At 55.2% G+C, this 143709-nt stretch overlaps 2 protein-coding genes across 21 annotated transcripts; both read left to right on the forward strand.

The window, feature by feature from the left end:
- The first annotated feature begins 21625 nt into the window (after positions 1–21625).
- plekha5 (pleckstrin homology domain containing A5) lies at positions 21626–108771 on the forward strand. Of its 20 annotated transcripts, none has more exons than XM_031898407.1 (31): positions 21629–21792; positions 28786–28862; positions 35712–35769; positions 69649–69732; positions 71788–71902; positions 74259–74363; positions 77309–77381; positions 77938–78038; positions 78288–78308; positions 79202–79317; positions 83416–83859; positions 84127–84580; positions 85292–85375; positions 86732–86848; positions 87410–87463; positions 89292–89372; positions 91061–91123; positions 91271–91351; positions 91438–91587; positions 92808–92909; positions 94007–94112; positions 94274–94317; positions 94556–94729; positions 95001–95121; positions 95198–95313; positions 95426–95623; positions 95930–96079; positions 96158–96258; positions 105562–105704; positions 105863–105969; positions 108264–108771. In XM_031898407.1, the coding sequence occupies exons 1-30, from the start codon at positions 21710–21712 to the stop codon at positions 105952–105954; spliced, it is 3708 nt and encodes a 1235-aa protein (XP_031754267.1). In that variant the 5' UTR covers positions 21629–21709; the 3' UTR covers positions 105955–105969; positions 108264–108771. The 20 variants fall into 20 exon arrangements, with proteins under 20 accessions (XP_031754285.1, XP_031754267.1, XP_031754268.1 ...); XM_031898408.1 differs by having other exon boundaries at positions 95930–96073; positions 108259–108771; XM_031898406.1 differs by having other exon boundaries at positions 21630–21792; positions 108259–108771.
- Positions 108772–112958: 4187 nt separating this feature from the next.
- On the forward strand, positions 112959–121708 carry aebp2 (AE binding protein 2). The gene is made up of 9 exons (XM_031898426.1): positions 112959–113355; positions 114586–114796; positions 117236–117343; positions 117739–117925; positions 119720–119844; positions 120616–120683; positions 120755–120868; positions 120959–121027; positions 121538–121708. The coding sequence occupies exons 1-8, from the start codon at positions 113090–113092 to the stop codon at positions 121011–121013; spliced, it is 1134 nt and encodes a 377-aa protein (XP_031754286.1). The 5' UTR covers positions 112959–113089; the 3' UTR covers positions 121014–121027; positions 121538–121708.
- Positions 121709–143709: the final 22001 nt, after the last annotated feature.

The following is a 143709-nucleotide window of genomic DNA, read 5'->3' on the forward strand; positions in this document are numbered from 1 at the left end:
ATCCAGGTGTCTCTCCCTTATCCCGCGGCCTGGTCTTCCCTTATCCCGGTGTCTTCCCTTACCCGACCTGTCTCTCCCCTTATCCCATCGGCTGTCTCTCCCTTATCCCGGCTGTTCTCCCATTATCCCGGCTGTGTCACTATGGCCCGGCTGTCTCTCTTAATCCCGGCTGTACTCTCCCCTTACCGGCCTGTCTTCCCCTTATCCGGCCTGGTCTCTCCCGGGGAGAAGGCAGGGTAGAATGAGAAACTGGGAAGGATAAGAGGGGGGGAGAAAAGGCCAGGGGTGAATAAGAGACTGGGAAGGGATAAGAGGGGGGGAGAAGGAGTGGGTGAATAGAGAGACTGGAAGGATAAGAGGGGGCAGAAGGCAGGGGGGAATGAGAGACTGGTAGGATAAGAGGGGGGTGAAGCAGGGGTAGAATGAGAGACTGGGAAGGATAAGAGGGGGGGCAGAAGGCAGGGGTAGAATGAGAGACTGGGAAGGATAAGAGGGCGGGGGTAGAAGGCAGGGGTAGAATGAGAGACTGGTGAGGATAAGGAGGGCGGGGCATGAAGGCGGGGTAGATGAGAGACAAGGGAAGGATAAAGAGGGGGGGCAGAAGGCAGGGGATAGACTGTAGCGGGAAGGATATGAGCGGGGTTAGAAGGCCGGGGTTAGAATGAGAGACTGGGGAAGGATAAAGGGCGGGGGTAGAGGAGGGGTGAAGAGAGATGGAAGGAGAGACGGGCGGGGCAGAAGGCAGGGGTAGAAGAGAGACAGGGAAAGGATAAGGGGGGGGGCAGAGGTCAGGGTAGAATGAGAGACTGGGAAGGTAGAGAGGGGGGGGTAGAAGGACAGGGGAGAATGAGGGACTGGGAAGGATAAAGGGGGGGGCAAAGGCAGGGGTAGAATGAGACAGGGAAGGTAAGAGGGGGGGGGGGGCAGAAGGCCAGGGGTAGAATGGAGGGACTGGGAAGGACTAAGAGGGGGGGAGAAGGCAGGGGTAGAATGAGGGACTGGGAGGATAGAGGGGGGGGCAGAGGCAGCTGGGTAAGAAATGAGGGACTGGGAAGGATAAGAGGGGGGAAGAAGGGGAGGGGTAGAATGAGAGACTGGGAAGGATAAGAGGGGGGGGGGGAAGAAGGCAGGGGTAGTAGAGGGAACTGGGAATGATAAGAGGGGGTCAGAAGGCATAGGGGTAGGAAGTGAGGGAACTGGGAAGGATAAAAGAGGGGGGGGGGGCAAAGGCAGGGGTAGAATTGAAGGATGGGAAGGATAAGAGGGGGGGAGAAACAGTGGTAGAATGAGGGATGGAAGGATAAGAGGCGGGGCAGAAGGACAAGGGGGTGAATGAGAGACTGGGAAGGATAAGGGGCGGGCAGAAGGAGGGGTAGATGAGAGACTGGGAAGGATAAGGAGGGGGGGGCAAAGGCAGGGGTAGAATAGGCTGGAAGATAGAAGGGGGGGGCAAGAAGCAGGGGTAGAATGAGGACTGGGAAAGGATAAGAGGGCGGGGGCAGAAGGCAGGGGTAGAATGAGGGACTGGGGAAGGTGATAAGAGGGGGGGGAAGAGGGTAGATGAGGGACTGGGAAGGATAAGAGGGCGGGGCAAAGGAGGGTAGAATGAGGGCTGGAGGATAAGAGGGGGGGCAGAGGCAGGGGTAGATGGGGAGCTGGGAATGGAGTAAAGAGGGGGGCAGCCACAGGCAAGGAGGTCAGAATGAGGGACGGGAGATAAAGGAGGGGGGGCAGAGGCAGGGTAGAATGAGAGACTGGAAGGATCAGAGGGCGGGGGCGAAGGTCCGGGGAGAATGAGAGACTGGAAGGATAGAGGGCGGGGCAGAAGGCAGAGGGTAGGAAATGAGGGACTGGGAAGGACTAGAGAGGGGCAGAAGCAGGGGCTTAGATGAGGGACTGGGGAAGGATAAGAGGGGGGGCGAAGCAGGAGGTAGCAATGAGGGTGGGAAGGATAAGGGGGCGGCAGAAGGCAGGGGTAGATGAGGACTGGAGAAGGATTAAGGGGGAGGGGCAGAGGAGGGAAGTGGTTTACTGATTTGGGGGGGGGACAACTAATAATACAATACCGGGAGGGAGAGGGAAGAAATAGTAAAAGACAAATGCGGGTTTAAAGGGGAAGTTAAAGGCAAATAAATAACATTTGATCTCTGCATGGCGCCGGCGGCGCACTGTAAGGAATGCAGCACATTCCTCTCCTGCCGGAGCGGTGGATAGTATTGTATGGTTGGCCGACTCGGATCAAGAATGAAACCGGCTCCGGGCAGAATCGGTGTTGCCAGTGCATAGGAATAAATAGCTGTACTGAAAATAGAAAAGGTGGGAGGCACATGGGAAATGATTAAGGAACCTCCATACTATAATGGGGTGAGATGAATGGGGAATGTGCCCATAAGATGACCAATGGTGCATGATGTACTGGTATCCTGTGGGTTTGACAAATGCCAGAGGGCTGGTATAAAGGTGCATACGGTTAATTTTGGCAGTGGGGTAATTTTCGGCCTCGTGTTTAAATCCGCAGCAGGCTTTGTAAGCCTCCGCTGAGGAGCCACTAATTCATTTGGCCTGAGCAGTGGACTAAAATAATATGAATATTAAGGGGGTCCAGTAAGGTACTATAGACAGTGGGGGGCTATTTGGGCCTCTGGTATATATAAATCCTCCACGAGGTTTCTTAAGCCCTCCTGAGGAGCACCACATACATTTGCCTGAGCAGTTGGACTAACTAATTTGAACATAGGGGTCATAGAGTACAGGGGTAGACAGGTGGGAGTGGTATTTGAGGCTCTGGGTATGTAAATCACAGCAGGCTTCTATATATTCCAGTCCGGCAATTGGTGCGCGGAGGTTTCAATGGGACAGAAATGACATTAATGCGCTTTTATGGCTCAACAACGCAGGTCTTATAGTGACAAATACAGCCATAATCGGGGGTATGAGGGGCATAGTTCCAAGTACCCCAGGTACTTACCCGTGCTCAGAGCCATGTAATGGAGTCGGGACAGGTTGCAAGCTGAAATGATTGGTTCATCAGAAGGGTCTGAGGCCTTGCAGGATAAATTGGTTTTGTTCATGTTAAGGTCCTTGTTCTGCTATTGGAGATGCTTGGCAACTTATCTCCGGACACATACGTCTTAAGGGGAATATTCTGTCTCATTTGCCCCCCCACCTGCTCCCATCTTGTACCTGTCTCTATGCTTGCCTACTGTCATCTTGCCTGTATGTCCTCAGTCTGCCTACTGTCCCCATCTTGCGTACTGTGCATTCTTTGCCTACTGATCCCATCTTGTCTACGTATCTTGCTCTATGTCTCATTCTTGCCTAGTGTCTCCTCTTGCCTTCTGTCTCATTTGCATAATGTCTCATTTTAGCTACTGTCTCTATCTTCCTATTGTCCATCTTGCCTACTGTCTCATCTTTGCTCTATGTCTATCTTGGCCCTATGCGCTCCTCCTCTTGCCTAATTGTCTCCATCATTGCTCGTTCATCTTGCCCTAACTGTCCCCAATCTTGCTACTTTGCATCTGCCTCAACGTCTCATTCTTGCTACTGTCTATCTGCCTCCTGTCCGATCTTGTACTGGTTCCATGCCTGACTGTCCATATTGCCTATCTGTTCCATCTTGCGCTACTAGTCTCATATTGCTAGTCTCCATCTTGCACTAACTGTTCAGCTTGCCCTAACTGCTCATCTTGGCCTACTGTCATCATCTTGCCACTACTGCCATTTGCCCCTACTAGTCCACATCTTGCTACTGGTCCATCTGCTACTGTTTCTTGCTAATGTCCATTTGCCTTGTCCCATCTTGCCTACTGTCTCCATCTTGCCCTAGCTGTTCCATCTTGTCATGTCCCATCTTGCCACTAACTGTCCCGATCTTGCCTACTGTCTCATTATGCCTTACTGTCCCACATCTTCCCTACTCGGTCCCCATTCTTGCCCTACTGTGCCCATCTTGCCTACTGTCCATCTTGCCTACTTCTCATATCTTGCCTACTGTAAAATCTGCCTATGTCCCATTTGCTACTGTCCATTTTGCCACTGTTCCATCTCCCCAATGTTCGCCATCATTGCCTATCTGTCCCCTATCTTGTCTACTGCCATCTTGCCCTACTGTCCCATCTTGCAGTACTGTTCCATCTTGCCTAGCGTCCATCTTTGCCCTACTGTCCCATTTGCCCTACTGTCTCATTTGCCATGTTCCATCGGCCCCTACTGTTCTCATTTGTCTAGGTACATCTTGCCCTATCTGTCCATTTGCCTACTGTCTCATCTTTGCCTACTGTCATTTGCCCTACTGTCCATGCTTGCTATCTGTCCCATCTTGCCTAACTGATCCTGCATCTTGCCTACTGTCCATTCTGCGCTATGCTGTCCAGCTGTTGCTAATGTCCCATCTTTGCCTACTGTTCATCTTGCCTATGTCCATCTGCCCTACTGTCTCCATTTGCCCTACTGCCGATCTTGTCTATGTCCCCGTCTGCATACTGTTACATCTTGCCCTATCTGTCCGCATCTTGCGCTACTGTCTCAGTCTTGCCTTACTGTTATTTGTTCTACTGTCTACATTTGCCCTATCTGTCCCCATCTTGCCTCTACTGTTCCATCTGCCTATTGCTGCATCTTTGCCTATGTCTCTCTTGTTTAATGTCTCATCTTGCCTATCTGTCATCTTGCGCTATCTGTCCTCATCTTGCTACTGTCTCCATCTTGCCTACTCGTCTCCAGTTCTTGCGCTACCAGTTTTTGCATTAGGGATAGAAACATGGAGATCTACATACAAATCGCACCTTATTGAGCCCATATAGGCTCAGTCACACGGGGGGGGGGTCACTATAATGCATCATGAGTTGCAGTAAGACAAGCGCTTCTCTGCACCAGTGCACTCTGGGTGGCACCTGGAATCTGTTTTCCATGCCAGGCAGGAAGGTTTTAGGACCCAGGGGAGGACTTTGTCGGCTGTAATCAGGGACAATAAATTAAGAGTCAAGTAGCGAGTGGCAATCGAGCTTTAATCCCTAGATCTGATTTATTCTATTATGGATCCCCAGGAAACCATCTAGCTCGCCTCCTGCTGGGGAGTTGTCTGATTGGGAGTTGCAGTTCGGGAGAATATGAAATAATCTACATGCAATTTGTGGTATGTGGGGCCCCTATACCCGCTATGAGTGTGTGGGCCATTACCCCCTATGAGTGTGGGGCCCCTATACCCCCCCTATGAGTGTGGGGCCCCTATACCCCCCCTATGAGTGTGGGGCCCCTATACCCCCCCTATGAGTGTGGGGCCCCTATACCCCCCTATGACTGTGGGGCCCCTATACCCCCCCTATGACTGTTGGGGCCCTATACCGCTATGAGTGTGGGAGCCCTTACCTATTGCTGTGGGGCCCTATACCCCCTAGGCTGTGGCGCTATATCCCTATGAGTGTGGGGCCTAATCCCCCCTATGATGTGGGGCCGCTATACCTATGACTGTGGGGGCTATACCCCTATGTATTGTTGGGACCCTATGACCCCCCAGACTGGTGGGGGCTATTATCCCCCTAGACTGTGGGCCCTATACCCCTATGACTGTGGGGGCTATACAGCCGTCGTAGGGGCAATAGCGGCTCTGAACCCTGGGTGTTTAACCAGCCACATATGCATGAGGACTGCTATATGTACACAACGGATGCAAAGTGTTAGAGTGAAATTGCTTTTGCCCCGGGGTGTGTGTAGGGGGAACAAGTTGGGGGAGATAAATTTCCTCGATGTGATGGTGGCAGAGCTGTGATTGTGCCATTGGTCTAGTTATATAGTGCGGGCGGCATATAGGGATATGGGGGGGGGGCAGAGTGAGGCTGTCAGCCAGGGCACAATTCCAGGCTCTTTCATGTCGGTCATCCCCACCCCGTTTCGATCCCCCCCCACCCAAACTGGGGGATAAATCAAATTCCCCGTTCCTGGAGCCTTCTTGGTATGGAGTTAAACGCAGGGGGGCTGTTTGCTGCAGTTTACCTCCACTGGGGCAGCACTGTTCACCGTGAAGCTCTGAGCAGGGGGATCTTCTATTGTTGTATGGCATTGGCTAGCTGAATCTTTTATGTAGTTTATATATTGTATTCTGGTACATAGAAGACTTAGTGGGCAACTTGGCCTATCTCTGGGCTACTCTAGAAGTAGGGGCAGCTCGGCCGTACTCTGGGCTACTCTAGAAGCTAGCGGAGCAGGACTCGGCTAATCTGGGCTTATCTAGAAGGTTAGCGGGCAACTCAGCTACTCTTAGGCTATCTTAGAAGCTTGTGGGGCAAGCTCGGCCTATCTCTGGTACTCTAGAAGCTTAGCGGTGCAAGCTCAGCGTAACTCTGGGCTACTCTAGAAGCTTAGGGGGAGCTTTGCTAACCCTGGGCTTATCTAGATAATAGTGCGCCGCTCGTACTCTAGAAGCTTAGCGGGCAAGCTCGGCCTACTCTGGGCTACTCTAGAAGCTTAGTGGGCAAGCTCGGCCTACTCTGGGCTACTCTAGAAGCTTAGCGGGCAAGCTCAGCCTACTCTGGGCTACTCTAGAAGCTTAGCGGGCAAGCTCAGCCTACTCTGGGCTACTCTAGAAGCTTAGCGGGCAAGCTCAGCCTACTCTGGGCTACTCTAGAAGCTTAGCGGGCAAGCTCGGCCTACTCTGGGCTACTCTAGAAGCTTAGTGGGCAAGCTCGCCCTACTCTGGGCTACTCTAGAAGCTTAGCGGGCAGCTGGCATTTGGGATGATCTAGAGAGCTTAGTGGGTCAAGCTCGCCTACTTGGGCTACTCTAGAAGATTAGCGTGCCAAGTAGCTACTCTGGGCTAGTCTCTAAAGCTGCGGGCAGCTCGGCCTAATCTGGGTACTTCTAAGAAGTTAGTGGGCAAGCTTCGCCCTACTCTGCTACTCTAGAATTGCGGCAAGCTGGTATCTGGATACTCTAGAAAGCTTAGTGGGGCAAGCTCGGCTACTGCTAGAAGGCTTAGCGTGAAAGTTAGCTCTCTGGGACTAAGAAGCGTTAGCGGGCGCTCGCCTACTCTGGGCTACTACTAGAAGCTATGGCAAGCTTCACTCCTACTCGGTATCTAGGAAGCTTAGCGGACAATGTGAGCTACTACTGGGCTACTCTAGAAGCTTAGTGGGCAGCCTTGTCTAACTGGGCTACTCTAGAAGTAGTGGCAAGCTTTTGTCCTCTCTGGGTACTCTAGAAAGCTTGTGGGCAAGATGGCTACGTCTTGGGGCTACTCTAGAAGCTTAAGTGGGCCAAGCCGCCTATCTGGACATATCTAGAAGCTTAGTGGGAAGCTCTGCTAATCTGAGGCTACTCTAGAAGCTTAGCGGGCAAGCTTGGCCTACTCTGGTACCTAGAGTTAGTGGGCAAGCTCTGCTAGATCTGGTGCTATCTAGATGCTTAGTGGCAAGTCGCCTACTCTGGCTACTCTAGGAAGGTTAGGGGCAGCCAGCCTATCTGGCTTACTCTAGGAAGCTTAGTGGGAAGCCTCAGACTACTCGGGCTGCTTCTAGAACTATAGGGCAGCTGCTCTATCTGGCTACTCTTAGAGCTTAGCGGGTCGCCTATCTGGCTACTTAGAAGATAGTGGGCAAGCTCGGTCACTTCTAGGGCGCCTGAAGCTTAAGTGGGTCCGTGACCTACTCTAGAAGCTTAGTGGGCACTTTGGTGTATCTGCCTCCAGTGGGCATTGATGGCAATAGACACTGTAAGAGTCTAACTTTCCTGCTCGTACAGTTTCAGCAGACAATGAACGCCATCTAACTGATGAAAATTAGTGACTGGGGTAGTTCCGCTGGCAGTGCTCTATATATAGGGCATTTCTAACACCTGCCCTACAGACTGTCGGGGCCAGGATGGCACAAACATAGCAATAGAATGCCGCATTGTATGTGAGCAGTAGGGAGCTGAGAAGGGAGCAGATAAAGCTCCACTCAATAATGGGGTTATAGTTCCATTACCCTAATAGCGCTGTGACCTCCCAATTTGTACAGAGTGCCGCCTCCAGGGGTCCCCAGGGAATGAGAAGTTGCAGGTGGCTACAGCTATTGGCAGCATAGTTATTTTTGTGCAAATCCTATGAATAAAAGTAGGCCATTTCCTTATATAAGCAATAAATCCGCCAGCAACTGAGTTCCCCCTCAGATTTATTTCTGGATATTGGGGGGTGTAATTTGGGGCCTGTGTGCGGTGTATTGGCCGGGGGAGGGGGGTATTTGGGCTGGCACTGGGGGGGTGAAATTGGGCCTAAAACAGGGAGTTGTAATTGGGCCTTGACTGGGGGTGTTATTCGGGCTGAACTGGGGGGGGGGGGTGTAATTGGGCCGGCACAGGAGTGGCTGAAATGATTTAGACCGGTGCTGATCCAACCTGGCACCGGGGCCAATGTATAGTATATAATACATTACAGTAAATTAGTAGCCCATTGGTACGTGCCAACCCCACTAGGCACAGCGCCCCCTGCAGCCCAGATTAGACCAAGCACCCATGTTACTAATAGCAAACCCAAATGGAGCCCCAGAACAGTCAGTTTAGGTGCCGGGTCCAACAGTGTTTGTCAGCTGCCCTTGCACCCCTAGTGTGCGACTGTCAGCTGCCCTTGCACCCCTAGTGTGCGACTGTCAGCTGCCCTTGCACCCCTAGTGTGCGACTGTCCTTGCACCCCTAGTGTGTGACTGTCAGCTGCCCTTCAACTACTAGTGTGTGACTGTCCTTGCACCCCTAGTGTGTGACTGTCAGCTGCCCTTGCACCCCTAGTGTGCGACTGTCCTTGCACCCCTAGTGTGTGACTGTCAGCTGCCCTTGCACCCCTAGTGTGCGACTGTCCTTGCACCCCTAGTGTGTGACTGTCAGCTGCCCTTGCACCCCTAGTGTGCGACTGTCCTTGCACCCCTAGTGTGTGACTCTCCTTGCACCCCTAGTGTGCGACTGCCCTTGCACCCCTAGTGTGTGACTGTCAGCTGCCCTTGCACCCCTAGTGTGTGACTGTCAGCTGCCCTTGCACCCCTAGTGTGCGACTGTCAGCTGCCCTTGCCCCTAAGTGTCGATGCTTGCATGCCTAGTGTGCGGCTGCCCTTGCACCCCTAGTGTATGACTGCCCTTGCACCCCTAGTGTGTGACTGTCCTTGCACCCCTAGTGTGTGACTGTCAGCTGCCCTAGCACCCCTAGTGTGCGACTGTCCTTGCACCCCTAGTGTGTGACTGTCAGTTGCCCTTGCACCCCAAGTGTGCGACTGTCCTTGTACCCCTAGTGTGCGACTGTCAGCTGCCCTTGCACCCCTAGTGTGTAGGACTGTCCTTGCACCCCTAGTGTGTGACTGTCAGCTGGCCTCTTGCAACCCTAGTGTTGTGACTGTCCTTGCCCCTAGTGTGTGACTGTCAGCTGCCCTTGCACCCCTAGTGTGTGACTGTAGCTGCCTCTGCACCCCAAGTGTGCGACTGTCCTGCCCTAGTGATGCGACTGTCAGCTGCCCTTGCACCTATTGTGTGCGACTGTCAGCTGCGTTTGCACCAGTGTGCGACTGTCCTTGCACCCCTAGTGTGTGACTGTCAGCTGCCCTTGCACCCCTAGTGTGTGACTGTCAGCTGCCCTTGCACCCCTAGTGTGTGACTGTCAGCTGCCCTTGCCCTATGTGGCTGTCCTTGCACCCCTAGTGTGTGACTGTCAGCTGCCCTTGCACCCCAAGTGTGCGACTGTCCTTGCACCCCTAGTGTGCGACTGTCAGCTGCCCTTGCACCCCTAGTGTGCGACTGTCAGCTGCCCTTGCACCCCTAGTGTGCGACTGTCAGCTGCCCTTGCACCCCTAGTGTGCGACTGTCAGCTGCCCTTGCACCCCTAGTGTGTGACTGTCAGCTGCCCTTGCACCCCTAGTGTGTGACTGTCAGCTGCCCTTGCACCCCTAGTGTGCAACTGTCAGCTGCCCTTGCACCCCTAGTGTGCGACTGTCAGCTGCCCTTGCACCCCTAGTGTGCGACTGCCGACTGCTTAACTCGAACCCTTCAAATTGGCCCACAGGGGGAGCCCTAAATAAAGCGAGCGGAACCCCCCAAGTGAGAGAGGGCTCCCCCGGCTGCAGGGACCATTACACACAGGGGGGGGGGCCCTGGGTGGGTTCTATGTAAGAGACTGGGTTTCTGCCCACTGACTCCAAATCAGTTCTAAGCATCGAAACCACTCGTCAGGCCAAGCAGTGATTGGCTCGTCCGGCTCCGGTGCTGAGAGCTGCAGTTGAACTACTCCTCTCTCGCTCCTGCTAAACAGCAACACAACCCACTATGTCCCCTAATGCCCCAGTACTGACCCGTAGCCCAGATCCATTCAGGCCTCACTGTATCTAAGCAGCCAGAAGCCCATCCTTGGGCCGCAGGGATCCGGTCCGGGGGGTAATAAGCTATTGCCAGTGGCTGGGGCATTAACCCATAAGTGCTTGGACTGGAGCAGATTCTGTGCTCAAAGTGGTAGGATCCTTTTCCCATAAGTTGGGTCAGTACCAGTATCCATGCCCAGTGGGGTCTGTCTGCCCGACCCGCAGCCTCACAGAATTCCAAATTCCCTTTTATTTGTTATTTTCCTCAGTTTCCCTAAGCAGTGTTATTATGGGATGCCCAGTTGGGGTCGCGGGGGCTGTTCCTGCTGGAACCAGCACTTCCCCACGACCCGCAGAGCCGTGCCCTTTGCCCCTTTCCATTTTTAGACAAAACTTTCCCACAGGGATTGGGAAATACCCGGGGGGGGGGATTCACAGAGGAAACAGGGAGTAATGCGGATTTGGGAATGGGGGGGGGGCGCTGGTTCTGTTATCAAACCCAGACAGTGGCCCCTGGAATAGTGTATTTGCATTAGCCCCCCATAAAATATATGTTTTTGTTCCTATATCGGCCGGTATCCCCCCCCTTTATAAATATCGCCAAACTGCGCCACTTCCCAAGGACTCACAGGCCCCGCCCCTTCCCTCTCTCGCCCACAATAACAGTAAATCAGCCGATACTCACGCGGCCCGGAGACGCGGTTCTGCCAAGCGAAACAGATTATAGGGGCGCGAAGTCTGCGATTATTAAACTGATCAACTTCCCCGGCGATCTGTCAGCGAGAGATTGATAGAACAGACACCGCTATTTGTCTGCGCAACATTAACCCCCTTCCTATTGGCTCAATCCTCAGGCTCAGCAATAAAGCAACCAAGGGAAGGGGATCCCACCATCAGCAAAGGAAGGGGTTCCTTACTGTAAGGGCAGTCAGGTTATGGGGTTCCCTACCCAGAGAGGGGGAATGAGTGATACATTGGGGGTGGGGAGGAAAGGGGATCTCACCATCAGCAAAGGAAGGGGTTCCTTACTGTAAGGGCAGTCAGGTTATGGGGTTCCCTACCCAGAGAGGGGGAATGAGTGATACATTGGGGGTGGGGAGAAAAGGGGATCTCACCATCAGCATAGGAAGGGGTTCCTTACTGTAAGGCAGTCAGGTTATGGGGTTCCCTACCCAGAGAGGAGGAATGAGTGATACATTGGGGGTGGGGAGGAAAGGGGATCTCACCATCAGCATAGGAAGGGGTTCCTTACTGTAAGGGCAGTCAGGTTATGGGATTCCCTACCCAGAGAGGGGGAATGAGTGATACATTGGGGGTGGGGAGGGAAGGGGATCTCACCATCAGCATAGGAAGGGGGTTCCTTACTGTAAGGGCAGTCAGGTTATGGGTTCCACTACCCAGAGAGGGGAATGAGTGATACATTGGGGTGGGGAGAAAGGGATCTCACCATCAGCAAAAAGGAAGGGGTTTCCTACTGTAAGGGCAGTCAGGTTATGGGATTCCCTACCCAGAGAGGGGGAATGAGTGATACATTGGGGGGGGGAGGAAAGGGGATCTCACCATCAACATAGGAAGGGGTTCCTTACTGTAAGGCAGGGATCCCCAACCTATTCTACCCGTGAGCCACATTTAAGTGTAAAAAGACTTGGGGAGCAACATGACCATGAAACATGTTCCTGGGGGTGCCAAATAAGGACTGTTATTGGCTATTTGGTAGCCCTTTTGTGGACTGTCAGCCTATAGGAGACTCTGTTTGGCAGTACACCTGGTTTTTATGCCTCCAAAACTTGCCCCCAAGCCAAGAATTCAAAAATAAGCACTTGCTTTGAGGCCACTGGGAGCAACATCCAAGGGGTTGGAGAGCAACATGTTGCTCACGAGCCACTGGTTGGGGACCACTGCTGTAAGGGCAGTCAGGTTATGGGGTTCCCTACCCAGAGAGGGGGAATGAGTGATACATTGGGGGTGGGGAGGAAAGGAGATCTCACCATCAGCATAGGAAGGGTATCCTTACTGTAAGGGCAGTCAGGTTATGGGGTTCCATACCCAGAGAGGGGGAATGAGTGATACATTGGGGGTGGGAGGAAAGGAGATCTCACCATCAGCATAGGAAGGGGTTCCTTACTGTAAGGGCAGTCAGGTTATGGGATTCCCTACCCAGAGAGGGGAATGAGTGATACATTGGGGTGGGGAGGAAAGGAGATCTCACCATCAGCATAGGAAGGGTTCCTTACTGTAAGGGCAGTCAGGTTATGGGATTCCCTACCCAGAGAGGGGAATGAGTGATACATTGGCGGGTGGGAGGAAAGGAGATCTCACCATCAGCATAGGAAGGGTTCCTTACTGTAAGGGCAGTCAGGTTATGGGATTCCCTACCCAGAGAGGGGGAATGAGTGATACATTGGGGGTGGGGAGGAAAGGGGATCTCACCATCAGCATAGGAAGGGGTTCCTTACTGTAAGGGCAGTCAGGTTATGGGATTCCCTACCCAGAGAGGGGGAATGAGTGATACATTGGGGGTGGGGAGGAAAGGGGATCTCACCATCAGCATAGGAATATCCTTAAAGTGAGAGATTGATATGTTGGGGTTAGGGAGGCTGAGGGCTGGGGAATATCAGAGAGATTTGGGGGGCAGATCAGGGGGCTCTGAGCTTCCAGCCCCCCCACCCCCCGAGTGTGTCAGTGTTACCCCTGAAAGTTGCCTTTTAATTTGGAACTATTTACCCCTACCCAACCCCTCCCCTTTCCCTTCCCTAGACTAACCTGTTGCAAATCAGGAAGCTGACTGGGCTAGACCAACCTGTAGCCAATCAGGAAGCTGACTGGGCTAGACCAACCTGTAGCCAATCAGGAAGCTGACTGGGCTAGACCAACCTGTAGCCAATCAGGAAGCTGACTGGGCTAGACCAACCTGTAGCCAATCAGGAAGCTGACTGGACTAGACCAACCTGTAGCCAATCAGGAAGCTGACTGGGCTAGACCAACCTGTAGCCAATCAGGAAGCTGACTGGATCTGTATCCAGTGCCCCCCTTATATATTTATATATAGTGACCCCCCCTTAACTGCCCCCCCCCCCCCCAGTGTAACCAGTCCCAACTGGGCCAGCCTTTCCCCATAACTGAGCCCATTCCCTTTATCAGCTTAGTCGCTCTTCCCTGTACTTTCTCTATTTCATTACTGCCCCCCCCCCTCTATAATTATATATATAGTGACCCCCCCCCTTAACTGCCCACCCCCCCCCCCCAGTGTAACCAATCCCAACTGGGCCAGCCTTTCCCCATAACTGAGCCCATTCCCTTTATCAGCTTAGTCGCTCTTCCCTGTACTTTCTCTATTTCATTACTGCCCCCCCCCTTATATATTTTATATATAGTGACCCCCCCTTAACTGCCCCCCAGTGTAACCAATCCCAACTGGGCCAGCCTTTCCCCATAACTGAGCCCATTCCCTTTATCAGCTTAGTTTCGCTCTTCCCTGTACTTTCTCTATTTCATTACTGCCCCCCACTTATATATTTATATATAGTGACCCCCCCTTTTAACTGCCCCCCCCCCCCCCCCCCCCCCCCACCCCCCCCCCCCAGTGTAACCAATCCCAACTGGGCCAGCCTTTCCCCATAACTGAGCCCATTCCCTTTATCAGCTTAGTCGCTCTTCCCTGTACTTTCTCTATTTCATTACTGCCCCCCCTTATATATTTATATATAGTGATCTCACAAGGCTGTACCCCAGTCAGTGCCCCCCAGCTGTCTCTCACAAGGCTGTACCCCAGTCAGTGCCCCCCAGCTGTCTCTCACAAGGCTGTACCCCAGTCAGTGCCCCCCAGCTGTCTCACACAAGGCTGTACCCCCAGTCAGTGCCCCCCAGCTGTCTCTCACAAGGCTGTACCCCCAGTCAGTGCCCCCAGCTGTCTCTCACAAGGCTGTACCCCAGTCAGTGCCCCCCAGCTGTCTCTCACAAGGCTGTACCCCAGTCAGTGCCCCCCAGCTGTCTCACACAAGGCTGTACCCCCAGTCAGTGCCCCCCAGCTGTCTCTCACAAGGCTGTACCCCCAGTCAGTGCCCCCAGCTGTCTCTCACAAGGCTGTACCCCCAGTCAGTGGCCCCCCAGCTGTCTCTCACAAGCTGTACCCCAGTCAGTGCCCCCCAGGTGTCTCTCACAAGGCTGTACCCCCAGTCAGTGCCCCCCAGCTGTCTCTCACAAGGCTGTACCCCAGTCAGTGCCCCCCAGCTGTCTCTCACAAGGCTGTACCCCAGTCAGGCCCCCCAGCTGTCTCACACAAGGCTGTACCCCAGTCAGTGCCCCCAGCTGTCTCTCACAAGGCTGTACCCCCAGTCAGTGTCCCCCAGCTGTCTCTCACAAGGCTGTTACCCCCAGTCAGTGCCCCCAGCTGTCTCTCACAAGGCTGTACCCAGTCAGTGCCCCCAGCTGCCTCTCACAAGGCTGATTACCCCAGTCAGTGCCCCCAGCTGTCTCTCACAAGGCTGTACCCCAGTCAGTGCCCCCCAGCTGTCTCTCACAAGGCTGTACCCCCAGTCAGTGCCCCCCAGCTGTCTCTCACAAGGCTGTACCCCAGTCAGTGCCCCCCAGCTGTCTCTCACAAGGCTGTACCCCAGTCAGTGCCCCCCAGCTGTCTCTCACAAGGCTGTACCCCCAGTCAGTGCCCCCAGCTGTCTCTCACAAGGCTGTACCCCCAGTCAGTGCCCCCCAGGCTGTCTCACACAAGGCTGTACCCCAGTCAGTGCCCCCCAGCTGTCTCTCACAAGGCTGTACCCCAGTCAGTGCCCCCCAGCTGTCTCTCACAAGCTGTACCCCAGTCAGTGCCCCCCAGCTGTCTCTCACAAGCGGCTGTACCCCCAGTCAGTGCCCCAGCTGTCTCTCACAAGGCTGTACCCCAGTCAGTGCCCCCCAGCTGTCTCTCACAAGGCTGTACCCCAGTCAGTGCCCCCCAGCTGTCTCTCACAAGGCTGTACCCCAGTCAGTGCCCCCCAGCTGTCTCTCACAAGGCTGTACCCCCAGTCAGTGCCCCCAGCTGTCTCTCACAAGGCTGTACCCCCAGTCAGTGCCCCCCAGCTGTCTCTCACAAGGCTGTACCCCAGTCGTGCCCCCCAAGCTGTCTCACACAAGGCTGTACCCCCAGTCAGTGCCCCCCAGCTGTCTCTCACAAGGCTGTACCCCCAGTCAGTGCCCCCAGCTGTCTCTCACAAGGCTGTACCCCCAGTCAGTGCCCCCCAGCTGTCTCTCACAAGGCTGTACCCCCAGTCAGTGCCCCCCAGGTGTCTCTCACAAGGCTGTACCCCCAGTCAGTGCCCCCCAGCTGTCTCTCACAAGGCTGTACCCCAGTCAGTGCCCCCCAGCTGTCTCTCACAAGGCTGTACCCCAGTCAGTGCCCCCAGCTGTCTCACACAAGGCTGTACCCCAGTCAGTGCCCCCCAGCTGTCTCTCACAAGCTGTACCCCCAGTCAGTGTCCCCCAGCTGTCTCTCACAAGGCTGTACCCCCAGTCAGTGCCCCCAGCTGTCTCTCACAAGGCTGTACCCCAGTCAGTGCCCCCAGCTGCCTCTCACAAGGCTGTACCCCAGTCAGTGCCCCCAGCTGTCTCTCACAAGGCTGTACCCCAGTCAGTGCCCCCAGCTGTCTCTCACAAGGCTGTACCCCCAGTCAGTGCCCCCATTCTGTCTCTCACAAGGCTGTACCCCAGTCAGTGCCCCCCAGCTGTCTCTCACAAGGCTGTACCCCAGTCAGTGCCCCCCAGCTGTCTCTCACAAGGCTGTACCCCCAGTCAGTGCCCCCAGCTGTCTCTCACAAGGCTGTACCCCCAGTCAGTGCCCCCCAGCTGTCTCACACAAGGCTGTACCCCAGTCAGTGCCCCCCAGCTGTCTCTCACAAGGCTGTACCCAGTCAGTGCCCCCCAGCTGTCTCTCACAAGGCTGTACCCCAGTCAGTGCCCCCCAGCTGTCTCTCACAAGGCTGTACCCCCAGTCAGCTGCCCCCAGCTGTCTCTCACAAGGCTGTACCCCCAGTCAGTGGCCCCCAGCTGTCTCTCACAAGCTGTACCCCAGTCAGTGCCCCCCAGCTGTCTCTCACAAGGCTGTACCCACAGTCAGTGCCCCCCAGCTGTCTCTCACAGGCTGTACCCCAGTCAGTGCCCCCAGCTGTCTCTCACAAGGCTGTACCCCCAGTCAGTGCCCCCAGCTGTCTCTCACAAGGCTGTACCCCAGTCAGTGCCCCCAGCTGTCTCTCACAAGCTGTACCCCCAGTCAGTGCCCCCAGCTGTCTCTCACAAGGCTGTACCCCCAGTCAGTGCCCCCAGCTGTCTCTCACAAGGCTGTACCCCAGTCAGTGCCCCCCAGCTGTCTCTCACCAAGGCTGTACCCCAGTCAGTGCCCCCCAGCTGTCTCTCACAAGGCTGTACCCCAGTCAGTGCCCCCCAGCTGTCTCTCACAAGGCTGTACCCCAGTCAGTGCCCCCCAAGCTGTCTCTCACCAAGGCTGTACCCCAGTCAGTGCCCCCCAGCTGTCTCACACAAGGCTGTACCCCAGTCAGTGCCCCCCAGCTGTCTCTCACAAGGCTGTACCCCAGTCAGTACCGCCCAGCTGTCTCACACCAAGCTGTACCCCAGTCAGTTGCCCCCCAGCTGTCTCTCACAACGGCTGTACCCCCAGTCAGTGCCCCCCAGCTGTCTCACACAAGGCTGTACCCCCAGTCAGTGCCCCCCAGCTGTCTCACACAAGGCTGTACCCCAGTCAGTGCCCCCCAGCTGTCTCTCACAAGGCTGTACCCCAGTCAGTACCGCCCAGCTGTCTCACACAAGGCTGTACCCCCAGTCAGTGCCCCCCAGCTGTCTCTCACAATGCTGAACCCCAGTCAGTGCCCCCAGCTGTCTCTCACAAGGCTGTACCCCGTCAGTGCCCCCCAGCTGTCTCTCACAAGGCTGTACCCCAGTCAGTGCCCCCAGCTGTCTCTCACAAGGCTGTACCCCAGTCAGTGCCCCCCAGCTGTCTCTCACAAGGCTGTACCTCCAGTCAGTGCCCCCCAGCTGTCTCTCACAAGGCTGTACCCCCAGTCAGTGCCCCCAGCTGTCTCTCACAAGGCTGTACCCCAGTCAGTGCCCCCAGCTGTCTCTCACAAGGCTGTACCCCCAGTCAGTGCCCCCAGCTGTCTCTCACAAGGCTGTACCCCCAGTCAGTGCCCCCCAGCTGTCTCTCACAAGGCTGTACCCCAGTCAGTGCCCCCCAGCTGTCTCTCACAAGGCTGTACCCCCAGTCAGTGCCCCCCAGCTGTCTCTCACAAGGCTGTACCCCCAGTCAGTGCCCCCCAGCTGTCTCACACAAGGCTGTACCCCAGTCAGTGCCCCCCAGCTGTCTCTCACAAGGCTGTACCCCAGTCAGTACCGCCCAGCTGTCTCACACAAGGCTGTACCCCCAGTCAGTGCCCCCCAGCTGTCTCTCACAAGGCTGAACCCCAGTCAGTGCCCCCAGCTGTCTCTCACAAGGCTGTACCCAGTCAGGTGCCCCCAGCTGTCTCTCACAAGGCTGTACCCCAGTCAGTGCCCCCAGCTGTCTCTCACAAGGCTGTACCCCCAGTCAGTGCCCCCCAGCTGTCTCTCACAAGGCTGTACCTCCAGTCAGTGCCCCCCAGCTGTCTCTCACAAGGCTGTACCCCCAGTCAGTGCCCCAAGCTGTCTCTCACAAGGCTGTACCCCAGTCAGTGCCCCAGCTGTCTCTCACAAGGCTGTACCCCCAGTCAGTGCCCCCAGCTGTCTCTCACAAGGCTGTACCCCCAGTCAGTGCCCCCCAGCTGTCTCTCACAAGGCTGTACCCCCAGTCAGTGCCCCCAGCTGTCTCTCACAAGGCTGTACCCCCAGTCAGTGCCCCCAGCTGTCTCTCACAAGGCTGTACCCCAGTCAGTGCCCCCCCAGCTGTCTCTCACAAGGCTGTACCTCCAGTCAGTGCCCCCCCAGCTGTCTCTCACAAGGCTGTACACCCCAGTCATGCCCCCAGCTGTCTCTCACAAGGCTGTACCCCAGTCAGTGCCCCCCAGCTGTCTCTCACAAGGCTGTACCCCCAGTCAGTGCCCCCAGCTGTCTCTCACAAGGCTGTACCCCAGTCAGTACCCCCCAGCTGTCTCTCACAAGGCTGTACCTCCAGTCAGTGCCCCCCAGCTGTCTCTCACAAGCTGTACCCCCAGTCAGTGCCCCCCAGCTGTCTCTCACAAGGCTTAACCCCCAGTCAGTGCCCCCCAGCTGTCTCTCACAAGGCTGTACCCCCAGTCAGTGCCCCAGCTGTCTCTCACAAGGCTGTACCCCAGTCAGTGCCCCCAGCTGTCTCTCACAAGGCTGTACCCCAGTCAGTGCCCCCCAGCTGTCTCTCACAAGGCTGTACCCCAAGTCAGTGCCCCCCAGCTGTCTCTCACAAGGCTGTACCCCCAGTCAGTGCCCCCAGCTGTCTCTCACAAGGCTGTTACCCCAGTCAGTACCCCCCAGCTGTCTCTCCACAAGGCTGTACCCCCAGTCAGTGCCCCCCAGCTGTCTCTCACAAGGCTGTACCCCCAGTCAGTGCCCCCCAGCTGTCTCTCACAAGGCTGTACCCCAGTCAGTACCGCCCAGCTGTCTCACACAAGGCTGTACCCCCAGCAGTGCCCCCCAGCTGTCTCTCACAAGGCTGTACCCCAGTCAGTGCCCCCAGCTGTCTCTCACAAGGCTGTACCCCCAGTCAGTGCCCCCAGCTGTCTCTCACAAGGCTGTACCCCCAGTCAGTGCCCCCAGCTGTCTCTCACAAGGCTGTACCCCAGTCAGTGCCCCCCAGCTGTCTCTCACAAGGCTCTACCCCAGTCAGTGCCCCCAGCTGTCTCTCACAAGCTGTACCCCCAGTCAGTGCCCCCAGCTGTCTCTCACAAGGCTGTACCCCAGTCAGTGCCCCCCAGCTGTCTCTCACAAGGCTGTATCCCAGTCAGTGCCCCCCAGCTGTCTCTCACAAGGCTGTACCCCCCAGTCAGTGCCCCCAGCTGTCTCTCACAAGGCTGTACCCCCAGTCAACGCCCCCCAGCTGTCTCTCACAAGGCTGTACCGCCCAGTCAGTGCCCCCCAGCTGTCTCTCACAAGGCTGTACCCCCAGTCAGTGGCCCCCCCAGCTGTCTCTCACAAGGCTGTACCCCCAGTCAGTACCCCCAGCTGTCTCTCACAAGGCTGTACCCCCAGTCAGTGCCCCCCAGCTGTCTCTCACAAGGCTGTACCCCCAGTCAGTACCCCCCAGCTGTCTCTCACAAGGCTGTACCCCAGTCAGTACCCCCCAGCTGTCTCTCACAAGGCTGTACCCCCAGTCAGTGCCCCCAGCTGTCTCTCACAAGGCTGTACCCCAGTCAGTGCCCCCCAGCTGTCTCTCACAAGGCTGTACCCCCAGTCAGTGCCCCCAGCTGTCTCTCACAAGGCTGTACCCCCAATCAGTGCCCCCAGCTGTCTCTCACAAGGCTGTACCCCAGTCAGTGCCCCCAGGCTGTCTCTCACAAGGCTGTACCCCCAGTCAGTGCCCCCCAGCTGTCTCTCACAAGGCTGTACCCCATCCAGTGCCCCCCAGCTGTCTCACACAAGGCTGTACCCCCAATCAGTGCCCCCCAGCTGTCTCTCACAAGGCTGTACCCCCAGTCAGTGCCCCCCAGCTGTCTCTCACAAGGGCTGTACCCCAGTCAGTACCGCCCAGCTGTCTCACACAAGGCTGTACCCCCAGTCAGTGCCCCCCAGCTGTCTCTCACAAGGCTGTACCCCAGTCAGTGCCCCCCAGCTGTCTCTCACAAGGCTGTACCCCAGCCAGTGCCCCCCAGCTGTCTCTCACAAGGCTGTACCCCAGTCAGTGCCCCCCAGCTGTCTCTCACAAGGCTGTACCCCCAGTCAGTGCCCCAGCTGCTTCTCTCACAAGGCTGTACCCCAAGCAGTGCCCCCCAGCTGTCTCTCACAAGGCTGTACCCCCAGTTCAGTGCCCCCCAGCTGTCTCTCACAAGGCTTTACCCCAGTCAGTGCCCCCCAGCTGTCTCTCACAAGGCTTACCCCCAGTCAGTGCCCCCCAGCTGTCTCTCACAAGGCTGTACCCCAGTCAGTGCCCCCAGCTGTCTCTCACAAGCTGTCCCCAGTCAGTGCCCCCCAGCTGTCTCTCACAAGGCTGTACCCCCAGTCAGTGCCCCCCAGCTGTCTCTCACAAGGCTGTACCCCAGTCAGTGCCCCCAGCTGTCTCTCACAAGGCTGTACCCCAGTCAGTGCCCCCCAGCTGTCTCTCACAAGGCTGTACCCCCAGTCAGTGCCCCCCAGCTGTCTCTCACAAGGCTGTACCCCAGTCAGTGCCCCCCAGCTGTCTCACACAAGGCTGTACCCCAGTCAGTGCCCCCCAGCTGTCTCTCACAAGGCTGTACCCCCAGTCAGTGCCCCCCAGCTGTCTCTCACAAGGCTGTACCCCCAGTCAGTGCCCCAGCTGTCTCTCACAAGGCTGTACCCCCAGTCAGTGCCCCCCAGCTGTCTCTCACAAGGCTGTACCCCCAGTCAGTGCCCCCCAGCTGTCTCTCACAAGGCTGTTCCCCCAGTCAGTGCCCCCCAGCTGTCTCCACAAGGCTGTACCCCCAGTCAGTGCCCCAGCTGTCTCTCACAAGGCTGTACCCCAGTCAGTGCCCCCAGCTGTCTCTCACAAGGCTGTACCCCCAGTCAGTGCCCCAGCTGTCTCTCACAAGGCTGTACCCCCAGTCAGTGCCCCCAGCTGTCTCTCACAAGGCTGTACCCCAGTCAGTGCCCCCCAGCTGTCTCTCACAAGGCTGTACCCCCAGTCAGTGCCCCCAGCTGTCTCTCACAAGGCTGTACCCCAGTTCAGTGCCCCCCAGCTGTCTCTCACAAGGCTGTACCCCCAGTCAGTGCCCCCCCAGCTGTCTCTCACAAGGCTGTACCCCCAGTCAGTTGCCCCCCAGCTGTCTCTCACAAGGCTGTACCCAGTCAGTGCCCCCAGCTGTCTCTCACAAGGCTGTACCCCAGTCAGTGCCCCCAGCTGTCTCTCACAAGGCTGTACCCCCAGTCAGTGCCCCCAGCTGTCTCTCACAAGGCTGTACCCCCAGTCAGTGCCCCCAGCTGTCTCTCACAAGGCTTGTCCCCAGTCAGTGCCCCCCAGCTGTCTCTCACAAGGCTGTACCCCCAGTCAGTGCCCCCAGCTGTCTCTCACAAGGCTGTACCCCCAGTCAGTGCCGCTCTCCCCTCAGACAGCGCTTCTCTCTCAGTATCCGGGACCCTAGGGGAGGGGGCGGGGCTGGGCAGTGCGCGTCCCTGTAGGCTGCAGCTGATTGGGTTGCAGTGAGCGCGCAGGGAGGGGGCGGGGCGAGAGTGCGAGTGGAAGGGAGAGTAGTGCCCGGTGCGCGCTCCCGCTGCTGACACAAATGGCGGCCCCGGACTGGCTCCCCTCCCTGCCGGGCTCCTGGCGCTTCGGCATCTCCCGGGGGGGCCGCGTATTCTTTATCAAGTAAGTGTGAGTGTGAGTGTGAGTGTGAGTGTGAGTGTGAGTGTGAGTGTGAGGCACGGGCTGGGCCTGGGGTACCGGGGGGGGAGACTCACACTCACCTGCACTCACTGCCCCACTCACCCCTATCTACTCCCTGTGTCCCACTCACCCCTATCTACTCCCTGTGCCCCACTCACCCCTATCTACTCCCTGTGTCCCACTCACCCCTATCTACTCCCTGTGCCCCACTCACCCCTATCTACTCCCTGTGCCCCACTCACCCCTATCTACTCCCTGTGCCCCACTCACCCCTATCTACTCCCTGTGCCCCACTCACCCCTATCTACTCCCTGTGCCCCACTCACCCCTATCTACTCTCCTGCTGCCCCCCACTCACCCCTATCTACTCCCTGTGTCCCACTCACCCCTATCTACTCCCTGTGCCCCACTCACCCCTATCTACTCCTGGCCCCACTCACCCCTATCTACTCCCTGTGTCCCACTCACCCCTATCTACTCCCTGTGCCCCACTCACCCCTATCTACTCCCTGTGTCCCACTCACCCCTATCTACTCCCTGTGCCCCACTCACCCCTATCTACTCCCTGTGCCCCACTCACCCCTATCTACTCCCTGTGCCCCACTCTACCCCTATCTACTCCCTGTGCCCCACTCACCCTATCTACTCCCTGTGCCCCACTCACCCCTATCTACTCCCTGTGCCCCACTCACCCCTATCTACTCCCTGTGCCCCACTCACCCCTATCTACTCCCTGTGCCCCACTCACCCCTATCTACTCCCTGTGCCCCACTCACCCCTATCTACTCCCTGTGCCCCACTCACCCCTATCTACTCCCTGTGCCCCACTCACCCCTATCTACTCCCTGTGTCCCACTCACCCCTATCTACTCCCTGTGCCCCACTCACCCCTATCTACTCCCTGTGCCCCACTCACCCCTATCTACTCCCTGTGCCCCACTCACCCCTATCTACTCCCTGTGCCCCACTCACCCCTATCTACTCCCTGTGCCCCACTCACCCCTATGCCCCGCTCACCCCTATCTACTCCCTGTGCCCCACTCACCCCTATCTACTCCCTGAGCCCCACTCACCCCTATCTACTCCCTGTGCCCCACTCACTCCTATCTACTCCCTGTGTCCCACTCACCCCTATCTACTCCCTGTGCCCCACTCACTCCTATCTACTCCCTGTGTCCCACTCACCCCTATCTACTCCCTTGCCCCACTCACCCCTATCTACTCCCTGTGTCCCACTCACCCCTATCTACTCCCTGTGCCCCACTCACTCCTATCTACTCCCTGTGTCCCACTCACCCCTATCTACTCCCTGTGCCCCACTCACCCCTATCTACTCCCTGTGTCCCACTCACCCCTATCTACTCCCTGTGCCCCACTCACTCTATCTACTCCCCTGTGTACCCACTCACCCCTATCTACTCCCTGTGCCCCACTCAACCCTATCTACTCCCTGTGTCCCACTCACCCCTATCTACTCCCTGTGCCCCACTCACTCCATCTACTCCCTGTCCCACTCACCCCTATCTACTCCCTGTGCCCCACCACCCCATCTACTCCCTGTGCCCCACTCACCCCATCTACTCCCTGTGCCCCACTCACCCCCATCTACTCCCTGTGCCCCACTCACCCCTATCTACTCCCTGTGCCCCACTCACCCCTATCTACTCCCTGTGCCCCACTCACCCCTATCTACTCCCTGTGCCCCACTCACCCCTATCTACTCCCTGTGCCCCACTCACCCCCATCTACTCCCTGTGCCCCACTCACCCCTATCTACTCCTGTGCCCCACTCACCCCTATCTACTCCCTGTGTCCCACTCACCCCTATCTACTCCCTGTGCCCCACTCACCCCCATCTACTCCCTGTGCCCCACTCACCCCTATCTACTCCCTGTGTCCCACTCACCCCTATCTACTCCCTGTGCCCCACTCACCCCTATCTACTCCCTGTGCCCCACTCACCCCTATCTACTCCCTGTGCCCCACTCACCCCTATCTACTCCCTGTGCCCCACTCACCCCTATCTACTCCCTGTGCCCCACTCACCCCTATCTACTCCCTGTGCCCCACTCACCCCTATCTACTCCCTGTGCCCCACTCACCCCCATCTACTCCCTGTGCCCCACTCACCCCTATCTACTCCCTGTGCCCACTCACCCCTATCTACTCCCTGTGCCCCACTCACCCCTATCTACTCCCTGTGTCCCACTCACCCCTATCTACTCCCTGTGCCCCACTCACCCCTATCTACTCCCTGTGCCCCACTCACCCCCTATCTACTCCCTGTGCCCCACTCACCTGAGTCACACTCACCCCTATCTACTCCCTGTGCCCCACTCACCCCTATCTACTCCCTGTGCCCCACTCACCCCTATCTACTCCCTGTGCCCCACTCACCTGAGTCACACTCACCCCTATCTACTCCCTGTGCCCCACTCACCCCTATCTACTCCCTGTGCCCCACTCACCCCTATCTACTCCCTGTGCCCCACTCACCCCATCTACTCCCTGTGCCCCACTCACCCCTATCTACTCCCTGTGCCCCACTCACCCCTATCTACTCCCTGTGCCCCACTCACCTGAGTCACACTCACCCCTATCTACTCCCTGTGCCCCACTCACCCCTATCTACTCCCTTTGCCCCAGCTCACCCCTATCTACTCCCTGTGCCCCACTCACCCCTATCTACTCCCTGCTGCCCCCACTCACCCCTATCTACTCCCTGTGCCCCACTCACCCCTATCTACTCCCTGTGCCCCACTCACCCCTATCTACTCCCTGTGCCCACTTCACCTGTGCCCCACTCACCCCTATCTACTCCCTGTGCCCCACTCACCTGTGCCCCACTCACCCCAATCTACTCCCTGTGCCCCACTCACCCCTATCTACTCCCTGTGCCCCACTCACCTGTGCCCCACTCACCCCTATCTACTCCCTGTGCCCCACTCACCTGTGCCCCACTCACCCCTATCTACTCCCTGTGCCCCACTCACCCCTATCTACTCCCTGTGCCCCACTCAACCCCTATCTACTCCCTGTGCCCCACTCACCTGAGTCACAATCACCCCTATCTACTCCCTGTGCCCCACTCACCCCATCTACTCCCTGTGCCCCACTCACCCCTATCTACTCCCTGTGCCCCACTCACCCCCTATCTACTCCCTGTGCCCCACTCACCTGTGCCCCACTCACCCCTATCTACTCCCTGTGCCCCACTCACCCCAATCTACTCCCTGTGCCCCACTCACCCCTATCTACTCCCTGTGCCCCACTCACCTGTGCCCCACTCACCCCTATCTACTCCCTGTGCCCCACTCACCTGTGCCCCACTCACCCCTATCTACTCCCTGTGCCCCACTCACCCCTATCTACTCCCTGTGCCCCACTCACCCCTCTAATCTACTCCCTGTGCCCCACTCACCCCTATCTACTCCCTGTGCCCCACTCACCCCTATCTACTCCCTGTGCCCCACTCACCTGAGTCACACTCACCCCTATCTACTCCCTGAGCTACCACCACCCCTATCTACTCCCTGAGCCCCACTCACCCCTATCTACTCCCTGAGCCCCACTCACCTGAGCTACACTCACCCCTATCTACTCCCTGAGCCCCACTCACCTGAGTTACACTCACCCCTATCTACTCCCTGAGCCCCACTCACCTGAAGTACACTCACCCCTATCTACTCCCTGAGCCCCACTCACCTGAGTTACACTCACCCCTATCTACTCCCTGTGCCCCACTCACCTAGAGTTACACTCACCCCTATCTACTCCCTGTGCCCCACTCACCCCTATCTACTCCCTGTGCCCCACTCACCCCTATCTACTCCCTGTGCCCCCACTCACCCCTTATCTACTCCCTGAGCCCCACTCACCCCTATCTACTCCCTGAGCCCCACTCACCTGAGCTACACTCACCCCTATGTACTCCCTGAGCCCAACTCACCTGAGTTACACTCACCCCTATCTACTCCCTGAGCCCCACTCACCTGAGTTACACTCACCCCTATCTACTCCGTGCCCCACTCACCTGAGTTACACCACCCCTATCTACTCCCTGTGCCCCACTCACCCTATCTTACTCCCTGTGCCCCACTCACCCCCATCTACTCCCTGTGCCCCACTCACCCCCATCTACTCCCTGTGCCCCACTCACCCACCCATCTACTCCCTGTTTGCCCCACTCACCCCATCTACTCCCTGTGCCCCCACTCACCCCTATCTACTCCCTGTGCCCCACTCACCCCTATCTAACTCCCTATGCCCCACTCACCCCTATCTACTCCCTATGCCCCACTCACCCCTATCTACTCCCTGTGCCCCACTCACCCCTATCTACTCCCTGTGCCCCACTCACCCCCATACCTACTCCCTGTGCCCCACTCACCCCTATCTACTCCCTGTGCCCCACTCACCCCTATCTACTCCCTGTGCCCCACTCACCCCTATCTACTCCCTGTGCCCCACTCACCTGAGCTACACTCACCCCTATCTACTCCCTGTGCCCACTCACCTGAGTTACACTCACCCCTATCTACTCCCTGTTGCCCCACTCACCTGAGTTACACTCACCCCTATCTACTCCCTGTGCCCCACTCACCCCTATCTACTCCCTGTGCCCCACTCACCCCTATCTACCTCCCTGTGCCCCACTCACCCCTATCTTACTCCCTATGCCCCACTCACCTGAGCTACACTCACCCCTATCTACTCCCTGTGCCCCACTCACCCCTATCTACTCCCTGTGCCCCACTCACCCCTATCTACTCCCTATGCCCCACTCACCTGAGCTACACTCACCCCTATCTACTCCCTGTGCCCCACTCACCCCTATCTACTCCCTGTGCCCCACTCACCTGAGTTACACTCACCCCCTATCTACTCCCTGTGCCCCACTCACCTGAGCTACACTCAACCCCTATCTACTCCCTGTGCCCCACTCACCTGAGCTACACTCACCCCTATCTACTCCCTGTGCCCCACTCACCCCTATCTACTCCCTGTGCCCCACTCACCTGAGCTACACTCACCCCTATACTAACTTACCTGTGCCCCACTCACCCCTATCTACTCACTCCTGTGCCCCACTCACCTGAGCTACACTCACCCCTATCTACTCCCTGTGCCCCACTCACCCCTATCTACTCCCTGTGCCCCACTCACCACCTATCTACTCCCTGTGCCCCACTCACCCCTATCTACTCCCTGTGCCCCACTCACCGCCTATCTACTCCCTGTGCCCCACTCACCCCTACTACTCCCTGTAGCCCCACTCACCCCTATCTACTCCCTGTGCCCCACTCAACCCTATCTACTCCCTGTGCCCCACTCACCCCTATCTACTCCCTGTGCCCCACTCACCCCTATCTACTCCCTGTGCCCCACTCACCCCTATCTACTCCCTGTGCCCCCACTCACCCCTATCTACTCCCTGTGCCCCACTCACCCCTATCTACTCCCTGTGCCCCACTCACCCCTATCTACTCCCTGTGCCCCACTCACCTGAGCTACACTCACCCCCATCTACTCCCTGTGCCCCACTCACCCCCATCTACTCCCTGTGCCCCACTCACCCCCATCTACTCCCTGTGCCCCACTCACCCCCATTTCTACTCCCTGTGCCCCACTCACCCCATCTACTCCCTGTGCCCCACTCACCCCCATCTACTCCCTGTGCCCCACTCACCCCCATCTACTCCCTGTGCCCCACTCACCCCCATCTACTCCCTGTGCCCCACTCCCCCCATCTACTCCCTGTGCCCCACTCACCCCCATCTACTCCCTGTGCCCCACTCACCCCCATCTTACTCCCTGTGCCCCACTCACCCCTATCTACTCCCTATGCCCCACTCACCTGAGCTACACTCACCCCTATCTACTCCCTGTGCCCCACTCACCCCTATCTACTCCCTGTGCCCCACTCACCCCTATCTACTCCCTATGCCCCACTCACCTGAGCTACACTCACCCCTATCTTACTCCCTGTGCCCCACTCACCCCTATCTACTCCCTGTGCCCCACTCACCTGAGTTACACTCACCCCTATCTACTCCCTGTGCCCACTCACCTGAGCTACACTCACCCCTATCTACTCCCTGTGGCCCCCACTCACCTGAGCTACACTCACCCCTATCTACTCCCTGTGCCCCACTCACCCCTATCTACTCCCTGTGCCCCACTCACCTGAGCTACACTCACCCCTATCTACTACCTGTGCCCCACTCACCCCTATCTACTCCCTGTGCCCCACTCACCTGAGCTACACTCACCCCTAATTCACTCCCTGTGCGACCCACTCACCCCTATCTACTCCCTTGCCCCCACTCACCCCTATCTACTCCCTGTGCCCCACTCACCCCTATCTACTCCCTGTGCCCCACTCACCCCTATCTACTCCCTGTGCCCCACTCACCCCTATCTACTCCCTGTGCCCCACTCACCCCTATCTACTCCCTGTGCCCCACTCACCCCTATCTACTCCCTGTGCCCCACTCACCTGAGCTACACTCACCCCCATCTACTCCCTGTGCCCCACTCACCCCCATCTACTCCCTGTGCCCCACTCACCCCCATCTACTCCCTGTGCCCCACTCACCCCTATCTACTCCCTGTGCCCCACTCACCCCCATCTACTCCCAGTGCCCCACTCACCCCCATCTACTCCCTGTGCCCCACTCACCCCCATCTACTCCCTGTGCCCCACTCACCCCCATCTACTCCCTGTTGCCCCACTCACCCCATCTACTCCCTGTGCCCACTCACCCCATCTACTCCCTGTGCCCACTCACCCTCATCTACTCCCTGTGCCCCACTCACCCCCATCTACTCCCTGTGCCCCACTCACCCCCATCTACTCCCTGTGCCCCACTCACCTGAGCTACACTTGCACTGACACTCACATGTACCTGTACTCTGTGCCAACTCACACTCACACTCAGTTTGTGGCTCTAACATAAGTGCTTTCCCCCCCAGTGAAGAAGCAAAGAGTACGACGTGGCTGCACCCAGTCACCGGGGAGACCATACTCACGGGGCACAGGAAGGCTCCAGGTAAGTGCCCACTGGGGTATGGGGGGGGGGCAGGCTCGGGGCATGAGGGGTGACTTCTGAGGGTTCGCTGGTAAGTACCAAGTAGGCGCCAGGTAAACAGCTGACTGGGGAAAGGCCTCGACTATGGAAGGGTTTGACTGGGGGCATGTAGGGACTGAGTGCTGGGGGGGCCCCTGTGCCAGGGGACTGGGTGCTGGGGGGGCCCCTGTGCCAGGAAACTGGGTGCTGGGGGGGCCCCTGTGCCAGGAAACTGGGTGCTGGGGGGGCCCCTGTGCCAGGGGACTGAGTGCTGGGGGGCGCCCCTGTGCCAGGGGACTGAGTGCGGGGGGGGCCCCTGTGCCAGGGACTGAGTGCTGGGGGGGCCACCTGTGCCAGGGGACTGAGTGCTGGGGGGGCCCTGATGCCAGGGGACTGAGTGCTGGGGTCGGGGCCCCTGTGCCAGGGGACTGAGTGCTGGGGGGGCCCCTGTGCCAGGGGACTGAGTGCTGGAGGGGGGGCCCCTGTGCCAGGGGACTGAGTGCTGGGCGGGGGCCCTGTGCCAGGGACTGAGTGCTGGGGGGGCCCCTGTGCCAGGGGACTGAGTGCTGGGGGGGGCCCCTGCTGCCAGGGGACTGAGTTGCTGGGGGGGCCCTGTGCCAGGGACTGAGTGCTGGGGGGGGCCCCTGTGCCAGGGGACTGAGTGCTGGGGGGGGCCCCTGTGCCAGGGGACTGAGTGCTGGGGGGGGCCCTGTGCCAGGGGACTGAGTGCTGGGGGGGGCCCCTGTGCCAGGGGACTGAGTGCTGGGGGGGGCCCCTGTGCCAGGGGACTGGTGCTGGGGGGGCCCCTGTGCCAGGGGACTGGGTGCTGGGGGGGGCCCTGTGCCAGGGGACTGGGTGCTGGGGGGGCCCCTGTGCCAGGGGACTGGGTGCTGGGGGGGCCCCCTGTGCCAGGGGACTGGGTGCTGGGGGGGCCCCTGTGCCAGGGGACTGGCGGGGCTGCGGGTGGGGGGGGCCCCTGTGCCAGGGGACTGGGTGCTGGGGGGGCCCCTGTGCCAGGGGACTGGCGTGCTGGGGGGGCCCCTGTGCCAGGGACTGGGTGCTGGGGGGCCCCTGTGCCAGGGGACTGGGTGCTGGGGGGCCCTGTGCCAGGGGACTGGGTGCTGGGGGGCCCCTGTGCCAGGGGACTGGGTGCTGGTGGGGCCCCTGTGCCAGGGGGACTGGGTGCGGGGGGCCCCTGTGCCAGGGGACTGGGTGCTGGGGGGCCCCTGTGCCAGGGGACTGGGTGCTGGGGGGGCCCTGTGCCAGGGACTGGGTGCTGGGGGGGCCCCTGTGCCAGGGGACTGGGTGCTGGGGGAGGCCCTGTGCCAGGGGACTGGGTGCTGGGGGCGGCCCCTGTGCAGGGGACTGGGTGCTGGGGGGCCCTGTGCCAGGGGACTGGGTGCTGGGGGGCCCCTGTGCCAGGGACTGGGTGCTGGGGGCCCCTGTGCCAGGGGACTGGGTGTGGGGACTGGGCTGGGGCCCCTGTGCCAGGGGACTGGGTGCTGGGGGGGCCCCTGTGCCGGGGGCTGGGTGCTGGGGGGGGGGCCCTGTGCCGGGGTGCGGGGGGGGGGGCCCTGTGCCAGGGGACTTGTGTGCAAAAGAGTGACAATTAGTGCACGTGAGTGGGGGGGGCCTTGCTGCTCCCACAGATATTGGACATGTGATCCTCACTGGGTGAGTGGGTTTGTTCTGTTTCCCTTGTGCTTCTTCTTGTGGTTTGTGCTTGTGAAACGGGAGAATCAACTTGTGCTCTAGTACCTCCTTGCACACTCGTCTGTACCCAGTATCACCTGGACTGTCTCCAGTAAGGCCTTGCACACTCGTCTGTACCCAGTATCACCTGGATTCTCTCCAGTAAGGCCTTGCACACTCGTCTGTACCCAGTATCACCTGGACTGTCTCCAGTAAGGCCTTGCACACTCGTCTGTACCCAGTATCACCTGGACTGTCTCCAGTAAGGCCTTGCACACTCGTCTGTACCCAGTATCACCTGGATTCTCTCCAGTAAGGCCTTGCACACTCGTCTGTACCCAGTATCACCTGGATTCTCTCCAGTAAGGCCTTGCACACTCGTCTGTACCCAGTATCACCTGGACTGTCTCCAGTAAGGCCTTGCACACTCGTCTGTACCCAGTATCACCTGGATTCTCTCCAGTAAGGCCTTGCACACTCGTCTGTACCCAGTATCACCTGGATTCTCTCCAGTAAGGCCTTGCACACTCGTCTGTACCCAGTATCACCTGGACTGTCTCCAGTAAGGCCTTGCACACTCGTCTGTACCCAGTATCACCTGGACTGTCTCCAGTAAGGCCTTGCACACTCGTCTGTACCCAGTATCACCTGGATTCTCTCCAGTAAGGCCTTGCACACTCGTCTGTACCCAGTATCACCTGGACTGTCTCCAGTAAGGCCTTGCACACTCGTCTGTACCCAGTATCACCTGGACTGTCTCCAGTAAGGCCTTGCACACTCGTCTGTACCCAGTATCACCTGGATTCTCTCCAGTAAGGCCTTGCACACTCGCCTGTACCCAGTATCACCTGGACTCTCTCCAGTAAGGCCTTGCACACTCGTCTGTACCCAGTATCACCTGGACTGTTCTCCATTAAGGCCTTGCACACTCGTCTGTACCCAGTATCACCTGGATTCTCTCCAGTAAGGCCTTGCACACTCGTCTGTACCCAGTATCACCTGGATTCTCTCCAGTAAGGCCTTGCACACTCGTCTGTACCCAGTATCACCTGGACTGTCTCCAGTAAGGCCTTGCACACTCGTCTGTACCCAGTATCACCTGGACTGTCTCCAGTAAGGCCTTGCACACTCGTCTGTACCCAGTATCACCTGGACTGTCTCCAGTAAGGCCTTGCACACTCGTCTGTACTCAGTATCACCTGGACTGTCTCCACTAAGGCCTTGCACACTCGTCTGTACTCTGTATCACCTGGACTGTCTCCACTAAGGCCTTGCACACTCGTCTGTACTCTGTATCACCTGGACTGTCTCCACTAAGGCCTTGCACACTCGTCTGTACCCATTTGCACATGGACTGTCGCCAGTAAGGCCTTGCACACTCGTCTGTACCCATTTGCACATGGACTGTCGCCAGTAAGGCCTTGCACACTCGTTTGTACCCATTTGCACATGGACTGTCGCCAGTAAGGCCTTGCACACTCGTCTGTACCCATTTGCACATGGACTGTCGCCAGTAAGGCCTTGCACACTCGTCTGTACCCATTTGCACATGGACTGTCGCCAGTAAGGCCTTGCACACTCGTCTGTACCCATTTGCACATGGACTGTCGCCAGTAAGGCCTTGCACACTCGTCTGTACCCATTTGCACATGGACTGTCGCCAGTAAGGCCTTGCACACTCGTCTGTACTCTGTATCACCTGGACTGTCTCCACTAAGGCCTTGCACACTCGTCTGTACTCTGTATCACCTGGACTGTCTCCAGTAAGGCCTTGCACACTCGCCTGTACCCAGTATCACCTGGACTCTCTCCAGTAAGGCCTTGCACACTCGTCTGTACCCAGTATCACCTGGACTGTCTCCACTAAGGCCTTGCACACTCGTCTGTACTCTGTATCACCTGGACTGTCTCCACTAAGGCCTTGCACACTCGTCTGTACCCATTTGCACATGGACTGTCGCCAGTAATGCCTTGCACACTCGTCTGTACCCATTTGCACATGGACTGTCGCCAGTAAGGCCTTGCACACTCGTCTGTACCCAGTATCACCTGGACTGTCTCCATTAAGGCCTTGCACACTCGTCTGTACCCAGTATCACCTGGACTCTCTCCAGTAAGGCCTTGCACACTCGTCTGTACCCAGTATCACCTGGACTGTCTCCAGTAAGGCCTTGCACACTCGTCTGTACCCAGTATCACCTGGATTCTCTCCAGTAAGGCCTTGCACACTCGTCTGTACCCAGTATCACCTGGACTGTCTCCAGTAAGGCCTTGCACACTCGTCTGTACCCAGTATCACCTGGACTGTCTCCAGTAAGGCCTTGCACACTCGTCTGTACCCAGTATCACCTGGACTGTCTCCAGTAAGGCCTTGCACACTCGTCTGTACTCTGTATCACCTGGACTGTCTCCACTAAGGCCTTGCACACTCGTCTGTACTCTGTATCACCTGGACTGTCTCCACTAAGGCCTTGCACACTCGTCTGTACCCATTTGCACATGGACTGTCGCCAGTAATGCCTTGCACACTCGTCTGTACCCATTTGCACATGGACTGTCGCCAGTAAGGCCTTGCACACTCGTCTGTACCCAGTATCACCTGGACTGTCTCCACTAAGGCCTTGCACACTCGTCTGTACTCTGTATCACCTGGACTGTCGCCAGTAAGGCCTTGCACACTCGTCTGTACCCATTTGCACATGGACTGTCGCCAGTAAGGCCTTGCACACTCGTCTGTACCCATTTGCACATGGACTGTCGCCAGTAAGGCCTTGCACACTCGTCTGTACCCAGTATCACCTGGACTGTCTCCACTAAGGCCTTGCACACTCGTCTGTACCCATTTGCACATGGACTGTCTCCACTAAGGCCTTGCACACTCGTCTGTACCCATTTGCACATGGACTGTCGCCAGTAAGGCCTTGCACACTCGTCTGTACCCATTTGCACATGGACTGTCGCCAGTAAGGCCTTGCACACTCGTCTGTACCCATTTGCACATGGACTGTCGCCAGTAAGGCCTTGCACACTCGTCTGTACCCATTTGCACATGGACTGTCGCCAGTAAGGCCTTGCACACTCGTCTGTACCCATTTGCACATGGACTGTCGCCAGTAAGGCCTTGCACACTCGTCTGTACCCAGTTTAAATCTGGGGCCCAGGGAGGCATGCCAGGGGCATCTGCACGGGGGGTGCAATTCGAGCAAAGCTGTGAGCGGGTACCTGGGATTGGCATGTACTGCACCTAAACCCCTCCTTGTCCTCGGTCACCGCTTGTCACACACATGGAATTTACCCCAAAGGAATGTGGAGACTGCGGACATGCCTGTTCCATGTATGTGCAGGGGGAGGGGCCTATTCTGAGCGTGCAGATAGGGGGCTACACCTACCCCCCAGCCTGTATGTATCCGTCTCCCTACTGCCTTTATAGGTAGGCACCCCCCAGCCTGTATGTATCCGTCTCCCTACTGCCTGTATAGGTACCCACCCCCTAGCCTGTATGTATCCGTCTCCCTACTGCCTGTATAGGTACCCACCCCCTAGCCTGTATGTATCCGTCTCCCTACTGCCTGTATAGGTAGGTACCCCCCAGCCTGTATGTATCAGTCTCCCTACTGCCTGTATAGGTACCCACCCCCTAGCCTGTATGTATCCGTCTCCCTACTGCCTGTATAGGTAGGTACCCACCCCCCAGCCTGTATGTATCAGTCTCCCTACTGCCTGTATAGGTACCCACCCCCAGCCTGTATGTATCAGTCTCCCTACTGCCTGTATAGGTACCCACCCCCCAGCCTGTATGTATCAGTCTCCCTACTGCCTGTATAGGTACCCACCCCCCAGCCTGTATGTATCCGTCTCCCTACTGCCTGTATAGGTAGGTACCCACCCCCAGCCTGTATGTATCAGTCTCCCTACTGCCTGTATAGGTACCCACCCCCAGCCTGTATGTATCAGTCTCCCTACTGCCTGTATAGGTACCCACCCCCCAGCCTGTATGTATCAGTCTCCCTACTGCCTGTATAGGTACCCACCCCCAGCCTGTATGTATCAGTCTCCCTACTGCCTGTATAGGTACCCACCCCCCAGCCTGTATGTATCCGTCTCCCTACTGCCTGTATAGGTAGGTACCCACCCCCCAGCCTGTATGTATCAGTCTCCCTACTGCCTGTATAGGTACCCACCCCCAGCCTGTATGTATCAGTCTCCCTACTGCCTGTATAGGTACCCACCCCCCAGCCTGTATGTATCAGTCTCCCTACTGCCTGTATAGGTACCCACCCCCCAGCCTGTATGTATCAGTCTCCCTACTGCCTGTATAGGTACCCACCCCCCAGCCTGTATGTATCCGTCTCCCTACTGCCTGTATAGGTAGGTACCCCACCCCCCAGCCTGTATGTATCAGTCTCCCTACTGCCTGTATAGGTACCCACCCCCCAGCCTGTATATATCTGTCTCCCTACTGCCTGTATAGGTACCCACCCCCCAGCCTGTATGTATCCGTCTCCCTACTGCCTGTATAGGTACCCACCCCCCAGCCTGTATATATCTGTCTCCCTACTGCCTGTATAGGTACCCACCCCCCAGCCTGTATATATCTGTCTCCCTACTGCCTGTATAGGTAGGCACCCCCCAGCCTGTATATATCTGTCTCCCTACTGCCTGTATAGGTAGGTACCCACCCCCAGCCTGTATATAAGAAGAGAGACAGGAGGGCAGTAGGTGCCCACCCTCAGTGTACCCGCCTGTCTCGCCGCTCTGTTTCCCCTATGCCAGGCTGAGCGAGGGGAGGCACATATGTGGGGAAAGATGGTTATTGTGCCGCTGCGCCGTGCCAAGCTGATTTAGCAGCAGCGTGTGGGTAGGAGGCGCTGCCCCCAGATGGTGTCTGCTGGTATGTGCCTTTTCCTATTCCTCTGGCTTGTCCTTTATTCCACTGCTGGGTTGCTAGGGCGAGTGGGGCCATAGAAACCAGGTGCCTGTGCCATACTGCAGTGCTGCAAAGCAGAACCTTTCAATGGTGGAAAAGCGCAAATCAGAAGGATGACCAATTGCAAATATATAGCCCTGCCTGTATGTGTATTAGCCGATGTCTTGTAATTCCATATGTACCATTCATATTGCCCTTTATTTCCCCCACAGACTTGCCCACGGGCTGGGAGGAGGGCTACACGTTCGAAGGCGCTCGTTACTACATAAAGTAAGTCATTGGCCTTCTGCTTTCACTGGTTATACTGCCGTGTGGGGCCCCTAATCTGTGTATATATACTGCTGTGTGGGGCCCCTATCCTGTATATATACTGCCGTGTGGGGCCCCTAATCTGTGTATATATACTGCTGTGTGGGGCCCCTAGCCTGTATATATACTGCTGTGTGGGGCCCCTAGCCTGTATATAGCCCCTATACTGCTGTGTGGGGCCCCTAGCCTGTATGTAGCGCCTATACTGCTGTGTGGGGCCCCTAGCCTGTATGTAGCGCCTATACTGCTGTGTGGGGCCCCTAGCCTGTATGTAGCCCCTATACTGCTGTGTGGGGCCCCTAGCCTGTATGTAGCCCCTATACTGCTGTGTGGGGCCCCTAGCCTGTATATAGCCCCTATACTGCTGTGTGGGGCCCCTAGCCTGTATATAGCCCCTATACTGCTGTGTGGGGCCCCTAGCCTGTATATAGCCCCTATACTGCTGTGTGGGGCCCCTAGCCTGTATGTAGCCCCTATACTGCTGTGTGGGGCCCCTAGCCTGTATGTAGTGCCTATATACAGGATAGGGAATGTGGGTTAAGTTGCCCTTTAGTGCTGTGCGTAACAGTTCTGACTCCTGACTCACCTCCCACCTTTTGCATCAGAACGCTAATCCCATTGCCCAATCCCATCAGGTCTGTACCTGCCCCGCCGGCTCCACCCTCGCTGGCAAACGCACTTAACCCTTTCCCTGCTTTCTACACTAATGCCCCACCCCCTTACAGCTGGGACTGGTGCCCCGTGCCGTGTACTTGTTCTCTGTATGCCCTGCTGTACCCACTACTGCCCCTTGGTACCCACTTGTGTTACTGGCACTGCTGTACCCACTACTGCCCCTTGGTACCCACTTGTGTTACTGGCACTGCTGTACCCACTACTGCCCCTTGGTACCCACTTGTGTTACTGGCACTGCTGTACCCACTACTGCCCCTTGGTACCCATTTGTGTTACTGGCACTGCTGTACCCACTGTTGCTCCTTGGTACCCACTTGTGTTATGTTGGTGCTGCCTTACCCAGTAGCGCCCCATTGGCGCAGTTACAGACTGGCATTGCTCTGATTGGGCGGCGGGTTGGGATGTTTCCCGCACTGATACATTGTATCCTTATTGGGTTCTGAGAGGAAGTGATTGGTGGACCTGTTTTGTATTTAGTGTGACCTGATTGGTTCCCTGCTTGGTGCCCTGTTTGGTTCTCTGATTGGTGCCCAGGCCAAAGCTGCCAGGATCAGGAGGCTGGTGATGCCATTACATTTACATGGGGGCACGGGGGGCACTGGCGAGTTCTTTATCAGCTGGTACTGGGGGAGCAGCCAATCATCATGTGAGGCGGAGCCGGCTGCTTGCCCAACCCCCTCTCCCTGTGTTTCTGGTACCATTACTGTACCCGAGGGACTTGTACCCAATTTATACCTGGGCATCGTGCCACTGTGCCAGAGAGTGCCCTTGTATTACCCTGTACAACTACTCTCCCATGGTCAGACTTGCTGGCCCGACAGTCGCCAGTATCGGCGGCCAATGGGGCTGCTTGTTCAGGTTCTGTTGGATCCGACTTGCAGGAATGTCGCTGAGTGAGTGGAAATGAGTAGAAAGAGCTGCGTTTCCTCCTTAATTACCCGTCATTTTGTCCCAATCATAACGTAAAGGGAACAATCTACTTAATTAGCGCTCTTAACCCCTTACTTATAGCTGCAGCGCTAATGAGAGGCCCGGCCTCTGTTCTAATCAGCCACCGAGACTCCATAATGAATACTCTGCCTTTGGTACTGAGTGACGGGCCCCCAACTCTCCGGCTCCCCTGGGGCCCCTGTTGGGCACGGACAGGCCTGTGCTTGTTCTACTTCCTACTGTTGTCTCTTTCCCACACTGACTTGGGGCCCCAGGGTGTCTCTCCCGAGTGTGTAACCCCCCGGGGCAGTCTCTCACCGAGTGTGTAACCCCCCGGGCAGTCTCTCACCGAGTGTGTAACCCCCCGGGGCAGTCTCTCACCGAGTGTGTAACCCCCCGGGGCAGTCTCTCACCGAGTGTGTAACCCCCCGGGGCAGTCTCTCACCGAGTGTGTAACCCCCCGGGGCAGTCTCTCACCAAGTGTGTAACCCCCCGGGGCTGTCTCTCACCGAGTGTGTAACCCCCCGGGGCTGTCTCTCACCGAGTGTGTAACCCCCGCACCGAGTGTGTAACCCCCCGGGGCAGTCTCTCACCGAGTGTGTGACCCCCCGGGGCAGTCTCTCAACCGAGTGTGTAACCCCCGGGGCAGTCTCTCACCGAGTGTGTAACCCCCCGGGGCAGTCTCTCACCGAGTGTGTAACCCCCGGGGCAGTCTCTCACCGAGTGTGTAACCCCCGGGGCAGTCTCTCACCGAGTGTGTAACCCCCGGGGCAGTCTCTCACCGAGTGTGTAACCCCCCGGGGCAGTCTCTCACCGAGTGTGTAACCCCCTCGGGGCAGTCTCTCACCGAGTGTGTAACCCCCGGGGCAGTCTCTCACCGAGTGTGTAACCCCCGGGGCAGTCTCTCACCGAGTGTGTAACCCCCGGGGCAGTCTCTCACCGAGTGTGTAACCCCCGGGGCAGTCTCTCACCGAGTGTGTAACCCCCGGGGCAGTCTCTCACCGAGTGTGTAACCCCCGGGGCAGTCTCTCACAGAGTGTGTAACCCCCGGGGCAGTCTCTCACAGAGTGTGTAACCCCCGGGGCAGTCTCTCACCGAGTGTGTAACCCCCGGGGCAGTCTCTCACAGAGTGTGTAACCCCCTGGGGGGGAATCATTCTCACGCACACACTTCATCCGCACATCCTGTTTGTTTGTAGGGTCTGTCATTCCCATGGGAGACTCCTCTCCTCTCCCAAGCTCTCCTCCAGTGCACCCTCCCCTACTTGCCCCCAAGCTCCCCCCCTGTGCCCTTTGCCCCCTCCCATGCCCCCTCTCCTACTTGCCCCCATGCTCCCCCCTTTGCCCCTCCAGTGCACCTTCCCCTACTTGCCCCCTCCCCTACTTGCCCCCATGCTTCCCCCCTTTGCCCCTCCAGTGCACCTTCCCCTACTTGCCCCCATGTTCCCCCCCCTCCCCTACTCACAACCATTGGCTACAGCCATGGATCACAGGCCTACCCTAGGGCAATAGCTGAGGGGGCATTAGCGCTCGACTACTTGCTCTTAGGCCAATGTCCCAATGTAATTGGCACCAACCAGGAGCTGGTGGCATTGCAGGAAGTGATTGACTTGTTCCTGCTTGGCACTGAGTGCCGGGGGGCTGCAAACAGGAAGTGGAGCTGGAAACAGGAAGTGGCGTGGGTGAGCATTGTACAGGGGTGCATGTAGGGTGGGGTTCAGGGGGGGCAGGGGCAGTAGAGAGGGGGCGCCAAAGTCATACAGGGCAGGGGGAATGTTGGTTCTCCTTTAAAGATTGCTTGAAGACAAACAGAAGGGGTTAATGGTGTGGAAGCCACGCCCCTTTAAAGGCCACATTGCAGAAGTGTCTCTGATTTCCTGGGAGATTCTGATGATTCAACTCCACCGTATAATTTGGCGCGGCCCCCCCGCCGGGCGCATCACCGGTTGCCATGGTTACTGATATTCACTCTGGGGTTTGTGTTGGAAGTTGCATGTCGGACGGGGGGGGGGGGGGGCGTCGTAAAGTTATTATTAGCGCCGACAGCGGCGCATCCATCATTGTGTGTGGGTCACCTTCGCTTAGCCCCTCCCCTCTCATTAACGGTATGGCGCCCTAAGCTATATATATATATATATATATATATATATATATATATATATATATATATATATATATATATATATACGTATCCTAACGAGCGCACTGCCCCCTAACGAGATATACGTACCCTAACCTATACACTGCCCCCCTAACGAGATATACGTACCCTAACCTATACACTGCCCCCCTAACGAGATATACGTACCCTAACCTATACACTGCCCCCTAAACGAGATATACGTACCCTAACCTATACACTGCCCCCTAACGAGATATACGTACCCTAACCTATACACTGCCCCCTAACGAGATACTACCCACCTATACACTGCCCCCTAACGAGATATACGTACCCTAACCTATACACTGACCCCCTAACGAGATATACGTACCCTAACCTATACACTGCCCCCCTAACGAGATATACGTACCCTAACCTATACACTGCCCCCTAACGAGATATACGTATCCTAACCTATACACTGCCCCCCTAACGAGATATACGTACCCTAACCTATACACTGCCCCCTAACGAGATATACGTACCCTAACCTATACACTGCCCCCTAACGAGATATATACGTACCCTAACCTATATATACGTACCCTAACCTATACACTGCCCCCCTAACGAGATATACGTACCCTAACCTATACACTGCCCCCCTAACGAGATATACGTACCTAACCTATACACTGCCCCCCTAACGAGATATACGTACCCTAACCTATACACTGCCCCCCTAACGAGATATACGTACCCTAACCTATACACTGCCCCCCTAACAGATATACGTACCCTAACCTATACACGCCCCTAACCGTACCCTAACCTATACACTGCCCCCCTAACGAGATATACGTACCCTAACCTATACACTGCCCCCTAACGAGATATACGTACCCTAACCTATACACGCCCCCTAACGAGATATACGTACCCTAACCTATACACTGCCCCCCTAACGAGATATACGTACCCTAACCTATACACTGCCCCCCTAACGAGATATACGTACCCTAACCTATACACTGCTAACGAGATATACGTACCCTAACCTATACACTGCCCCCTAACGAGATATACGTACCCTAACCTATACACTGCCCCCCTAACGAGATATACGTACCCTAACCTATACACTCCCCCTAACGAGATATACGTACCCTAACCTATACACTGCCCCCCTAACGAGATATACGTATCCTAACCTATACACTGCCCCCCTAACGAGATATACGTACCCTAACCTATACACTGCCCCCCTAACGAGATATACGTACCCTAACCTATACACTGCCCCCTAACGAGATATACGTACCCTAACCTATACACTGCCCCCCTAACGAGATATACGTACCCTAACCTATACACTGCCCCCCTAACGAGATATACGTACCCTAACCTATACACTGACCCCCCTAACGAGATATACGTACCCTAACCTATACACTGCCCCCCTAACGAGATATACGTACCCTAACCTATACACTGCCCCCTAACGAGATATACGTACCCTAACCTATACACTGCCCCCCTAACGAGATATACGTACCCTAACCTATACACTGCCCCCTAACGAGATATACGTACCCTAACCTATACACTGCCCCCTAACGAGATATACGTACCCTAACCTATACACTGCCCCCTAACGAGATATACGTACCCTAACCTATACACTGCCCCCTAACGAGATATACGTACCCTAACCTATACACTGCCCCCCTAACGAGATATACGTATTCTCTCTCTCTAATATATATATATATATACATATACATACATACACGTTCCTTTGAAGTGCTTTGGAGATGCCTAGACTGCTAGCTCTTGGGCCAAGCACTATATGCGCTGTGCGTTCCCCCCTGGTGATTCTCTGGGTGGGGGGGGGGGGGGTCGGTTCTGCTGACTGTAGAGATTTGTATTCATGTGGAATTTGGGATCCAGGTGTGAATTATTCTCATTTCCCCACAGCGCATGTTCCTGCCCATATATGTACTGGGGCCCCCGGGGGTGTCGCTCACTGGGCAAGAACCAACAGCTCCACTGTTAGTGCTGTGTGTCCCCCCCCCCCCAGCGCAGCCTCGGGGCCCGACTCCTGCACTGCTCCTCTGTGGGGTAGGGCAAGTGTGTATTTACTCTCCCCTGTACTAAGCACAATTCAGCAGGAACAGCCCCCTAAGTTTGCCCATAGCCTGTACAGAGAGATACCATAAAACTATGGCACATAGGGATTCCCCTGTACTAAGCACAATTCAGCAGGAACAGCCCCCTAAGTTTGCTCATAGCCTGTACAGAGAGATACCATAAAACTATGGCACATAGGGATTCCCCTGTACTAAGCACAATTCAGCAGGAACAGCCCCCTAAGTTTGCCCATAGCCTGTACAGAGAGATACCATAAAACTATGGCACATAGGGATTCCCCTGTACTAAGCACAATTCAGCAGGAACAGCCCCCTAAGTTTGCCCATAGTCTGTACAGAGAGATACCATAAAACTATGGCACATAGGGATTCCCCTGTACTAAGCACAATTCAGCAGGAACAGCCCCCTAAGTTTGCTCATAGCCTGTACAGAGAGATACCATAAAACTATGGCACATAGGGATTCCCCTGTACTAAGCACAATTCAGCAGGAACAGCCCCCTAAGTTTGCCCATAGCCTGTACAGAGAGATACCATAAAACTATGGCACATAGGGATTCCCCTGTACTAAGCACAATTCAGCAGGAACAGCCCCCTAAGTTTGCTCATAGCCTGTACAGAGAGATACCATAAAACTATGGCACATAGGGATTCCCCCTGTACTACGCACAATTCAGCAGGAACAGCCCCCTAAGTTTGCCCATAGCCTGTACAGAGAGATACCATAAAACTATGGCACATAGGGATTCCCCTGTACTAAGCACAATTCAGCAGGAACAGCCCCCTAAGTTTGCTCATAGCCTGTGCTGTGCCTTCCCTGTCAGTATCCTTTGTTCCCATGATGCACTGCTGGGCCTTCCCTGTCAGTATCCTGCGCTCCCATGATGCACTGCTGGGCCTTCCCTGTCAGTATCCTGCGCTCCCATGATGCACTGCTGGGCCTTCCCTGTCAGTATCCTGCGCTCCCATGATGCACTGCTGGGCCTTCCCTGTCAGTATCCTGCGCTCCCATGATGCACTGCTGGGCCTTCCCTGTCAGTATCCTGCGCTCCCATGATGCACTGCTGGGCCTTCCCTGTCAGTATCCTTCGCTCCCATGATGCACTGCTGTTCCTTCTCTGTCAGTATCCTGCGCTCCCATGATGCACTGCTGGGCCTTCCCTGTCAGTATCCTGCGCTCCCATGATGCACTGCTGTTCCTTCCCTGTCGGTATCCTGCGCTCCCATGATGCACTGCTGGGCCTTCCCTGTCGGTATCCTGCGCTCCCATGATGCACTGCTGGGCCTTCCCTGTCGGTATCCTGCGCTCCCATGATGCAGTGCTGGGCCTTCCCTGTCGGTATCCTGCGCTCCCATGATGCAGTGCTGCTTTGGAGCCCAATTGGCTCAGGATACAGATAATAACATGTGACACGGGAGGCTGCAGGAGGGATGGTATGATTATTCATATGAGTCTGGGCTGCCCTCCAGCTGTGGTAGAACTGCAACTCCCAGAAACTCCTTACAGCCCCATGGCTGGGTTGGGGGCATTTGTGTTTGGGGTGTAGGCTGCCCCCGTGTATGTGTTGGGCTGTATTTTCCCATGATTCACTTGGTTCTGTTCTGGCTCAGCTCCGGCACCAGCGCTCCCAGGAGGGATCCATTTAATCCCCGGGTCCCTGGGGCCCAGTGCTCAGCATCAGTTGGACTAAGTGTTCCTGGGGGGCCCCCGAGTGGTGATTGCGCCCCCTGGGGACTGGAGATGGGACCTGTACAGAGAGAGAGAGAGAGAGAGAGAGATGGATGGAGAGGGAGAGGGGTTGGAGAGGGAGAGAGGGATGGAGAGGTAGAGATAGAGAGAGGTGCAGTGGGTGATGGAGAGATAGAGAGAGGGGTGCAGTGGGTGATGGAGAGATAGAGAGAGGGGTGCAGTGGGTGATGGAGAGATAGAGAGATAGGGGTGCAGAGGGAGAGGGAGAGAGGGGTGCAGAGGGAGAGGGAGAGAGGGGTGCAGAGGGAGAGGGAGAGAGAGGGGTGCAGAGGGAGAGGGAGAGAGAGGGGTGCAGAGGGAGAGGGAGAGAGAGGGGTGCAGAGGGAGAGGGACAGAGAGAGGGGTGCAGAGGGAGAGGGACAGAGAGAGGGGTGCAGAGGGAGAGGGAGAGAGAGAGGGGTGCAGAGGGAGAGGGAGAGAGAGAGGGGTGCAGAGGGAGAGGGAGAGAGAGAGGGGTGCAGAGGGAGAGGGAGTGAGAGGGGTGCAGTGGGTGATGGAGAGATAGAGAGAGGGGTGCAGTGGGTGATGGAGAGATAGAGAGAGGGGTGCAGTGGGTGATGGAGAGATAGAGAGAGGGGTGCAGAGGGAGAGAGACATACAGAGAGACACACACAGAGTGAGAGAGTGCCGGCAGGAGCAGCCCATAGGGACTCACATTGTGACGTTAATGCTGCCGGGGAAGTGAGTGCCGTAAGCTGATTTGGTGCCGGCCCGAGAGGCTTATACAGAACCTTGTCATTTATATGTGGCCCATTATTCTGCCTGAGCCCTGCTGGGCTGGTTCTGATCTCCCGCAGTGGGAATGGGCCCAGTAATGGTATGTGTGTGTGTGTGTGTGTATGGTACCGCCGGCCCGTTACTCTGCCTGAGCCCTGCTGGGCTGGTTCTGATCTCCCGCAGTGGGACTGGGCCCAGTAATGGTATGTGTATGTGTGTGTGGTACCGCCGGCCCGTTACTCTGCCTGAGCCCTGCTGGGCTGGTTCTGATCTCCCGCAGTGGGAATGGGCCCAGTAATGATATGTGTGTGTGGTACCGCCGGCCCGTTACTCTGCCTGAGCCCTGCTGGGCTGGTTCTGATCTCCCGCAGTGGGAATGGGCCCAGTAATGATATGTGTGTGTGGTACCGCCGGCCCGTTACTCTGCCTGAGCCCTGCTGGGCTGGTTCTGATCTCCCGCAGTGGGAATCGGCCCAGTAATGGTATGTGTATGTGTGTGTGTATGGTACCACCGGCCCGTTACTCTGCCTGAGCCCTGCTGGGCTGGTTCTGATCTCCCGCAGTGGGACTGGGCCCAGTAATGGTATGTGTATGTGTGTGTATGGTACCGCCGGCCCGTTACTCTGCCTGAGCCCTGCTGGGCTGGTTCTGATCTCCCGCAGTGGGAATGGGCCCAGTAATGGTATGTGTATGTGTATGTGTGTGTATGGTACCGCCGGCCCGTTACTCTGCCTGAGCCCTGCTGGGCTGGTTCTGATCTCCCGCAGTGGGACTGGGCCCAGTAATGGTATGTGTATGTGTGTGTATGGTACCGCCGGCCCGTTACTCTGCCTGAGCCCTGCTGGGCTGGTTCTGATCTCCCGCAGTGGGAATGGGCCCAGTAATGGTATGTGTATGTGTGTGTATGGTACCGCCGGCCCGTTACTCTGCCTGAGCCCTGCTGGGCTGGTTCTGATCTCCCGCAGTGGGACTGGGCCAAGTAATGATATGTGTGTGTGTGTGGTACCGCCGGCCCGTTACTCTGCCTGAGCCCTGCTGGGCTGGTTCTGATCTCCCGCAGTGGGACTGGGCCCAGTAATGGTATGTGTATGTGTGTGTATGGTACCGCCGGCCCGTTACTCTGCCTGAGCCCTGCTGGGCTGGTTCTGATCTCCCGCAGTGGGAATGGGCCCAGTAATGGTATGTGTATGTGTGTGTATGGTACCGCCGGCCCGTTACTCTGCCTGAGCCCTGCTGGGCTGGTTCTGATCTCCCGCAGTGGGACTGGGCCCAGTAATGGTATGTGTGTGTGTGGTACCGCCGGCCCGTTACTCTGCCTGAGCCCTGCTGGGCTGGTTCTGATCTCCCGCAGTGGGACTGGGCCCAGTAATGGTATGTGTGTGTATGGTACCGCCGGCCCGTTACTCTGCCTGAGCCCTGCTGGGCTGGTTCTGATCTCCCGCAGTGGGAATGGGCCCAGTAATGATATGTGTGTGTGGTACCGCCGGCCCGTTACTCTGCCTGAGCCCTGCTGGGCTGGTTCTGATCTCCCGCAGTGGGACTGGGCCCAGTAATGGTATGTGTATGTGTGTGTATGGTACCGCCGGCCCGTTACTCTGCCTGAGCCCTGCTGGGCTGGTTCTGATCTCCCGCAGTGGGACTGGGCCCAGTAATGGTATGTGTATGTGTGTGTATGGTACCGCCGGCCCGTTACTCTGCCTGAGCCCTGCTGGGCTGGTTCTGATCTCCCGCAGTGGGAATGGGCCCAGTAATGGTATGTGTATGTGTATGTGTGTGTATGGTACCGCCGGCCCGTTACTCTGCCTGAGCCCTGCTGGGCTGGTTCTGATCTCCCGCAGTGGGACTGGGCCCAGTAATGGTATGTGTATGTGTGTGTATGGTACCGCCGGCCCGTTACTCTGCCTGAGCCCTGCTGGGCTGGTTCTGATCTCCCGCAGTGGGAATGGGCCCAGTAATGGTATGTGTATGTGTGTGTATGGTACCGCCGGCCCGTTACTCTGCCTGAGCCCTGCTGGGCTGGTTCTGATCTCCCGCAGTGGGACTGGGCCCAGTAATGGTATGTGTGTGTGTGGTACCGCCGGCCCGTTACTCTGCCTGAGCCCTGCTGGGCTGGTTCTGATCTCCCGCAGTGGGACTGGGCCCAGTAATGGTATGTGTGTGTATGGTACCGCCGGCCCGTTACTCTGCCTGAGCCCTGCTGGGCTGGTTCTGATCTCCCGCAGTGGGAATGGGCCCAGTAATGATATGTGTGTGTGGTACCGCCGGCCCGTTACTCTGCCTGAGCCCTGCTGGGCTGGTTCTGATCTCCCGCAGTGGGAATGGGCCCAGTAATGATGTGTGTGTGTGTATGGTACCGCCGGCCCGTTACTCTGCCTGAGCCCTGCTGGGCTGGTTCTGATCTCCCGCAGTGGGAATGGGCCCAGTAATGATATGTGTTTGGTACCGCCGGCCCGTTACTCTGCCTGAGCCCTGCTGGGCTGGTTCTGATCTCCCGCAGTGGGAATGGGCCCAGTAATGATGTGTGTGTGTGGTACCGCCGGCCCGTTACTCTGCCTGAGCCCTGCTGGGCTGGTTCTGATTCTGACTGAGCCCAGTAATTCAATTCTGTTGTTCTGATACAGACAGATGGATGTGCTGGGGGTACCAGGGTCCTGGCGTTGCTGCTGGGGTCCTGTGTTTGTGCTACAGTGGGTCAGTACTACCTGACTGATGATTTACAATAATAATATATACGGCTGGTGCCCAGCTGGCTGTCACTGGGGCAGTACCACCCGTCACGGGCCGGCTGGTGGGTGTTTATAGAGCGGCACGGGGTGATTATTATGGGCTATTAGGGCATCACCGCGATTGATCCAGTAATTCCAGCCTCGTTAGTGAGGGAGCCGGGCTGGTTCTGCTCAGCAATTCATTATCCAAACTCATTAAGCCCAGAAGCGCCGGCTACTCTCCCACTGCCTCTCAGCTGGTAATTTATTGGCACTGCCAGGGGTCCGGCCAGTGAGGGGCACGGCTCCCAGTATGTATATATACAGAGAGGGAATGTTCTGGGCACCAATAAGCTGTACCCCCATACTGTACTGTCTAAGGGAAACACTATGGCACCTCCTACCCATATGTATAAATACAAATATACAGAGAAGGAATGTTCTGGGCACACAATAAGCTGTACCCCCATACTGTACTGTCTAAGGGAAACACTATGGCACCTCCTACCCATATGTATAAATACAAATATACAGAGAGGGAATGTTCTGGGCACACAATAAGCTGTACCCCCATACTGGTACTGTCTAAGGAAACACTATGGCACCCCCTACCCATATGTATAAATACAAATATACAGAGAGGGAATGTTCTGGGCACACAATAAGCTGTACCCCCATACTGTACTGTCTAAGGGAAACACTATGGCACCCCCCTACCCATATGTATAAATACAAATATACAGAGAAGGAATGTTCTGGGCACACAATAAGCTGTACCCCATACTGTACTGTCTAAGGGAAACACTATGGCACCCCCTACCCATATGTATAAATACAATATACAGAGAAGGAATGTTCTGGGCACACAATAAGCTGTACCCCCATACTGTACTGTCTAAGGGAAACACTATGGCACCCCCTACCCATATGTATAAATACAAATATACAGAGAGGGAATGTTCTGGGCACACAATAAGCTGTACCCCCATACTGTACTGTCTAAGGGAAACACTATGGCACCCCCTACCCATATGTATAAATACAAATATACAGAGAGGGAATGTTCTGGGCACACAATAAGCTGTACCCCCATACTGTACTGTCTAAGGGAAACACTATGGCACCCCCTACCCATATGTATAAATACAAATATACAGAGAGGGAATGTTCTGGGCACACAATAAGCTGTACCCCCATACTGTACTGTCTAAGGGAAACACTATGGCACCCCCTACCCATATGTATAAATACAAATATACAGAGAGGGAATGTTCTGGGCACAGGGGGGTTCTGCTTGAGGTTCTGTACAGGGGTCAGTGGGCACGTGGGGAGGGGAGGGCTGTACAGGAGGTATTTATGGCGCTATATACAGTATATACACACACACACAGTTGCTATGGGCTGGGGCTGCTCCCTTTGAAGGGAGGAATCCGGGGGTTAAAGGAACAGACTGTAAGCTGTGCCCCTCCCCCCCCCCGTGTATGTTATTGGGAGGGTTTACTTGCCCTTGATGCCCCGTGAGTCACATTAATATATACAGGGGTGGGGCCCCGGTGCTGGCGGATACAATAGACCGGGTCAGTAAGGGTTGGAGCTATTAATTCCCAGAATGCTGTGCTGAGGAGTCGGCGCCCGGTGTTGGCCGCACTGACTAACTGGGCCGCCCCGAAAAACCTGTCGGATCAGTTTGTGATTGTGTTTCCTGCCCATTGTATCCGAGCTCTGCCCTTCCCTGTCCTGACTCTGTGCCAGCTGTGCCAGGCTTTATTGCCCCAATCAATACCCCGCTGTGTATACTTCCCCTTTATATACCCCAGGGGCAGGGGCTGTAGGGCAGTGCCAGGCTTTATTGCCCCTAATCAATACCCCGCTGTGTATACTTCCCCTTTATATACCCCAGGGGCAGGGGCTGTAGGGCAGTGCCAGGCTTTATTGCCCCTAATCAATACCCCGCTGTGTATACTTCCCCTTTATATACCCCAGGGGCAGCGGCTGTAGGGCTGTGCCAGGCTTTATTGCCCCTAATCAATACCCCGCTGTGTATACTTCCCCTTTATATACCCCAGGGGTAGTGGCTGTAGGGCTGTGCCAGGCTTTATTGCCCCTAATCAATACCCCGCTGTGTATACTTCCCCTTTATATACCCCAGGGGCAGGGGCTGTAGGGCAGTGCCAGGCTTTATTGCCCCTAATCAATACCCCGCTGTGTATACTTCCCCTTTATATGCCCCAGGGGTAGTGGCTGTAGGGCAGTGCCAGGCTTTATTGCCCCTAATCAATACCCCGCTGTGTATACTTCCCCTTTATATACCCCAGGGGTAGCGGCTGTAGGGCAGTGCCAGGCTTTATTGCCCCTAATCAATACCCCGCTGTGTATACTTCCCCTTTATATACCCCAGGGGTAGCGGCTGTAGGGCTGTGCCAGGCTTTATTGCCCCTAATCAATACCCTGCTGTATATACTTCCCCTTTATATACCCCAGGGGCAGTGGCTGTAGGGCTGTGCCAGGCTTTATTGCCCCTAATCAATACCCCGCTGTGTATACTTCCCCTTTATATGCCCCAGGGGTAGTGGCTGTAGGGCTGTGCCAGGCTTTATTGCCCCTAATCAATACCCCGCTGTGTATACTTCCCCTTTATATACCCCAGGGGTAGCGGCTGTAGGGCTGTGCCAGGCTTTATTGCCCCTAATCAATACCCTGCTGTATATACTTCCCCTTTATATACCCCAGGGGTAGCGGCTGTAGGGCTGTGCCAGGCTTTATTGCCCCTAATCAATACCCTGCTGTATATACTTCCCCTTTATATACCCCAGGGGCAGCGGCTGTAGGGCTGTGCCAGGCTTTATTGCCCCTAATCAATACCCCGCTGTGTATACTTCCCCTTTATATACCCCAGGGGTAGTGGCTGTAGGGCTGTGCCAGGCTTTATTGCCCCTAATCAATACCCCGCTGTGTATACTTCCCCTTTATATACCCCAGGGGCAGGGGCTGTAGGGCTGTGCTAGGCTTTATTGCCCCTAATCAATACCCCGCTGTGTATACTTCCCCTTTATATACCCCAGGGGTAGCGGCTGTAGGGCTGTGGCAGGCTTTATTGCCCCTGTTGGTTCTGTGTATCCAGGGGAACCAAGCGGTACTATTATGGGCCATTAGTTGGTTCTGTGTATCCAGGGGAACCAAGCGGTACTATTATGGGCCATTAGTTGGTTCTGCGTATCCAGGGGAACCAAGCGGTACTATTATGGGCCATTAGTTGGTTCTGTGTATCCAGGGGAACCAAGCGGTACTATTATGGGCCATTAGTTGGTTCTGTGTATCCAGGGGAACCAAGCGGTACCATTATGGGCCATTAGTTGGTTCTGTGTATCCAGGGGAACCAAGCGGTACTAATTTGGGCCATTAGTTGGATATGAGTACCCAGGGAAGCCAGCTGCACTATAATGCGCCATTATATAAATGGAGTTGTTTCTGGTTGGCTGGGGGGTAAGGCTCCATATTAGTTATTGTTCTGCCCAGCTGGTGCCCGTGCCCTGTGGGGCATGATTCTTGGCTTGCTGAGCGCCGGTGCAGCCTTCAGTTCCATTCTTTGGCTTCTGTATAACGGCTCCGGGCAGGGTGCCGCCTATTCTCCTGTGTCTCACCCCCTGGCACTGGGAGCCTGGCATTCTCTCTGCCAACCGGCCGCTCTGCCCTCTCACTGCCATAAAAGGGAGGAAAGGAGCGACGGGAAGGAATGTGGCGCGCAGGGAGACTTTGGGGGCGCCCCCTAAATATGCACCACGGGGGGGGGGATTCCATAGTCTCTCTATGGAAAAACATAGAGGGGCAAATAGTGACGGATGTAGGGGCAAGTTGCTTCCTGAGGCTACAGGGCCAGGGGCCCCAGGGCTGGGGGGTTCCACTTGTGCTTGGGGATTTGTAACTGCACAGAAGCCCCCCCAGTTATCTGCAAACTGTTTCCTCCCCAAACTGGGATAGAAGCCCCCGCATCTGTGGGACAGACCCGAGCACTCGGTATGGGGCATGGGGGTGGCACTGTGAGTCTCTTAAAGGGCAACTGCCCTCCCCCATAGAGTGAAAACTCAAAGGGGAGGGTTTATGTTACAGAATGGCCAACTCTAAGCAACTTTTCAATTGGTCTATATTACTTTTTTGTTATAGTTTTTGAATTATTTGCCTTTTTCCAACACTTTTCAAATGGGGGTCACTGACCCCGGCAACCAAACCCTATTGCTCTGTGAGGCTCCAGATTTATTGTTACTTTTTATTCCTTATCTTTCTATTCAGCCCCTCCCCTATTCATATATCAGTCTCTCATCCAAACCACTCCCTCCTGGTTGCTAAGGTAACTTGGACCCTAGCAACCAAATAACTGCTGAAACTCCCAAGCGCAGAGCTGCTGAACTGAAAATGAAATAACTATAAAAAAAAAAACTACAAATAATACAAAATGAAGACCAATTGCAAATTGTCTCAGAATATCACTCTGTATATTATACTGACAGTTAACCCTTTAATATACTATTTAGAAATCTACCTGCCCATCCCTGGGGGACCCAAAGGCTAAGGTTCTGATCCCCATAGAGTTGCATTCAGACTGTAATTCAGCCAATATGATGTTCTATGCAATGCAGAGGCTTGTAGCCATCTGTGTCCCTTAGCAACCATCTGTGTCCCATAGCAACCATCAGTGCCCCACCCAGTGCCAGTCTCCCAGGAAGGCCAAGACTCGGGTTCTTGTAGCCTCTTTGGGAATAGGGACGAGCTCACAGCCGCTGCTGCCGTTTGTTTCCTGATGGCAAGGGCGACACCTGCAGGCACAGGGGGGTTCTGCATCGGCATTTATTTAGCAGCACTGGGATCAGTCCGGATCCTATGAGAATCGTCTATAGGGGGCGCAACATTGGTCTCTATTACTCTGTATTTATACATTGTGATCCTCTCGTGATACATCCCATGGGCTGCTGTTTCTTACACACATACAGTATATACTGTACATACACACTCAACTTCCATTAACTTCCTGGGAGAGTCTGACTCTGCCCCCTTCCTGTTCCTCCTACATTCCCACCATTAACTTCCTGGGAGAGTCTGACTCTGCCCCCTTCCTGTTCCTCCTACATTCCCACCATTAACTTCCTGGTCTGACTCTGCCCCCTTCCTGTTCCTCCTACATTCCCACCATTAACTTCCTGGTCTGACTCTGCCCCCTTCCTGTTCCTCCTACATTCCCACCATTAACTTCCTGGGATAGTCTGACTCTGCCCCCTTCCTGTTCCTCCTACATTCCCACCATTAACTTCCTGGGATAGTCTGACTCTGCCCCCTTCCTGTTCCTCCTACATTCCCACCATTAACTTCCTGGGATAGTCTGACTCTGCCCCCTTCCTGTTCCTCCTACATTCCCACCATTAACTTCCTGGGAGAGTCTGACTCTGCCCCCTTCCTGTTCCTCCTACATTCCCACCATTAACTTCCTGGGAGAGTCTGACTCTGCCCCCTTCCTGTTCCTCCTACATTCCCACCATTAACTTCCTGGGAGAGTCTGACTCTGCCCCCTTCCTGGTCCTCCTACATTCCCACCATTAACTTCCTGGGAGAGTCTGACTCTGCCCCCTTCCTGTTCCTCCTACATTCCTACCATTAACTTCCTGGTCTGACTCTGCCCCCTTCCTGTTCCTCCTACATTCCCACCATTAACTTCCTGGGAGAGTCTGACTCTGCCTCCTTCCTGTTCCGCCTACATTCCCACCATTAACTTCCTGGGAGAGTCTGACTCTGCCTCCTTCCTGTTCCTCCTACATTCCCACCATTAACTTCCTGGGAGAGTCTTGACTCTGCCCCCTTCCTGTTCCTCCTACATTCCCACCATTAACTTCCTGGTCTGACTCTGCCCCCTTCCTGTTCCTCCTACATTCCCACCATTAACTTCCTGGTCTGACTCTGCCTCCTTCCTGTTCCGCCTACATTCCCACCATTAACTTCCTGGGAGAGTCTGACTCTGCCTCCTTCCTGTTCCTCCTACATTCCCACCATTAACTTCCTGGGATAGTCTGACTCTGCCCCCTTCCTGTTCCTCCTACATTCCCACCATTAACTTCCTGGGAGAGTCTGACTCTGCCCCCTTCCTGTTCCTCCTACATTCCCACCATTAACTTCCTGGGAGAGTCTGACTCTGCCCCCTTCCTGGTCCTCCTACATTCCCACCATTAACTTCCTGGGAGAGTCTGACTCTGCCCCCTTCCTGTTCCTCCTACATTCCCACCATTAACTTCCTGGGAGAGTCTGACTCTGCCCCCTTCCTGTTCCTCCTACATTCCCACCATTAACTTCCTGGGAGAGTCTGACTCTGCCCCCTTCCTGTTCCTCCTACATTCCCACCATTAACTTCCTGGGAGAGTCTGACTCTGCCCCCTTCCTCCTTCCTGTTCCTCCTACATTCCAACCATTAACTTCCTGGGAGAGTCTGACTCTGCCCCCTTCCTCCTTCCTGTTCCTCCTACATTCCAACCATTAACTTCCTGGGAGAGTCTGACTCTGCCCCCTTCCTGTTCCTCCTACATTCCAACCATTAACTTCCTGGGATAGTCTGACTCTGCCCCCTTCCTGTTCCTCCTACATTCCAACCATTAACTTCCTGGGAGAGTCTGACTCTGCCCCCTTCCTGTTCCTCCTACATTCCCACCATTAACTTCCTGGGAGAGTCTGACTCTGCTCCCATCCTCCTTCCTGTTCCTCCTACATTCCCACCATTAACTTCCTGGGAGAGTCGGACTCTGCCCCCTTCCTGTTCCTCCTACATTCCCACCATTAACTTCCTGGAGAGTCTGACTCTGCCCCTTCCTGTTCCGCCTACATTCCCACCATTAACTTCCTGGGAGAGTCTGACTCTGCCCCCTTCCTCCTTCCTGTTCCTCCTACATTCCCACCATTAACTTCCTGGAGAGTCTGACTCTGCCCCCTTCCTCCTTCCTGTTCCTCCTACATTCCAACCATTAACTTCCTGGGAGAGTCTGACTCTGCCCCCTTCCTGTTCCTCCTACATTCCCACCATTAACTTCCTGGAGAGTCTGACTCTGCCCCTTCCTGTTCCGCCTACATTCCCACCATTAACTTCCTGGGAGAGTCTGACTCTGCCCCCTTCCTCCTTCCTGTTCCTCCTACATTCCCACCATTAACTTCCTGGAGAGTCTGACTCTGCCCCCTTCCTCCTTCCTGTTCCTCCTACATTCCAACCATTAACTTCCTGGAGAGTCTGACTCTGCCCCCTTCCTCCTTCCTGTTCCTCCTACATTCCCACCATTAACTTCCTGGAGAGTCTGACTCTGCCCCTTCCTGTTCCGCCTACATTCCCACCATTAACTTCCTGGGAGAGTCTGACTCTGCCCCCTTCCTCCTTCCTGTTCCTCCTACATTCCCACCATTAACTTCCTGGAGAGTCTGACTCTGCCCCCTTCCTCCTTCCTGTTCCTCCTACATTCCCACCATTAACTTCCTGGAGACTCTGACCCCTTCCTGTTCCTCCTACATTCCCACCATTAACTTCCTGGAGACTCTGACCCCTTCCTGTTCCTCCTACATTCCCACCATTAACTTCCTGGAGAGCCTGACTCTGCCCCCTTCCTCCTTCCTGTTCCTCCTACATTCCCACCATTAACTTCCTGGTCTGACTCTGCCCCCTTCCTGTTCCTCCTACATTCCCACCATTAACTTCCTGGTCTGACTCTGCCCCCTTCCTCCTTCCTGTTCCTCCTACATTCCCACCATTAACTTCCTGGAGAGCCTGACTCTGCCCCCTTCCTCCTTCCTGTTCCTCCTACATTCCCACCATTAACTTCCTGGTCTGACTCTGCCCCCTTCCTCCTTCCTGTTCCTCCTACATTCCCACCATTAACTTCCTGGGAGAGTCTGACTCTGACCCCTTCCTGTTCCTCCTACATTCCCACCATTAACTTCCTGGGAGAGTCTGACTCTGCCCCCTTCCTGTTCCTCCTACATTCCCACCATTAACTTCCTGGAGAGCCTGACTCTGCCCCCTTCCTCCTTCCCGTTCCTCCTACATTCCCACCATTAACTTCCTGGGAGAGTCTGACTCTGCCTCCTTCCTGTTCCTCCTACATTCCCACCATTAACTTCCTGGAGAGTCTGACTCTGCCCCCTTCCTGTTCCTCCTACATTCCCACCATTAACTTCCTGGTCTGACTCTGCCCCCTTCCTGTTCCTCCTACATTCCCACCATTAACTTCCTGGTCTGACTCTGCCCCCTTCCTCCTTCCTGTTCCTCCTACATTCCCACCATTAACTTCCTGGGAGAGTCTGACTCTGCCCCCTTCCTGTTCCTCCTACATTCCCACCATTAACTTCCTGGAGAGCCTGACTCTGCCCCCTTCCTCCTTCCTGTTCCTCCTACATTCCCACCATTAACTTCCTGGGAGAGTCTGACTCTGCCTCCTTCCTGTTCCTCCTACATTCCCACCATTAACTTCCTGGAGAGTCTGACTCTGCCCCCTTCCTGTTCCTCCTACATTCCCACCATTAACTTCATTGTCTGACTCTGCCCCCTTCCTGTTCCTCCTACATTCCCACCATTAACTTCCTGGTCTGACTCTGCCCCCTTCCTCCTTCCTGTTCCTCCTACATTCCCACCATTAACTTCCTGGAGAGTCTGACTCTGCCCCCTTCCTGTTCCTCCTACATTCCCACCATTAACTTCCTGGTCTGACTCTGCCCCCTTCCTGTTCCTCCTACATTCCCACCATTAACTTCCTGGTCTGACTCTGCCCCCTTCCTCCTTCCTGTTCCTCCTACATTCCCACCATTAACTTCCTTGAGAGTCTGACTCTGCCCCCTTCCTGTTCCTCCTACATTCCCACCATTAACTTCCTGGTCTGACTCTGCCCCCTTCCTGTTCCTCCTACATTCCCACCATTAACTTCCTGGTCTGACTCTGCCCCCTTCCTCCTTCCTGTTCCTCCTACATTCCCACCATTAACTTCCTGGAGAGCCTGACTCTGCCCCCTTCCTCCTTCCTGTTCCTCCTACATTCCCACCATTAACTTCCTGGTCTGACTCTGCCCCCTTCCTCCTTCCTGTTCCTCCTACATTCCCACCATTAACTTCCTGGAGAGCCTGACTCTGCCCCCTTCCTCCTTCCTGTTCCTCCTACATTCCAACCATTAACTTCCTGGGAGAGTCTGACTCTGCCCCCTTCCTGTTCCTCCTACATTCCCACCATTAACTTCCTGGGAGAGTCTGACTCTGCCCCCTTCCTGTTCCTCCTACATTCCCACCATTAACTTCCTTGTCTGACTCTGCCCCCTTCCTCCTACATTCCCACCATTAACTTCCTTGTCTGACTCTGCCCCCTTCCTCCTACATTCCCACCATTAACTTCCTGGGAGAGTCTGACTCTGCCCCCTTCCTCCTTCCTGTTCCTCCTACATTCCCACCATTAACTTCCTGGAGACTCTGACCCCTTCCTGTTCCTCCTACATTCCCACCATTAACTTCCTGGAGACTCTGACCCCTTCCTGTTCCTCCTACATTCCCACCATTAACTTCCTGGAGACTCTGACCCCTTCCTGTTCCTCCTACATTCCCACCATTAACTTCCTGGTCTGACTCTGCCCCCTTCCTCCTTCCTGTTCCTCCTACATTCCCACCATTAACTTCCTGGAGAGCCTGACTCTGCCCCCTTCCTCCTTCCTGTTCCTCCTACATTCCAACCATTAACTTCCTGGGAGAGTCTGACTCTGACCCCTTCCTGTTCCTCCTACATTCCCACCATTAACTTCCTGGGAGAGTCTGACTCTGCCCCCTTCCTCCTTCCTGTTCCTCCTACATTCCCACCATTAACTTCCTGGTCTGACTCTGCCCCCTTCCTCCTTCCTGTTCCTCCTACATTCCAACCATTAACTTCCTGGGAGAGTCTGACTCTGCCCCCTTCCTGTTCCTCCTACATTCCCACCATTAACTTCCTGGGAGAGTCTGACTCTGCCCCCTTCCTGTTCCTCCTACATTCCCACCATTAACTTCCTGGGAGAGTCTGACTCTGCCCCCTTCCTCCTTCCTGTTCCTCCTACATTCCCACCATTAACTTCCTGGAGACTCTGACCCCTTCCTGTTCCTCCTACATTCCCACCATTAACTTCCTGGAGACTCTGACCCCTTCCTGTTCCTCCTACATTCCCACCATTAACTTCCTGGGAGAGTCTGACTCTGCCCCCTTCCTCCTTCCTGTTCCTCCTACATTCCCACCATTAACTTCCTGGTCTGACTCTGCCCCCTTCCTCCTTCTTCTTCCTCCTACATTCCCACCATTAACTTCCTGGAGAGCCTGACTCTGCCCCCTTCCTCCTTCCTGTTCCTCCTACATTCCCACCTTTAACTTCCTGGTCTGACTCTGCCCCCTTCCTCCTTCCTGTTCCTCCTACATTCCCACCTTTAACTTCCTGGTCTGACTCTGCCCCCTTCCTGTTCCTCCTACATTCCCACCATTAACTTCCTGGGAGAGTCTGACTCTGCCCCCTTCCTGTTCCTCCTACATTCCACCATTAACTTCCTTGTCTGACTCTGCCCCCTTCCTCCTACATTCCCACCATTAACTTCCTGGGAGAGTCTGACTCTGCCCCTTCCTGTTCCTCCTACATTCCCACCATTAACTTCCTGGGAGAGTCTGACTCTGCCCCCTTCCTGTTCCTCCTACATTCCCACCATTTAACTTCCTGGAGAGTCTGACTCTGCCCCCTTCCTCCTTCCTGTTCCTCCTACATTCCCACCATTAACTTTCTGGAGATCCTGACTCTGCCCCCTTCCTCCTTCCTGTTCCTCCTACATTCCCACCATTAACTTCCTGGGAGAGTCTGACTCTGCCCCCTTCCTGTTCCTCCTACATTCCCACCATTAACTTCCTGGGAGAGTCTGACTCTGCCCCCTTCCTGTTCCTCCTACATTCCCACCATTAACTTCCTTGTCTGACTCTGCCCCCTTCCTCCTACATTCCCACCATTAACTTCCTGGGAGAGTCTGACTCTGCCCCTTCCTGTTCCTCCTACATTCCCACCATTAACTTCCTGGGAGAGTCTGACTCTGCCCCCTTCCTGTTCCTCCTACATTCCCACCATTAACTTCCTGGTCTGACTCTGCCCCCTTCCTCCTTCCTGTTCCTCCTACATTCCAACCATTAACTTCCTGGGAGAGTCTGACTCTGCCCCCTTCCTGTTCCTCCTACATTCCCACCATTAACTTCCTGGTCTGACTCTGCCCCCTTCCTGTTCCTCCTACATTCCCACCATTAACTTCCTGGGAGAGTCTGACTCTGCCCCCTTCCTGTTCCTCCTACATTCCCACCATTAACTTCCTGGGAGAGTCTGACTCTGCCCCCTTCCTGTTCCTCCTACATTCCCACCATTTAACTTCCTGGAGAGTCTGACTCTGCCCCCTTCCTCCTTCCTGTTCCTCCTACATTCCCACCATTAACTTCCTGGTCTGACTCTGCCCCCTTCCTGTTCCTCCTACATTCCCACCATTAACTTCCTGGGAGAGTCTGACTCTGCCCCCTTCCTGTTCCTCCTACATTCCCACCATTAACTTCCTGGGAGAGTCTGACTCTGCCCCCTTCCTGTTCCTCCTACATTCCCACCATTAACTTCCTGGTCTGACTCTGCCCCCTTCCTGTTCCTCCTACATTCCCACCATTAACTTCCTGGGAGAGTCTGACTCTGCCCCTTCCTGTTCCTCCTACATTCCTACCATTCCCGCTCCATTTAGGAAGCAGTTCCTGTGTCAGATGATGGCGCTGTCCCATTGGCTTATACCGGTCACATGTGGAATGTGTCTGTTGTACATTTTGAATGAATTAGGTCCATAAAAATGTCCATTTCCTGGTTATAAAGAATTCTGGTAGAGAGGGAAGTGCTGGGGCAGTAATGGCAGCTCTGTGGGGCAAGTGGTGGGTTATTTCTGTGGTTTGGGGGCCCTAAAGGGGCTATGTGGCCCCACTAACCCGCCCCCCACACTCTCCTGTTCCTCTTTGATTGGCTGGAACCCTACTCTATTAAACCCGGTGCGTTTATCCATCTGGCCAGAGGGGGGCGCCTCGCTCCCACACATTGAATGTTGCAGGAATGGCCTGCGGGGAGTTGTGCTTAGAGCCAGGGATCCCTTTCATCAGCGCCCATCTGAGCACTCTCTCTGTCTCTCTCTGTCTCTCTCTCTGTCTCTGTCTCTCTCTCCTGTCTCTCTCTGTGTGCCTCTGTGTGCCTCTGTCTGTGTCTCAGGGCCGGGGTACAGGTAGATTGGGAGTGGGAAGGTGCTGGGAGTCTGGAGCTGACAGCGAGGAGAGACGTGGGCGGCACAGAGGAGACTCTCGTTCTGGGAACTGATTACTAAACGGTCTCTCATTCACTCGAGGACGTCACGCTCCTCGCAATAATGTCTCTCTGAGGCTTTTGTGTGTCACTGAGCCCCATCCCTCTCCTATTGTCTCTTACACTCACTGGGGCAAGTGTGGGGCCCTAATATACCCCCCCCCCGGCTCCTCCCATTGTACTGATCCTACCGGGGCAGGTGTAGGGCCCTAATATACCCTATATACCCCCCCGGCCCCTCCCATTATACTGATCCTACTGGGGCAGGTGTAGGGCCCTAATATACCCTATATACCCCCCCGGCCCCTCCCATTGTACTGATCCTACCGGGGCAGGTGTAGGGCCCTAATATACCCTATATACCCCCCCGGCCCCTCCCATTGTACTGATCCTACCAGGGCAGGTGTAGGGCCCTAATATACCCTATATACCCCCCGGCCCCTCCCATTGTACTGATCCTACCGGGGCAGGTGTAGGGCCCTAATATACCCTATATACCCCCCCGGCCCCTCCCATTGTACTGATCCTACCGGGGCAGGTGTAGGGCCCTAATATACCCTATATACCCCCCGGCCCCTCCCATTGTACTGATCCTACCGGGGCAGGTGTAGGGCCCTAATATACCCTATATACCCCCCCGGCCCCTCCCATTGTACTGATCCTACCGGGGCAGGTGTAGGCCCTAATATACCCTATATACCCCCCCCGGCTCCTCCCATTGTACTGATCCTACCGGGGCAGGTGTAGGGCCCTAATATACCCTATATACCCCCCCGGCCCCTCCCATTGTACTGATCCTACCGGGGCAGGTGTAGGCCCTAATATACCCTATATACCCCCCCGGCTCCTCCCATTGTACTGATCCTACCGGGGCAAGTGTAGGGCCCTAATATACCCTATATACCCCCCCGGCCCCTCCCATTGTACTGATCCTACCGGGGCAGGTGTGGGGCCCTAATATACCCTATATACCCCCCCCCGGCTCCTCCCATTGTACTGATCCTACCGGGCAAGTGTAGGCCCTAATATACCCTATATACCCCCCCGGCCCCTCCCATTGTACTGATCCTACCGGGCAAGTGTAGGGCCCTAATATACCCTATATACCCCCCCGGCCCCTCCCATTGTACTGATCCTACCGGGGCAGGTGTAGGGCCCTAATATACCCTATATACCCCCCGGCCCCTCCCATTGTACTGATCCTACCGGGGCAGGTGTAGGGCCCTAATATACCCTATATACCCCCCCGGCCCCTCCCATTGTACTGATCCTACCGGGGCAGGTGTAGGGCCCTAATATACCCCCCCGGCTCCTCCCATTGTACTGATCCTACCGGGGCAGGTGTAGGGCCCTAATATACCCTATATACCCCCCGGCCCCTCCCATTATACTGATCCTACCGGGGCAGGTGTAGGGCCCTAATATACCCCCCCGGCTGGATAACAGTATTGTTGGGGGCTGTGCCCACTCACCTACCAATTCATGCCAAGGTTCCGGTAGAACAGAATCGGATCTGGGGGTTCTGCTGGGAGCCCATACAAGCCTGCAGGGTTCTGTCGGACCCCCATGTAACCAATGGGAAGCAATGTTACTGTTGTGGCTGTGACAGTGAAAGGGTTAAGTGTGCATAGTGAGTGCAGCAGCCCCTCGGGGTACCCCCCCCCCTTAGTGTTCTGGGGGGGATGCTATTCTGCCCCCGGGGGCCCAATAAGGCGTTAGAATGGGCCCTTCCCGGAATCGGTGGCCAATGATGGGGGTTGGATGGGGGCCCGGCCTGTTTGTATGGAAGTAGGCCACTGGCACTCGCAGGGTTAAATGCAGTCACTGAGCATGCTCACTAGCAGCGCTCTCTCCACTGGCAGCGCTCTCTCTCGCAGATTGCAGTCTGTCTCACCGTGCCGCCGCCGGGATGTGTCGTTAAGGCGAGAGAGCTCCGTGCCCCCTCTTGTCATCGTGCAGGAGAGCGGCGGGGGGGGGGGGGGGGACACAGGAGCTGGGGGGCACGGAGCCAGCGGGTAAGTCCCTATAGCAGCTTTGTGGGGCGGGCAATCGCCATCCACTGGGGGGGGGGGGGGGGCTGTGTCTGCTACACATGTTGCTTCTGTACCCCCCCGGGCATTGTGTGGCACCGCCGGGTATTGTGTGGCACCGCCGGGTATCATTTACTGAACTTGTACTCTCAGCTTATCCCTTCCTGCTGCCCCAGCTTCTGCCCCCTCACTGGCATTACTGCCACCCTAGTGCCTCCCTCCCCCCCCTGGCACTACTGCCACCCTAGTGCCGCCCCCAGCACTACTGCCCCCCTAGTGCCCCCTCCGGCACTACTGCCACCCTAGTCCCTCCCCCGGCACTACTGCCACCCTAGTGCCCCCTCCCCCTGGCACTACTGCCACCCTAGTGCCCCCTCCCCCTGGCACTACTGCCACCCTAGTGCCATCCTCCCCCCCTGCCACTACTGCCCCCCTAGTGCCCCTTCCCCCCCTGGCACTACTGCCACCCTCTCCCCCCCTGGCACTACTGCCACCCTCTCCCCCCCTGGCACTACTGCCACCCTCTCCCCCCCTGGCACTACTGCCACCCTCTCCCCCCCTGGCACTACTGCCCCCTCCCCCCCTGCCACTACTGCCCCCCTCCCCCCCTGCCACTACTGCCCCCCTAGTGCCCCTCTCCCCCCCTGGCACTACTGCCACCCTCTCCCCCCTGGCACTACTGCCACCCTCTCCCCCCCTGGCACTACTGCCACCCTCTCCCCCCCTGGCACTACTGCCACCCTAGTGCCCCTTGGGTCGGCCAGGTCATGCTCAGAAACAGCCCAAGTGAGATTGTATGGAAGCCTGCAGGGCCCCTGTTTAACCCTCTGTGTGCCAGGGCTGTGGAGTCGCTACATAAACCCTCCACCACCCTGGTAGCCTCTATGGGGCGCCGTCATGCCCGGGGGGCTGCCCTTTCACCTGTGCCGCACGCGGGGATCAAAAGCTTGCAGGCACTGAAAGGGTTAAATGAGTGTCTCGCAGTCTTAAAGGGGCCGTTCCCCTTCAGGTTAACGGTTACTAACGTACATTATAGAATGGGGTCACTGACCCTGGCAACCAAAAAACCTATTGCTTTGTGAGGCTCCAGTTTTATTCCTTATCTTTCCCTCTAGGCCCTCCTCTATTCATATACCCGTCTCTCTTTCAAATCTCTGCCTGGTTGCTAGGTTAAATTGGTCCCTAGCAACCAGATAGCTGCTGAACAAAAAGTTAACTAATTTAAAAAAAAAAAACACATGAAAAAAAAATGAAGACCAATTGCAGATTGTCTCAGAACAGAACAGTCTGCGTTATACGAACAGTTAATTTAAAGGTACACAACCCCTTTAACATTTTGAACTGCAGGATAGATTTGCTTTCTGGTTGCTAAGTGTTGCTGGCCATAGTAACCAGACAGCATTTATTATTCCTAAAGAGGGGTGCCCCCCTTGGGGTACATCTGTAAGGGGGGGCTATATGATGCGGAGATGCCGGGGTGGCACATATGTCTCTCTCTCATCTCTCCCCTGGCGTCACCCACACACACCGGGGCTTCCGCTGGCGGCAGTTGGTGTTTATCGGAGGAAGTCAGAATGGTGCCAGCTGGTGCCCGCGGGCTCATTACTGCATGGAAAGCTGGTACCCTGGCATGGGTGCCCTGTATGGGGGGGTAGTGTGTATGTGCCCATCATGCTTATAGCTGGTACCCTGGCATGGGTGCCTGTATGGGGGGGTTAGTGTGTATGTGCCCATCATGCTTATAGCTGGTACCCTGGCATGGGTGCCCTGTATGGGGGGGTTAGTGTGTATGTGCCCATCATGCTTATAGCTGGTACCCTGGCATGGGTGCCTGTATGGGGGGGTTAGTGTGTATGTGCCCATCATGCTTATAGCTGGTACCCTGGCATGGGTGCCTGTATGGGGGGGTTAGTGTGTATGTGCCCATCATGCTTATAGCTGGTACCCTGGCATGGGTGCCTGTATGGGGGGGTTAGTGTGTATGTGCCCATCATGCTTATAGCTGGTACCCTGGCATGGGTGCCCTGTATGGGGGGTTAGTGTGTATGTGCCCATCATGCTTATAGCTGGTACCCTGGCATGGGTGCCTGTATGGGGGGGTTAGTGTGTATGTGCCCATCATGCTTATAGCTGGTACCCTGGCATGGGTGCCTGTATGGGGGGTTAGTGTGTATGTGCCCATCATGCTTATAGCTGGTACCCTGGCATGGGTGCCTGTATGGGGGGTTAGTGTGTATGTGCCCATCATGCTTATAGCTGGTACCCTGGCATGGGTGCCTGTATGGGGGGTTAGTGTGTATGTGCCCATCATGCTTATAGCTGGTACCCTGGCATGGGTGCCCTGTATGGGGGGTTAGTGTGTATGTGCCCATCATGTTGGTAACTTTAGTTTTTGTTCAGCAGCTCCCCAGTTTGGAATTTAAGTGTTTATCTGGTTGCTAGGGTCTAAATTACCTTAGCAACCAGGAATATGAACAGGAGAGGGGTTGAATAGAAAGATAAGGAATAAAAAGTAACAATAACAATAAAACTGGAGCCTCACAGAGCAATAGGGTTTGGCTGCCGGGGTCAGTGACCCCCATTTGAAAGATGCAAAGAGGCAGAAGTTGATGGTAATTAAAAAAAACTATAAAAAAAAGAAATAATGAAGACCAATTGCAAAGTTGCTTAGAATTGGCCAGTCTGTCACATACCAAAAGTTAACTGCCCCTTTAATAGTACCCAGCCGTACTGGGGGGGCCCAGTTCCAAGTGGATGTACCACCGGCGCCACTCTCTGGCCACTGCGGCTACGAAAATCCCACAGCCCCCCCCCCCGCGCCCCACTGTATCTGGTTACTCAGCGCCGGCCCCCCTGCCTCTGTGTGTAGGGAGGGATGTGACTCCGACCTTCTGGCCCCTCCCACCGGCGCCGACTCAGGGAATGTGGGTGCCCCCCTGCCTCATTCCTCTGGGATCCCTATGCCGGCACGTGAGTACTGTTACCCCTGCCCTGGGTGCCCCCCTGCCCCGAGTTCCCCCTGCCTCATTCCTCTGGGATCCCTATGCCGGTACGTGAGTACTGTTACCCCTGCCCTGGGTGCCCCCCTGCCCCGAGTTCCCCCTGCCTTCGTTCCTCTGGGATCCCTATGCCCTCGCCGGCACATGAGTACTGTTACCCCTGCCTCAGGTGCCCCCCTGCCTCATTCCTCTGGGATCCCTATGCCGGCACGTGAGTACTGTTACCCCTGCCCTGGGTGCCCCCCTGCCCCGAGTTCCCCCTGCCTTCGTTCCTCTGGGATCCCTATGCCCTCGCCGGCACATGAGTACTGTTACCCCTGCCCTGGGTGCCCCCCTTCCCTGGGTGCCCCTCTGCCTCATTCCTCTGGGATCCCTATGCTGGCATGTGAGTACTGTTACCCCTGCCCTGGGTGCCCCCCTTCCCTGGGTGCCCCTCTGCCTCATTCCTCTGGGATCCCTATGCTGGCATGTGAATACTGTTACCCCTGCCCTGGGTGCCCCCCTGCCCCGAGTGCCCCCCTGCTCAGCCCCATGGTGATGCCTCCTGCCCCAGGTGCCCCCCTGCTCAGCCCCATGGTGATGCCCCCCTGCCCCAGGTGCCCCCCTGCCCCAGATGCCCCCCTGCTCAGCCCCATGGTGATGCCCCCCTGCTCAGTCCCATGGTGATGCCCCCCTGCTCAGCCTGAGGTGCCCTGTCCCCCACTTCTTCTCAGTACTCTCTTTTATTATTTCTAGGAAATATCTGGGGGTGAATGTGAGTATGGGGGTGGCAGCGCTCCCGTTGGCTCAGTATCCCCCAGCAGGGCACTTTGTGTTACCCCAAACCCCCAGCACTAACTTGCACCCCAAGTTATATCTCCCCCACTAACTTGCACCCCAAGTTATATCTCCCCCCACTAACTTGCACCCCAAGTTATATCTCCCCCCACTAACTTGCACCCCAAGTTATATCTCCCCCCACTAACTTGCACCCCAAGTTATATCTCCCCCCACTAACTTGCACCCCAAGTTATATCTCCCCCCACTAACTTGCACCCCAAGTACTGTAAAGCAGGATGGGTGCCCCCATTACAGAGAGGAGCTGGGGGGGCTGTAGGGGGGGTATAATGGCAGATGGGGTGAGTAATAATTTAGGGGCCCCTAGGGAGAGGCTGGAGGCAGTGACACCCCCCCCCATGATACTTTACAGTTACAGCCAGAGATATTTAACTCCTTCCCTCCCCCCACCGCCTTTTCTGCTCGGAACTAGCTGGGGATTCTGGGAGTTGTGGTTTGTAATGAGCAGAGTTCCTGCAGTGAGTAAAGGGCAAGCGCGCCCTGATGGAACAGACAGGCAGGAGTGTGTGTGCGAGGGAAGGCGTAAGTGCGGCGCCAGGAATAGAGGTGTCTCGTGAAAATGGCGTGATATTCACACGCGGAATTATTGGCTTTTCTCTCTGAATTTCATGCCCCAGATACCCCCATGCCAAGCGCGGTACCATCTGCCCGGGGGTAATGTCGGCCTGTGTGTGTATCAGTCGCTGGGGGCGGAGTCTAGAGACAGCAGCACTATTGGTTGGATTGGGGATCCCTGTACATTGCAGTAGCCCAGGTGGGAAAGGCTAAGGGCACTGCCACCTTTACACGGGGATGTGAGGGCCAGTAGTGGGCACCAGAGCTTGTCCCAAGGGAATTGGGTGCTGTTGCTTTAATTGGGCCCCTAAGGGCACGACCCAGCTGAGCTGCGGAATGGCCCTCGGAATGTGCGGTGCCAGTGGGCATGCTCGGTGCCCGGGCCTATGAATAGGGCTGCTGTTAGCTGTATGAGAGCCCCTTTATTCCCTGGCCTGGGGGCACATTCCCAGATTAGTTACTGAGTGATGTCATCGGGCGCCCGATAGGGAGAGAGAATGCGCCATTGTGCCAGGCTGGCAGTGTGGGGCCCGATGGGGAGAGAGAATGCGCCATTGTGCCAGGCTGGCAGTGTGGGGCCCGATAGGGAGAGAGAATGCGCCATTGTGCCAGGCTGGCAGTGTGGGGCCCGATGGGGAGAGAGAATGCGCCATTGTGCCAGGCTGGCAGTGTGGGGCCCGATAGGGAGAGAGAATGCGCCATTGTGCCAGGCTGGCAGTGTGGGGCCCGATAGGGAGAGAGAATGCGCCATTGTGCCAGGCTGGCAGTGTGGGGCCCGATAGGGAGAGAGAATGCGCCATTGTGCCAGGCTGGCAGTGTGGGGCCCGATGGGGAGAGAGAATGCGCCATTGTGCCAGGCTGGCAGTGTGGGGCCCGATAGGGAGAGAGAATGCGCCTTTGTGCCAGGCTGGCAGTGTGGGGCCCGATGGGGAGAGAGAATGCGCCATTGTGCCAGGCTGGCAGTGTGGGGCCCGATAGGGAGAGAGAATGCGCCTTTGTGCCAGGCTGGCAGTGTGGGGCCCGATAGGGAGAGAGAATGCACCATTGTGCCAGGCTGGCAGTGTGGGGCCCGATGGGGAGAAAAATGTGCCAGGCTGGCAGTGTGGGGCCCGATAGGGAGAGAGAATGCGCCATTGTGCCAGGCTGGCAGTGTGGGGCCAGATAGGGAGAGAGAATGCGCCATTGTGCCAGGCTGGCAGTGTGGGGCCCGATAGGGAGAGAGAATGTGCCATTGTGCCAGGCTGGCAGTGTGGGGCCCGATAGGGAGAGAGAATGTGCCATTGTGCCAGGCTGGCAGTGTGGGGCCCGATAGGGAGAGAGAATGCGCCATTGTGCCAGGCTGGCAGTGTGGGGCCCGATAGGGAGAGAGAATGCGCCATTGTGCCAGGCTGGCAGTGTGGGGCCCGATGGGGAGAGAGAATGTGCCATTGTGCCAGGCTGGCAGTGTGGGGCCCGATGGGGAGAGAGAATGTGCCAGGCTGGCAGTGTGGGGCCTGATGGGGAGAGAGAATGTGCCATTGTGCCAGGCTGGCAGTGTGGGGCCTGATGGGGAGAGAGAATGTGCCAGGCTGGCAGTGTGGGGCCTGATGGGGAGAGAGAATGTGCCATTGTGCCAGGCTGGCAGTGTGGGGCCTGATGGGGAGAGAGAATGTGCCAGGCTGGCAGTGTGGGGCCCGATGGGATTCTGTGGAATGTGCCCCCCGATACCCTTGTTATTGTGCCCTCTGTGCTGCGATACCCAGTGCCCCCATGGTGCCCTTTCTTGGACCTCGCCAGCAGCCGCATGGAATGCTGGGATTGTTATGGAGAAATAAGGGCGGAGCCGACTCCCGGACCTCCCCCAGGAACTAATTGGCATCATGGAACTGTTTGTGTTGGTTCTGGTCAAATCCCTTTATCAATGTGAGACTTTCACCCTTTGTTTGCCCAAACAGCAGCCACTTTAAAGGGAAAGTAATATCTCCTGCCTTTCTAACCCCTGGATACTCCCCTGCCTTAAGTATTCTCCCCTCCTGCACCCCCAGATACCCCCCTCCTCCCCCACCCTGCGCCCCCAGATACTCCCCTCCTGCCCTGACTGCGCCCCCTCCTGCCCCCCCAGATACTCCCCTCCTGCCCTGACTGCGCCCCCAGATACCTCCCTCCTGCCCTGCGCCCCCAAATACTCCCCTCCTGCCCTGACTGCGCCCCCTCCTGCCCCCCCAGATACTCCCCTCCTGCCCTGACTGCGCCCCCAGATACCTCCCTCCTGCCCTGCGCCCCCAAATACTCCCCTCCTGCCCTGACTGCGCCCCCAGATACCCCCCTCCTGCCCTGCGCCCCCAAATACTCCCCTCCTGCCCTGACTGCGCCCCCACATACTCCCCCCCCCCCCCCCCCCCATACATAATTACAGGACCCTATAAAGTTCTGGTTGCTACGGGCCGGGTTGGGGGTCCCTGTTGCTCGTTAGTAGAAGAGCAGTGAGTGATGTAACGAGAGTACAAGTGTGTAATTAGCTGTAATTGGGGGGAAGTGCTCGTAAAGGTCACCCCAAACTTCTAAGGGAAGTGGCAGTTAAATGAAAGCCGACACCTGGGAAGGGACCAATGGGATCGCAGCGTAAGGGCACTTTGCATAATAATTAGAGCCCCTCCTTCCCCCCCCCCTCATTAGCTGATTAAAAACTCCATTTTAATTTGCCTTTCAAGCTCTTATATAAACTATTGGCTCAGCGGGTTCCTCTCAGTGCCCCCCCCCCCCCCCCGACTCTCCCCGGGAACCAATGGTAACCAGTCAGCAGCCTATTGCCCCTCCTAGGGCAACATTGGGTCAGACTTGCATTTATTTGCCCCAACCTATTTCTCTTCTCTCATTTGCCCCCCCTCCACCCACCCTCCCAAGGAGAAGCCCCCTCCACCCACCCTCCCAAGGAGAAGCCCCCTCCACCCACCCTCCCAAGGAGAAGCCCCCCTCCACCCACCTTCCCAAGGAGAAGCCCCCCTCCACCCACCCTCCCAAGGAGAAGCCCCCCTCCACCCACCCTCCCAAGGAGAAGCCCCCCTCCACCCACCTTCCCAAGGAGAAGCCCCCCTCCACCCACCCTCCCAAGGAGAAGCCCCCCTCCACCCACTCACAAGTGACACATTATAGGGGACGTTGGAGGGATGCTCAGCAATAGCTGGAGGGCCACATGTCTGTTGCTAGGGAGAGTGATCATGGCAACCCTAGCACCCCCCCCCCCCCCCCCCCAGTTCTCTGTACATAGCAGAGCGGGGCTGAGTGCCAGGCTGTGGGGGTATTTTGGGCGCCCAGCTCTTCTCTATCATTATATATTCTCACATTCTGGGCCAATCATAACAGCAGGAGGGCCTCCCTGGGCCCAGTCTGTTCTGGAATATTCCGCTCGGGCTGCACAAATTATTCATTGGTTTCCATGTTTCAGTAGCGGGTCCCGCCGGCCGCTCTGCATTCTAATGTGCCCCGCGCTCGGGCAGATAATGAGCTGTGAGTGCCGGAGCGGCGCCCGCGCTGAGGGTAATTAGTGCCAGTGTATCCCCCCCCGGCCCATTACATGCACAATATACATCTTTAATTGGAATTACCCACAATCCCTTTCCTACTTACAGGAAGTGCAGGGGGTAGTGGGGCTGCATTGTGATATCACTCTTAAAGGGCCAGACATGCATTGTGTGCATTGACTATAACTGTCTGATATGTTTTGCCAAATACCCATCTGCCCCTCACTGCATCATGTGACCCCCTCACTGCATCATGTGACCCCCTCACTGCATCATGTGACCCCCTCACTGCATCATGTGACCCCCTCACTGCATCATGTGACCCCCCCCTCACTGCATCATGTGACCCCCCCCTCACTGCATCATGTGACCCCCCCCCTCACTGCATCATGTGACCCCCCCCCCCCTCACTGCATCATGTGACCCCCCCCCCCTCACTGCATCATGTGACCCCCCCCCCCTCACTGCATCATGTGACCCCCCCCCCTCACTGCATCATCTTTTCCCTTTTGTCTCTCCAGCCACAATGAGCGGAAAGTGACCTGCACCCACCCAGTAACTGGGCAGCCCTCCCAGGATAACTGTATCTTTGTGGTGAATGAGCAGTAAGTACCCCCCTGTGTATTGCCCCCCCCCCCCCCCCCCCCGGTACATCTACTTCCTGAGCTCCAGCATAGGGATTCCCCTGTACTAAGCACAATTCAGCAGGAACAGCCCCCTAAGTTTGCTCATAGCCTGTACAGAGAGATACCATAAAACTATGGCACATAGGGATTCCCCTGTACTAAGCACAATTCAGCAGGAACAGCCCCCTAAGTTTGCCCATAGCCTGTACAGAGAGATACCATAAAACTGTGGCACATAGGGATTCCCCTGTACTAAGCACAATTCAGCAGGAACAGCCCCCTAAGTTTGCTCATAGCCTGTACAGAGAGATACCATAAAACTATGGCACATAGGGATTCCCCTGTACTAAGCACAATTCAGCAGGAACAGCCCCCTAAGTTTGCTCATAGCCTGTACAGAGAGATACCATAAAACTATGGCACATAGGGATTCCCCTGTACTAAGCACAATTCAGCAGGAACAGCCCCCTAAGTTTGCCCATAGCCTGTACAGAGAGATACCATAAAACTGTGGCACATAGGGATTCCCCTGTACTAAGCACAATTCAGCAGGAACAGCCCCCTAAGTTTGCTCATAGCCTGTACAGAGAGATACCATAAAACTATGGCACATAGGGATTCCCCTGTACTAAGCACAATTCAGCAGGAACAGCCCCCTAAGTTTGCTCATAGCCTGTACAGAGAGATACCATAAAACTATGGCACATAGGGATTCCCCTGTACTAAGCACAATTCAGCAGGAACAGCCCCCTAAGTTTGCCCATAGCCTGTACAGAGAGATACCATAAAACTATGGCACATAGGGATTCCCCTGTACTAAGCACAATTCAGCAGGAACAGCCCCCTAAGTTTGCCCATAGCCTGTACAGAGAGATACCATAAAACTGTGGCACATAGGGATTCCCCTGTACTAAGCACAATTCAGCAGGAACAGCCCCCTAAGTTTGCCCATAGCCTGTACAGAGAGATACCATAAAACTATGGCACATAGGGATTCCCCTGTACTAAGCACAATTCAGCAGGAACAGCCCCCTAAGTTTGCTCATAGCCTGTACAGAGAGATACCATAAAACTATGGCACATAGGGATTCCCCTGTACTAAGCACAATTCAGCAGGAACAGCCCCCTAAGTTTGCCCATAGCCTGTACAGAGAGATACCATAAAACTATGGCACATAGGGATTCCCCTGTACTAAGCACAATTCAGCAGGAACAGCCCCCTAAGTTTGCTCATAGCCTGTACAGAGAGATACCATAAAACTATGGCACATAGGGATTCCCCTGTACTAAGCACAATTCAGCAGGAACAGCACCCTAAGTTTGCCCATAGCCTGTACAGAGAGATACCATAAAACTATGGCACATAGGGATTCCCCTGTACTAAGCACAATTCAGCAGGAACAGCCCCCTAAGTTTGCCCATAGCCTGTACAGAGAGATGCCATAAAACTATGGCACATAGGGATTCCCCTGTACTAAGCACAATTCAGCAGGAACAGCCCCCTAAGTTTGCCCATAGCCTGTACAGAGAGATACCATAAAACTATGGCACATAGGGATTCCCCTGTACTAAGCACAATTCAGCAGGAACAGCCCCCTAAGTTTGCTCATAGCCTGTACAGAGAGATACCATAACACTATGGCACATAGGGATTCCCCTGTACTAAGCACAATTCAGCAGGAACAGCCCCTAAGTTTGCCCATAGCCTGTACAGAGAGATACCATAAAACTATGGCACATAGGGAATCCCCTGTACTAAGCACAATTCAGCAGGAACAGTCCCCTAAGTTTGCCCATAGCCTGTACAGAGAGATACCATAAAACTATGGCACATAGGGATTCCCCTGTACTAAGCACAATTCAGCAGGAACAGTCCCCTAAGTTTGCCCATAGCCTGTACAGAGAGATACCATAAAACTATGGCACATAGGGATTCCCCTGTACTAAGCACAATTCAGCAGGAACACAGACGGGCAGTATAGGGGGGATTCTATTGCTGATCCTGCTGTAATTTTCCCTTTGCTTTTTTCTCAGAACTCCTTCCAGCGTCTCCTCTCAGGAAAAGAAAGATCGCACAGTCAGCATGTCCAGCGAATCGCCAAACTGCAACTCTCTGCCCCCCGGAAATCCAAGCAGCCCCCTGACTAGGGTAAGTACCACCGATTCCCAGAGAGGGTTTCTACCTTTTTAATGTGATTAATTATCCAATGGGCCGAATCCTGTGTTTGTTAAAGGCCCATTGTTCCCTAAATAGGTTCCTGCTGAATTGTGCTTAGTACAGGGGAATCCCTATGTGCCATAGTGTCATGGTATCTCTCTGTACAGGCTATGGGCAAACTTAGGGGGCTGTTCCTGCTGAATTGTACTTAGTACAGGGGAATCCCTATGTGCCATAGTGTCATGGTATCTCTCTGTACAGGCTATGGGCAAACTTAGGGGGCTGTTCCTGCTGAATTGTGCTTAGTACAGGGGAATCCCTATGTGCCATAGTGTCATGGTATCTCTCTGTACAGGCTATGGGCAAACTTAGGGGGCTGTTCCTGCTGAATTGTGCTTAGTACAGGGGAATCCCTATGTGCCATAGTTTTATGGTATCTCTCTGTACAGGCTATGGGCAAACTTAGGGGGCTGTTCCTGCTGAATTGTGCTTAGTACAGGGGAATCCCTATGTGCCATAGTGTCATGGTATCTCTCTGTACAGGCTATGGGCAAACTTAGGGGGCTGTTCCTGCTGAATTGTGCTTAGTACAGGGGAATCCCTATGTGCCATAGTTTTATGGTATCTCTCTGTACAGGCTATGGGCAAACTTAGGGGGCTGTTCCTGCTGAATTGTGCTTAGTACAGGGGAATCCCTATGTGCCATAGTTTTATGGTATCTCTCTGTACAGGCTATGAACAAACTTAGGGGGCTGTTCCTGCTGAATTGTGCTTAGTACAGGGGAATCCCTATGTGCCATAGTTTTATGGTATCTCTCTGTACAGTCTATGGGCAAACTTAGGGGGCTGTTCCTGCTGAATTGTGCTTAGTACAGAGGAATCCCTATGTGCCATAGTTTTATGGTATCTCTCTGTACAGGCTATGGGCAAACTTAGGGGGCTGTTCCTGCTGAATTGTGCTTAGTACAGAGGAATCCCTATGTGCCATAGTTTTATGGTATCTCTCTGTACAGGCTATGGGCAAACTTAGGGGGCTGTTCCTGCTGAATTGTGTGTGTGTGTGGGGGGGGGGGGGGGGGGGCGCTGGCAGTTACAGGAGAGGATTTATCCCTATTATGGAGGCGACAGTGAGAGACTAATTATCTGTGTAATTTAACGTTACAATGAGAGCGGCTCATTCAGGGCTGCGCTGCCATTGTGCCCCCCCGTGCCCCCACGTTACCTTCCCTCGCCCACAAATGCATTTTATTCTCTGTCCCGCAGAGCTTGCAGGCGTGGGGGTATATATATATATATATATCTGCTGCTATTGGTCGGAACGTTCTGTCCCACAGGGACTGGGAAGCCATTTTGTTCCTGATTCCGACAAGGAAATAACCCACGTGAACCGGCGTATGCGACTACTGACTCCTCCCACTTCTATCCCAGAAAGCCTAGCTCTTATTATGTGCCCCCCCCCTCATATTGTTCCCTACAGCCCCCGTACCCTTCCCTGTGCCCCCCCTGTATTATTCCCTACAGCCCCCGAGCCCTTCCCTGTGCCCCCCCTGTATTGTTCCCTACAGCCCCCGAGCCCTTCCCTGTTCCCCCCCCCCTGTATTATTCCCTACAGCCCCCGAGCCCTTCCCTGTGCCCCCCCCCTGTATTATTCCCTACAGCCCCCGAGCCCTTCCCTGTTCCCCCCCCCTGTATTATTCCCTACAGCCCCCGAGCCCTTCCCTGTGCCCCCCCCCTGTATTATTCCCTACAGCCCCCGAGCCCTTCCCTGTTCCCCCCCCCTGTATTATTCCCTACAGCCCCCGAGCCCTTCCCTGTTCCCCCCCCCCTGTATTATTCCCTACAGCCCCCGAGCCCTTCCCTGTGCCCCCCCTGTATTATTCCCTACAGCCCCCGAGCCCTTCCCTGTTCCCCCCCTGTATTATTCCCTACAGCCCCCGAGCCCTTCCCTGTGCCCCCCCCTGTATTATTCCCTACAGCCCCCGAGCCCTTCCCTCTTCCCCCCCCCCTGTATTATTCCCTACAGCCCCCGAGCCCTTCCCTGTGCCCCCCCCCCTGTATTATTTCCTACAGCCCCCGAGCCCTTAGGCACCTTGGCTCTGGCCTCCTGCCCTAGGGGCACCTTGGCCTCCTGCCCTAGGGGCACCTTGGCCTCCTGCCCTAGGGGCACCTTGGCCTCCTGCCCTAGGGGCACCTTGGCCTCCTGCCCTAGCTAGGGTAAATAAGGAGGCAGCCTAGCGATGGGATTGGCTGCCTGGGCCGACCCTGGATTAATGCATTTCATGGATAAAGTCATTACAGAAATTGCCGGAATTTATCGGCTCATTTTCTCTTTTATTTCTCTTTTTAGTCGTCGAGATCTTCAGGAAAAATCCACAATTTTGGCAAAAGGTCCAACTCCATAAGGAGGAATCCCGGTGCCCCTGTGGCCATGCGCGGCTGGCTGTACAAGAAGGTATGTGGCCTCCCATTGGGCAGTCAGTGGGCGGGTCCCCGTATGTGCCATTGGGTTGGCTCTGGGCATCAGGTTACGCAATATAAACAGTGGGGAGCCATATTGTACCTGCTGGGGGGGGGGGGCTCACAGGAAATTATGGGTTCAGTGCAGAACCTGAAGGAATTGTCCTACAGAAAGTCATAGAATCTCTTACTAATTCACCAGCCAATCACCTGCTACAGAGAAACCTCACTGAGATATATATAGTCTTACAGGAACCATAGAGTCCCTCCTGTAGGGCCACAGAGGAACCTCACTGAGATATATATAGTCTTACAGGAACCATAGAGTCCCTCCTGTAGGGCCACACATGAACCTCACTGAGATATATATATAGTCTTACAGGAACCATAGAGTCCCTCCTGTAGGGCCACAGAGGAACCTCACTGAGATATATATAGTCTTACAGGAACCATAGAGTCCCTCCTGTAGGGCCACAGAGGAACCTCACTGAGATATATATAGTCTTACAGGAACCATAGAGTCCCTCCTGTAGGGCCACACATGAACCTCACTGAGATATATATAGTCTTACAGGAACCATAGAGTCCCTCCTGTAGGGCCACACATGAACCTTACTGAGATATATAGTCTTACAGGAACCATAGAGTCCCTCCTGTAGGGCCACACATGAACCTCACTGAGATATATATATAGTCTTACAGGAACCATAGAGTCCCTCCTGTAGGGCCACACATGAACCTCACTGAGATATATATATAGTCTTACAGGAACCATAGAGTCCCTCCTGTAGGGCCACACATGAACCTCACTGAGATATATATATAGTCTTACAGGAACCATAGAGTCCCTCCTGTAGGGCCACAGAGGAACCTCACTGAGATATATATAGTCTTACAGGAACCATAGAGTCCCTCCTGTAGGGCCACAGAGGAACCTCACTGAGATATATAGTCTTACAGGAACCATAGAGTCCCTCCTGTAGGGCCACAGAGGAACCTCACTGAGATATATAGTCTTACAGGAACCATAGAGTCCCTCCTGTAGGGCCACAGAGGAACCTCACTGAGATATATAGTCTTACAGGAACCATAGAGTCCCTCCTGTAGGGCCACAGAGGAACCTCACTGAGATATATAGTCTTACAGGAACCATAGAGTCCCTCCTGTAGGGCCACACAGGAACCTCATTGAGATATATATAGTCCTACAGGAACCATAGAGTCCCTCCTGTAGGGTCACAGAGGAACCTACTGGAGCCATAGAATCCCTGCTAAAGGCATGGTTCCTGTAAGACTAGGAGTTACTCTGTGGGCCTACAGAAGAATCTATGGTTCCTAGGGCTAGGCATTCCTCTGTGGGCCTGTAGCAGGGAATCTATGGTTCCTGTAGGGCTAGGAGTTCCTCTGTGGGCCTGTAGCAGGGAATCTATGGTTCCTAGGGCTAGGCATTCCTCTGTGGGCCTGTAGCAGGGAATCTATGGTTCCTGTAGGGCTAGGAGTTCCTCTGTGGGCCTGTAGCAGGGAATCGATGGTTCCTGTAGGGCTAGGAGTTCCTCTGTGGGCCTGTAGCAGGGAATCTATGGTTCCTGTAAGACTAGGAGTTACTCTGTGGGCCTACAGAAGAATCTATGGTTCCTAGGGCTAGGCATTCCTCTGTGGGCCTGTAGCAGGGAATCTATGGTTCCTGTAGGGCTAGGAGTTCCTCTGTGGGCCTGTAGCAGGGAATCTATGGTTCCTAGGGCTAGGCATTCCTCTGTGGGCCTGTAGCAGGGAATCTATGGTTCCTGTAGGGCTAGGAGTTCCTCTGTGGGCCTGTAGCAGGGAATCTATGGTTCCTGTAGGGCTAGGAGTTCCTCTGTGGGCCTGTAGCAGGGAATCGATGGTTCCTGTAGGGCTAGGAGTTCCTCTGTGGGCCTGTAGCAGGGAATCTATGGTTCCTGTAGGGCTAGGAGTTCCTCTGTGGGCCTGTAGCAGGGAATCTATGGTTCCTGTAGGGCTAGGAGTTCCTCTGTGGGCCTGTAGCAGGGAATCTATGGTTCCTGTCGGGTTACCTGCTAGCCCTACAGGTAGCCATGGATTCCTGGCTAGAGGAGACCCATGGGAGCCAATGATGGCAGTTTAATGCCGTAGGGCGGTTATGGGAGGGGCCTGAGAGACAGTGGCATTACTGTGTGGGAGTCTCACAAGACAGTCACAGGTTAATAGAGAGACACTTGTGCTGCTGAGAGCGAGCGCTGGTGCTAATGAGACAGCTCAGAGGTGTCCGTATGTGTGTGAGATGTTCCTGTAAGTGTGAAACACGAGTACTGGGGGTGCAGAGCAACTCCCTACCACCCAGTTATGCCCCCAGCCCTGGTACCTATGGGTATGTACAGAGTTGGCTTCTGGGCCTTCTGCCAACTGGCCCAGCATTGCCTCTGTGGGATGGCAGGGTGCAGGTAGGTACATAGGTAGGTAGGTATGCAGGTACATAAGTTGGTAGGTAAGTATACCCAGGGGCAGGTAGGTATGCCGGGGGGGCAGGTAAATAGGTAAGTAGGTATGCCAGGGGGCAGTTACATAGGTAGGTATGCCAGGGGGCAGTTACATAGGTAGGTATGCCAGGGGGCAGTTACATAGGTAGGTATGCCAGGGGGCAGTTACATAGGTAGGTATGCCAGGGGGCAGTTACATAGGTAGGTATGCCAGGGGGCAGTTACATAGATAGGTAGGTATGCCGGGGGCAGGTAGGTAGGTATGCCGGGGGCAGGTATGTAGGTAGGTATGCCAGGGGGCAGTTACATAGATAGGTAGGTATGCCGGGGGCAGGTATGTAGGTAGGTATGCCAGGGGGCAGTTACATAGATAGGTAGGTATGCCGGGGGCAGGTAGGTAGGTATGCCGGGGGGGCAGGTAGGGGGCAGTCTATAAGACACACTGAGGGTATCTCTGTACATTGCAGGCAAACTCGGGGATGAAGCTGTGGAAGAAGCGCTGGTTTGTGCTGTCGGACCTGTGTCTGTTCTACTATAGAGGTGGGTTCTGCAGGGGGCTCTTCTGTCTCCTTCAGTATTGGGGGGGGGGGGGGGTTATTACCTGAACCCCAAATGCTCAGGGACCATGTGACAGCCCTTCTGTCCCCTATACCCATAATAACCGACTGCTGAGCCCCACGCCTGGTGGTTTAACCCAGCCCTGTGATTGGCTGCCACTAATGACAGCTTCTGCTTTGGGCTCGTTTACATGATCATTTCCTTCAGTCGCCGGCGCTGCGAATAGACCGGGGGGGGGAGTCCCACCCCCTCACCCCTGCAATTACTGCCTGGTGGTACATCCCAAATGATAGGGCCCTCCCTCCCCTCGCTTGGTTGGTTCCACTCCCCCCTGGCACCCACTAACCTAGTGCCCCTCCTCCCTCACCCATGGTACCAACCTCTATAGCCCCCCAGTGCCCCCCTACTTTCCCAATCTGCAATAATGGGGCAATGCCAATGGGGCAATGCCAACAATACCCCCCCCCCCGGGGGTATCATTACTGCGCTGTGCGCTGGGGGCGGAGCCTTCTCTCACCCTCCCTTCCTGCTTTGGCAGATGAGAAGGAAGAGGGGGTACTGGGGAGCATTCTCCTCCCGAGCTTCCAGATCTGCACGGTGACCCCCGAGGATCACATTAACCGCTTGTTTGCCTTTAAGGTGAGTAAATGGGGGGCAGTCCATGTGAAGGAAGATGGTGGGGGGATAGGGTTAAATACATAGAACTGGGGGGGCTCAAAGCAGGTCTGGCTTATCCATTATTTGGGGGGGGGGGGGGGGAGCTGATACTTCTGCTGTTTGATGGGAAACTGTGTATAGATTTCCTAATAATCTCTAAATATCTTCCCCCCCCCCCCCCCCCCCCCCCCCCAATCCCCTTCTTCCTCGGGGCCTGAGCGCTTCAACCAGGTTAATCTGCTCCTCTGCAAGGTAAGTGCGTTATTCCCTATGTATTTACCCACCCCCAGTGTTACCCCCGCTGTTGGGCGGGACTGTGTCACACACGCAAGCTGATTGGCTGATACGGTGGCCCTCATAGGCGCTGGGATTGGATGCTGTGGGCACATAGGTTGGCATGCTGCTGGCATTGGATACTGTGGGCACATAGGCTGGCATGCTGCTGGCATTGGATACTGTGGGCGCATAGGCTGGCATGCTGCTGGCATTGGATACTGTGGGCACATAGGCTGGCATGCTGCTGGCATTGGATACTGTGGGTGCATAGGCTGGCATGCTGCTGGGATTGGATACTGTGGGTGCATAGGCTGGCATGCTGCTGGCTTGGCATGCTGCTGGCATTGGATACTGTGGGCGCATAGGCTGGCATGCTGCTGGCATTGGATACTGTGGGTACATAGGCTGGCATGCTGCTGGCATTGGATACTGTGGGTACATAGGCTGGCATGCTGCTGGGATTGGATACTGTGGGTGCATAGGCTGGCATGCTGCTGGCATTGGATACTGTGGGCACATAGGCTGGCATGCTGCTGGGATTGGATACTGTGGGTACATAGGCTGGCATGCTGCTGGGATTGGATACTGTGGGTACATAGGCTGGCATGCTGCTGGCATTGGATACTGTGGGCACATAGGCTGGCATGCTGCTGGGATTGGATACTGTGGGTACATAGGCTGGCATGCTGCTGGCATTGGATACTGTGGGCACATAGGCTGGCATGCTGCTGGGATTGGATACTGTGGGCACATAGGTTGGCATGCTGCTGGGATTGTGTGATTGGACGCCATAACTCTCCTCTCATTGGCTGTTTCTCTCTCTTGCAGACTGTTAGTTTGTTAGAATGATGCCCTTTGGTCATTTCCAGGCTGCCCACTCCAACATGCGCACCTACTATTTCTGCACAGACTCCGCCCCCGACACGGAGATGTGGATGAGAGTCATGACCGACGCTTCCCTGGTGCGCTCACTGCCGCCCAACAGGTACTGACCCCCCCCCCCCGAGTGCCGCCCAGTCCTGCCCGGCCTCACCCTGGGGTGGCACAGTCCCACTTGGGCCCATCTAACCCAGTCCTGCATGGGGAAGTCTGTGCCCCCCCCAGGGCCGTGTATACATGGGCCAGTCGTACCCTGGGGTGGCACAGTCCCACTTGGGCCCATCTAACCCAGTCCTGCATGGGGAAGTCTGTGCTCCCCCCCCCCCCCGGGGCCGTGTATACATGGGCCAGTCGTACCCTGGGGTGGCACAGTCCCACTTGGGCCCATCTAACCCAGTCCTGCATGGGGAAGTCTGTGCCCCCCCCGGGGCCGTGTATACATGGGCCAGTCGTACCCTGGGGTGGCACAGTCCCACTTGGGCCCATCTTACCCAGTCCTGCATGGGGAAGTCTGTGCCCCCCAGGGCCGTGTATACATGGGCCAGTCATACCCGGGGGTGGCACAGTCCCACTTGAGCCCATCTAACCCAGTCCTGCATGGGGAAGTCTGTGCCCCCCCCCCCCCGGGGCCGTGTATACATGGGCCAGTCATACCCTGGGGTGGCACAGTCCCACTTGAGCCCATCTAACCCAGTCCTGCATGGGGAAGTCTGTGCCCCCCCCCCCCCCCCGGGCCGTGTATACATGGGCCAGTCATACCCTGGGGTGGCACAGTCCCATTTGAGCCCATCTAACCCAGTCCTGCATGGGGAAGTCTGTGCCCCCCCCGGGCCGTGTATACATGGGCCAGTCGTACCCTGGGGTGGCACAGTCCCACTTGAGCCCATCTAACCCAGTCCTGCATGGGGAAGTCTGTGCCCCCCCCGGGCCGTGTATACATGGGCCAGTCGTACCCTGGGGTGGCACAGTCCCACTTGGGCCCATCTAACCCAGTCCTGCATGGGGAAGTCTGTGCCCCCCCCCGGGGCCGTGTATACATGGGCCAGTCGTACCCTGGGGTGGCACAGTCCCACTTGGGCCCATCTAACCCAGTCCTGCATGGGGAAGTCTGTGCCCCCCCCCCCGGGCCCGTGTATACATGGGCCAGTCGTACCCTGGGGTGGCACAGTCCCACTTGAGCCCATCTAACCCAGTCCTGCATGGGGAAGTCTGTGCCCCCCCCCCCGGGCCCGTGTATACATGGGCCAGTCGTACCCTGGGGTGGCACAGTCCCACTTGGGCCCATCTTACCCAGTCCTGCATGGGGAAGTCTGTGCCCCCCAGGGCCGTGTATACATGGGCCAGTCGTACCCGGGGGTGGCACAGTCCCACTTGAGCCCATCTAACCCAGTCCTGCATGGGGAAGTCTGTGCCCCCCCCCCCCCCCCACGGGGCCGTGTATACATGGGCCAGTCGTACCCTGGGGTGGCACAGTCCCACTTGAGCCCATCTAACCCAGTCCTGCATGGGGAAGTCTGTGCCCCCCCCCCCCCCCGGGGCCGTGTATACATGGGCCAGTCGTACCCTGGGGTGGCACAGTCCCACTTGGGCCCATCTAACCCAGTCCTGCATGGGGAAGTCTGTGCCCCCCAGGGCCGTGTATACATGGGCCAGTCATACCCGGGGGTGGCACAGTCCCACTTGAGCCCATCTAACCCAGTCCTGCATGGGGAAGTCTGTGCCCCCCCCCCGGGGCCGTGTATACATGGGCCAGTCATACCCTGGGGTGGCACAGTCCCACTTGAGCCCATCTAACCCAGTCCTGCATGGGGAAGTCTGTGCCCCCCCCCGGGCCGTGTATACATGGGCCAGTCGTACCCTGGGGTGGCACAGTCCCACTTGGGCCCATCTAACCCAGTCCTGCATGGGGAAGTCTGTGCCCCCCCCCCCCCCCGGGCCCGTGTATACATGGGCCAGTCGTACCCTGGGGTGGCACAGTCCCACTTGGGCCCATCTTACCCAGTCCTGCATGGGGAAGTCTGTGCCCCCCAGGGCCGTGTATACATGGGCCAGTCGTACCCTGGGGTGGCACAGTCCCACTTGGGCCCATCTAACCCAGTCCTGCATGGGGAAGTCTGTGCCCCCCCCCCCCCCCCGGGGCCGTGTATACATGGGCCAGTCGTACCCTGGGGTGGCACAGTCCCACTTGAGCCCATCTAACCCAGTCCTGCATGGGGAAGTCTGTGCCCCCTGGGGCCGTGTATACATGGGCCAGTCATACCCGGGGGTGGCACAGTCCCACTTGAGCCCATCTAACCCAGTCCTGCATGGGGAAGTCTGTGCCCCCCCCCCCGGGGCCGTGTATACATGGGCCAGTCGTACCCTGGGGTGGCACAGTCCCACTTGAGCCCATCTAACCCAGTCCTGCATGGGGAAGTCTGTGCCCCCTGGGGCCGTGTATACATGGGCCAGTCATACCCGGGGGTGGCACAGTCCCACTTGAGCCCATCTAACCCAGTCCTGCATGGGGAAGTCTGTGCCCCCCCCCCCCCCCGGGGCCGTGTATACATGGGCCAGTCGTACCCTGGGGTGGCACAGTCCCACTTGAGCCCATCTAACCCAGTCCTGCATGGGGAAGTCTGTGCCCCCTGGGGCCGTGTATACATGGGCCAGTCGTACCCTGGGGTGGCACAGTTACTGGATTGGGGTGCAATGGGGTTTCCCCCGTATCATGTGACCCCCCCGGTGAGTTCAGCAGGAAACTGCTTTTGGGAAATATTTGTGGATGTTCGTGGCGCCCCTGGAGCTACAGGCAGAGCGCCAGGCACATAGCGGGTACATAGCGGGCACATGACTCCCTCGCCACATCTGTACAGTCAGCACCGCAACTCTGTGCCGCTCCCCCTGCTTCCCCTCATTGGGCCCTAATAAGCACATAAAGGGCCAGAGCTGCCCACAGAACCACGTGCCACTCCCCTGGGTCAGTGTATAAATAGCACCCTGCCCACGTGTGGCACTCAGCCCAGTAACGTTATACACAGCTTCCCTGACAGCCTCTAGGGGGCACACTGATTGCCCAGGCAGGGCTTCTGTAAGGGGCACTAGGGGGAGGGCAGTTTGATTGGCCAGGCAGGGCTTCTGTAAGGGGCACTAGGGGGAGGGCAGTTTGATTGGCCAGGCAGGGCTTCTGTAAGGGGCACTAGGGGGAGGGCAGTTTGATTGGCCGGGCAGGGCTTCTGTAAGGGGCACTGGGGGGAGGGCAGTTTGATTGGCCGGGCAGGGCTTCTGTAAGGGGCACTAGGGGGAGGGCAGTTTGATTGGCCGGGCAGGGCTTCTGTAAGGGGCACTAGGGGGAGGGCAGTTTGATTGGCCAGGCAGGGCTTCTGTAAGGGGCACTAGGGGAGGGCAGTTTGATTGGCCGGGCAGGGCTTCTGTAAGGGGCACTGGGGGGAGGGCAGTTTGATTGGCCAGGCAGGGCTTCTGTAAGGGGCACTAGGGGGAGGGCAGTTTGATTGGCCAGGCAGGGCTTCTGTACGGGGCACTAGGGGGAGGGAAGTTTGATTGGCCAGGCAGGGCTTCTGTAAGGGGCACTGGGGGGAGGGCAGTTTGATTGGCCAGGCAGGGCTTCTGTAAGGGGCACTGGGGGGAGGGCAATTTGATTGGCCGGGCAGGGCTTCTGTAAGGGGCACTGGGGGGAGGGCAGTTTGATTGGCCAGGCAGGGCTTCTGTAAGGGGCACTGGGGGAGGGCAGTTTGATTGGCCAGGCAGGGCTTCTGTAAGGGGCACTGGGGGAGGGCAGTTTGATTGGCCAGGCAGGGCTTCTGTAAGGGGCACTAGGGGGAGGGCAGTTTGATTGGCCAGGCAGGGCTTCTGTAAGGGGCACTAGGGGGAGGGCAGTTTGATTGGCCAGGCAGGGCTTCTGTAAGGGGCACTGGGGGGAGGGCAGTTTGATTGGCCAGGCAGGGCTTCTGTAAGGGGCACTAGGGGGAGGGCAGTTTGATTGGCCAGGCAGGGCTTCTGTAAGGGGCACTAGGGGGAGGGCAGTTTGATTGGCCAGGCAGGGCTTCTGTAAGGGGCACTGGGGGAGGGCAGTTTGATTGGCCAGGCAGGGCTTCTGTAAGGGGCACTGGGGGGTGGGCAGTTGCCCATTGGCATTGCTCACGGTGCTTCTCTCACTCTGAGATTTTGGGGTGACCTTGTTTGTACCTCTTATTTCCATGCATAGGGCGGAACCAATGAAGTGTGAGAATGTTGCCCCCCCAGAACTGAACCACGTTGCAAACCACAGGCTGCTGATCCGGCCGGAAGCCAACAATAACCAGAGAAACGCAGAGCTGAGCAGACTTGGGGGGCAGAAGTCTGTGGAGGCAGAGAAATACGGGTTCCAGGGGCAGGACCGGCCCCTAACCAAAATAACCGGGGGGCGCCCGGGGCCCGGCATGTCTGACTATGAGACCTTACAGCCGGGCCTGGTCCAGTACAGGTCGGCGCACATTAATGGGCCTGAGAACCAGGGACATTTCTCTGAACCGGACTCTGCCGACTCCCACAGAACCGTAGCGCCCAGCACAGAACCGGAGCGGGTCATGCAGAGAACCAACTCCCTGTTACAGCTGGGCCAGTGGATCAGAGCGCAGAGAGACAAGGAGTTCGAGGGAGAGTCGAGAGGGTAAGTGTGGCCTTTACTGCCCCCACCTGATTGGCCCACCAACCTCTCCTTATAATTATCCCTTTGGGCCAACCAGAACATCCCTCCTCTGAGTTAATGCCTATGGCCAGGCCCAAATGGGGCAGAGTAAGAGGTTGGTGCCAGGTTCTGGGATCCAGTGTACCCCAACTGTATCTGCATCAGACAGGGGTCGGACTTGGGCGGTGCCCCCCAAAGGGCAGTATTTGGTGCCAGGAGGCAGCACTGAGTGCTCTTGTTTCCCTGCAGGGTAATGTCCTATCAGACGCTGCCCAGGAATATGCCCAGCCACCACACACCGACACTGCCCCGATACCCAGAAGGCTACCGGACACTCCCGCGCCAACCCAAAGCCCGGCCCGAGAGCCTGTGCAGCGCCGCCGGGTACGAGCAGAGCCTGGGGCCCCAGGAGAAGAGACGCTCCATACGGGACGACACCATGTGGCAACTGTACGAGTGGCAGCAGAGACAGTTCTACAACAAGCAGAGCACTCTCCGCCGGCACACCTCCCTCACCAGCCCCAAAACCATGATCCATATCTCCGACCAGACTCTGCACTCTATTCCCATGTCCCCCTCCCACGGCTCCATCTCGGGGTACCACACCTACTCGCCCCATCGCTCCTACAGGTCCGAGGTCTCCTCCCCCGTACAGATAGGGGACATCACTATCGACCGGCGGCACAAGGCGTACCCCAATAAGGTAACTCCTCCCCAATAAGGTAGCCTCTCCCCAATGGGGTAACTCCTCCCCAATAAGGTAGCCTCTCCCCAATGGGGTAACTCCTCCCCAATAAGGTAGCCTCTCCCCAATGGGGTAACTCCTCCCCAATAAGGTAGCCTCTCCCCAGTGGGGTAACTCCTCCCCAATAAGGTAGCCTCTCCCCAATGGGGTAACTCCTCCCCAATAAGGTAGCCTCTCCCCAATGGGGTAACTCCTCCCCAATAAGGTAGCCTCTCCCCAATGGGGTAACTCCTCCCCAATAAGGTAGCCTCTCCCCAATGGGGTAACTCCTCCCCAATAAGGTAGCCTCTCCCCAATGGGGTAACTCCTCCCCAATAAGGTAGCCTCTCCCCGGTGGGGTAACTCCTCCCCAATAAGGTAGCCTCTCCCCGGTGGGGTAACTCCTCCCCAATAAGTTAACCCTTCCCCAATAAGGTAACCCCTTTCCAATCTCCTCCCCAGTGTGGTAACTCCTCCCCAGTGTGGTAACTCCTCCCCAGTGTGGTAAATCCTCTCAATTTGCCTTCTGGCCACCAGCTTGCCCTTCCCATGGAAACAAACATGGCCGCCGGCTTGCCCTTCCCATAGAAACAAACATGGCCGCCAGCTTGCCCTTCCCATAGAAACAAACATGGCCGCCAGCTGCAGGGACACATGCCCTTACCCAGATGCCATCTCGTGTTTCCATAGCACCCGTTTGTGCCCGACAGAAGGTCGATGCCCGCAGGAGTGAGCCTACAGCCCATCACCCCGCAGGGTCTCCAAGGCAAAACCGTGAGTGATGCTTTTATTTCTTATAATAAGCCGCCTGATTGGCTGCCTGATGTGGCCCTAGTAGGGTTAATAATGGCCTAGACCTTTGCCCAGGCGCCGCCTACTCTGTAAATGAGATCAAGTGCTGCTCCCATAATAACCTGTGGGCAAAGCATTCAGTGCCACGCCTGTACCCGGTGCTGCCCACATGTCGTGCCCATAAATAAGTGGGGGTAGAGAGCGAGGGAGACCCCCAAACCAGTGACTGGAGGCACCAATGGGAGAGCGGCGGCTGTTTAACCTCCCAATGTTCCTTCCCTCCCTCTAGTGGCACCAATCAGCATTACAGCTACTGCTGCATCCCTGACTGTTATAGGCCAGCCAATGGGGCGTTGCTATAGCGCTAGCACAGTGGGCTTCTCTGGGTATCTGGGGGCTACGGGGAGTTCCCTGGGTATCTGGGGGGGGGTACAGTGGGTTCCCTGCGTATCTGGGGGGGTATGGTGGGTTCCCTGGGTATCTGGGGCTACGGGGAGTTCCCTGGGTATCTGGGGGGGGTACAGTGGGTTCCCTGCGTATCTGGGGGCGGTATGGTGGGTTCCCTGGGTATCTGGGGGCTACGGGGAGTTCCCTGGGTATCTGGGGGGTACAGTGGGTTCCCTGGGTATCTGGGGGGGGGTACGGTGGGTTCCCTGGGTATCTGGGGGCTACGGGGAGTTCCCTGGGTATCTGGGGGGTACAGTGGGTTCCCTGGGTATCTGGGGGGGGTACGGTGGGTTCCCTGGGTATTCTGGGGGCTACGGGGAGTTCCCTGGGTATCTGGGGGAGGTACAGGGGGTTCCCTGGGTATCTGGGGGGGGGGTACGGTGGGTTCCCTGGGTATCTGGGGGCTACGGGGAGTTCCCTGGGTATCTGGGGAGGTACAGGGGGTTCCCTGGGTATCTGGGGGAGGTACAGGGGGTTCCCTGGGTATCTGGGGGAGGTACAGGGGGTTCCCTGGGTATCTGGGGGAGGTACAGGGGGTTCCCTGGGTATCTGGGGGAGGTACAGGGGGTTCCCTGGGTATCTGGGGGAGGTACAGGGGGTTCCCTGGGTATCTGGGGGAGGTACAGGGGGTTCCCTGGGTATCTGGGGGAGGTACAGGGGGTTCCCTGGGTATCTGGGGGAGGTATAGGGGGTTCCCTGGGTATCTGGAGGAGGTATAGGGGGTTCCCTGGGTATCTGGAGGAGGTACTTCCTGTGCCGGTGGGAGAGGGGCGGGGATACACAGTCACTTCCTGCCAGTGGGCTCACTATAGGTCAGCGGTACTGGCGCAAGGCTATTGGCTGCAGGGTGTTTGGGCGCCCAATGACTCACCGTGTCGTGTTTGGCCACAGCCAGAGGAACTGACCCTGTTGCTGATCAAGCTGAGGCGGCAGCAGGCAGAGCTGGGCAGTATCCGGGAATACACCCTGGCACAGCTCCTGCGGCTCAAACCCTTCTGCAGTCCCAAGGTCAGCCATGTGTAATACTCTATATATTGTGCCACCCGGTGACCTCATCCCATTAACCCCTCCCATGGGCTGGGCCATCTCCCTGACGTGCCATTGGTCGCTATGAACCCTTTGCCATCCGAGAATGCCCATTATTAGTGCAAGTAAAAGCCCTTGGGGTCAGACGCGCCCTAAATGAGAGAAACTTTGGCTTTACTTGCCCTTTAATTGTCGAACTCCCACCAGTTCCCTCAAAGGGTTCATAGTTGTACGAGGTGCCCCCCCACTACCATCTGTGCCATCTCTATCATGCCAGCCTGCCCCCCCATACCCGGTGACGTTTCATGTTGACCCTGCGCTTGGGACGTTTCAGTTTGGGGGGGTTCTTTAGTAAATGTGACCCCCCCCCCCCCTTGTTCTGTGTTGGTTCCATTGCACAAGGGTTATACAAGGGAATGACCCCCATTGGGCACCATCTAACCTACATCTGCCCTGCGGCCCCCCCATACTGACCCGTGTACCCCGCGGGGCCCATTCTCTCTTACGGACTCTCTGTTCCCTGTTCCCTAACGCTGCCGCCAGAACGAGATCCTCTCCCACCATCTCCAGCGGAACCTCATCTATGTGGACCACCAGGTGGGCATTGGCTGTGATTGGCTGCCGAGTGTGAGTGACTCCCACGTGTGATTGGCCCTAGTGTGTGTGAGGGTTATAGGGTGCTTAGAGTGTAAGCTCACTGGGGCAGGGGTTGGTGGGAGGGTTTATAATCTCTGTGTCGGGGTCCCTGGCACGGGGGGCACCTCCGCTCCGCAGCAGTGCAGTAAAGCTGTAAGCCCTAGAACTGTGTGTCATTTAGTTACTATGGCGACCTGACAGAGGCCCAGTAGCCAATCACAGCTAGGTACGTCTATCCCATATGTTCCGGTCCAGTTCTGCGCGTACATACGGACGCACTGCGCCATAAGCCTTATCCAGTAGTATTGTATTCGGGGGTTACCCAGCATGCTCTGCTTCTTTGTCCTTATTTATTGGGCATAAAGGTTTGACCCATGAATATACAGTAAGGAGAACCCACGTTATGCCAAGCGGGCAGGGGTACCTGTGGCCCCTGGGCCCCATACAGAATACCCAGTGCCAGGGTGGCTGTGCCCTACTGACTCACAGTGCCAGGGTGGCTGTGCCCTACTGACTCACGGTGCCAGGGTGGCTGTGCCCTACTGACTCACGGTGCCAGGGTGGCTGTGCCCTACTGACTCACGGTGCCAGGGTGACTGTGCCAGGGTGGCTGTGCCCTACTGACTCACGGTGCCAGGGTGGCTGTGCCCTACTGACTCACGGTGCCAGGGTGACTGTGCCAGGGTGGCTGTGCCCTACTGACTCACGTGCCAGGGTGCTGGCCCTATACTCACGGTGCCAGGGTGCTGGCTCACGGTGCCAAGGTAGCTGTGCCCTACTGACTCACGGTGCCAGGGTGGCTGTGCCCTACTGACTCGCGGTGCCAGGGTGGCTGTGCCCTACTGACTCGCGGTGCCAGGGTGGCTGTGCCCTACTGACTCGCGGTGCCAGGGTGGCTGTGCCCTACTGACTCACGGTGCCAGGGTGGTTGTGCCCTACTGACTCACGGTGCCAGGGTGGCTGTGCCCTACTGACTCACAGTGCCAGGGTGGCTGTGCCCTACTGACTCGTGGTGCCAGGGTGGCTGTGCCCTACTGACTCACGGTGCCAGGGTGGCTGTGCCCTACTGACTCACGGTGCCAGGGTGGCTGTGCCCTACTGACTCACAGTGCCAGGGTGGCTGTGCCCTACTGACTCACGGTGCCAGGGTGACTGTGCCAGGGTGGCTGTGCCCTACTGACTCACGGTGCCAGGGTGGCTGGGCCCTACTGACTCACGGTGCCAAGGTAGCTGTGCCCTACTGACTCACGGTGCCAAGGTGGCCGTGCCCTACTGACTCACGGTGCCAGGGTGGTTGTGCCCTACTGACTCGCGGTGCCAGGGTGGCTGTGCCCTACTGACTCGCGGTGCCAGGGTGGCTGTGCCCTACTGACTCGCAGTGCCAGGGTGGCTGTGCCCTACTGACTCACGGTGCCAGGGTGGCTGTGCCCTACTGACTCGCGGTGCCAGGGTGGCTGTGCCCTACTGACTCGCAGTGCCAGGGTGGCTGTGCCCTACTGACTCACGGTGCCAGGGTGGCTGTGCCCTACTGACTCGCGGTGCCAGGGTGGCTGTGCCCTACTGACTCGCAGTGCCAGGGTGGCTGTGCCCTACTGACTCACGGTGCCAGGGTGGCTGTGCCCTACTGACTCACGGTGCCAGGGTGGCTGTGCCCTACTGACTCGCGGTGCCAGGGTGGCTGTGCCCTACTGACTCACGGTGCCAGGGTGGCTGTGCCCTACTGACTCGCGGTGGCAGTGCCCGGGTGGCTGTGCCCTACTGACTCTATGCTCCTCCCCCTTTGCACCAGATGAAAGAGAATGAGCCCCTAATCACTATGGTTCACACCATGATTGAGAACTCAGCGCTTAGACCTCAGCTGTTCCAGCAAGTAAGCTCCTGGGCCCAGTCCCAGCCCCTATCCCTACCCATGTGCCAAGGCTGCCGGCTTGTGTCTGGAACCCGCTCATGTACCCACATCCATGCCCGCCTATGTGTCTTGCTGTGCCCTGTGCCCTTGTGAGCATGGCTTCTCTCTCAGGCATCACCATCGCCCCCATAGTTACCTGCACCCCCTGCCCACGAGTAACACCAGGCGGGCACCCAGGGCTGATTGGCAGTGACTCCCTGCTGCAGACTATACTGCTTTCTGTACAGCCATGCAGAACCAGCCAATCAGGGCAGAGATTGCATATGGAGGTGGGGGGCTCGGGGTGCAACATGTGGCAGCTGGGGGGCGCTGCTGCGGCTGGACTTGTTGCTGGGCATTTTGCTGCCTTTGGTGTTGTGTTTTTACTTTGTGAGTTGCCCCATAGGGGGTAATTAGTGTCTGGTTCCTCTCAGCAGGGGGTGTTTTCTCACAGGCTTTCACATAAAGCAAATAGCCTGTTGCCCCTCTCTGCCCCCCCAGCAGGTGGATTGCATGGCAAAAGTCTCACTGTGCCCCCCGGCCACCACCACCCGGCCACGCCCCCTGGCCACGCCCCCTGGCCACGCCACCCACGTCTTTCTACTTGCATTCAGTTCATGCTTTATTGTTCATTTGCATGAGCCCCCGGCATCTGCCCCCCTGCGTCTATTTGCCCCTCTGCGTCACCTGACTGCGTCTCTAGAATGATTGGGCATCGGTGCCAGGTATCTGACTGGGGGGGGATGGGTGCTGGGTATCTGACTGGGGGGGGGGTATTTGCCAGTTATCGGACTGGGGGGGTGGGTGCCAGTTATCGGACTGGGGGGGTGGGTGCCAGTTATCGGACTGGGGGGGTGGGTGCCAGTTTATCGGACTGGGGGGGTGGGTGCCGGGTATCGTACTTATCAGACTGGGTGGTGGGTGCCGGGTATCAGACTTGGGGGGTGGGTGCCGGGTATCGGACTTATCAGACTTGGGGGGTGGGTGCCGGGGTATCGGACTTGGGGGGGTGGGTGCCGGTATCGGACTGGGGGGGGGTGCCGGGTATCGGACTTGGGGGGTGGGTGCCGGGTATCGGACTTGGGGGGTGGGTGCGCGGGTATCGGACTGGGGGGGTGGGTGCGGGTATCGGACTGGGGGCGGGTGCCGGTATCGGACTGGGGGGGGGGTGCCGGGTATCGGACTGGGGGGGGTGGGTGCCGCGGTATCGGAACTGGGGGGGGGTGGGTGCCGGGGTATCGGACTGGGGGGGGGGGGTGCCGGGTATCGGACTGGGGGGGGGGTGCCGGGTATCGGACTGGGGGGGGGGGGGGGGTGCCGGTATCGGACTGGGGGGTGGGTGGGTGCCGGGTATCGGACTGGGGCGGGGGGGGTGCCGGGTTCGGACTGGGGGCGGGGGGTGCCGGGGTATTGGGTATTGGACTGGGGGGGGGGTGCCGGGGGGCGGGGTGGGTGCCGGGTAAGTGTAAGTACTGAAAGCTCTGGGCCCTCCTCCTATACCCCCTGGGGTAATGTAAATGGGCAGTTGGCATGGGTTGGGGCAGGTTTCTGGGGCAATAATAATATGCATTGTGCTCTGAAGGAAGTGGGGGCCACACACGGCTAACTGCCCCCTGGGGAGGCTACAGAATTCCATTAAAGCCCCCCTGACTGAGGCTGATGTTTTATAGATGGCGCAAGAGGACGGCCGCTCTGTGGGGTATAAATTCCGCTCGGAAGAGCCCGACATCGACGTAAGTGACTGGGGCAAATGGGGCAGGGGGGTGGGGCTGTTATTGGTGGAATGGGGGTGGAAAGGGGGCAGGCACATAACTGGGCGGGGGGTGGAGTTCCAGAATAATTGCCCCATGTGCCCCTGACCCCCGGCTGTTACCCCCCAGGCCCAGCTGAGCCGCCTGTGTGAGCAGGACAAGTTGGTACAGGCCCTGGAGCAGAAACTGCAGCAGTTGCACAAGGAGAAGGTAAGTGTCTTGGCTCCGCCCTGTCCCCGCCCCCCCCCCCCCCGGCCATGTTGGGGCGCAGCATTAACCCCTTCTCTCCCTGTCAGTACACTGTGGAACAGGCGCTGCTCTCTGCCAGCCAGGAGATAGAGCTAAATGCCGACAGTCCGACTGCCATGCAGAGCGTTGTGCTACAGAGAGACGATCTGCAGAACGGGCTGCTCAGTACCTGCCGGGAGGTGTCTCGTGCCACTGCGGTAAGTCTCTTGTCTCTCTGGTACCGACCCATACGGACCCCGGGCTGTGTACATGGGACCTGCCTGTTTAGCCCTGGGAGCGTTCTGGTACCTGGCCCAGCTCTGTGTGCTCTGTGCCCAACAGAACCGCTTTACTCTCTCATATTCTCCCTTTGGCTCCTGTGATCCAATGAATGATCCCCCCCAGTATGGTTCTGACCCGCGGTACTTTCCCTGATCCAATGAATTTCCCCCCGTATATGTTCTCCCGCCGACTTTCCCTGATCCAATGAATTATCCCCCCCTGTATGTTCTTGCCCCGCGGTACTTTCCCTGATCCAATGAATTATCCCCCCCAGTATGGTTCTGACCCGCGGTACTTTCCCTGATCCAATGAATTATCCCCCCCTGTATGGTTCTGCCCGCGTACTTTCCCTGATCCAATGAATGATCCCCCCAGTATGTTTCTGCCCCCGGTACTTTCCCTGATCAGTGAATATCCCCCCAGTATGGTTCTGACCCGCGGTACTTTCCCTGATCCAATGAATGATCCCCCCCCCGTATGGTTCTGACCCGCGGTACTTTCCCTGATCCAATGAATGATCCCCCAAGTATGGTTCTGACCCGCGGTACTTTCCCTGATCCAATGAATGATCCCCCCCCTGTATGGTTCTGACCCGCGGTACTTTCCCTGATCCAATGAATGATCCCCCAAGTATGGTTCTGACCCGCGGTACTTCCCTGATCCAATGAATGATCCCCCCCCCTGTATGGTTCTGCCCCGCGGTACTTTCCCTGATCCAATGAATGATCCCCCAGTATGGTTCTGCCCTACTTTCCCTGATCCAGTGAATGATCCCCCCAGTATGGTTCTACCCCGCGGTACTTCCCTGATCCAATGAATGGACCCCCCCAGTATGTTCTGCCCGTGTACTTTCCCTGATCCAGTGAATGATCCCCCCAGTATGGTTCTGCCCCGCGGTACTTTCCCTGATCCAATGAATGATCCCCCCAGTATGGTTCTGCCGCGGTACTTTCCCTGATCCAGAATGATCCCCCCAGTATGGTTCTGCCCCGCGGTACTTTCCCTGATCCAATGAATCCCCCAGTATGGTTCTGCCCCGCGGTACTTTCCCTGATCCAATGAATGATCCCCCCTGTATGGTTCTGACCCGCGGTACTTTCCCTGATCCAATGAATGATCCCCCCTGTATGGTTCTGACCCATGGTACTTTCCGTAGGAGCTGGAGAGATCGTGGCGAGAATACGATAAGTTGGAGCGCGATGTGACTGCCGCGAGGAACCAAATGCGGGAACAGCTGGAGCGTATGGGGGGGGTGCAGGTAAGTGCCCAGTTGGTGCCCACACAGCATGGCAGTGCCCCTCTCAGCCTTTGCAGCCCCCTGCTCTGTAAGGAACCCTCCGATCTCTAACTGAACTGCCATCTGTACCCACCCTGCCCCTCACTAAGACTCTGTGCCATCTGTACCCACCCTGCCCCTCACTGAGACTCTGTGCCAGCTGTACCCACCCTGCCCCTCACTGAGACTCCGTGCCATCTGTACCCACCCTGCCCCTCACTGAGACTCTGTGCCAGCTGTACCCACCCTGCCCCTCACTGAGACTCTGTGCCATCTGTACCCCACCCTGCCCTCACTGAGACTCTGTGCCATCTGTACCCGCCCTGCCCCTCACTGAGACTCCGTGCCATCTGTACCCACCCTGCCCCTCACTGAGACTCCGTGCCATCTGTACCCGCCCTGCCCCTCACTGAGACTCTGTGCCAACTGTACCCGCCCTGCCCCTCACTGAGACTCTGTGCCATCTGTACCCACCCTGCCCCTCACTGAGACTCTGTACCAGCTGTACCCGCCCTGCCCCTCACTGAGACTCCGTGCCATCTGTACCCACCCTGCCCCTCACTGAGACTCCGTGCCATCTGTACCCACCCTGCCCCTCACTGAGACTCTGTGCCATCTGTACCCGCCCTGCCCCTCACTGAGACTCTGTGCCATCTGTACCCGCCCTGCCCCTCACTGAGACTCTGTGCCATCTGTACCCGCCCTGCCCCTCACTGAGACTCTGTGCCATCTGTACCCGCCCTGCCCCTCACTGAGACTCCGTGCCAACTGTACCCACCCTGCCCCTCCCTGAGACTCCGTGCCAACTGTACCCGCCCTGCCCCTCACTGAGACTCCGTGCCATCTGTACCCGCCCTGCCCCTCACTGAGACTCTGTGCCATCTGTACCCGCCCTGCCCCTCACTGAGACTCTGTGCCATCTGTACCCGCCCTGCCCCTCACTGAGACTCTGTGCCATCTGTACCCGCCCTGCCCCTCACTGAGACTCTGTGCCATCTGTACCCACCCTGCCCCTCACTGAGACTCTGTGCCATCTGTACCCACCCTGCCCCTCACTGAGACTCTGTGCCATCCCACAGACGGAGACGGGGGGCATTCAGCGCGCTCAGATGCAGAAGGAGATCTGGCGGATCCAGGACGTGATGGAGGGGCTCAGCAAGCACAAGCAGCACAGATCCCAGGCCGGTAAGCTGGCTGCCTATTGGCTGAAACAGACCCCCCTGCTCATTGGGCATCAGTAGGGTGAGACAGAGAGTAGGGGCCAGAGGGGCAGAGGGGAGGGGCAGACAGTAGGGCCCCCCGCATGGAATCATGGGAAATGTCCCACTCTCTGTTCTTCATTCCAGAAGCCGAATCGGAGCCGCACGCGGTTTCTACGGGCGATAACGAGGTGAGCTTCCTATTGGCTAATTACTGAACTCTGCCAATTGGCTCCTGGGTAATTATCCTATACGAGAGGCTGATCCAGCTATGGGGGCCCCCCAGCACAGGGTACTGACGGGTTAAAGCAGCTGGGGGGCACAGCCATAGTGCTTGGGTGTAGTTGCCCTTTAACCGCTTCTCATTGGAAGCCGACTGACCAATCCAGACGCCGCAGGTAATCAGCTGACTGTTCTGCCGTTCCTCAGGAGGAGGTCCCGCCGCGCCCTCCGCTCCCTCGCTCCTATGATTTACCCGAGGGGCCCCCCGCAATCCCCCCCATGCCCAGTAAGAGCAGCCCCGCCCTGCTGTGCGGTAACCGGGGCCCCATCCAGCTCCCCGACGACAAGATGGCCGCGCCTCAGAGAAACGGGACGTATTGCGTAAGGGCCACATTGTCACCCCCAGGCATCACCATCTCATTCCCCCCCAAACACATGGGCATTGGCTGCATGACCCCATTGGGCCCCCCAGTTTGTGATTGGCCGCTTCTGAGGTAGTACCCCTGCCAGCTGATTGGCCGCTCTCTGTGTCCCCGTTGGTCTGACGGGGGTGTCGCTGTGCATCGCTGTGGCTTTTATTTCACTCACGCCCCCCCATCACCCAGTGCCCAGGCTGCGCGGGGCATCACTGACTCCTTATTGCCCCCCCTAGGGGCCGGACTACAGGCTGTACAAGAGCGAGCCGGAACTGACCACCGTGGCCGAAGTGGACGAGACCAACGCCGACGACAAGAGCGAAGCGGCCGCCAACCTAGAAAGTGCGGCAACGAAAGGTTTGTCTTACCCTTTAGGGGGGGCGTTGGCCGGGCCCCCGGTTACAGGGCCACTGACCTTTCCTCCTTGTTTTAGGGTCACACTATCCCGTGGGGGTGGTCTCCCCGAGAACCAAGTCCCCCCCACTGGAATCCACCACCATCGCTTCCTATGTCACTTTAAGGAAGGGCAGGAAGGCGGAGCCAAAAACAGTGAGTGGTTTGCTTGTGGGCCAATAGGAATGATGGGGGACAGAATTGGGCATCATACAGACGTATGGGGGGGTGCGCTTGGGTGACCCTAACCCCCCCCGTGTTGCTCCAGGAGAGGCCGAGGAGCGCGGTGGAACATCTGTGCATTGCCGAGGGGCCCAGGGCCCGGATGACGGTGGAGGAGCAACTGGAGCGGATGAAGAAGCACCAACAGCCCAGTCTGCGCAGAAAGGCTTTCAGTCTATTTGGGGCCCCTGAGCAGAGTCCGTCCCAGAGCCCCTCCTTCTCCAGGGACAACTCCCTCAAAATGGTAAGTAACCCCTCCCCTTATTGGCGCTGGGAGCCCCTCCCCTTATAGGCGCTGGGAGCCCCTCCCCTTATTGACACTGGGAACCCCTCCCCTTATTGGCGCTGGGAACCCCTCCCCTTATTGGCACTGGGAGCCCCTCCCCTTATTGGCGCTGGGAGCCCCTCCCCTTATTGGCACTGGGAGCCCCTCCCCTTATTGGTGCCAGGAACCCTCTGCCGGTGCAGCAGGAGCAGGTAACGAGGGCAGGTACCAGGGCAGGTGGGTGCCGGGGTGTGAGCAGAGGATCATGGGACTTTCCCTATGCAGATTCGCAGGCGGGAGGATAAAATATTCAGTAACATTAAAGACATGGAGAACGCGGTGCGAGAGAACTCGGCCCAACGGGAGTCGCCGGCCCAGGAGATTCTCCGACTGAAGGAAACGGCAACGGGAGCCGAGAAGTCCGACTCAGTGAGTGTGAGTGTGAGTGCCGGTGCAACACTCCCCCCCCCCCCCCCCGGGGCAAATGGACTCAGTAGGTTCTGTCTCTCTCAGGCCGGGGACACAGGGAGTTCTGCTGATGCCAAAGAGACGCCGGCGCCGGGCCCTCCTGCACTTCCTGATCCTGTTGGGTCCATTCAGTCACCGGGAGACAGGTAAGTGTGCCGGCTCTAGAACCTCAGGGACCCAACTCTAGAACCTCTGGAACCCGGCTCTAGAACCTCATGAACCCATTGTGTTGTCTGTGTGGTACCATTGCATGATATGATTGGGCCGGAGTGTGGTACCGTTACATGATATGATTGGGCCGGAGTGTGGTACCGTTACATGATATGATTGGGCCTGTGTGTGGTACCATTGCATGATATGATTGGGCCGGAGTGTGGTACCGTTACATGATATGATTGGGCCGGAGTGTGGTACCGTTACATGATATGATTGGGCCGGAGTGTGGTACCATTGCATGATATGATTGGGCCGGAGTGTGGTACCGTTACATGATATGATTGGGCCGGAGTGTGGTACCGTTACATGATATGATTGGGCCGGAGTGTGGTACCGTTACATGATATGATTGGGCCGGAGTGTGGTACCGTTACATGATGGGATTGGGCCGTAGTGTGGTACCGTTACATGATATGATTGGGCCTGTGTGTGGTACCGTTACATGATATGATTGGGCCTGTGTGTGGTACCATTGCATGATATGATTGGGCCGGAGTGTGGTACCGTTACATGATGGGATTGGGCCGTAGTGTGGTACCGTTACATGATATGATTGGGCCTGTGTGTGGTACCGTTACATGATATGATTGGGCCTGTGTGTGGTACCATTGCATGATATGATTGGGCCGGAGTGTGGTACCGTTACATGATATGATTGGGCCGGAGTGTGGTACCGTTACATGATATGATTGGGCCGGAGTGTGGTACCGTTACATGATGGGATTGGTCCGGAGTGTGGTACCGTTACATGATGGGATTGGGCCGGAGTGTGGTCCGTACATGATATGATTGGGCCGGAGTGTGGTACCGTTACATGATATGATTGGGCCGGAGTGTGGTACCGTTACATGATATGATTGGGCCTGTGTGTGGTACCGTTACATGATGGGATTGGGCCGGAGTGTGGTACCGTTACATGATGGGATTGGGCCGGAGTGTGGTACCGTTACATGATATGATTGGGCCGGAGTGTGGTACCGTTACATGATATGATTGGGCCTGTGTGTGGTTTACCATTGCATGATATGATTGGGCCGGAGTGTGGTACCGTTACATGATGGGATTGGGCCGGAGTGTTGGGTACCGTTACATGATGGGATTGGGCCGGAGTGCGGTACCGTTACATGATGGGATTGGGCCGGAGTGTGGAGCACCGTTACATGATATGATTGGGCCGGAGTGTGGTACCGTTACATGATGGCATTGGGCCTGTGTGTGGTACCGTTACATGATGGGATTGGGCCGGAGTGTGGTACCGTTACATGATGGGATTGGGCCGGAGTGTGGTACCGTTACATGATATGATTGGTCCGGAGTGTGGTACCGTTACATGATGGGATTGGGCCGGAGTGTGGTACCGTTACATGATATGATTGGGCGGAGTGCGGTACCGTTACATGATGGGTTGGGCCTGTGTGTGGTACCGTTACATTGGATATGATGGGGTCGGAGTGTGGTACCGTTACATGATGGGATTGGGCGGAGTGTGGTACCGTTACATGATGGGATTGGGCCGGAGTGTGGTACCGTTACATGATATGATTGGGGCGGAGTGTGGTACCGTTACATGATGGCATTGGGCCTGTGTGTGGTACCGTTACATGATGGGATTGGGCCGGAGTGTGGTACCGTTACATGATGTTTATTGGGCCGGAGTGTGGTACCGTTACATGATATGATTGGGCCGGAGTGCGGTACCGTTACATGATGGATTGGGCCGGAGTGTGGTACCGTTACATGATATGATTGGGCCGGAGTGTGGTACCGTTACATGATATGATTGGGCCGGAGTGTGGTACCGTTACATGATGGGATTGGGCCGGAGTGTGGTACCGTTACATGATGGGATTGGGCCGGAGTGTGGTACCGTTACATGATGGGATTGGGCCGGAGTGTGGTACCGTTACATGATATGATTGGTCCGGAGTGTGGTACCGTTACATGATGGGATTGGGCCGGAGTGTGGTACCGTTACATGATATGATTGGGCCGGAGTGCGGTACCGTTACATGATGGGATTGGGCCTGTGTGTGGTACCGTTACATGATATGATTGGGTCGGAGTGTGGTACCGTTACATGATGGGATTGGGCCGGAGTGTGGTACCGTTACATGATGGGATTGGGCCGGAGTGTGGTACCGTTACATGATATGATTGGGCCGGAGTGTAGGTACCGTTACATGATGGCATTGGGCTGTGTGTGGTACCGTTACATGATGGATTGGGCCGGAGTGTGGTACCGTTACATGATGCGGATTGGGCCGGAGTGTGGTACCGTTACATGATATGATTGGGCCGGAGTGTGGTACCGTTACATGATGGGATTGGGCCGGAGTGTGGTACCGTTACATGATGGGATTGGGCCGGAGTGTGGTACCGTTACATGATATGATTGGTCCGGAGTGTGGTACCGTTACATGATGGGATTGGGCCTGTGTGTGGTACCGTTACATGATATGATTGGGTCGGAGTGTGGTACCGTTACATGATGGGATTGGGCCGGAGTGTGGTACCGTTACATGATGGGATTGGGCCGGAGTGTGGTACCGTTACATGATATGATTGGGCCGGAGTGTGGTACCGTTACATGATGGCATTGGGCCTGTGTGTGGTACCGTTACATGATGGGATTGGGCCGGAGTGTGGTACCGTTACATGATGGGATTGGGCCGTAGTGTGGTACCGTTACATGATATGATTGGGCCGGAGTGTGGTACCGTTACATGATGGGATTGGGCCGGAGTGTGGTACCATTGCATGATATGATTGGGCCGGAGTGTGGTACCGTTACATGATGGGATTGGGCCGTAGTGTGGTACCGTTACATGATATGATTGGGCCTGTGTGTGGTACCGTTACATGATATGATTGGGCCTGTGTGTGGTACCATTGCATGATATGATTGGGCCGGAGTGTGGTACCGTTACATGATATGATTGGGCCGGAGTGTGGTACCGTTACATGATGGGATTGGGCCGTAGTGTGGTACCGTTACATGATATGATTGGGCCTGTGTGTTGGTTTACCGTTACATGATATGATGGGCCGGAGTGTGGTACCGTTACATGATATGATTGGGCCGGAGTGTGGTACCGTTACATGATGGGATTGGGCCGTAGTGTGGTACCGTTACATGATATGATTGGGCCTGTGTGTGGTACCGTTACATGATACTGATTGGGCCTGTGTGTGGTACCATTGCATGATATGATTGGGCCGGAGTGTGGTACCGTTACATGATATGATTGGGCCGGAGTGTGGTACCGTTACATGATATGATTGGGCGGAGTGTGGTACCGTTACATGATGGGATTGGTCGGAGTGTAAGGCGGTACCGTTACATGATGGGATTGGGCCGGAGTGTGGTACCGTTACATGATATGATTGGGCCGGAGTGTGGTACCGTTACATGATATGATTGGGCCGGAGTGTGGTACCGTTACATGATATGATTGGGCCTGTGTGTGGTACCGTTACATGATGGGATTGGGCCGGAGTGTGGTACCGTTACATGATGGGATTGGCCGGTAGTGTGGTACCGTTACATGATATGATTGGGCCGGAGTGTGGTACCGTTACATGATATGATTGGGCCTGTGTGTGGTACCATTGCATGATATGATTGGGCCGGAGTGTGGTACCGTTACATGATGGGATTGGGCCGGAGTGTGGTACCGTTACATGATGGGATTGGGCCGGAGTGTGGTACCGTTACATGATGGGATTGGGCCGGAGTGTGGTACCGTTACATGATGGGATTGGGCCGGAGTGTGGTACCGTTACATGATGGGATGGGCCGGAGTGTGGTACCGTTACATGATGGGATTGGGCCGGAGTTGTAGTGGTACCGTTACATGATATGATTGGGCCGGAGTGGGGTACCGTTACATGATGGCATTGGGCCGGAGTGTGGTACCGTTACATGATGGGATTGGGCCGGAGTGTGGTACCGTTACATGATATGATTGGGCCGGAGTGTGGTACCGTTACATGATGGCATTGGGCCTGTGTGTGGTACCGTTACATGATGGGATTGGGCCGGAGTGTGTACCGTTACATGATGGGATTGGGCCGGAGTGTGGTACCGTTACATGATATGATTGGTCCGGAGTGTGGTACCGTTACATGATGGCATTGGGCCTGTGTGTGGTACCGTTACATGATGGGATTGGGCCGGAGTGTGGTACCGTTACATGATGGGATTGGGCCGGAGTGTGGTACCGTTACATGATATGATTGGGCCGGAGTGTGGTACCGTTACATGATGGCATTGGGCCTGTGTGTGGTACCGTTACATGATGGGATTGGGCCGGAGTGTGGTACCGTTACATGATGGGATTGGGCCTGTGTGTGGTACCGTTACATGATATGATTGGGTCGGAGTGTGGTACCGTTACATGATGGGATTGGGCCGGAGTGCGGTACCGTTACATGATGGGATTGGGCCGGAGTGTGGTACCGTTACATGATGGGATTGGGCCGGAGTGTGGTACCGTTACATGATATGATTGGGCCGGAGTGTGGTACCGTTACATGATGGGATTGGGCCGGAGTGTGGTACCGTTACATGATATGATTGGGCCGGAGTGTGGTACCGTTACATGATGGCATTGGGCCTGTGTGTGGTACCGTTACATGATGGGATTGGCCGGAGTGTGGTACCGTTACATGATGGGATTGGGCCGGGTGGTGGTACCGTTACATGATATGATTGGGCCGGAGTGCGGTACCGTTACATGATGGGATTGGGCCGGAGTGTGGTACCGTTACATGATGGGATTGGGCCGGAGTGTGGTACCGTTACATGATGGGATTGGGCCTGTGTGTGGTACCGTTACATGATGGGATTGGGCCGGAGTGTGGTACCGTTACATGATGGGATTGGGCCTGTGTGTGGTACCGTTACATGATGGGATTGGGCCGGAGTGTGGTACCGTTACATGATATGATTGGGGCCGGAGTGTGGTACCGTTACATGATATGATTGGGCCGGAGTGTGGTACCGTTACATGATGGGATTGGGCCGTCCAGTGTGGTACCGTTACATGATATGATTGGGCCGGAGTGTGGTACCGTTACATGATGGGATTGGCCGGAGTGTGGTACCGTTACATGATGGGATTGGGCCGGAGTGTGGTACCGTTACATGATATGATTGGTCCGGAGTGTGGTACCGTTACATGATGGGATTGGGCCACGCTATCCAGATCAGACACTCAGACTGACTGCATCTAGCCCTGTGTGTGGTACCGTTACATGATATGATTGGGTCGGAGTGTGGTACCGTTACATGGATGGGATTGGGCCGGAGTGTGGTACCGTTACATGATGGGATTGGGCCGGAGTGTGGTACCGTTACATGATATGATTGGGCCGGAGTGTGGTACCGTTACATGATGGCATTGGGCCTGTGTGTGGTACCGTTACATGATGGGATTGGGCCGGAGTGTGGTACCGTTACATGATGGGATTGGGCCGGAGTGTGGTACCGTTACATGATATGATTGGGCCGGAGTGTGGTACCGTTACATGATGGGATTGGGCCTGTGTGTGGTACCGTTACATGATGGGATTGTGCCGGAGTGTGGTACCATTGCATGATATGATTGGGCCTAGGAGTGTGGTACCGTTACATGATATGATTGGGCCGGAGTGTGGTACCGTTACATGATGGGATTGGGCCGGAGTGTGGTACCGTTACATGATATGATTGGGCCGGAGTGTGGTACCGTTACATGATGGCATTGGGCTGTGTGTGGTACCGTTACATGATGGGATTGGCCGGAGTGTGGTACCGTTACATGATGGCATTGGGCCTGTGTTGGTACCGTTACCATGATGGGATTTGGGGCCGGAGTGCGGTACCGTTACATGATGGGATTGGGCCGGAGTGCGTCGCTGACCGTTACATGATGGGATTGGGCCGGAGTGCGGTACCGTTACATGATGGGATTGGGGGAGTGTGGTACCGTTACATGATGGGATTGGGCCGGAGTGCGGTACCGTTACATGATGGCATTGGGCCTGTGTGTGGTACCGTTACATGATGGGATTGGGCCGGAGTGCGGTACCGTTACATGATGGGATTGGGCCGGAGTGCTGTACCTTACATGATGGGATTGGGCCGGAGTGTGGTACCGTTACATGATATCATTGGGCCGGAGTGTGGTACCGTTACATGATGGCATTGGGCCTGTGTGTGGTACCGTTACATGATGGGATTGGGCCGGAGTGTGGTACCGTTACATGATGGGATTGGGCCGGAGTGCGGTACCGTTACATGATGGGATTGGGCCGGAGTGTGGTACCGTTACATGATGGGATTGGGCCGGAGTGTGGTACCATTGCATGATATGATTGGCCGGAGTGTGGTACCGTTACATGATGGGATTGGGGCCGGAGTGTCGGTACCGTTACATGATGGGATTGGGCCGGAGTGCGGTACCGTTACATGATGGGTTGGGGCCGGAGTGCCGGGTACCGTTACATGATGGGATTGGGCCGGAGTGCGGTACCGTTACATGATGGGCATTGGGCCGGAGTGCGGTACCGTTACATGATGGGATTGGGCCTGTGTGTGGTACCGTTACATGATGGGATTGGGCCTGTGTGTGGTACCGTTACATGATGGGATTGGGCCTGTGTGTGGTACCGTTACATGATGGGATTGGGCCGGAGTGTGGTACCGTTGCATGATATGATTGGGCCGGAGTGTGGTACCGTTACATGATATGATTGGGCCGGAGTGTGGTACCGTTACATGATATGATTGGGCCGGAGTGTGGTACCGTTACATGATGGGATTGGGCCGTAGTGTGGTACCGTTACATGATATGATTGGGCCTGTGTGTGGTACCATTGCATGATATGATTGGGCCGGAGTGTGGTACCGTTACATGATGGGATTGGGCCTGTGTGTGGTACCGTTACATGATGGGATTGGGCCGGAGTGTGGTACCATTGCATGATATGATTGGGCCGGAGTGTGTATCGTTACATGATGGGATTGGGCCGGAGTGTGGTACCGTTACATGATATGATTGGGCCGGAGTGTGGTACCGTTACATGATGGCATTGGGCCTGTGTGTGGTACCGTTACATGATATGATTGGGCCGGAGTGTGGTACCGTTACATGATGGGATTGGGCCGGAGTGTGGTACCGTTACATGATATGATTGGGCCGGAGTGTGGGTACCGTTACATGATGGCATTGGCCTGTGTGTGGTACCGTTACATGATGGATTGGGCCGGAGTGTGGTACCGTTACATGATGGGATTGGGCCGGAGTGCGGTACCGTTACATGAGGGATTGGGCGGAGTGCGGTACGTTACATGATGGGATTGGGCCGGAGTGCGGTAACCGTTACATGATGGGATTGGGCCGGAGTGCGGTACCGTTACATGATGGGATTGGGCCGGAGTGCAGGGTTACCGTTACATGATGGGATTGGGCCTGTGTGTGGTACCGTTACGATGATGGGGATTGGGCCTGTGTGTGGTACCGTTACATGATGGGATTGGGCCGGAGTGTTGTACCATTGCATGATATGATTTGGGCCGAGTGTGGTACCGTTACATGATATGATTGGGCCGGAGTGTGGTACCGTTACATGATGGGATTGGGCCGGAGTGTGGTACCGTTACATGATATTGATTGGGCCGGAGTGTGGTACCGTTACATGATGGCATTGGGCCTGTGTGGGTACCGTTACATGATGGGATTGCGGCCGGAGTGTGGTACCGTTACATGATGGGATTGGGCTGGAGTGCGGTACCGTTACATGATGGGATTGGGCCGGAGTGTGGTACCGTTACATGATGGGATTGGGCCGGAGTGTGGTACCGTTACATGATAGGATTGGGCCGGAGTGTGGTACCGTTACATGATGGGATTGGGCCGGAGTGTGGTACCGTTACATGATGGGATTGGGCCGGAGTGTGGTACCGTTACATGATATGATTGGGCCGGAGTGTGGTACCGTTACATGATGGGATTGGGCCGGTGTGTGGTACCGTTACATGATGGGATTGGGCCGGAGTGCGGTACCGTTACATGATGGGATTGGGCCGGAGTGCGGTACCGTTACATGATGGGATTGGGCCGGAGTGCGGTACCGTTACATGATGGGATTGGGCCGGAGTGCGGTACCGTTACATGATGGGATTGGGCCGGAGTGCGGTACCGTTACATGATGGGATTGGGCCCGGAGTGTGGTACCGTTACATGATGGATTGGGCCGGAGTGTGGTACCGTTACATGATGGGATTGGGCCGGAGTGCGGTACCGTTACATGATGGGATTGGGCCGGAGTGTGGTACCGTTACATGATGGGATTTGGGCCGGAGTGCGGTACCTTTACAGGATGGGATTGGGCGGAGTGCGGTACCGTTACATGATGGGATTGGGCCGGAGTGCGGTACCGTTACATGCATGGATTGGCCGGAGTGCGGTACCGTTACATGATGGGCATTGGGCCGGAGTGTGGTACCGTTACATGATGGATTCGGGCCGGAGTGCGGTACCGTTACATGATGGGATTGGGCCGGAGTGCGGTACCGTTACATGATGGGATTGGGCCGGAGTGCGGTACCGTTACATGATGGGATTGGGCCGGAGTGTGGTACCGTTACATGATGGGATTGGGCCGGAGTGCGGTACCGTTACATGATGGGATTGGGCCGGAGTGCGGTACCGTTACATGATGGGATTGGGCCTGTGTGTGGTACCGTTACATGATGGGATTGGGCCTGTGTGTGGTACCGTTACATGATGGGATTGGGCCTGTGTGTGGTACCGTTACATGATGGGGGTGGGCCTGTGTGTGGTACCGTTACATGATGGGATTGCGGCCGGAGTGCGGTTACCGTTACATGATGGGATTGGGCCGGAGTGCGGTACCGTTACATGATGGATTGGGCCGGAGTGTGTTACCGTTACATGATGGGATTGGGCCGGGTATTGTTGGTACCGTTACATGATGGGATTGGGCCGGAGTGCGGTACCGTTACATGATGGGATTGGGCCGGAGTGCGGTACCGTTACATGATGGGATTGGGCCGGAGTGCGGTACCGTTACATGATGGGATTGGGCCGGAGTGTGGTACCGTTACATGATGGGATTGGGCCGGAGTGTGGTACCGTTACATGATGGGATTGGGCCGGAGTGCAGTTCAGGTTTGGTTCTGCCCCCGGGGCAGTTAGTTTAATGCCTTTTGCATTGTTCTTGTTTAGCGGCCAAGTCTCCCCGTCGCTAAGCAACCACAAGGCCGACACCAGCAGCGCCGATGAACCCAATGAGCCCAATGAGCCGCTGGCGCCGGGGATTCTTTATGACTTTGCTCCAGAGCCTTTCAAGAGACTCGCGTCATTGGAAGGTGAGTGGATCCCAGAGCCCACAGAGCTCTCTTATTGGTCAGTTTCCCCCAGTGCTGCCCCCCCCTGCTCTGTTGGAAATCTGGGCCCACTGGTACCTCCCAAAGGAGGCGGAGCCATTCATCTTATTAACCGTACGGCCAATGATTGTGTCTTGCAGCCGCAAACCGCTCCCTCCCAGACTCGCCCACTTTACCTGCATCACCGGTACAGACCCAGCTCAGCGAGGGCACCCACTTCATGTGCGTGTAGGTGCCCCGAGGGCAGGTAAGTACCATTCACTCCCTTTATATGTAGGCTCCCCACTGGCTGCTCTCCTTCCCATGGTCAGGCAGGAACCTCCCCCTGGGTAAGTGAATCCAATCTCCCCCCAGTACTTACCCAGGTACAGAGCTCTGATTCTCTGTACTTCCTGCTCCTGGGCTGCTCTCTTTCCCATGGTCAGGCAGGAACCTCCCCCTGGGTAGTGAATCCAATCTCCCCCAGTACTTACCCAGGTACAGAGCTCTGATTCTCTGTACTTCCTGCTCCTGGGCTGCTCTCTTTCCCATGGTCAGGCAGGAACCTCCCCCTGGGTAAGTGAATCCAATCTCCCCCCAGTACTTACCCAGGTACAGAGCTCTGATTCTCTGTACTTCCTGCTCCTGGGCTGCTCTCTTTCCCATGGTCAGGCAGGAACCCCCCCCTGGGTAAGTGAATCCAATCTCCCCCCAGTACTTACCCAGGTACAGAGCTCTGATTCTCTGTACTTCCTGCTCCTGGGCTGCTCTCTTTCCCATGGTCAGGCAGGAACCTCCCCCCCCCTGGGTAAGTGAATCCAATCTCCCCCCAGTACTTTACCCAGGTACAGAGCTCTGATCTCTGTACTTCCTGCTCCTGGGCTGCTCTCTTTTCCCATGGTCAGACAGGAACCCCCCCCCCTGGGTAAGTGAATCCAATCTCCCCCCAGTACTTACCCAGGTACAGAGCTCTGATTCTCTGTACTTCCTGCTCCTGGGCTGCTCTCTTTCCCATGGTCAGGCAGGAACCCCCCCTGGGTAAGTGAATCCAATCTCCCCCAGTACTTACCCAGGTACAGAGCTCTCTGATTCTCTGTACTTCCTGCTCTGGGCTGCTCTCTTTCCATGGTCAGGCAGGAACCTCCCCTAGGTAAGTGAATCCAATCTCCCCAGTACTTACCCAGGTACAGAGCTCTGATTCTCTGTACTTCCTGCTCCTGGGCTGCTCTCTTTCCCATGGGTCAGGCAGGAACCCCCCTGGGTAAGTGAATCCAATCTCCCCCCAGTACTTACCCAGGTACAGAGCTCTGATTCTCTGTACTTCCTGCTCCTGGGCTGCTCTCTTTCCCATGGTCAGGCAGGAACCTCCCCCTGGGTAAGTGAATCCAATCTCCCCCCCAGTACTTACCCAGGTACAGAGCTCTGATTCTCTGTACTTCCTGTTCCTGGGCTGCCTCTCTTTCCCATGGTCAGGCAGGGGAACCCCCCCCCCTGGGTAAGTGAATCCAATCTCCCCCCAGTACTTACCCAGGTACAGAGCTCTGATTCTCTGTACTTCCTGCTCCTGGGCTGCTCTCTTTCCCATGGTCAGGCAGGAACCTCCCCCTGGTAAGTGAATCCAATCTCCCCCCAGTACTTACCCAGGTACAGAGCTCTGATTCTCTGTACTTCCTGCTCCTGGCTGCTCTCTTTCCCATGGTCAGACAGGAACCCCCCCCCTGGGTAAGTGAATCCAATCTCCCCCCCAGTACTTACCCAGGTACAGAGCTCTGATTCTCTGTACTTCCTGTTCTGGGCTGCTCTCTTTCCCATGGTCAGGCAGGAACCTCCCCCTGGGTAAGTGAATCCAATCTCCCCCCAGTACTTACCCAGGTACAGAGCTCTGATTCTCTGTACTTCCTGTTCCTGGGCTGCTCTCTTTCCCATGGTCAGGCAGGAACCCCCCTGGGTAAGTGAATCCAATCTTCCCCCCAGTACTTACCCAGGTACAGGAGCTCTGATTCTCTGTACTTCCTGCTCCTGGGCTGCTCTCTTTCCCATGGTCAGACAGGAACCCCCCCCCCCCCCCCTGGGTAAGTGAATCCAATCTCCCCCCAGTACTTACCCAGGTACAGAGCTCTGATTCTCTGTACTTCCTGCTCCTGGGCTGCTCTCTTTCCCATGGTCAGGCAGGAACCCCCCCCCCTGGGTAAGTGAATCCAATCTCCCCCCCCAGTACTTACCCAGGTACAGAGCTCTGATTCTCTGTACTTCCTGCTCCTGGGCTGCTCTCTTTCCCATGGTCAGACAGGAACCTCCCCCTGGGTAAGTGAATCCAATCTCCCCCCAGTACTTACCCAGGTACAGAGCTCTGATTCTCTGTACTTCCTGCTCCTGGGCTGCTCTCTTTCCCATGGTCAGGCAGGAACCTCCCCCTGGGTAAGTGAATCCAATCTCCCCCCAGTACTTACCCAGGTACAGAGCTCTGATTCTCTGTACTTCCTGCTCCTGGGCTGCTCTCTTTCCCATGGTCCTTCCTGTGATGCTGAGTTCTGATTGGCTGTTCCCTCTCTTACAGAGCAGACACTACACAGAGGGAGGATTTGGGCTGACGGACCGGTTCCTGTACAGAACTTCCTACCAAACCTGATGTCCCCGCCCCCCCCGGCCACGCTTGCTGCTACCTACCTTGCACATTGCATACATACCGCCATTTTTACTCGCCAGCAGGGGGGGGGGACGTCACTTACATTCGTCTTCGCCACGTGATTTGCCCCCGGCAGTTTTATACCCCCCTCACCTGGGGCTTTTAACAGAAACACGATAGAGTTTTCCAGCGGATTTGTACAATAGATATATTTATATTTAATAAGGGCGCCCCCTAGAGGCTCCGCCGGATCCCCGCGCCCCCACCTGGTTGCAATAGGGAGACACTGGGGCTTTTCAGTTCTTCCGGGGGGGGCGGGGGGGGGTTGTACAGCAATAAGAGGGGCAGAAGTGTATAAATGTAATTATCGGGGCGCCCGGTGTATCGAGTGCAGCAGCAGAATATTATTTCTTTTATAAACAAATAAATGTCCATCTTGTTTTATTGGCTCATTCCTTCCACTTATTTGTATAGATCCGCCCCTTTCCCAACCCACTTTCCTTATGGCTCCGCCCTTTCTGTCTCTGGGTCGGTACCGGGGGGTTATTGGGCCAATCTGGGCCCAGAGTAAAACCCAGAACTGGCGCTGAATGTCCCACACGGTCCAGTTGTTCCTTAAAGGGACGGTACCGCTGGTTTGGACCTTTCTGCCCGGCGTCTGTGTGAGCTCCTGAATGGAGGAAATGTACCAACTGGGGCGGTCCGACTCTCAGCCAATGAGAAACGGGGAAAATAAAGCGATTTATAGACACGTTCTGTCTGTCTGTCTCACTCTCTGTCTGTCTCACTCTCTGTCTGTCTCACTCTCTGTCTGTCTCACTCTCTGTCTCACTCTCTGTCTGTCTGTCTCACTCTCTGTCTGTCTGTCTCACTCTCTGTCTGTCTGTCTCACTCTCTGTCTGTCTGTCTCACTCTCTGTCTGTCTGTCTCACTCTCTGTCTGTCTGTCTCACTCTCTGTCTGTCTGTCTCACTCTCTGTCTGTCTCACTCTCTGTCTGTCTGTCTCACTCTCTGTCTGTCTGTCTCTCTGTCTGTCTGTCTCACTCTCTGTCTGTCTGTCTCACTCTCTGTCTCACTCTCTGTCTGTCTGTCTCACTCTCTGTCTCACTCTCTGTCTGTCTGTCTCACTCTCTGTCTCACTCTCTGTCTGTCTGTCTCACTCTCTGTCTGTCTGTCTCACTCTCTGTCTGTCTGTCTCTCTGTCTGTCTGTCTCACTCTGTCTGTCTGTCTTACTCTCTGTCTGTCTGTCTCACTCTCTGTCTGTCTTACTCTCTGTCTGTCTTACTCTCTGTCTGTCTCACTCTCTGTCTGTCTCACTCTCTGTCTGTCTCACTCTCTGTCTGTCTCACTCTCTGTCTGTCTCTCACTCTCTTTGTCTGTCTCTCACTCTCTTTGTCTGTCTCTCACTCTCTTTGTCTGTCTCTCACTCTCTTTGTCTGTCTCTCACTCTCTTTGTCTGTCTCTCACTCTCTTTGTCTGTCTCTCACTCTCTTTGTCTGTCTCTCACTCTCTTTGTCTGTCTCTCACTCTCTTTGTCTGTCTCACTCTTTTGTGACTGTCTCTTACTCTCTGTCCACCTGTCTCACTCTTTGCCTGTCTCACTGTCTCTTTCTCCCTCACTCTGTGTCTGTCTCTCACTATGTCTCTCTGTCTCACTCTCTTTCCTTCCCTCTGATCACTGCTGGGACTCTCTGCTCTTCTCCAGTTGAATTTCCCAGCATTCCCATAACTACCCCTGTGGGAAGCAGCAGGGAGGGGCTAATAGGGCAGATATTGGGGCTCTTATCAACAATACTGAATCCCATAGCGACCAATCAGTGATTTGCTTTCTCCAGCCAGCTGCAGGTAGAACAACGACTGCAACAGTTTGATTGGTTGCCATGGGTTACTGCCTGGGGCAAATTTGCCCAGTGTTAAATAAATGCCCCCTATTGGATGTTGCTCAGATTTACCTGTGACTTCTCTGCTGCAGAAATAGGGAGATTCTGTCATCAGCAACTTAGACTTTTCTATCAGTTTCCCTGTGACTCCTCCCCCATACCCCACCCCCCCCCCCCCCCCCCACATATGCACAGGAAGCAGAGACAGTCACACGGGTACCGGGAAATACACTCCCCCGTGCACAGGAAGCAGAGACAGTCACACGGGTACCGGGAAATACACTCCCCCGTGCACAGGAAGCAGAGACAGTCACACGGGTACCAGGAAATACACTCCCCCGTGCAAAGGAAGCAGAGACAGTCACACGGGTACCGGGAAATACACTCCCCCGTGCAAAGGAAGCAGAGACAGTCACACGGGTACCAGGAAATACACTCCCCCGTGCAAAGGAAGCAGAGACAGTCACACGGGTACCGGGAAATACACTTCCCCGTGCAAAGGAAGCAGAGACAGTCACACGGGTACCGGGAAATACACTCCCCCGTGCAAAGGAAGCAGAGACAGTCACACGGGTACCGGGAAATACACTCCCCCGTGCAAAGGAAGCAGAGACAGTCACACGGGTACCGGGAAATACACTTCCCCGTGCAAAGGAAGCAGAGACAGTCACACGGGTACCGGGAAATACACTTCCCCGTGCAAAGGAAGCAGAGACAGTCACACGGGTACCAGGAAATACACTTCCCCGTGCAAAGGAAGCAGAGACAGTCACACGGGTACCAGGAAATACACTCCCCCGTGCAAAGGAAGCAGAGACAGTCACACGGGTACCGGGAAATACACTCCCCCGTGCAAAGGAAGCAGAGACAGTCACACGGGTACCAGGAAATACACTCCCCCGTGCAAAGGAAGCAGAGACAGTCACACGGGTACCGGGAAATACACTCCCCCGTGCACAGGAAGCAGAGACAGTCACACAGGTACCGGGAAATACACTCCCCCGTGCAAAGGAAGTAGAGACAGTCACACGGGTACCGGGAAATACACTCCCCCGTGCACAGGAAGCAGAGACAGTCACACGGGTACCGGGAAATACACTCCCCCGTGCAAAGGAAGCAGAGACAGTCACATGGGTACCGGGAAATACACTCCCCCGTGCAAAGGAAGCAGAGACAGTCACATGGGTACCGGGAAATACACTCCCCGTGCAAAGGAAGCAGAGACAGTAAACACGGGTACCGGGAAATACACTCCCCCCGTGCAAAGGAAGCAGAGACAGTCACACGGGTACCGGGAAATACACTCCCCCCGTGCAAAGGAAGCAGAGACAGTCACACGGGTACCGGGAAATACACTCCCCCCGTGCAAAGGAAGCAGAGACAGTCACACGGGTACCGGGAAATACACTCCCCCGTGCAAAGGAAGCAGAGACAGTCACATGGGTACCGGGAAATACACTCCCCCGTGCAAAGGAAGCAGAGACAGTCACATGGGTACCGGGAAATACACTCCCCCGTGCAAAGGAAGCAGAGACAGTCACATGGGTACCGGGAAATACACTCCCCCGTGCAAAGGAAGCAGAGACAGTCACACGGGTACCGGGAAATACACTCCCCCGTGCACAGGAAGCAGAGACAGTCACACGGGTACCAGGAAATACACTCCCCCCGTGCAAAGGAAGCAGAGACAGTCACATGGGTACCAGGAAATACACTCCCCCGTGCAAAGGAAGCAGAGACAGTCACATGGGTACCGGGAAATACACTCCCCCGTGCAAAGGAAGCAGAGACAGTCACACGGGTACCAGGAAATACACTCCCCCGTGCAAAGGAAGCAGAGACAGTCACATGGGTACCAGGAAATACACTCCCCCGTGCAAAGGAAGCAGAGACAGTCACACGGGTACCAGGAAATACACTCCCCCGTGCAAAGGAAGCAGAGACAGTCACACGGGTACCAGGAAATACACTCCCCCGTGCAAAGGAAGCAGAGACAGTCACATGGGTACCAGGAAATACACTCCCCCGTGCAAAGGAAGCAGAGACAGTCACACGGGTACCAGGAAATACACTCCCCCGTGCAAAGGAAGCAGAGACAGTCACATGGGTACCGGGAAATACACTCCCCCGTGCAAAGGAAGTAGAGACAGTCACATGGGTACCAGGAAATACACTCCCCCATGCAAAGGAAGCAGAGACAGTCACATGGGTACCGGGAAATACACTCCCCCGTGCAAAGGAAGCAGAGAGAGTCACATGGGTACCGGGAAATACACTCCCCCGTGCAAAGGAAGCAGAGACAGTCACATGGGTACCAGGAAATACACTCCCCCGTGCAAAGGAAGCAGAGACAGTCACACGGGTACCGGGAAATACACTCCCCCGTGCAAAGGAAGCAGAGAGAGTCACATGGGTACCGGGAAATACACTCCCCCGTCTCTACTTCCCTTGCACAGGGGAATCTATTCCCTAGAACTGGTGTGAATATCTCCACTTCCTGTCTGGTAGAGAAACGGCAGCCCAGGTTTGCTTTATGGCAGGTCAGAGCTTTGTTCTTAAACGGAAACAATCAGTTACCCTTTATGGAATAGGATGAATTACAGCACTGCTGGGAGAGGAGGCCAGAGCCTGATTGAGAAAGGAGAGCGGAGCAGTGTATGGAATGTAAGTCCCCACTAGGGGGCAGTATGGGAAGATATAACAGTAGGAGGAGCCTAAGAGCCTCTCGTCCAATAACTAGAAGCCTTTCCTCTCCCGGCCCAGTAAGAGTTCCGCTTCTCACTCCGCTTTGGCCCTCTACGGGCGCCGTAACGCATGCTGCCGCAGTCTCCGCCCCAAGCCCCGCCCCGCCGCTAAGGGAAGCTCCGAGCTTAGTGACAAGATGGCCGCCGCCTCCTCTTGCTCCGAGCCCTCCGCGCCCCCCGCCGGCTCCTCCAGCCCCCCTCCCGCCCAGCCTGCCGTGCCCCCGCCCGGGGAAGAGGAGGACGAGGCGGACGATGAGAGCAGCAGGAGCTCCGGGTCGGAGCGTCCCGACAGCCCAGCGGGACAGGAGAGTCAGGGCCCCGGGGGGGGAACCGGCAGCTCCGGAGCGGGGAGCCTGGCTGTGTCCGAGGGGGAACCGCTCAGCCGCATGGACTCGGAGGACAGGTCAGTGCCCCAGGGGCAATTGGATTGGGGCAGGTACTTGGGGGCAATTGTGGTGGCAGCAGGGAGAATGGGGGCGGGGTTAGTAGGGTAGGGGGCGGGGTTAGTAGGGTAGGCTGGGCTCTGGGGGCAGATACAGTTGGGTCATTGGACTGAGGGGGAATAGAAATGAGGGGCAGTTACATTATGGGAGGGGTAGTTAGAGGGCAGGATGGGGCAGTATTCATTACCTGGGTAGGAATAGATAACATGGAGCTGGGGCAGTTACATTATGGGAGGGGTAGTTAGAGGGCAGGATGGGGCAGTATTCATTACCTGGGTAGGAATAGATAACATGGAGCTGGGGCAGTTACACAGGGGGGGGTTAGTACTGAGGCACTATATGTTCTGCCCCTAGGGGGCTGCACTCACATTCCCTGGGGTTGGATAGGGCAGGGGAGGATGATGGGAAGTGTAGTCCTGTCACATGTCACGGTGGGGGCGGGGCAGTAAGTGGGGCAGGTTGTACTTGAGCAAATGAGAATCCGATCTATTGAGCCCTCTGTTTCCACCTCTGGGGCACTTACCAGATCTGCCCCCCCCAGTGTTAGCGATTGGTCGGTACCCCACTGGCCCTTTGGCCCTCACAGTGACCGGGGCCCCGCTGGTTCCTTCTGTCCCCTCAGTCTTATGGGGAAAGGTTCAGTCCTTGCCTTGTCCAGCCGCCCGGAACTACCCCACCCGGGGGGATATATCACTCTCTGTAGCAACAGCCCCTGTGAGTAAGTAGTGCACTCATGTATAGGGGCAACATTCATTAGCAATTGCCTCATTAGCCTGAGGGGCAATTGTACTCTATGTGCCCCTCTCACCTCTGTCTGCCCCGACTGTCAGGGTCCCCAATTCTCTGTACTTCCTGCTCCTGGGCTGCTCTCTTTCCCATGGTCAGGCAGGAACCTCCCCCTGGGTAAGTGAATCCAATCTCCCCCCAGTACTTACCCAGGTACAGAGCTCTGATTCTCTGTACTTCCTGCTCCTGGGCTGCTCTCTTTCCCATGGTCAGGCAGGAACCTCCCCCTGGGTAAGTGAATCCAATCTCCCCCCAGTACTTACCCAGGTACAGAGCTCTGATTCTCTGTACTTCCTGCTCCTGGGCTGCTCTCTTTCCCATGGTCAGGCAGGAACCTCCCCCTGGGTAAGTGAATCCTGTTGGGGGGCAGTATAGCCCAGTAACCCCTGCTTGTTGCCCCACAGTATCAGCAGTACCCTGATGGATGTGGACAGTGTGGTCTCCAGTGGGCGCTCGACTCCCGCCATGATGAACGGCCAAAGCATGATCAGCACGTCGGCCAATAAGAGCCTCTCTTACAGCTGCTGCTGGGACCAATGTCAGACCACCTTCTCCTGCAGCCCCGACCTGGCCGACCACATTCGCTCTTTCCACGTGGATGGGCAGCACGGGGGGGTGAGTGCTCATTGGTTCTCTGCAACGTGGGGCGGGGCATTCCCTCTCTGTATATTTGTATTTATACATATGGGTAGGGGGTGCCATAGTGTTTCCCTTAGACAGTACAGTATGGGGGTACAGCTTATTGTGTGCCCAGAGCATTCCTTCTCTGTATATTTGTATTTATACATATGGGTAGGGGGTGCCATAGTGTTTCCCTTAGACAGTACAGTATGGGGGTGGGGCTTATTGTGTGCCCAGAACATTCCCTCTCTGTATATTTGTATTTATACATATGGGTAGGGGGTGCCATAGTGTTTCCCTTAGACAGTACAGTATGGGGGTACAGCTTATTGTGTGCCCAGAACATTCCCTCTCTGTATATTTGTATTTATACATATGGGTAGGGGGTGCCATAGTGTTTCCCTTAGACAGTACAGTATGGGGGTGGGGCTTATTGTGTGCCCAGAACATTCCCTCTCTGTATATTTGTATTTATACATATGGGTAGGGGGTGCCATAGTGTTTCCCTTAGACAGTACAGTATGGGGGTACAGCTTATTGTGTGCCCAGAACATTCCCTCTCTGTATATTTGTATTTATACATATGGGTAGGTGGTGCCATAGTGTTTCCCTTAGACAGTACAGTATGGGGGTACAGCTTATTGTGTGCCCAGAACATTCCCTCTCTGTATATTTGTATTTATACATATGGGTAGGGGTGCCATAGTGTTTTCCCTTAGACAGTACAGTATGGGGGTACAGCTTATTGTGTGCCCAGAACATTCCTTCTCTGTATATTTGTATTTATACATATGGGTAGGGGGTGCCATAGTGTTTCCCTTAGACAGTACAGTATGGGGGTACAGCTTATTGTGTGCCCAGAACATTCCCTCTCTGTATATTTGTATTTATACATATGGGTAGGGGGTGCCATAGTGTTTCCCTTAGACAGTACAGTATGGGGGTACAGCTTATTGTGTGCCCAGAGCATTCCCTCTCTGTATATTTGTATTTATACATATGGGTAGGGGGTGCCATAGTGTTTCCCTTAGACAGTACAGTATGGGGGTACAGCTTATTGTGTGCCCAGAACATTCCTTCCCTGTATATTTGTATTTATACATATGGGTAGGGGGTGCCATAGTGTTTCCCTTAGACAGTACAGTATGGGGGTACAGCTTATTGTGTGCCCAGAACATTCCTTCTCTGTATATTTGTATTTATACATATGGGTAGGGGGTGCCATAGTGTTTCCCTTAGACAGTACAGTATGGGGGTACAGCTTATTGTGTGCCCAGAACATTCCTTCTCTGTATATTTGTATTTATACATATGGGAGGGAGGTGCCATAGTGTTTCCCTTAGACAGTACAGTATGGGGGTACAGCTTATTGTGTGCCCAGAACATTCCCTCTCTGTATATTTGTATTTATACATATGGGTAGGAGGTGCCATAGTGTTTCCCTTAGACAGTACAGTATGGGGGTACAGCTTATTGTGTGCCCAGAACATTCCCTCTCTGTATATTTGTATTTATACATATGGGTAGGGGGTGCCATAGTGTTTCCCTTAGACAGTACAGTATGGGGGTACAGCTTATTGTGTGCCCAGAACATTCCTTCTCTGTATATTTGTATTTATACATATGGGTAGGGGGTGCCATAGTGTTTCCCTTAGACAGTACAGTATGGGGGTACAGCTTATTGTGTGCCCAGAACATTCCCTCTCTGTATATTTGTATTTATACATATGGGTAGGAGGTGCCATAGTGTTTCCCTTAGACAGTACAGTATGGGGGTACAGCTTATTGTGTGCCCAGAACATTCCCTCTCTGTATATTTGTATTTATACATATGGGTAGGGGGTGCCATAGTGTTTCCCTTAGACAGTACAGTATGGGGGTACAGCTTATTGTGTGCCCAGAACATTCCTTCTCTGTATATTTGTATTTATACATATGGGTAGGGGGTGCCATAGTGTTTCCCTTAGACAGTACAGTATGGGGGTACAGCTTATTGTGTGCCCAGAACATTCCTTCTCTGTATATTTGTATTTATACATATGGGTAGGGGGTGCCATAGTGTTTCCCTTAGACAGTACAGTATGGGGGTACAGCTTATTGTGTGCCCAGAACATTCCCTCTCTGTATATTTGTATTTATACATATGGGTAGGGGGTGCCATAGTGTTTCCCTTAGACAGTACAGTATGGGGGTACAGCTTATTGTGTGCCCAGAACATTCCCTCTCTGTATATTTGTATTTATACATATGGGTAGGAGGTGCCATAGTGTTTCCCTTAGACAGTACAGTATGGGGGTACAGCTTATTGTGTGCCCAGAACATTCCCTCTCTGTATATTTGTATTTATACATATGGGGGGGGGCCTGTGTAGGTGGGGCACTAACCCCCGGCCGTGTTGCTCGGGGCACTAACCCCCGGCTGTGTATGTTACAGGTGTACGTGTGCTACTGGAAGGGCTGCAAGGTGTATAATACCCCATCTACGAGTCAGAGTTGGCTGCAGAGGCACATGCTGACCCACAGCGGAGACAAACCCTTCAAGGTATTGTGGGAACGGCCAATCGGGCAATGTGTAAGCTCCTCCTTCCTGTATAAGCTCCTCCTTCCTGGGAAGGCCCAGCCCATTACTGCTATTGGGCAGCAGCACTGCACTGGGCTAATCCATAATGGGGGAGGAGCCAGAGAGAAGGGGGCTGAGACAGGGGAACAGGCGGTGCTGCACCCACAGATCCCAGCAGCGCCCCAAGGTACCGTCTGTGTCGGGGGGGGGGCCCCAGGGGCTAAATGTCCCACTATAATTGGGGGGTAAGTGCAGGCTGAGGGGCTACACACTGGGGGGCACAGCAGCTGCACATTGGGGCACCTTAGGGCCGACAGTGAGTTTGTGGGGGGGGACCCTGGGCTCGGTACTGAGGCAAAGTCTTGTTTGATTGACAGTGCGTCGTTGGCGGCTGCAATGCCAGCTTTGCCTCCCAGGGCGGCTTGGCCCGGCACGTGCCCACTCACTTCAGCCAACAGAACTCCTCCAAGATGGCCAATCACTCCAAGTCCAAGGAGGAGTCGCCGTCCAAAGCCGGACTGAACCGCAAGCGCAAGCTGAAGATCAAGCGGAAACGCACCCTCCGTAAGTGCCCCCCCTGGTACGGAACCTTCTGTGTTCTCCCCCCCTGGTACGGAACCTTATGTGTTTTTCTCCCCCCCCCCTGGTACGGAACCTTCTGTGTTCTCCCCCCCCCTGGTACGGAACCTTATGTGTTCTCCCCCCCCCCTGGTACGGAACCTTATGTGTTCTCCCCCCCCCCCAGTACGGAACCTTATGTGTTCTCCCCCCCCTGGTACGGAACCTTCTGTGTTCTCCCCCCCCCCCTGGTACGGAACCTTCTGTGTTCTCCCCCCCCTGGTACGGAACCTTATGTGTTCTCCCCCCCCCCCCCCCCCCCCCAGTACGGAACCTTATGTGTTCTCCCCCCCCCCTGGTACGGAACCTTCTGTGTTCTCCCCCCCCCCTGGTACGGAACCTTCTGTGTTCTTCCCCCCCTGGTCGGAACCTTATGTGCCCCCCCTGGTACGGAACCTGCTGTGTTCTTCCCCCCCTGGTACGGAACCTTATGTGCCCCCCTGGTACGGAACCTTCTGTTTCTTTCCCCCCCCCCTGGTACGGAACCTTAATGTGCCCCCCCTGGTACAGAACCTTCTGTGTTCTTCCCCCCCTGGTACGGAACCTTATGTGTTCTCCTCCCCCCCCTGGTACGGAACCTTATGTGTTCTTCCCCCCCCTGGTACGGAACCTTCTGTGTTCTCCCCCCCCTGGTATGGAACCTTATGTGTTCTCCCCCCCCTGGTACGGAACCTTATGTGTTCTCCTCCCCCCCTGGTACGGAACCTTCTGTGTTCTCCCCCCCCCCCCGGTACGGAACCTTATGTGTTCTCCCCCCCCCCTGGTAACGGAACCTTAATGTGTTCTCAACCCCCCCCCCTGGTATGGAACCTGCTGTGTTCTCCCCTGGTATGGAACTTATGTGTTCTCCCCCCCTGGTACGGAACCTTATGTGTTCTCCTCCCCCCACTGGTACGAACCTTATGTGTTCTCCCCCCCCCCCCTGGTACGGAACCTTCTGTGTTCTCCCCCCCCCCCCCCCCCCCCCCCCCGGTATGGAACCTTCTGTGCCCCCCCTGTAAGGCACCAGCCTCTCCCTGTGTGGGCACCAAGCTGCCCCTGCCCTGTAAGGTACCAGGCTGTCCCTGTGTGGGCACCAAGCTGCCCCTGCCCTGTAAGGTACAGCCTCTCCCTGTGTGGGCACCAAGCTGCCCCTGCCCTGTAAGGTACCAGCCTCTCCCTGTGTGGGCACCAAGCTGCCCTGCCCTTAAGGTACCAGCCTCTCCTGTTGGGCACCAAGCTGCCCCTGCCCTGTAAGGTACCGGGCTCTCCCTGTGTGGGCACCAAGCTGCCCCTGCCCTGTAAGGTACCGGGCTGTCCCTGTGTGGGCACCAAGCTGCCCCTGCCCTGTAAGGTACCGGGCTGTCCCTGTGTGGGCACCAAGCTGCCCCTGCCCTGTAAGGTACCGGGCTCTCCCTGTGTGGGCACCAAGCTGCCCCTGCCCTGTAAGGTACCGGGCTGTCCCTGTGTGGGCACCAAGCTGCCCCTGCCCTGTAAGGTACCAGGCTCTCCCTGTGTGGGCACCAAGCTGCCCCTGCCCTGTAAGGTACCAGGCTCTCCCTGTGTGGGCACCATGCTGCCCCTGCCCTGTAAGGTACCGGGCTGTCCCTGTGTGGGCACCAAGCTGCCCCTGCCCTGTAAGGTACCAGGCTGTCCCTGTGTGGGCACCAAGCTGCCCCTCTGTGTCTATGGCTCATTCCCTGTATCTGTGCCCACGTGTGCCCCTTCCCTGGCACTAACCTGTTACGCTTTGCCCAGTAGCCCGACCACATGACTTCTTTGACGCCCAAACGCTGGACGCCATACGGCATCGCGCCATCTGCTTCAATCTCTCGGCCCAAATAGAGAGTCTGGGCAACGGGCACAGCGTCGTCTTCCACAGCACGGTGAGTGGCATCTTCATTCCCGGGGGTCCCATAGTGCCCCTGTAGCCCCGGGGGGCATTGGTGCCAGGGGGCAGATGGGGCAGAACTGTTACAGGTGCCAACTTGCACGGTGAGTGGCATCTTCATTCCCGGGGGTCCCATAGTACCCCTGTAGCCCCGGGGGGCATTGGTGCCAGGGGGCAGATGGGGCAGAACTGTTACAGGTGCCAACTTGCACGGTGAGTGGCATCTTCATTCCCGGGGGTCCCATAGTGCCCCTGTAGCCCCGGGGGGCATTGGTGCCAGGGGGCAGATGGGGCACAACTGTTACAGGTGCCAACTTGCACGGTGAGTGGCATCTTCATTCCCGGGGGTCCCATAGTGCCCCTGTAGCCCCGGGGGGCATTGATGCCAGGGGGCAGATGGGGCAGAACTGTTACAGGTGCCAGTTTGCACGGTGAGTGGCATCTTCATTCCCGGGGGTCCCATAGTGCCCCTGTAGCCCCGGGGGGCATTGGTGCCAGGGGGCAGATGGGGCAGAACTGTTACAGGTGCCAGTTTGCACGGTGAGTGGCATCTTCATTCCCAAGGGTCCCATAGTGCCCCTGTAGCCCCGGGGGGCATTGGTGCCAGGGGGCAGATGGGGCAGAACTGTTACAGGTGCCAATTTGCACGGTGAGTGGCATCTTCATTCCCGGGGGTCCCATAGTGCCCCTGTAGCCCCGGGGGGCATTGGTGCCAGGGGGCAGATGGGGCAGAACTGTTACAGGTGCCAACTTGCTGTGTTTCTAGGTGATCGCTAAGCGGAAGGAGGACACTGGGAAAGTCAAACTGCTGCTGCACTGGACCCCGGAGGACATGTAAGTACCGGGGGCGGGGCTTGGGCCCGGGGTGCTGGTTCCGGTTCTAGCGGCTCCGTCTCTCCCCTCAGACTCCCGGACGTGTGGGTGAATGAGAGCGACCGGCACCAACTCAAGACCAAAGTGGTGCATTTATCCCAACTGCCCAAAGATACGGCCCTGCTGCTCGACCCCAACATCTACAGGTACGGGGGGGGCGCCGCTGCCATGGTAACGGGTCGGAGCGGTTCTGGGGCTTTTGTTTCTCACGTGGTTTTGTCCTTTTTTATGTGCAGAAATTCTAGTAAGCGGAACCCACCGAGCGGGACCCTGAGAGAGCACCTCCCCTAGCTCCGCCCTCGCTGGTTTGTATTCCTTGTCCCGCCCCCAGGCTGGGCTCCGCCCACACCCCTGCAAGTGCTGCTGGGTATTTGGGATGTTTGCCCCATTATGTGTTTGATTAATTAGTGCAGGTGTAAGGAGGCTCGTTAGGCTTAATTATCCGGAAGCTTTGGGCTGCCCTATACAAACATGGCGCCGTGACCAATCGTTAGATATTAGCCCCCCCCCCACTAGCTGTTATTGCCCCCAAATACACAATGGTTTGCCCCCTATCAGTCTGTGTGTTTGTTTAATTAATGCCAGTGCAGGTGTAACGAGGCTCGTTAGGCTTCATTAGCTTTATTGGGCTGCCCTATACAAACATGGCGCCGTGACCAATCGTTAGATATTAATGGCACCAAGTACCAAGGCTTGGTACTGACCCACTCCGGTACCTGTAAGTTATAAAGGACATGTGAATAAGCCCCTCCCCCTGCGCGCAGCAGTGCAGCGAGGCGATTCTTGGCTCTGACTGTGTTTCCCTTGTGTTTCAGGCCGGGCAGAGCGCAGCGGGAGGAGCTGGAGGCGCCACTGTGCAGTCGTGTGGAGCAGTGCACGTTAGTGAGCCCCTCCCAGCAAGTGTCCTATTGGTCGTAGTGTTGTGGAGTGCTCTGTGCCACATACCCCCCCATTCTGTGCGAGAGCCACGTACCCCCCCGGCCCCCCATTCTGTGCGAGAGCCACGTACCCCCCTGGCCCCCCATTCTGTGCGAGAGCCACGTACCCCCCCGGCCCCCCATTCTGTGCGAGAGCCACGTACCCCCCGGCCCCCCATTCTGTGCGAGAGCCACGTACCCCCCGGCCCCCCATTCTGTGCGAGAGCCCAATACCCCCCCCCGGCCCCCATTCTGTGCGAGAGCCACGTACCCCCCCGGCCCCCCATTCTGTGCGAGAGCCACGTACCCCCCGGCCCCCCATTCTGTGCGAGAGGCACGTACCCCCCGGCTCCCCATTCTGTGAGAGAGCCACGTACCCCCCCGGCCCCCCATTCTGTGCGAGAGGCACGTACCCCCCCGGCCCCTCATCCTGTGAGAGAGCCACGTACCCCCCCAGCTCCCCATTCTGTGCGAGAGCCACGTACCCCCCAGCTCCCCATTCTGTGCGAGAGCCACGTACCCCCCCGGCTCCCCATTCTGTGAGAGAGCCACGTACCCCCCCAGCTCCCCATTCTGTGCGAGAGCCACGTACCCCCCATTCTGTGCGAGAGCCACGTACCCCCCCAGCTCCCCATTCTGTGCGAGAGCCATGTACCCCCCCCCCCCGGCTCCCCATTCTGTGTGAGAGCCACGTACCCCCCCCGGCCCCTCATTCTGTGTGAGAGCCACGTACCCCCCGGCCCCTCATCCTGTGAGAGAGCCACGTACCCCCCCGGCCCCTCATCCTGTGAGAGAGCCACGTACCCCCCGGCCCCCCATTCTGTGAGAGAGCCACGTATCCCCTGCGCCCCCCCATTATGTGCGAGAGCCACGTACCCCCCCGGCTCCCCATTCTGTGAGAGAGCCACGTACCCCCCGCGCCCCCCATTCTGTGCGAGAGCCACGTACCCCCCCCCCCCCCGGCTTCCCATTCTGTGCGAGAGCCACGTACCCCCCCCCCGGCTCCCCATTCTGTGTGAGAGCCACGTATCCCCCCCCTGCCCCTCATTCTGTGTGAGAGCCACGTACCCCCCCCGGCCCCTCATCCTGTGTGAGAGCCACGTAACCCCCCTGGCCACTCATTCTGTGTGAGAGCCACGTACCCCCCCCGGCCCCTCATTCTGTGAGAGAGCCACGTACCCCCCCGGCCCCTCATTCTGTGTGAGAGCCACGTACCCCCCCGGCCCCTCATTCTGTGCGAGAGCCACGTACCCCCCGGCCCCTCATCCTGTGAGAGAGCCACGTACCCCCCCGGCCCCTCATTCTGTGCGAGAGCCACGTACCCCCCCGGCCCCTCATCCTGTGAGAGAGCCACGTACCCCCCCGGCCCCTCATCCTGTGAGAGAGCCACGTACCCCCCCGGCCCCTCATCCTGTGAGAGAGCCACGTACCCCCCGGCCCCCCATTCTGTGCGAGAGCCACGTACCCCCCCCCGGCCCCTCATTCTGTGCGAGAGCCACGTACCCCCCCGGCCCCTCATCCTGTGAGAGAGCCACGTACCCCCCCGGCCCCTCATCCTGTGAGAGAGCCACGTACCCCCCCGGCCCCTCATCCTGTGAGAGAGCCACGTACCCCCCCGGCCCCTCATCCTGTGAGAGAGCCACGTACCCCCCGGCCCCCCATTCTGTGAGAGAGCCACGTACCCCCCGCCCCCCATTCTGTGAGAGAGCCATGCCCCCCCCCATGCTCTTCTGGCTAATTAGTGGCGCTGCGTCGAGGCTTTGCATGTCGGCTGCTTTGCAATGTGTTGTTGTACATCGTTTGCCTTCGTTAGTGCGGAAACGTTCGTTAGGGAATCCCGCCAGCCTGATAGGCCCAGGATCCCGTGAGGCCCAGCAGCGATTGGCCCTTTGGAAATGCACTTTTGCCTGTCCTTTATAGAATAAGCCCCTCTGTGCAGAACTGCCCGGGGTTGCGGGGAGTTTAACTCCCAGCTGCTGCGCGTCTGCCCCCCTTCCCCCGGAGCCAAGACTTGGGCTTAGTCAGATAAGGGTTAACAGGCATATTCCCCATTATGTGCCCAATTGCCCTTTAACCCTTTCTAACGATCACCATGGCGTCGCAGTCATGTGACTCAAACCCGCAGCCGCGGCGGCCATTTTGATCCTCCCTTTATAGAGGTAAAATTCTATTTTGATCAGATAAAAAATCAGTTTATTCAGCACCAAAGTTCTGCGATTGCCCCTCCCCCCCGTATATTTTTATGAACTAGACCCCGCCCCCCCCACGCGTCCGTGTGTCGCCGCTATTCCCGCGCCTGTAAATAATCCCGCAGATTTGTAATATATTTTTATAATAATGAATCCGCTAGAATTTTTTTGTTTTTTTTTATTCTCTGTATTTTTAGCATGGAACTTTGTTTGTAAATATGTTAGAATTTCCCAGAATCCCCTGGGGTTGCGCTACTTCTGCCAGAAGGTAAAGGGTTGTTTCCCATAATGCACCTTGTAACAATAAAAACCGTATTCGCAAAGGGACGACGCGCGTTCAGCCAATCAAATGCTGTGTGTGTGTGTCTGTGAATGGCTTCCCGCTAGGGGTGGGCGTGGCCAATGCCGCTGCTTAACAGTCGCAACCAAGGGTGGTACCAAGAGGCGGTTACTTCTGGGAAGGGGCAGTTAATCCAACAGCCCCATTGGCCCTTTGCTTTTAACTAAATGAGCCCTTTTGCCCCTCTGTGGAACATACCAAAGTCCAGGGGTGCCCACCCCCCCCCCCGAGTCTTCCCAGAAACCTTTGCTGCCATAGGGAACAAACTGGATCCAACAGACTCCCTGCAATTCTGCACTTTGCCCACTGGGTGGCAGTGTTGGCCAGATAAGGAATAGATCTGCTCATAGGCCGATCTCCTGGATTCCAGATGGGTCAGTCTCTGGCTGCTGCTATTTTTCTTATGGTTCAAGAATATTTACGATACTTCCCCTTTAAATGAATGTTGCCATGGCGGCGAGTGTGACCCGACCAGGGACCTTTGCACTATTGGCCGCAGGGCGTCTCGTAAACCAACAATTAACGTTAATTATGTTATTCCGACCGATTCCATCACATTCTCTTCCCCGCAGATTCCCGAACTCTAACGATGTTTCCCATTTACTGGTCATTAAAGTGCAATTAATTGTATATTTGTAGGAGCCCTGCCTGGCGCTTCTGTGGGACCAGACCATGTGACTGTGTGTCATTCACTGATTGGCTGGAGATCTCACCATCAGCATAGGAAGGGGTTCCTTACTGTAAGGGCAGTCAGGTTATGGGGTTCCCTACCCAGAGAGGGGGAATGAGTGATACATTGGGGGTGGGGAGGAAAGGGGATCTCACCATCAGCATAGGAAGGGGTTCCTTACTGTAAGGGCAGTCAGGTTATGGGATTCCCTACCCAGAGAGGGGGAATGAGTGATACATTGGGGGTGGGGAGGAAAGGGGGTCTCCCCATCAGCATAGGAAGGGGTTCCTTACTGTAAGGGCAGTCAGGTTATGGGGTTCCCTACCCAGAGAGGGGGAATGAGTGATTCATTGGGGGTGGGGAGGAAAGGAGATCTCACCATCAGCATAGGAAGGGGTTCCTTACTGTAAGGGCAGTCAGGTTATGGGGTTCCCTACCCAGAGAGGGGGAATGAGTGATACATTGGGGGTGGGGAGGAAAGGGGATCTCACCATCAGCATAGGAAGGGGCTCCTTACTGTAAGGGCAGTCAGGTTATGGGGTTCCCTACCCAGAGAGGGGGAATGAGTGATACATTGGGGGTGGGGAGGAAAGGGGATCTCACCATCAGCATAGGAAGGGGTTCCTTACTGTAAGGGCAGTCAGGTTATGGGGTTCCCTACCCAGAGAGGGGGAATGAGTGATACATTGGGGGTGGGGAGGAAAGGGGATCTCACCATCAGCATAGGAAGGGGTTCCTTACTGTAAGGGCAGTCAGGTTATGGGGTTCCCTACCCAGAGAGGGGGAATGAGTGATACATTGGGGGTGGGGAGGAAAGGAGATCTCACCATCAGCATAGGAAGGGGTTCCTTACTGTAAGGGCAGTCAGGTTATGGGATTCCCTACCCAGAGAGGGGGAATGAGTGATACATTGGGGGTGGGGAGGAAAGGAGATCTCACCATCAGCATAGGAAGGGGTTCCTTACTGTAAGGGCAGTCAGGTTATGGGATTCCCTACCCAGAGAGGGGGAATGAGTGATACATTGGGGGTGGGGAGGAAAGGGGATCTCACCATCAGCATAGGAAGGGGTTCCTTACTGTAAGGGCAGTCAGGTTATGGGGTTCCCTACCCAGAGAGGGGGAATGAGTGATACATTGGGGGTGGGGAGGAAAGGGGATCTCACCATCAGCATAGGAAGGGGTTCCTTACTGTAAGGACAGTCAGGTTATGGGATTCCCTACCCAGAGAGGGGGAATGAGTGATACATTGGGGGTGGGGAGGAAAGGAGATCTCACCATCAGCATAGGAAGGGGTTCCTTACTGTAAGGGCAGTCAGGTTATGGGATTCCCTACCCAGAGAGGGGGAATGAGTGATACATTGGGGGTGGGGAGGAAAGGGGATCTCACCATCAGCATAGGAAGGGGTTCCTTACTGTAAGGGCAGTCAGGTTATGGGGTTCCCTACCCAGAGAGGGGGAATGAGTGATACATTGGGGGGGGGGGGGAAAGGGGATCTCACCATCAGCATAGGAAGGGGTTCCTTACTGTAAGGGCAGTCAGGTTATGGGGTTCCCTACCCAGAGAGGGGGAATGAGTGATACATTGGGGGTGGGGAGGAAAGGGGATCTCACCATCAGCATAGGAAGGGGTTCCTTACTGTAAGGGCAGTCAGGTTATGGGGTTCCCTACCCAGAGAGGGGGAATGAGTGATACATTGGGGGTGGGGAGGAAAGGGGATCTCACCATCAGCATAGGAAGGGGTTCCTTACTGTAAGGGCAGTCAGGTTATGGGGTTCCCTACCCAGAGAGGGGGAATGAGTACATTGGGGGTGGGGAGGAAAGGGGATCTCACCATCAGCATAGGAAGGGGTTCCTTACTGTAAGGGCAGTGGGGGGGGGGGGGGGTAATTACCATACATATGTAGGGGGGGAGGGGGAAGTAGAATTTAACCCCGGCAGTGCCAGAGAGCAGACGGGGGGGGGGACACATGACATGAGGGAAGTGGGGGCTAGAGATTAGGGGTATATTGGGGTATCTGGGCCGGGCAGAGTTCCTGTGGGTGAATCAGCAGAACAGTGAGGGGCTGCGGGCTGTGCCGGTGTCTGGGAGGCGCTGATTGTGACTGGGGGGGGGGAGGCGCCTGGGGGAGGATTGTGGGAACTGTAGTTTGGGCAGAGCTGGGGGCCCCAGGGGACAGGTAGGTGGGGGGGACACACAGGGGGCCGTTGCTGTTGGACCAGGTTCTACAGGAGGTTCCGACACCCGGGGGCAGATGTTTGTCCTTGGAATTACCCCCCCCCCCCGCAGGTTCATGTTTGGGCCTCTCCTCCTTATAAACTGCCCCCACCCTGCCAATTGCCCTGTCATTATGCCCCAGTTGGGGCAGCGCCTGTGCAACAGAACCAGAACCTTCACTGAAATGTCAATGAGCCCAACTGATACTGGTACCGCCGCCTCACATGCCTGTTGCCCCTGCGCTTCTCTTATTTACCCCCTGGGCTTCCTGCCATTCAGCATTCAGATGCTGGGGTATAATGCAGGCTGCAGGGGCAGTTAATAGGCGCTGGGGTATAATGCAGGCTGCAGGGGCAGTTAATAGGCACTGGGGTATAATGCAGGCTGCAGGGGCAGTTAATAGGCACTGGGGTATAATGCAGGCTGCAGGGGCAGTTAATAGGCGCTGGGGTATAATGCAGGCTGCAGGGGCAGTTAGTAGGCACTGGGGTATAATGCAGGCCGCAGGGGCAGTTAATAGGCACTGGGGTCATAAATGCAGTGCTGCAGGTGGCAGTTAGTAGGCACTGGGGTAATAATGCTAGGCTGCCAAGGGGCAGTTTAGTAGGCACTGGGTATAATTGGGGGGGGGGGCCCAGTATTTTGCCAAGGGGAGTTAAATAGGCGCTAGGAGGCTATAATGCAGGCTGCAGGCGGCAGTAGTAGCGCACTGGGGGTATAATGCAGGCTGCAGGGGCAGTTAGTAGGCACTGGGGTATAATGCAGGCTGCAGGGGCAGTTAGTAGGCACTGGGGTATAACACAGGGGCAGTTAGTAGACACTGGGGTATAACACAGGGGCAGTTAGTAGACACTGGGGTATAACACGGGCAGTTAGAGGGTGCTGGGGTATAACACAGGGGCAGTTAGTAGACACTGAGGGTACTAAACACAGGTGGCGTTGAAGGGCACTGGGGATTTTAACACAGGGGCAGTTAGTAGGCACTGGGGTATAACACAGGGGCAGTTAGAGGGTGCTGGGGTATAACAAAGGGCAGTTAGTAGACATGGGGTATAACGCAGGGGCAGTTAGTAGACAGTGGGGTATAACACAGGGGCAGTTAGTAGACCAGTGGGTATAACGCAGGGGGCAGTGTAGGACAGTGGGGTATACGCGGGCATTATTAGACACTGGGGTATAAACGCAGGGGCAGTTTAGTAGACAGTGGGCTATAACGCAGGGGCAGTTGTAGACAGTGGCGGTATAACGCAGGCATTAGTAGACCAGTGGGTATAACACGGGGCAGTTAGTAGACCCTGCGGGGTTAACACAGGGCCGTAGTGACACTGGGGTATAAACACAGGGCAGTTAGTAGACAGTAGGGATATACACAGGGGCAGTAGTAGACAGTGGGAATATAACACAGGGGCAGTTAGTCGACATGGGGTATAACACAGGGGCAGTTAGTAGACACTGGGGTATAACGCAGGGGCAGTTAGTAGACAGTGGGGTATAACGCAGGGGCAGTTAGTAGACAGTGGGGTATTATGCAGGGGCGTTAGTAGACAGTGGGTATAACACAGGGGCATTTAGTAGACAGTGGGGTATAAGCGGGCAGTTAGTAGGACAGTGGAGGTATTACGCAGGGCAGTTTAGTAGACAGGGGGTTAGGCAGGGGACAGTTAGAGACCAGTGGGGTATAACACAGGGCATTAGTAGACCACTGGGAATTACGCAGGGGCAGTTAGTAGACACTGGGGTATTACGCAGGGGCAGTTAGTAGACAGTGGGGTATAAACAGGGGCAGTTAGTAGACAGTGGGGTATAACACAGGGGCAGTTAGTAGACAGTGGGGTTAAACACAGGCAGTTAGTGACAAGTGGGTATAACAAGGGGCAGGTAGTAGACAGTTGGGTTATAAACCACGGAGGCGTTAGTTAGACAGTGGGATAACACAGGGGCAGTTAGTAAGACAGTGGGTATAACACCAGGGGCAGTTAAGTAGACAGTGGAGCGTATAACGCAGGGGGCAGTTAGTAGACAGTGGGGTATATACAAGGTGGCAGTTAGGTAGAACAGTGGGTTATAACGAGGGCAGTTAGATAGGACAGTGGAGGTATAACGCAGGGCAGTTGTTAGACAGTGGGGTATAACGCAGGGGCAAGTTAGTAGACAGTGGGGGTATAATTACAGGCAGTTAGTAGACGTGGGTTATAACACAGGGCAGTTAGTAAGACAGTGGGTTATAATACAGGGCAGTAGTAGACAGTTGGGGTATAACGCAGGCGGCAGTTAGTAACAGTGGGTATACGCGGGGGGGTGGGGGGCGTTGTAGACCAGTGGCAGATAAACAGGGCAGTTAGTAGACAGTTGGTATAATACAGGGGCAGTTTGATAGAACAGTGGGGTAAATACAGGAGGCAGTTAGGTTTAGACAGTGATATAACACAGGGGCAGTTAGTAGACACTTGGGGTTAATACAGGGGCATTAGTAGACAGTGGGTAATTAACACAGGGGCAGTAGCTAGACATTGGGTATAATACAGGGCATTAGTAGACAGTGGGTAAACGCAGGGGCAGTTAGTAGACAGTGGGGTATAACGCAGGGGCAGTTAGTAGACAGTGGGGTATAACGCAGGGGCAGATGTAGACAGTGGGGTATAACGCAGGGGCAGTTAGTAGAAAGTGGAGGTACTAATACAGGGCAAGTTAGGTAGGGACAGTCGGGTACACAGGGGAGTTAGTAGACAGTGGGGTATATACCAGGCGTTAGTAGACAGTGGGTTAACACTAGGCAGTTAGTAGACAGTGGGGTATAACGCAGGGGCAGTTAGTAGACAGTGGGGTATAACACAGGGGCAGTTAGTAGACAGTGGGGTATAACGCAGGGGCAGTTAGTAGACAGTGGGGTATAACGCAGGGGCAGTTAGTAGACAGTGGGGTATAACACAGGGGCAGTTAGTAGACAGTGGGGTATAACGCAGGGGCAGTTAGTAGACAGTGGGGTATAACGCAGGGGCAGTTAGTAGACAGTGGGGTATAACGCAGGGGCAGTTAGTAGACAGTGGGGTATAACGCAGGGGCAGTTAGTAGACAGTGGGGTATAACGCAGGGGCAGTTAGTGTAGGAGCCATAGGAACTGTTGGTGAGTTGCAGTCGGACGCTGAGAGAAGTTGCAGCAGAAAGTGGGTCAGGGACATTAGTGGGGGGGAGGAAGAGGGACGGGGGCAGTAGGATTGATTCTGCCCTGCAGCTCCCGGGGCAGTAATTACAGGCTGAGAGCTGGGGGGGGAGGGGAAACAGAGAATAAAAACAGTTTCTCTTGTCAGGAATCACTACTGTGGGGTCACTGGGTATTGGGGGACACTGTCCACATTGGCCAAAGCTTGGTCTCCCCTAGTCCATTCCAGTAGCCCCCATGGGGGGGGGAGGAGTTAGAGACAGAGAAATAAAATATCCTCCCGGGATCGAGCAGGGAACTGTCAGCCGGCAGAGCCAATCAGCTTGCCCCACCCAGGGCTCAACTTGCCCTTTAACATTGCGTGCCTTACAGACAGAACAAAGATGGATATTGCCCCCCTAGATAAAGGGGTTAAACCCACCCCCAGGAGCTTATAATAAGGAGAGACGATGCCAGGCGCCGGGGACACTGGATGGTGGGAAAAGTAATCAGTAGTTGCCCTAATCTGCCCCGATGGGCGGGGCACTGACAGCTGTAAATCACCCAATCAGCACTTTCCCACCAGCAAAAGCAGAAGCAGCAGCTTTATGGGCCCCTGGGAAAGGTATTGGCCGGGGGCCCGGGGTAAAGGTTGTCCCCTTCGCTCTCAGTACCAGGGGGGGGGGTGATATTCTGAGACACTTTGCAGTTGGTCCTCCTTTTGTTCTTCTTCTTATTATTATTATTAAATTATTTCACTTCTTGTTCAGCAGCTATCTGGTTGCTAGAGGCCAAATTACCTTAGCAACCAGGGAGTGGTTTGGATGAGAGACTGGGATATGAATAGGGGAGGGGCTGTAATAAGTAATAATAACAGTAAAACTGGGGGGGTATATCTGTGCCTATATATTATACAGTTACATTATGTGCATATATGATATGGGGGTTACACTGTGACAGTGGGGGGGGGAAAGATGGGGGGTATATCTGTGCCTATATATTATACAGTTACATTATGTGCATATATGATATGGGGGTTACACTGTGACAAGTGGGGGGGGGGAAAGATGGGGGTATATCTGTGCCTATATATTATACAGTTACATTATGTGCATATATGATATGGGGGTTACACGCTTGTGACAGTGGGGGGGGGGGGGGCTGGGGAAAGATGGGGTATATCTGTGCCTATATATTATACAGTTACATTATGTGCATATATGTATGGGGTACACTGTGACAGTGGGGGCTGGGGGAAAGATGGGGGGGTATATCTGTGCCTATATATTATACAGTTACATTAGATGCATATATGATATGGGGGTTACACTGTGACAGTGGGGGGGGGGCTGGGGGAATGATGGGGGGTATATCTTTGCCGATTATATTTATCAGTTACATTATGTGCATATTTAGATTTATGGGGTCTACACTGTGACAGTGGGGGCTGGGAGGAGCATGGGGTATATCTGTGCCTATATATTATACAGTTGCCATTTGTGCATATTGATATGGGGTTACACTGTGACAGTGGGGGGGGGAGATGGGGGGTATATCTGTGCCTATATATTATACAGTTACATTATGTGCATATATGATATGGGGGTTACACTGTGACAGTGGGGGGGGGGGGGGGGAAGATGGGGGGTATATCTGTGCCTATATATTATACAGTTACATTATGTGCATATATGATATGGGGGTTACACTGTGACAGCTGGGGGGGCTGGGGGAAAGATGGGGGTATATCTGTGCCTATATATTATACAGTTACATTATGTGCATATATGATATTGGGGGTTACACTGTGACAGTGGGGGGGGGGGGGCTGGGGGAAAGGATTGGGGGGGGTATATCTGTGCCTATATATTTATACAGTTACATTATGTGCATATATGATAGGGGTTACACTGTGACAGTGGTGGGGGGGGGGGCTGGGGGAAAGATGGGGGGTATATCTGTGCCTATATATTATACAGTTACATTATGTGCATAATATGATATGGGGGTTACACTGTGACAGTGGGGGGGGGGGCTGGGGAAAGATGGGGGGTATATCTGTGCCTATATATTATTACAGTTACATTATGTGCATATATGATATGGGGTTACACTGTGACAGTGGGGGGGGGGCTGGGGGAAAGATGGGGGTATATCTGTGCCTATATATTATACAGTTACATTATGTGCATATATGATATGGGGTTACACTGTGACAGTGGGGGGGGGGGAAGATGGGGGGTTATATCTGTGCCTATATATTATACAGTCTACATTATGTGCATATATGATAATGGGGTTTTACACTGTGACAGTGGGGGGGGAAAGATGGGGGGTATAATCTGTGCCTATATATTATACAGTTACATTATGTGCATATATGTTGGGGTTACACTGTGACAGTGGGGGGGGGAAAGATGGGGGTATATCTGTGCCTATATATTATACAGTTACATTATGTGCATATATGATTATGGGGTTACACTGTGACGTGGGGGGGGGGGGGAAAGATGGGGGGTATATCTGTGCCTTATATATACAGTTACATTATGTGCATATATGATATGGGGGTTACACTGTGACAGTGGGGGGGGGGGGGCTGGGGGAAAGATGGGGGGTATATCTGTGCCTATATATTATACAGTTACATTTGTGCATATATGATACTGGGGGTTACACTGTGACAGATGTTGGGGGGGGCTGGGGGAAAGATGGGGGTATATCTGTGCCTATATATTATACAGTTACATTATGTGCATTATGATATGGGAGTTACCGTGGCAGTGGGGGGGGGGGGCTGGGGGAAGATGGGGGGTATATCTGTGCCATATATATTATACAGTTACATTATGTGCATATAATTGATATGGGGTTACACTGTGACAGTGGGTGGGGTGCGAAAGATGGGGGGTATATCTTGCCTATATATTACAGTTACATTATGTGCATATATGATATGGGGGTTACCACGTGACAGATGAGGGGGGGGGGGAAATGGAGGGGGGTATATCTGTGCCTATATATTATACAGTTACATTATGTGCATATGATGATATGGTGTTACACTGTGACAGTGGGGGGGGGGGCTGGGGAAAGATGGGGGGTATATCTGTGCCTATATATTTAACAGTTACATTATGTGCATATATGATATGGGGTTACACTGTGACAGTGGGGGGGGGGAAAGATGGGGTATATCTGTGCCTATATATTATACAGTTACATTATGTGCATATATGATATGCGGGGGTTACACTGTGACAGTGGGGGGGGGAAAGATGGGGGTATATCTGTGCCTATATATTATACAGTTACATTATGTGCATATATGATATGGGGGTTACACTGTGACAGTGGGGGGGGGGAAAGATGGGAGGTATATCTGTGCCTATATATTATACAGTTACATTATGTGCCTATATGATATGGGGGTTACACTGTGACAGTGGGGGGGGGGGGCTGGGAAAGATGGGGGGGTATATCTGTGCCTATATATTATACAGTTACATTATGTGCATATATGATATGGGGGTTACACTGTGACAGTGGGGGGGGGGGGGAAGATGGGGGGTATATCTGTGCCTATATATTATACAGTTACATTTATGTGCATATATGATATGGGGGTTACACTGTGACAGTGGGGGGGGGGGGAGATGGGGGGTATATCTGTGCCTAATATATATACAGTTACATTATGTGCATATATGATATGGGGGTTACACTGTGACAGTGGGGGGGGGGGGAGATGGGGGTATATCTGTGCCTATATTTTAACCCAGTTACATTATGTGCATATATGATATGGGGGTTACACTGTGACAGTGGGGGGGGGAAAGATGGGGGTATATCTGTGCCTATATATTATACAGTTACATTATGTGCATATATGATATGGGGTTACACTGTGACAGTGGGGGGGGGGGGGAGATGGGGGTATATCTGTGCCTATATATTATACAGTTACACATTTGTGGCATATATGATATGCGTGGTTACACTGTGACAGTGGGGGGGGGGGGATGGGTGTAATCTGTGCCATATTTATATACAGTTACATATGTGCATATATGACATATGGGGAGTACACTGTACAGTTGGGGGGGGGAAAAGATGGGGCTAATATCTGTGCCTATATATATACAGTATACATTACCTGTGCATATATGAGTATTGAAGGGGTTACACTGTGACAGTTGGGGGGGGGGGGGAGATGGGGGTATAAATTTCTGTGCCATATATTATTTACAGTTTACATTATGTGCATATATGATATGGGGGTTACACTGTGACAGTGGGGGGTGGGGGGGCTGGGGAAAGATGGGGGTATATCTGTGCCTATATATTATACAGTTACATTATGTGCATATATGATATGGGGTTACACTGTGACAGTGGGGGGGGGGCTGGGGAAAGGATGGGGGGTTATCTGTGCCTATATATTATACAGTTACATTATGTGCATATATGATATGGGGGTTACACTGTGACAGTGGGTGGGGGGGGGGGAGATGGGGGGTATATCTGTGCTGGCCACTATATATTATACAGTTACATTATGTGCATATATGATATGGGGTTACACTGTGACAGTGGGGGGGGGGAGCATGGGGTATATCTGTGCCTATATATTATACAGTTACATTATGTGCATATATGATATGGGGGTTACACTGTGACAGTGGGGGGGGGGGCTGGGGAAAGATGGGGTATATCTGTGCCTATATATTACTACAGTTACATGATGTGCATATATGAATGGGGGTTACACTGTGACAGTGGGGGGGGGGGGGCTGGGGAAAAGATGGGGGTATATCTGGCCTATATATTATACAGTTACATTATGTGCTATATGATATGGGGGTTACACTGTGACAGTGGGGGGGCTGGGGGAAAGATGGGGGGTATATCTGTGCCTATATATTATACAGTTACATTATGTGCATATTATTGATTATGGGGTTACACTGTGACAGTATGGGGGGGGGCTGGAGGAAAGATGGGGGTATATCTGTGCCTATATATTATACAGTTACATTATGTGCATATATGATATGGGGGTTACACTGTGACAGTGGGGGGGGGGGGGGAAGATGGGGGTATATCTGTGCCTATATATTATACAGTTACATTATGTGCATATATGATATGGGGGTTACACTGTGACAGTGGGGGGGGGGGGAAGATGGGGGGTATATCTGTGCCTATATATTATACAGTTACATTATGTGCATATATGATATGGGGGTTACACTGTGACAGTGGGGGGGGGCTGGCGGGAGATGGGGGGTATATCTGTGGCCTTATATTTTTATACAGTTACATTATGTGCATATATGATATGGGGGTTACACTGTGACAGTGGGGGGGGAGATGGGGGGTATATCTGTGCCTATATATTATACAGTACATTATGTGCATATATGATATGGGGGTTACACTGTGACAGTGGGGGGGGGGGGGGGAAGATGGGGGAGTATATCTGTGCCTATATATTATACAGTTACATTATGTGCATATATGATATGGGGGTTACACTGTGACAGTGGGGGCTGGGGAAGATGAATGGCGGGGTATATCTGTGCCTATATATTATACAGTTACATTATTGTGCATATATGATATGGGGGTTACACTGTGACAGTGGGGGGGGGCTAGGGGGGAAAGATGGGGGGGTATATCTGTTGTCCTATATATTATACAGTTACATTATGTGCATATATGATATGGGGTTACACTTGACAGGTGGGGGGGGGGGGAAAGATGGGGGGTATATCTGTGCCTATATATTATACAGTTACATTATGTGCATATATGATATGGGGGTATACACTGTGACAGTGGGGGGGGGGAAAGATGGGGGTATATCTGTGCCTATATATTATACAGTTACATTATGTGCATATATGATATGGGGGTTACACTGTGACAGTGGGGGGGGGGGGGGAAAGATGGGGGGGGTATATCTGTGCCTATATATTATACAGTTACATTATGTGCATATATGATATGGGGTTACACTGTGACAGTGGGGGGGCTGGGGGAAAGATGGGGGAGTTATATCTGTGCCTATATATTATACAGTTACATTATGTGCATATATGATATGGGGGTTACACTGTGACAGTGGGGGGGGGGGGGGGAAAGATGGGGCGGTATATCTGTGCCTATATATTATACAGTTCACATTATCATAACTAGAACTGAAAGTGCATATAGATATGGGGTTACACTGTGACAGTGGGGGGGGGGGGGGACTGGGAGGAAAGATGGGGGTATATCTGTGCCTAGTTATTATACAGTTACATTATGTGCATATATGATATGGGGGTTACACTGTGACAGTGGGGGGGGGGCTGGGGGAAAGATGGGGGGTATATCTGTGCCTATATATTATACAGTTACATTATGTGCATATATGATATGGGGGTTACACTGTGACAGTGGGGGGGGGGCTGGGGAAAGATGGGGGTATATCTGTGCCTATATATTATACAGTTACATTATGTGCATATATGATATGGGGGTTACACTGTGACAGTGGGGGGGCTGGGGAAAAGATGGGGGGGTATATCTGGCCTATATATTATATAGTTACATTATGTGCATATATGATATGGGGGTTACACTGTGACAGTGGGGGGGGGGGGGATAAGATGGGGGGGTATATCTGTGCCTATATATTATACAGTTACATTATGTGCATATATTTTATGGGGGTTACACTGTGACAGTGGGGGGCTGGGGGAAAGATGGGGGGTATATCTGTGCCTATTTAATATACAGTTACATTATGTGCATATATGATATGGGGGTTACACTGTGACAGTGGGGGGGGCTGGGGGAAAGATGGGGGGATAATCTGTGCCTATATATTATACAGTTACATTGCATATATGATATGGGGTTACACTGTGACAGTGGGGGGGGGGGGGGGAAGATGGGGGTATATCTGTGCCTATATATTATACAGTTACATTATGTGCATATATGATAATGGGGTTACACTGTGGAAGTGGGGGGGGTGTATATGGGGGTTACACTGTGACAGTGGGGGGGTGTATATGGGGGTTACACTGTGACAGGGGGGGTGTATATGGGGGTTACACTGTGACAGTGGGGGGGTGTATATGGGGGTTACACTGTGACAGTGGAGGGGGGTGTATATGGGGGTTACACTGTGATAGTGGAGGGGTGTATATGGGGGTATACACTGTGAAGTGGGGGGGTGTATATGGGGGGTTACACTGTGACAGGGCGGGGGTGTAGTAGGGGTTACACTGTGACAGTGGGGGGGTGTATATGGGGGTTACACTGTGACAGTGGGGGGGTGTATATTGGGGGTTACACTGTGACAGTGGGGGGTGTATATGGGGGTTACACTGTGACAGTGGGGGGTGATCATGGGGGTTTTACACTGTGACAGTGGGGGGGTGTATATGGGGTTACACTGTGACAGTGGGGGGGTGATATGGGGGTACACTGTGACAGTGGGGGGGTGTATATTGCGGTTACACTGTGACAGTGGGGGGGTGTATATGGGGGTTACACTGTGATAGTGGGGGGTGTATATGGGGGTTACACTGCGCTGAGGGGGGGGTGTATATGGGGTTACACTGTGACGGTGGGGGGTTGTTATATGGGGTTACAACTGTGACAGTGGGGGGTGTATATGGGTTACACTGCGGCTGAGGGGGGGGTGTATATGGGGGTACACTGTGATAGTGGGGGGTGTATATGGGGGTTACACTGTGACAGTGGGGGGTGTATATGGGGGTTACACTGCGGCTGAGGGCGGGGGTGTTTTGGGGTTACACTGTGACAGTGGGGGGGTGTATATGGGGGTTACACTGTGACAGTGGGGGGGTGTATATGGGGTTACACTGCGGCTGAGTGGGGGGTGTATATGGGGGTTACACTGTGATAGTGGGGGGGTGTATATGGGGTTTACACTGCGGCTGAGGGGGGGTGTATATGGGGTTACACTGTGACAGTGGGAGGGGGTGTATATGGGGGTTACACTGTGACAGTGGGGGGTGTATATGGGGTTACACTGCGGCTGAGGGGGGGTGTATAGGGGGGTTACACTCGTGATAGTGGGGGGGTGTGTATGATGGGGTTAACTGCGGAGCTGAGGGGGGGTGTATATGGGGGTTACACTGTGACAGTGGGGCGGAGATGGTATATGGGGGTTACACTGCGGCTGAGGGGGGGTGTATATGGGGGTTACACTGTGACAGTGGTGGGGTGTATATTGGGTTAACTGTGACAGTGGGGGGGTGTATATGGGGGTACACTGTGACAGTGGGGGGGTGTATATGGGGTTACACTGTGACAGTGGGGTGTATATGGGGGTTACACTGTGACAGTTGGGGGGGTGTATATGGGGTGTTACACTGTGACAGTGGGGGGGTGTATATGGGGTTACACTGTGACAGTGGAGGGGGTGTATTGGGGAGTTACACTGTGACAGTTGGGGGGGGACTATGGGGTTACCCTGTGACAGTGGGGGGTGTAATGGGGGTTACACTGCGGCGTTGAGGGGGGGTGTATATGGGGGTTACACTGTGACAGTGGGGTGTATTATGGGGGTTACAACTGTGACAGTGGGGGGGGTGATATAGGGTTTTACACTGTGACAGTTGGGGATGTTTGGGGTTACACTGTGGACGTGGGGGGGTGTAAGGGGGTTACACTGTGACAGTGGGGGGGTGTATATGGGGGTTACACTGCGGCTGAGGGTTAGTTACTGGGGGTGAGTGGGGCAGATAGCGGGGGGGCTGTATGTGCCGCTGGCTCTGGTTGGACAGGAATGCTGTATTTATTTAGGCTAATGCCGCCTGAATGGCTCTTTCATGGCAGTTCGTTACCCAAAGCGGCAGTCAGTCAGGCCGGTGACATGTCGGTTATGGGACTTGGCGGCAGTTTTACAGCTCGGAGGGAGAATCCCATTGGAGAATTGGGGTGTGTATGCGACACCCCGACTGTGTGAGGGGATCTGAATCTCACTGCTGAAAACTGGATAATTATCCTTATTATGTAATAATATGTTCTGTAAGTAATATCCTTATAATAAATAATGTACCCCCTAATGTAAAATATAAGGATATTAAAAGTCACCTCGGAGACCTGTATAAAAGCACTTTGTCTTATATGGCAATATCCTTAGATGTCCGGTAGATACTCGGGGGTTAGGGCTTATAATATCCTAAGATGTGACATTAGGGGGTACATTACATCGCTAGATACACGGGTTAAGGGCTTATAATATCCTTAGATGTGACATTAGGGGGTACATTACATCGCTAGATACACAGGGTTAGGGCTTATAATATCCTTAGATGTGACATTAGGGGGATACATTACATCGCTAGATACACGGGGTTAGGGCTTATAATATCCTTAGATGTGACATTAGGGGGTACATTACATCGCTAGATACACGGGGGTTAGGGCTTATAATATCCTTAGATGTGACATTAGGGGGGTACATTACATCGGTAGATACACGGCGGGTTAGGGCTTATAATATCCTTAGATGTGACATTAGGGGTACATTACATCGGTAGATACACGGGGTTAGGGCTTATAATATCCTTAGATGTGACATTAGGGGATACATTTACATCGCTAGATACACGGGTTAGGGCTTTAATATCCTTAGATGTGACATTAGGGGGTACATTACATCGCTAGATACACGGGGTTAGGCTTATAATATCCTTAGATGTGACATTAGGGGGTACATTACATCGGTAGATACACGGGGGTTAGGGCTTATAATATCCTTAGATGTGACATTAGGGGGTACATTACATCGCTAGATACACAGGGGTTATGGCTTATAATATCCTTAGATGTGACATTAGGGGTACATTACATCGCTAGATACACGGGGTTAGGGCTTATAATATCCTTAGATGTGAATAGGGGTACTTACATCGCTAGATACACACGGTTAGGGCTTATAATATCCTTAGATGTGACATTAGGGGGTACATTACATCGCTAGATACACGGGAGTTAGGGCTTATAATATCCTTAGATGTGACATTAGGGGGTACATTACATCGCTAGATTCACAGGGGTTATGGCTTATAATATCCTTAGATGTGACATTAGGGGGTACATTACATCGCTAGATACACGGGGGTTAGGGCTTATAATATCCTTAGATGTGACATAAGGGGGTACATTACAGCGCTAGATACACGGGGTTAGGGCTTATAATATCCTTAGATGTGACATTAGGGGTACATTACATCGGTAGATACACGGGGTTAGGGCTTATAATATCCTTAGATGTGACATTAGGGGGTACATTACATCGCTAGATACACAGGGGTTATGGCTTATAATATCCTTAGATGTGACATATAGGGGTACATTACATCGCTAGATACACGGGGTTAGGGCTTATAATATCCTTAGATGTGACATTAGGGGGTACATTACATCGCTAGATACACACGGTTAGGGCTTTATAATATCCTTAGATGTGACATTAGGGGTAACATTACATCGCTAGATACACGGCGGGTTAGGGCTTATAATATCCTTAGATGTGACATTCCGGGGTACATTACATCCTAGATTCACAGGGGTTATGGCTTATAATATCCTTAGATGTGACATTAGGGGGTACATTACATCGCTAGATACACGGGGGTTAGGGCTTATAATATCCTTAGATGTGACATAAGGGGGTACATTACAGCGCTAGATACACGGGGTTAGGGCTTATAATATCCTTAGATGTGACATTAGGGGGATACATTACATCGGTAGATACTCGGGGGTTAGGGCTTAAATATCCTTAGATGTGACATTAGGGGGTACATTACATCGCTAGATACACAGGGTTAGGGCTTATAATATCCTTAGATGTGACATTAGGGGGTACATTACATCGCTAGATACACGGGGTTAGGGCTTATAATATCCTTAGATGTGACATTAGGGGGTACATTACATCACTAGATACACGGGGTTAGGGCTTATAATATCCTTAGATGGGACATTAGGGGGATACATTACATCGGTAGATACTCGGGGTTAGGCTTAATATATCCTTAGATGTGACATTAGGGGTACATTACATCACTAGATACACGGGGTTAGGGCTTATAATATCCTTAGATGGGACATTAGGGGATATTACATCGGTAGATACTCAGGGGTTAGGCTATAATATCCTTAGATGTGACATTAGGGGTACATTACATCGGTAGATACGGGGTTAGGGCTTATAATATCCTTAGATGTGACATTAGGGGATACATTACATCGGTAGATACTCGGGGGTTAGGCTTTATATATCCTTAGATGTGACATTAGGGGTACATTACATCGCTAGATACTCGGGGGTTAGGGTTATAATATCCTTAGATGTGAATAGGTAACATTACATCGGTAGATACACGGGGGTTAGGGCTTATAATATCCTTAGATGTGACATTAGGGGGTACATTACATCGCTAGATACACAGGGGTTAGGGCTTATAATATCCTTAGATGTGACATTAGGGGGTACATTACATCGCTAGATACTCGGGTTAGGGCTTATAATATCCTTAGATGTGACATTAGGGGGATACATTACATCGGTAGATACTCAGGGGTTAGGGCTTATAATATCCTTAGATGTGACATTAGGGGGTACATTACATCGGTAGATACTCGGGGGTTAGGGCTTATAATATCCTTAGATGTGACATTAGGGGGATACATTACATCGGTAGATACTCGGGGGTTAGGGCTTATAATATCCTTAGATGTGACATTAGGGGGTACATTACATCGCTAGATACTCGGGGGGTTAGGGCTTATAATATCCTTAGATGTGACATTAGGGGGTACATTACATCGGTAGATACACGGGGGTTAGGGCTTATAATATCCTTAGATGTGACATTAGGGGGTACATTACATCGCTAGATACACAGGGGTTAGGGCTTATAATATCCTTAGATGTGACATTAGGGGGTACATTACATCGCTAGATACACGGGGTTAGGGCTTATAATATCCTTAGATGTGACATTAGGGGATACATTACATCGCTAGATACACAGGGTTAGGGCTTATAATATCCTTAGATGTGACATTAGAGGTACATTACATCGCTAGATACACGGGGTTAGGGCTTATAATATCCTTAGATGTGGCCTTAGAGGGTACATTACATCGCTAGATACGACGGTGGTTAGGGCTTATAATATCCTTAGATGTGACATTAGGGGGTACATTACATCGCTAGATACACGGGGGTTAGGGCTTATAATATCCTTAGATGTGACATTAGGGGGTACATTACATCGCTAGATACACGGTGGTTAGGGCTTATAATATCCTTAGATGTGACATTAGGGGGTACATTACATCGCTAGATACACGATTACCTGACATTACCCCCCTCCCCTGCAGCTGAGCCCCTCCCCCTGACATTGCCCCCCCTCCCCCTGACATTGCCCCCCCTCCCCTGGCATTGCCCCCCCTCCCCTGCAGCTTAGCCCCCCCCCCCAGACACTCAGATCCAGATCCAGACTCGCCGGGGGTGACGTCAATCAGACTGAGCCCCTTTCCTGCCGGCGGTTCTGCTCTTTCCTAACGACATTAGTGACTAACGAGCGACGTGTGGGAGATTGTGTGTCAGTGTCGCCTAATGGGCAGGGGCGGGGCCACTTATCCCCCCCCCCCCCCCGGTGTTTCCTCCATTAATATCTGAGCTTTCAGCTTCCCACTGACCCTAGCAACCCGGCAGAGGTTAGAATGCCAGAATAGAACCCTAGTGGCACAGTGGGTACAACCTGACTCACCAGGAGGGGGCGCTGCCCCTTTAATTCTGCTCAAATAGAGTCAGATCAGTGGCTACGGGGTATTAGTTAGCTGGGATGTGGATCAGAGGGGGCGGATTACCCTGGGGGGGTAGAGACAGTCACATGGGTACCCATGAAATACACTCCCCCGTGCAAAGGAAGCAGAGACAGTCACACGGGTACCGGAAAAATACACTCCCCCGTGCACAGGAAGCAGAGACAGTCACACGGGTACCAGGAAATACACTCCCCCGTGCAAAGGAAGCAGAGACAGTCCCGGTACCGGGAATACACTCCCCCGTAGCAAAGTAAACAGAGACAGTCACACGGGTACAGGAATCACGTCCCCCGTGCAAAGGAAGCAGAGACAGTCACACGGGTACCAGGAAATACACTCCCCCGTGCACAGGAAGCAGAGACAGTCACATGGGTACCGGGAAATACATCCCCGTGCACAGGAAGCAGAGACAGTCACACGGGTACCGGGAAATACACTCCCGTGCACAGGAAGCAGAGACAGTCACACGGGGTTACGGAAATACACTCCCCCGTGCAAAGGAAGCAGAGACAGTCACACGGGTACCGGGAAAATACACTCCCCGTGCACAGGAAGCAGAGACAGTCACATGGGTACCGGGAAATACACTCCCCCGTGCAAAGGAAGCAGAGACAGTCATGATGGGTACCGGGAAATACAC

The sequence above is a fragment of the Xenopus tropicalis genome, chromosome 3 (genome assembly GCF_000004195.4).
Source record: "Xenopus tropicalis strain Nigerian chromosome 3, UCB_Xtro_10.0, whole genome shotgun sequence".
NCBI lineage: Eukaryota > Metazoa > Chordata > Amphibia > Anura > Pipidae > Xenopus > Xenopus tropicalis.

Bases quoted from the DNA above. Each gene is read 5' to 3' on its own strand.
- plekha5 (XM_031898407.1), top strand. From the start codon at position 21,710: ATGGCGGCCCCGGACTGGCTCCCCTCCCTGCCGGGCTCCTGGCGCTTC. The intron at 94,730-95,000 runs GTAAGGGCCACA...TGCCCCCCCTAG, and splicing joins AGAGAAACGGGACGTATTGC to GGGCCGGACTACAGGCTGTA. The intron at 96,259-105,561 runs GTAAGTGTGCCG...GTTCTTGTTTAG, and splicing joins ATTCAGTCACCGGGAGACAG to CGGCCAAGTCTCCCCGTCGC.
- aebp2 (XM_031898426.1), top strand. From the start codon at position 113,090: ATGGCCGCCGCCTCCTCTTGCTCCGAGCCCTCCGCGCCCCCCGCCGGC. The intron at 113,356-114,585 runs GTCAGTGCCCCA...GTTGCCCCACAG, and splicing joins CGCATGGACTCGGAGGACAG to TATCAGCAGTACCCTGATGG. The intron at 120,684-120,754 runs GTAAGTACCGGG...CTCTCCCCTCAG, and splicing joins CACTGGACCCCGGAGGACAT to ACTCCCGGACGTGTGGGTGA.